The 144179-nt window shown below is 28.1% G+C and overlaps 5 protein-coding genes and 1 long non-coding RNA gene across 10 annotated transcripts; 4 read left to right on the plus strand and 2 right to left on the minus strand.

Moving 5' to 3' along the window:
- The first annotated feature begins 4810 nt into the window (after positions 1-4810).
- On the plus strand, positions 4811-9714 carry LOC122269627 (uncharacterized). The gene is made up of 3 exons (XR_006225292.3): positions 4811-5338; positions 8337-8390; positions 9569-9714. It is a non-coding gene; the product is annotated as an uncharacterized LOC122269627 (long non-coding RNA).
- A 1908-nt stretch (positions 9715-11622) lies between these two features.
- On the minus strand, positions 11623-48125 carry LOC107452505 (signal peptide peptidase-like 2A). Of its 2 annotated transcripts, none has more exons than XM_087166066.1 (15): positions 47907-48124; positions 47674-47796; positions 33244-33423; positions 31792-31878; positions 31545-31690; positions 29215-29393; positions 26666-26762; positions 25639-25749; positions 24365-24446; positions 23642-23713; positions 22622-22675; positions 22137-22236; positions 21806-21883; positions 21545-21699; positions 11623-15829 (listed from the first exon to the last, which is right to left on the minus strand). In XM_087166066.1, the coding sequence occupies exons 1-15, from the start codon at positions 47970-47972 to the stop codon at positions 15662-15664; spliced, it is 1698 nt and encodes a 565-aa protein (XP_087022192.1). In that variant the 5' UTR covers positions 47973-48124; the 3' UTR covers positions 11623-15661. The 2 variants fall into 2 exon arrangements, with proteins under 2 accessions (XP_087022192.1, XP_087022193.1); XM_087166067.1 differs by lacking the exon at positions 11623-15829 and adding an exon at positions 20181-20470 and having other exon boundaries at positions 47907-48125.
- Positions 48126-48550: 425 nt separating this feature from the next.
- Positions 48551-49313, plus strand: NHP2 (NHP2 ribonucleoprotein). Its single transcript, XM_087166069.1, has one exon. It carries the CDS (start codon positions 48683-48685, stop codon positions 49178-49180), a length of 498 nt encoding a protein of 165 aa, XP_087022195.1. The 5' UTR covers positions 48551-48682; the 3' UTR covers positions 49181-49313.
- Positions 49314-51154: 1841 nt separating this feature from the next.
- Positions 51155-83963, minus strand: mei-W68 (meiotic W68). Of its 4 annotated transcripts, XM_071178485.2 has the most exons (14): positions 69964-70413; positions 69785-69853; positions 64186-64299; positions 62655-62743; positions 62497-62563; positions 62288-62396; positions 60798-60884; positions 60084-60120; positions 57765-57874; positions 56480-56579; positions 56365-56402; positions 55477-55553; positions 52552-52663; positions 51155-51678 (listed from the first exon to the last, which is right to left on the minus strand). In XM_071178485.2, the coding sequence occupies exons 3-14, from the start codon at positions 64293-64295 to the stop codon at positions 51559-51561; spliced, it is 1056 nt and encodes a 351-aa protein (XP_071034586.1). In that variant the 5' UTR covers positions 64296-64299; positions 69785-69853; positions 69964-70413; the 3' UTR covers positions 51155-51558. The 4 variants fall into 4 exon arrangements, with proteins under 4 accessions (XP_071034586.1, XP_071034587.1, XP_087022194.1 ...); XM_071178486.2 differs by lacking the exons at positions 69785-69853; positions 69964-70413 and adding an exon at positions 83821-83963; XM_087166068.1 differs by having other exon boundaries at positions 69785-70413.
- Positions 70424-117077, plus strand: LOC107452526 (glucose-6-phosphate exchanger SLC37A4). Its single transcript, XM_043043577.3, has 9 exons — positions 70424-70763; positions 81777-82009; positions 93803-93938; positions 96231-96338; positions 105955-106116; positions 107255-107352; positions 107980-108090; positions 112647-112785; positions 116802-117077. Exons 1-9 carry the CDS (start codon positions 70622-70624, stop codon positions 116960-116962), a joined length of 1290 nt encoding a protein of 429 aa, XP_042899511.2. The 5' UTR covers positions 70424-70621; the 3' UTR covers positions 116963-117077.
- A 20151-nt stretch (positions 117078-137228) lies between these two features.
- Positions 137229-137570, plus strand: LOC147808154 (uncharacterized). Its single transcript, XM_087166900.1, has one exon. It carries the CDS (start codon positions 137229-137231, stop codon positions 137568-137570), a length of 342 nt encoding a protein of 113 aa, XP_087023026.1.
- The last annotated feature ends 6609 nt before the right edge of the window (positions 137571-144179 follow it).

Consider the following 144179-nt stretch of genomic DNA (forward strand, 5'->3'; position numbering starts at 1 on the left):
AAAAAAACGATGCTCTTAATATAATTAAGTTTTACAAACATTAGATAATAAGAGATAATATAAAAATATATACACATAATTATATACAAAACACTAAACTTAATATCGACAATAATACATTCTTTATTGAGAAATAAATTCGAGGAAGTTGACGTTTTAGTTTTAAGGATATCTAGAAATAATTCTTCTGCTATCAGTAAAAAAAAGTCAAAAAGTAAAGAAATAGACCAGAATACATTCTGGTATGTGCAATAAAAAAACAAAGCAAATTATGAAAAATTCTCTTCGCATCACAATGGAACAAATTAAAGATAAAGCAAAACATTAAACAGATTTGAATTATAAATTTTTAGACGCTCAATGCACACAAAAATAAATAAACGGACTACCCTGATAACTTTTGATCTAATGATCAGATAAACTTTTTTCTCGTCTCAATGGTTCAAGGGGTGAATTAAAATATGATAATTAATAGGTCAGGTATGATAATTTAAGTTACGAAATCAGATACCAAAACGTACTTTCTCTAAAGTTTCTGTCTATAGATGGCATTTCGCATTTTTACGACGAATTTGAATTTCTGAAACTCAAAATGTAGGGGGTAATCCCAATCTGAGAAGTACCTCGAGAGATTTTCAAGCAAAGTGAAAAAAAAAATTTGCACAATTATATAGGTCAATAACTTTTAGTAAATATTTATTATTTTATTTAATAATAGTCTTAAAAATTTGAATTGCAAGTAAGCATTATTTATATCGTTTTAAAAGAAGGTAATTTAACATGGGAAAATACAATAGTTCAGCAAAATTGGTCGAACAGTTAATGAGAAATCAAATTTTAAATATCCGACTTTTTTAAAATTCGATTTCTCAGGAATCCGAACTCCATATTCGAACTACATGAACTTTGACTTAACCTGCAGAACAGGTTTGAAAAAGAAAAAAAAATTTAAAACTAATAAAAATTAATTAGATGTAAAAGTTGTTTTTAAGGAAAAAGAAATATATAAATCATTGATATATTTGAGAAGATGACTTTTTGCATCTTTATGAAAATGCATTATAGGAATACACATGCTTCACAACTATACAAGCTCTAGTTTTTCAATGCATTGGATGCTTATTTTTTTAATTTTTTTATTCTTAAAATAAAGATAATTATTTAATGAAAAAATATTATTGTGATTATATCTTTATTGGTAACTTTTATTTTCAAGTTACTAAACTATTGTAATGATTTGGTTATAAACTACATATTATGACCTTAATATTATTTTGTTACTATTTTACTTTGATTATAAGAAATAAATATAATATATAAATGGAAGACACTTTAAAAACCCATTTTAAAACAGTATACCATTTTTTTTTCAAGCAATATGATATGGAGTGACATAAATTTAATGAAAGTGATATATATTGTAAAAGACTTAAAAATTAAAAAATTAGTATTTATATAAAATTGAAAAAGTAGTATTTATTTAATCTATTTTTTTTTAATGAAAGAAAATGGCAATTTGAAATAAAAGAAAAAATATAGGAGAAAGATTTGCAAAATTTTGTGCCCGAGAAGTAAGGAAGCGTGCTCCATAACTCGAAGACAGTTTGATAAAATTTAATAATTCAAAACAAACATGTCTTCAAAAATTGAGAAGTTCTTTTTTTTTTTAAATTTGAAAATAGAAGGATTACTGAAATTCACATTTAAAAGCATTAAAATATAATAAAAATTGTGAGTGAATAATACTTCTGTAACTTAGAGTACAAAAAAAAGAAAAAAAAATGCCAACAACTGACGATATGTTTCTTAATCTAACCATTCAAAGGAAAAAAGAAAAAATCGAAGTTTTACAAGTGGTAAAATTCAAAATTTATCCATTAATGAATAAAAATAAAAACATTTCTAGGTGGTTGGCAACTTGTGAACTTAATATACACAAAATTATTTACCTATCGCAATTAATTTTCCGGAAATTTTAAAAATTATGTACCCAATAACATTTGAAATATTAACATTTGTTGTTTTTTTTATTACATATTAATTTTAATAATAATGCATTAACGAGTATTTAATCATAGAATATATAATTATTAATACAAAACAATCAATGTGCATATTAAATGTTTTGTCATAAAACAACAATAATTAAAACTGAAAAATATTATAAATATATATTATAGCAGTTGGCATCCCTTCATATAAACATCATTTCTAGAAAATATAACGAACGTCTATAATACGAACTAATAATTTATGTATTTTAATTTAAATATTTAGGATTACATTTACAGGAGTACATTCATTTAAATATTTAGGAATTAATTACTTACAATCAAGGAAGAAAAATCCTACCCCTTAAATAATTGAATGAATTTTGAAAGATGTAACCTATCAAATTAGATTATAAAATTCCAAAATAGACTTTAAATATTTATTTTCTTGAATTAAATTTAGAAATAACAACTAGTAGGAGCAGAATTTTTTATATGAGAGTAAACACCAAGAACTTACAATTACGTATGTCTTTATTTTTCAAAATAGTGGGGTGCATTGTGTATTCATGGTTAAATCGCGTCATTGGTTCAAATTAGTTGATGAGCCAGCAGAGGCACAGGAACCTCCTATTTTTAGTATTTCACACTTCTGTGGAGGTGATTCTCACCATGGGTGGCAAATATTTCCTGTTTTGCAAGGATTTACACTAATTTACAGCTGGGGTTCTTTTTGAAATCTATTCATCAGATTCCGAAAACGTTTTTCAAAGAGATTTTAACCCCTGATTAAACTAAAGATTTACAAGCATGAGACACCCCATGGTTTTTACATTTCTCTGTCCTCTGGTCATCAGCTATCTCTGCCTGAAGGGGTTCCGGTTAATGCCTTTTTAGAAGGACTACAGTCTTGCAATGTGATACGAAGAGGAGGAACGAATTGTTTACTTTTTTCTCTTCGCTTGTGGTAGTGGAAAAATAAAGAAAATAAAAATTTATTGTGGATTCTCTGTATTCTGGTCTATCTTTTAAAATCTTTTCCAGTTTAAGAACGGGGCACTTCTACAAAAAAGAGAGTAAAGTTACAGTGGGATGCACAATGGGAGGTCTCACTTTCGTTTAGATAAGGGGAAAGAAAGTTTTTTTACATTTCTCACCTACTTTTAAACATCTTAAGTTTCGTTCGTTCGCCTTTCATTTTTTTAGTCTGTTATATTTTTGTACATGGATAAATATTTTAGATTTAAAAATTCAATTTCTTTACGATAGTTTAATTTTAAAGTACGGTATTTTCAAATATGCAAAAATAATATTAAATAATCTAAGTCGAAAAGCATTTTTTTAAGTAAATTATTTTAAATTGATTTGATTAAACTGATTGACAATTTAATTTTAAATATCAAAGTAAACTACTCTAAATAAAAATCAATAAATATTTTTAGGATTTGTTTTCTGTTCTTATTATTGAAAAGTACATGATTTAAATAAATGCGTTATGCATTGCCGAGGAAAAAGACATTGATTTATATCGATATATTTACTACTCAAGAGCTACAACATCATACATAGCACTGGCTATATAAACCTTTGAAATAATTTACATTAACACATAATAATAACATACATTCTTAATACTAGTACATATTCTATACTTTTGTAATTATTTTATTTAGTTAATTATTTTATTTTTATATATAACCATGATTTTTTGAGGCTATTTCAGTGTTTTTTTTCCTTATGCAATATTATAGTTTGACTATGAGTTAGTTTCAATAAAGTCTTATAAATAATGTCTTGTTTATTTAGAAGATTGTGAACTTTAAAACTCTTATGCGTGAATAACTCATTTGAATGAACATTATTAAATTGCTTATTTTATGATCGCTTATACCAGATTTTTTTTTTTGTTTCCTCAACTAATTTTTCGTTTAGTTTATGCTTTATTTCTCATTTTTAATTGAAAAAATGAAATGCATAATACATTGAAAAGAGGAAAAAAAAATTAAATTCTCTTAAATTTCCTATTATGAATAATGAGCTTATATTTTGTCTCTTCTTTTTTTTCGTATCGATAACTTAAATTCATTCTATTACAGCTTTGCCTTGTTGTGAAGCAATGATAAGCTGCATTTTCGAAAATTTTCAATTCATTTAAAATTATATATGTGGTCAAAAGCTCTTCGTAAAAGGATTTTGATGAAAATTAAATATGAATTATTTAGAAAATTTTCTAAAATCAAATTTTTTTTTATTGGAATGTATTAAAAAGTTAGCAAAGAGAGCAATAATTATAATTATTAAAAACTAAGCATTATTTTGGTTTTTGCTGAAATCGTCGTAAATATAGCAGCAGAAAAGTTTTTTTTTTTCATTTGTTTATTTTAGTATTTATCGTGAATATATTCATGAACATTAACAAATTATATTTAATCTGAATTGTTCGACGCTCGTCGCCTACTTTGGTTTTACGATTAGCTGTTCCCTTTCATACATCACTCCCCAGTGACAAAAAGAGTCCTTCAAAGGATGATGTCTTCTTTTCGACTCACATTATTTCAAAAAGGCGCATATATATATATATATATATATATATATATATATATATATATATATATATATATATATATATATATATATATATATATATATATATATATATATATATATATATATATATATATATATATATATATATTTTAAAAAACACCTAATGAAATTTTTAAGTAAAAAAAATCGTTCATGTTCATCGATTTTGCGCCTTTCTGAATTAATGCGCCCATGGCATTCGCCATACTTGCCATACCCTAGATACGCCACTGACGAGGACCAATACAAACTAAAGATTAAACCAGAGACCTATTTCTCTTTGGATTGGATTGCGTAGGACAAAAATTGCTCTTTGGATAAAAATTGCGATTGCGTATAAACATTTTCCTCCAATCAGCTGTTAAGTATTTTTCCACAGAAGTAGTCAACATTCGACGCACTAAGAAGGTGCAATCAGTTGTCGTTCGTAAATGAACATTTTAGTCGCAACGAGGTGTAACTTTCAACAGTAGTAACAGATGTGCACCGTTGAAAACATTGTTTTCGTTTACGAATTAGATCAAAATCAAAACAAAGTATATGTAAAAAAGATGAGATAGTGTCATACCTTGGTCTTTGTATGCCAAATGTCATACATATTTACTTCTATTTCTTAAATAAAAGCAGAATGTAAAATTTCAAACATTATTATTCATTTTTATTAAAATTTTCTGATTACGAATATATATGCCAATTAACTTCATTATCTCTAATATTGAATCTATCTCTTATTCAAATTAGAAATTATGTTGAGACTTTTGGTAAGTGTGGATAAGAAAATTTTTAATAATAAACTAAATTTTAAAATTGTTTAATTTGTATCGAACAGGAATAAAGCGATAAAAATTGATTCGTAGCTTAATACATGCACGTCCGTATTTTGTAAACTCGATTTGTATTTATAACCATGGATAATATTAGACTGGCATATTTTGCTGGTATCTTTACCTACTAGTATATTTATTACTAATATTGCTAATACAATTTTTATTTATTCAAGTATTTATGGTTATGTATATGTTCTTTATATTCTCAAAAATCAATGTAAAGTTATATCATATTTAGTAAGTAATTATTAAAATTTAGCAGCAAAGCTAATGTAGAAAAAAATTGTATCTGCTCCCATAATAAATTTGTAACATTCTCTGTAACAAATTTAAATTACTAAAGTATTAAGTGATAGTAGATTTAATATGTTATGTTCATTTCTGATAGCTACAGTTAGCTAGAGAAAAAGCAATCAGTGCCAAAAATATTTTATATGATAGTTGAATTTTCACATTATATTTATCTACATGGCATAATAAAAGTGCCCACTTAATATACACTTCAATTAGTGCTGATGATTTAACGAACGGATTTAATGGAGTGTTTCTGATAAGATGATTGTTTTTTATTGTCGCCTTTTCCCCTGTATGGTAAGACATATAACCGGCAATAAAGAAAACTGTGATTTTCACCATTAAAGTTATATTTTAAGAAATAAGAAAAAATTTTCCGGTTTCTCTTTTCTTTTTAATTCATTTTTCATTTATCAGCATTTTTATTATGATACCGCATTTTTTAAAATTACGTTTCTAATGAACGTTATTCTTTTATCAATTTTTTCTAGAAATAGGGCAATGTAAAAAAGCAAAATTAAGATTTCTAGGGTTAAACTTTTGGTTTTAAAATTAAGAAAGACTTATGCGAGAATATTTCCATATCATGATCTGTCACACCAACTACAATCGCCAAGGTACCAAATAGATTTTAAACTTTCAAATTATTGAGAAAAAAAACCTATAGATGTTTGCCTGGGGATGGCTAGGAGTTATACCTTTTGTGCTGATCCCATTCTGTGATGTTTTTTTCATTTTAGTTTCTCAAGGGCAGCTGCCTGGAAGTTGTCAAGACTTGGGGATTATTCTACCATAGATCATGATATGAAAATCTTCCTACTTTTGTTTCTGTTTCAATCTAGTAGCTTTTTTATTCTTTTTTTAAAAAGCTCTTGTTTTTTTATTGACATTTTTATTGAAATGCAGCAATCAAAAGGGTTTTTATTTCTTTTCCTTAAGCTGTTTTAGTATTTTTGCTATAGAGGGATTCTATTTCTCCCATTTTTTTTTCTTCACCTTTCTTTAAAAAGTAATTGGAAAACTGAGATGTTCATCTTGAAAATTTTCTTTCGAGGATTAATATTGATTTTTATTATTTTCTGTTTCGCTTCTGTATACTTTTGTTTTTATGGACATTTTCATGATTGTGAGGCATTTTTAAAAACCTTTCTGATAGATATTTCTTTTACCGTTTCATGGATATTTGTCTTACTTGGAAAATCTTATTCTTGGCATTAAAGTTTTATTTAAAGAATTAATAGTATTTTTTTTTCTATTTCTTTTTTTCAACTTTACAATTTAAGCTATTTTTGTTTTTAATAGCTGTTAGTCAATTTTTTTATTTATCTTAAATATTTTTAATGGATAACTATTATAGTTTTTTTCCTTCATTCCATATACCAATAATTAAACTATATGTCAGTTTTTAGATTTTTATAAATTTCACTTTATTACAGTTTAAACTGATTTGGATGATGCTAAAAAATTTTTATAATGTTAATTACACAAAAATTCTGATTTTGAACCCAATCTAAGGGACAAGAGAACTCCTGGATCAGTACCCCTAGAGGTATTGATTTACTATGGGTACTTGGAGGACTTCCTGACCCTGACAGATTTCACATGCACCAGTCATCATTTAATGTGCGGGGATTCTCTGCAAGTTTCAATTTGAACATGAGTCGAACACCCTACCACCTGGCTATACTGGCCCACCATTAGTTTATTTGTGAAAATTAAAAAGAATAAAAGCATCTTCAGATTTTTCCCTGTCTACCCCTTCAACAGTTAGATCCTAGAGGAGAGGCCTCTTAATCACTTAGAGGGGCGTAGCATTTTTAAAAAGTACAGTGCTTAGAGGTACTTATTTTTGATTTTTAAATGCCTTTAAAGGTGTTTTTTTTTTCGTTGGCTGTATTTAAAAAGTCCTTAATGTTCCCTTTTCCAAAATTAGATATTTTTTTATCATGTCGTTTTTTGTCATGAATTATGCCTAAAGCATTGTTTTCACACTATTCTATTCAATTCATTCAACCACAATAATAATATTATTCGGATATGCGCTCTAATAAAAAATTTTTCTTCCTTTTATTGAAAGTTCATATGTATGCATATATATATATATATATATGGGGAGATTTCCGTATCGTGATCTGTGGCAAAATAATCGGCAATTCTTGCCAATTTCCGCCTTTCTCCCCCCCCCCCTCCGAGAATTTAAAAAGGAAAAGAAAAGAAAAACATCACAGAAAAGGAACAACTCAAATCGTAGCCAGCCCCGGGCAAACATCTGCATGTTTTTTTAAAAAATTTGCAAGTTTAAAATCTATTCTTCACCTTGGCAATTGTAGTTGGCACGGCAGATCAGGATATGGAAATATTCTATTCTTTATTCCCTTATATTCTTTTAAAAAATAAAGAGTTTAAGAATATATTTTGTGTGCTTGAAAGGTGTTAAAGAGGTACTTATTTTTTACTTAAAAATTCGGCTCTGCCCTTTGACTTAACTTCTATCTGACAAACACAAAGTTTATTTTGTTTTGCTTTTTTTTTTAAAGAAAAAAGCCTTGTTTTAGAAAGTATTTTTTTATTTTGAAAATTATATTTTAAAATAATTTTTATAATTTCTTATTTTAATTGAAGACAAATTTAATTTCAGGTTACCTTTGGTGCCGGAATGTATGCAGGGGTTTATCTTTGTCAGAATTATAAGGTAAGATTATTAAATGTCCAACACGTTATAATCTTTCACTTTACAAAACAACGGTACCACAATAACAGCCTTTCTTTAGTATGCTATGCACTGTAAATAAAAATTAACTGAGTTTGTAGCTGGACATGGAATGCTGCTGACTTTCTTGGCAACTCTGCCTATTTATGAACTGTAATTAGATATTGAATAAAAAAGTAAAACGAATTGTTGTTTTTTTTTTTTTAATTTAGAGAGAATTCAAAAAATTTGTGTAAAATTTTACATTTGAATAAACAAAAAAGGGTTTTTTAAAAAAGGGTAAAAATATTTTTTTCAATACTTTCTGCAGTCAGTTTTGTTTGAGAGCTTGTGAAGTGAAATGTATTTAGAAAAAAAATTTCATTCAAATTTCTGATAGTTTTGAAATTTTTTTACAACATTCTCAGTAGCAGCATTAATGCGGCTCGGCAGTTTTTCTTTTCATATTTGTTTTTGCTTGCAGCCAAAAATTATTTAATACAAACATCTAATAACAGGCTCAGCAATAAACCTTAGAATTTTTTCATTGTGTTGCAGATCTATCCATGCAAGGATTTCTGCTATTGAGATTAAACGAATCTATTCAACCAAATTACTCCCTGAAGCTGATATATTTTGCTTAATTTTATTCCCCTTTTTATTCATCAGACATCAACTGATGAATAATACCTTTATGAGGATAGATGTTTAGAAAAGTGCAGGTTCATTTTTCACCAAATAGTAACCATTGTAAACCAAATATTGGTTATTTAATTCAAAAAATTTCCACAAATTTAGGTACCTTGTACTGTTTTACTGAGATATATTTCATTGGTTAATATTTAAAAAAAATGTTAGTTCATATATTATGTAATAACATAACTTGTTGAATCAGTTGCTCAGTGAAAAAAAAAATTAATATTTGGCTCTTTATATAAAAAATATTATATTTAGATTATATTTTATTATTATATATAGATTTATTTAGATGTAATTTGTATTTAAATTTTTCTCTAAAAATGCTCTAATTAATAATTTTCTCAAATTCAAATTTTCTAAGAATCATAAAGACTAATAACTAAGATTTTGTTATGAAAAATTAGATAGATTGACATTTTGTGAGTCTTAATGTCTTATCATTTGCGCAAATTTAGATTTTAGTCAGTAATAATTATTTTTAGATTCCTCGTGTTGATGAGCCTGCTGAGTTGTGGAGAAAAATAAAGGATATTGCTGACCAATATAGAAAGCCTCCTGACAGTTAGCTCCTTTATTAATGTTTAGTTTGTGTATTGTAATTTTGTCAATGAATTATTTTTTTTAAAAATTGTGTGTGTTAATTTTATTTTTGCTTCTGTAGTTTAATTTAATTTTTTTTTTTTTTTAAATAAACTCTTCAGTTTTGTAATAAGTTTAATTTTCAGCACTTTACTCCACTTAGATAAAATAAAAAACTTATTGCAAGTAATTTAATGACTCTTGACAAAATTTTTTCAAAAATTACTAATTTTTTAAAATTTTATATTGATTATAATACATACCAGCATTGATCTATTTTTAAAAAAAAATTTAGCAGTTTTTTGAGAATAAGTGAGTTTGAGAACTAGTAAGTGACTCACCTTGTTATACCTTATATTTGGCTTTCTTTGTATGTATATATAAATTCTAAGTAGCTCTGAAACATTTAAATGTTTTTTTTATATTTTTAATAACGGCAGCTCTTAGCTTTCGTTTTTTGCCTTGTGCAAGTTATCTGTAACCTTGTGCATCGCCCACATGCTATTGCAAATTATCACCATTAAATTTAATTTTCTTTAAGACTGTAAATGGTTTATTGGGAAGTATACATTTATAATTGCAACCATATATTTAATTGTAAAAATACATTTCCTTAAATGCTATTATTTCTTAAAAAACAAAAAAGGCTCTCATGTTAACCTTCACCTGTTAGACGACCTTGGATGGTACGAGGGGGGGGGTATAATAATAGTAGGCCATACTTTTTCTCCCCTGGTAATAAATTGAAAAGATTAATTATTAAAATTCTTTAACTTCCTGAGAGAAATGTTAAGAGTTATGGACATTTCAAGATTATATGCATAAGAAACATTTATTATATATAAACATTTATTTATTTAAAACATTATATAAGAAACATTTTAATATGCGCAGTTGTATCATTCAAACATGTTTTACTTTGTTGGTTTCTTTTCTGTTTTTATAGTTATTTGCTAGCCTTTTGATAGGAACCTCTTTGTAGAGATTTGATTTAGCATCACATAATTAATAACTTTTTTTAAAACAAAAAAGCTGACTAAAAGATATTGTTAAATATGGTATTCTCCCAAACATTCTTTGGCAATTTCAAAAGAAAAAAACAAGAATGATAACCATCAATGTTTTTTGCCCCCTGTTTTTGTGCCTTGTTTGATGTAACTTATTTAGTTTTTAAATATGATTTTTGATAACCTGAAGAAAAAAAAGTATCTGATAAAATATAATTCTGTGCAAATCTCAATTAATTGAAAAACATATCCTGCTCTTCTGTTGAAGTGATTAATAACTCTTTTCTAATCTGGATAATCTCAGGAAGTAGTTTTTTTCTATAACCATCTCTAAACAGCCAATCCAATTTTGAGTTTACGATGACCAATGTTCAACTTTGTAGCCCTGTAATTTTGAACCCAATCCAAAAGACAAGGGAACTCCTGGATCAAGTATTTTTTACTTTAATTTATAACCGTCGGTGAACAGCTGACCCAATTTTGGGTTTACGACTACTAATGTTCAACTCCGTAGCCTTGTATTTTGAACCCAATTCAGAAGACAAGGAAACTCCTGGATACCTCCAGAGGCATGATTTGTTAAGGGAACATGAACTTTGTGACTTGACCAGTCACCAGATACTACACGAGGAGTCTTTCGGCCGACGGGGATCGAACTCGTGACCCTGGATCAAGTATAGGGAGATATTTGCCTTTCCGGAAAATTTTTTGTTGGACCTAACCCACATTTTCATTACATGGAGAAAAAAAAAAGAACCTTCTACAGTTAGCATGACAGCAAGAAGACTGACCCATGATCCATCTACCGGTGCAAGCTGGATGCTTCAAAATTAAAAAAATTTTGTATTGACACATTAACTGAAGTGAGTATTGCCATGTCTCCTTGAAGATTCAGAAACTTTTTAAATTTTTAATGATGTGTACGATAATTATAATACAAAAAGAAAACATTTAAAATTTCATAACATTTAATCCACATACTTATCACAATACAACAGTTAAAATAGAACTACATATTCTGTTATTTACAAATAACAGTCCTTTACATTGCAGTGTTAAAAAGCATCACATGAAAATCTTTTTATATTACAGTATAAAATGCTTTTATATCAAGAATGTATATTCAGGAATGATTTAATGAAAACAAAATAATCTTTCTTCCTCTCCACTTCTTATGACTTTATTAATGGTATAAAACTTATTCAATTGTGAATACTTTAACTCCTTCAGGATCGACAGAATAAGAAAAAATAAAACTTCCATAAGCTTAGATACTTCGAGTTTATAGGTACTAATCTGAGAGTACCATATCAAGATTATGTCCCTGCGATTTTTGGTCACCAGATTAATAAAGCCTAATTTTTTATGCCGTGGACTGTGAAGTGACGAGAATCGCCCAATCATGCATGTGATCAAGATTCTAAAAGAGTTAATGTTTGTACTTAATAATTATCTTATTTTAAGGTTAACAAATATCATAATTTAACTTTAAATTTTTATATAAGGAGCACCATTTATTTCTCAAATGAATAAAATGATGAATGAATGAAAATAATCTGATGCGCCAGCATTTTATACGTAATTTTCAAAATTTTCTTTAAAAATACAGACAATGCAAGCTCACATATTTTTATAATTATATTTTTACAATAAATTCTTAAAAGGAAAAGACGGGCTTTTTAAAGTTGACAAGATGGTAAGCTTTACATCTCACAATTATTTTTTATCACAATTAACTCTTAGCACATTTTTAATTCTTGAAGTTTTACAATTCAAAACACATTGTATAACATTAGCATGCAACATTTTCTGAAATATAACAATAAAATTTTATATAATACAACAAAACAATGACTAACAGAGCTCTTGAATGGCTCTAAATTAATACATCTAGTTAATTTTTTTTTAAAATCACAGTTCAATCACAAGAATTCACAACATATATAATTACATAATAAAAATTACACGAGAGTTAAGTATTGACTCCCGTCCTGGAAACAAATGCAACTTTTTAACAGATCTTAAGTAAGCAGCTTTAATGTTGTCATTCTTACTTCAGCTTGATGGTGTAACATTTTATTTTATTATCCATAACCATTTTTTCCATGGAATTATCAATAAGATTTTAAGTTAATGAGTATCAAGATTTTTAATGAATTTTTTTATTATTATTGAACTTCTCATTTCATATTGTATTTTATTACACATGCATAGTTGCAGCTTGCCCAAATTCTTAATATATATATCAATAATGCCTCTATTATCAGAAGCTCGGTCATCAGATCCTTCGGTTATCTGACGCCCTTTAGACACAGGTTTCCTCATTGTTATCCAACCTTGTGACTTTAAACACAACATTTAATTCAACCTAATTACTGCTGTGACAACTATTCTGAAATTTAACTGCTAGAAAACGATTAACTCACAATAGCTTTATATTTATCAAAGTTAATATGCAATGCTGTTTTTATTTTTAAGACAGTCACAATTTTTTTTTGTGAGAAAAGAAAAACAAGGGTTAAAGTTTTATTTTTTCAATTTGGACTATACCATTAAAAAATCACCAGGAAATTTTAGATTTCTTAGAGATGTAGCCCTAATTGATCCTTATTATGCAACAAAATGTTTTTTAAAATCCTATTTAGAACTTAGGACAATTATGTAATAGGATATAGGTAAAAATTAAAAACTTTGTAAATTATGTAGAAATATAAAAGAATTCGGAAAGAAAAGAAAAATTGTGCAAAGATAATCAATTTGTGTATGTATCATAAATATTTTATTTGTCTTCTAATTATTGGAAGAAAAAATATATGTTCAATTTATTATTGAAACAGATTTTCTATCAAACATTTGTTAAGTGTTAAAAAATATAGAATAATAATATGTTTATCTGATTAACACTGCAGTTACATAACTAGGTTTAAAAAAAATTAAAACATATCAAAACAACACTAATATGTTTTAGAAATATATACAAATAACATTGGTCCCGATATAAAGTTTTTCAATTCTGTTGAAACAACATATGTTTTTCTTTTTTTTTTGTATACTGTAATTTAGAAAACTTAAAGAAAAGTTAAATTATAAATTTTTTTTTATTCGAAGTGTTCATAATGGAAAACAAAGGAGGTTACTTATAATATTTTAATGCATCTTCAATTATAATTCTTTTTAAATATTTTCATTTTGCAGACAGTATTTGAAAGTATAAAAATGTGTTGCAATGTATCTATTATTAACTCTTTTATAAAATTTTAAAGCAATTTATATATTTGTAATTTATTATTACTAAATATCTAAACAAATGAAAAGCCTAATTTCCAGTCTCATTCTTGAAGGTGGTCAATGGAAGCAAGCATTTGCAAGTAAAATTTAAGGGGTAAAGCCATTCTAGTGGTGAGATTAATAACTACATTTAAGGAAATTTTTTAGCAGTTCAATCAAGTATTTTTCATAAATTTGATTTATTTCTTTGTCTTATGGAAAAAAAATTCCAAGATAATATTTTTACCCACTGACATCTGGCATTTTTGTGTACTGTACCAGCAACATATGCAATTTTAAGCACATGTCATTTTTTAAAAATTCACAATTCCCCCAAAACTATGCAAAATAATGAAAAGATTCTACACATACTTCAGCAAAAATATTTATTTTACATTACATAATTTCACTTCTGCTAAAGCTTTGGATACATTAATTAATCCAAAAAAACAAATTTAAATATTTTAGATTGGCTAAACCCCTTGATGTTCAACATGGTGTCCAACTAGGCTGTTCAATGTTATGCTCAAAATATAATAATACAGATTTAAAATTGTTTGTCTGCTAAATGAATAAAAACTGTGTTGATTCAAGCAAAAATATCTCATTGAGATTCATTTTGTTAGGGTGTGTTTGATTTTATACCAAGTGTAAAAGTATACATTTCCCCTCCCTCTCACATAGAAAATTAGCTTTGAATAAATAGATTGACACTGGAAAAATAAGTTTTTTTCTTCATAAAAAAGAAAATCCTGAATTAAAGACTTTATAAATAATATCCATATAGTGTTGTAAAAATAAACTATTATAACTAAACCTGAAAATTTACTTTTCCAGTTAGTAGTCATTGGGCTGGTGAACTCAATAACTTAGTAGCCACTTTTTCCTCTAACTTAATGATCATGTGACCAATTTCAATTGATCCTTTTCTTTTAACCAATTTTTGTTGTTGTTTGGATTAAATTATACATCTTTTTGTTTTAAAAAAAAATTCATATTACAGATAATTTACAGCCAAGAAATGTAAATTCAGAAATAATAATATATATGCGTCAGAAATTTAGTTAAACATACTGACTTTAATGAAATTTACTTAAAAATATTTGAGGAAATAAAATATATATTTATTGAATATATTACATCTTTAAAACATGTTAATTGTTAAAGACTCTCATTCCATGTGAATCTTTCCATCAAAAACTGATGAATACTGAAGGATGAAAATTCTGTTTTCCGGAGTCTTTCTATCTTGATGTTCTCTTATTTTTTTTTTTTTTTTTTTTTTTTTTTAGTGGGAGTGCCTGTTTATTTAAATCATTACATTTTTGTTGACTAGACACTTGGCAAGAGGTTATTTTCAGGTCTAATTATAAATTTTTTACTTAATTAGAAAAATTAATAATTTGATATTTTAGATCATTATTTAAATTGGGAAAAAAAATTCTATGAACCACAAAATGTTTCAAGTACTTAAAAAAAAAGATATTTCCACACATCATGAAAAGGACACCAATGTTTTAATTATATGGTAATATAAGTATATGTCTCATTGATCATGAAACAATGTAAACAACATAATTATAAAATTTTAAAAAACATCATATATCACACATAAATAAGATAGATGTATAATTGGCTATAATTTTGAAACACTTTTTGTCATGCCATTTAAATTAAATTTGTAAACAAAAATTAAACAGCATTTACTATTGATACTTTCTGTTATCGCAATAAACATTTTTTCTCATTATTCCTTTCATTAGTGCCATCTGCTTGATTAACACTTTTACTGGTTGTGGGCAAGCTAGCAGGATTATTTGGTTCATCTGAAGGAACATCTTTTTCAGTCAGTACTTCGGGATCAGCTGAGACATTAGTTGGTTGAATATGCTATAAATATTTTAAATTAGTATTATGTAATAAAAGCGAGTAATTATAATTCTTAAGCAAAATACAGAAATATGAATCTTCCAAACTCAAATAAGTAACAAAAGACAAATGTAAAGTATAAGAAAATTTTTTCTTGTAGTTTCTATGACCTGTAAGTTAAGATTTTAAAAATACATTCTTAGATGAGAGGATTTTCAAAACTATTGTGCTTAATTACAATCATAATATGATCGGCTAGTTTCCAAAATTTTAACAAACTGCACAGTGTGCAAAATATATATATATATAAAAAAAAAAACACCTAAATAATTTTTGATACGGTGTTTGTATTATCGTCATATTTTCTATAAACTAAGCTGCTATCCTAATGATAAGAAGGTGTAACTTTAACACATTGATCGTCTTACGTGTTTTCTACAAAGTCTCTGTCAAACCAAGCAATAATGAAACACCCCAGCTCATATTAAATATAATAAGGGAAGTGTGGTTTCCTATGTCATAGCAAAAAGAATCAATATGGTGTGGAAAATTTGGTATTCAAATTCAGCTGTAAAAGCTTTGCTTTACCAAATTGTGTTAAAGTAGACTTAATATAACTATTTTCAAAACTAATAGGTTTACCTAAATATAACGAAGCTTTCTGTTTGACAAAGTCAGCATTAGACATTTATGTAAATGATGTTATTCAAATAAGAGATGTGGAAAGAAACAATCAAAGGTAAAAAAAAGCATGGAAAAAATTTTGCCCAAGATTTCCAAACCAACACTGCAAATGTTGTTTAATAAGATATTTCTATAGTTGTTCAATAGTTTTAATACATGCTATCTATGCAAATATTTTCGAAGAAACTTCGTAAATCAAATAAGTATCCTTTAAATACGAGTGATGCAACAGTCAACATATTAAATGAGGAAGATGACATTTTAAATTTACTATAGAATCAGATGAAAAAATTTATTTTTTCCCAACTATATATATTTTCTATGACTATTATTTTTTATTTTTTTGAATGACAGGCACTGAACTTTATTCGTTTTGCCTTAGAAGATGCCCGAGGTGTTACTCATTTCGCGTTACCCAGTGGGCACCTGTGAACCAAAGTCACGGAGGCGAGTAACGATTTCTCTGACTATAGTTCTCTGACAAAATAATAAGGTAGAGCAAATCTGAAAATTATGATCCCAATAGTTTGACAGGGAGAAAGTTTAGCCCCTTAATATTAATATCACTTTTTGATGTACCATATCTATTAAACTCTATAAGAAAACCACAAACTTTTTGCACAGAATTGTTAAACTTGTTTATCCTAAGATGATTCCAGCTAAAAAAAATTTCTTTTATAATTATTTAACAATGGTCTCAAAATATTTTAATTGCTAAGTATAAAATTTGTTACATAATTTTAATTGACGAAATCCAAAATTTTAATCAAATTGATTGAATAATTTCTGAGTAAGAAATTTTTAAGGAAGTTATATTTTTAACCTTTTTTTTTCTTCAAGAACTATTTGACAATTCTCATAAAATTTTGGTTTTAATGCAGCTTAAAATGGTGTTATACATTTGTATACTTAACAATTTGAAATTTTTTGGTAATGATAAACAATAAAATTATAAAAAAATATTTTTTCGCATGGAATTATTTTTAGATTTCAGACAAACAATTTCAACAATTATGTGGAAAAAAATAAAGAAATATGATCCAATATGCAAAAAGAAAATATGCATATTACCAAACAAGAAATCAAGTTTCAAAATATTGTGGTTATATCTTTCAGATTGATATAGAAATAATAGAAAGAGATGAGTATTTATAAATAATATTTATTTATTTTTTGATGTTAATAAATAAATAAAATTTAAAAAAAAACTGTGAAGAAAACCCAACCTATGTTTACTTATGAATTTAAATTAAAAAATTAGAATAAATTTAATAACAGATATAGTCAATAAGTTAATCATTAAGCAGTATACCACAGTTAGCTATTGTCAGGAAGTACTGCTCATTAGATAGGACCCCAATATTTTGGATTTGATCATACAAATATTTTAAACACAAGAAGCATTACTTTCAAACGCTAACTTATACCTAACATTAACTTCAAAATAAGAAAAAAAACGTAAGACAGTGAAAATTACATTAAAATATATTTAATAAACAAGAAAAGCTTTTAAAAACTAAAGCATAAATTTCATTATATTCTCTCCTAAAAAAAGTGGTAAACCTGTAATGAAATGAAACTAATATTTTAAAACTTTATGATACATATCACAAAACACATATTTACAATTTTAACACCACTGATGCAACAAAAGAAAAAAAAAGAATGAAACTATAACATAACTTTGCATATCCCATGCAAAAAAGGAAATTTTAAGAATTTCTGTAAATAATACAAATGTGTAATAGAACATCACTTGCATTGATTCACGCACAATACTTCCATTACAAGAAGAAAAAAAGTAGAAGGAAAAAAATCAAAACAGCCAAATTACACGTTCATGCAATTGGAAAACGTATTTAAAACAAAAAGGAAAGTAGATCTTTCTGCAGCATTTGAAGAACAAGTTGCAGTCATGAATATCAATTAAAATCTCATAATTTAATTAATAAACTTAGATAGTCCTTAAAACAGTTTTTAGGTAATGATAAAAACTGATGAAATAGTTTTAATGATTTAGTAACAATGGAGAAAAAAAAAAACCATAATGCAATTTTGACTTTATAATTACTTTCTATACAAAGTAAAAACATTTTAAGAATGAAAGCCTATATCTAATTTTGCAAATGTTTTGTTAAACTATTCTTAAGTACAAAAAATATTTATATCACCTAATGAACTTAAGCATAATTTAGGACATGTTACTTAAAGATATTCTTTTGTACTTATTAATATTTATTTTTCATTTTTTAAAAACACAGCAAATGCATATTTTTTCAGAATTATTATTTTTTACATTTTGACATTCTTTTTTATTTATTTATTACAAAAATAAGATAAAATTACAATAATAATTTTTTAAAATTATTTATACAAAAAAAGTTTCAGGTAAATAGCAGTAAAGAGATAAAAATGTTTGACTTTGATCCTGTAATATTTCTTAATAATTAAATCAATTTATTCCTAATTTTTTTTTAATGTAGTAATAAGAAAAAAAATAAAAACTTCAAGTAGATATCAATTTATTGATAAAAAAGAACTAAAATTCTGCATCAAAAAGTGTCTCACACAAAATTTGTGGAAAAATATATTTTTTTAGAAATTTTAAAAAAATTTATTTACTGAGATTTTTTTTTTTTTTTTTTTTTTTGGTATTTAAATTTCCAGACAATCCTCTATGAATTCCTTACATGAATTTTTCATGGCAAAAGGTGATTTCAAAATTCAAGTCCCTGGCAATTCAAGTTTTACGTGTTGTAATAATATTGCATGAAAAGACTGTGAGCGAACCAATAATGATATCAAACAATCGCAGCATCAAAAAATCAATGATTAACTGTGTTATTTAAGTTTTGAGTGCTGTAACAATATCAACTGATAAAATATCTAGATATATATAAATAAAAATGAACTTAACTCCGCATGGATTTATGATGGATTCAGAGCAAATTGAGTACCAAGACGTGATTACTCAAAGCAGGGCTAATTTCCATACCTTAATATTATGTTACAAATCTACAGATTTTTTCAACTTTTTAATTTTAATTCAATCATTTTTAATAAAGGAAAATTTTGTAAAGCACCACATTTTTTTAACCATAAAATTTTCTTTTTACTTACATTAATTATTTTTATAACTTAACTGAACCCTGAATTTCCCCAGGGCTAACTGAATTTCCTCCGAACTTCATTCGTGCGAACGAGCATATTCTGCATCCCTGGCAAACACAATTTATGGGGGGAAATGAGTTTTCGCTAAGGTGAAAAATTAAGCATGCAAATGATGAGACTATATATTTCGGTGAAAGTAAAAATGCAATAAATGTTTCTTTCAACTATTGACTGATGATTGACATTGCGAAGCCTAACCTTTATAAAGACTTTAATTGGGCAAAGTGTATAACAGATAGATACTACAAATGCTAAACTATTAAAAATTGAAAGTTTTTTTTTATCATACTTATTATTACATATAAAATTGTTAAATAATCTTGCTTAAAACTTTTACTTTAGAAAGATTACATTTGTTTGTTCAACTCAAAATATATTTAAAAATATAACAAATTACCTTAATCATTATTTTTAAACTTTAGTGATTAACACATTTTGAATGATTTGCACATTTCATTTGAATAATTGAGACACTCCTTTTTACGGTTTCCTATAATTTTTAAAATTTTTATTTTGAGAAAAAAAAATGTAAAATCAATATAGTGTCAACTAATGAATGATTCATATTTAATTTATTAATTAAATTATGAGTATTTCCATGATATTAATTTCACTGACAGTATTAAAAACAATAGCCATTCAAGCTCACACAGAAAATAGAAAACTGGCCATCACAAAAAGTGCCCTAAATACCTCACAACAACATCTCCTGGCAGGTTTCCATGTAAAAATATCCAAAAATTCCTTTAGGGCTTGTTGGGTGAAGCCTTGTGTCAAACTTGACCAAGTGACAATTTCATGTCTTTCCTAATTGCAAGAATTTTCAATTTCCAGTTTTTACAAATGTTCCACTTATACTTAAATTAAACCAAAAAATTTTAGATTTATATTTATAAAGGAGTACCCTCACTGATTTAGTAAATTTTTATGTAGCAGGTACATGGACAACATAAAATATTTAATCATTGAGAACAAAAGTATGTAAGATAGAAATAGTAATTTTATTTAACATTTAATGCTATTATCCTACATGATATAATCAGTTGAAGCGCTTTTATATTACACAGAAAATTAAAATTAACAAAAATAAACCATCAATGTCAAGTAGGAGAGAATTTTATAATATTTTAGAAGAAAGAATTAGAAGCATGTTAATTTTGTTATTCAGAAATATTAATTCAGAATATGTTAGAAGAGAGAGAAAATTTTCACAAATTTAATTGTTTTCATTCTATATTTTCAATTATTATAGTACCTGGAAATTTGCATTAAAAAGTATAGCCATTATAAATTTTATCAAAATTATATTGAAAAGTTAAAACTTTTGTTATCATATATGTTTTTTAAAGCCTGATTTTTGAGCTACACACTCAGCTGTTTAACATTGCTAACATAACTTGGAAAAAACATTTGTAAATTTTTGTGACATTAATTCTCACATGTCACTCTTTTTCAGAATCTAAGAAAATACTTAATTTCAGGTGTAAATAAAACTTTTTTTATTTACTTATTAACTACTTTCATTTTACAATTATTTAAATTTTGGAGGAAAAAAAACTATGTTGTAATAGCGTTGGTAAAGATATATGAGAATAAATTCGTTAAAAATTTATTTAAATAAAATAATAGCAAGTACACAGAAATTAACTGACAATAAATTAAAAGTACTCTAAGCCAAAATTTCTAATACTGTAACAATATGGTAAATTTTACATTTAAATTTTTAGATAAAATATATAAATATAACATTAGCAAAATAAAACCAAATATTTGTATGACAAAGATAAATGGCTAGACTAGAGAAAGAAAATTCTCCAATTTTAAATATAATTTTCAACAGCAAATTCTTCACAAAGTACTTTGTGGCATAACAAAACTTACCCTAAAACCATTCCACAGCAAAGAAAATTCTCCCCGACACCATCCAATAATTGCTGGAGGTATAAGAGTACAAGGAACTAAGTATAATAGAGCAGGTTGAGCAGTATTCATAAGAAATAGTCCAACAAAAGTTATCAGCAGACCAATGGCAAAGGCTAAAATTATAGACAAAAATATAGCATTGAGCAGAGCTGTTAAGAGTATAGGACAATCAAATATTTTAATAACGAGTATGCAATGTTTGTAGAAAATTGTACTTACAAATTACAGTTACAAGAAAATAGATCTTTTTCTTGTTGGTGACAAGATCAAATCCATGACAGTATGATACTAAAAGGCCTGTGAGGTGAACAAAATGTATTTATCATCACAATTTGATAATAATTAATAATAATATTTGATAATTTATCATCACAATTGATAATTACAAATGTTTTATTACTAAGGGATAAAAAACTAAATAAAAAAAACCAATATTGCAAATTCAAGTATTGAACTCAATTAATCCTTTATCTTTTTGATGAAAACTAAACAAACACATTCAAATGCATATAAATGCGTTAATATGTAAATAAATTAAAAATATACATACCAGGAACTAACAAGTCTCCAAATCCAAGAAGGGAAAACTGCTGATAGCAAATAGCCAATGGATCAATACCGAAGTGTGGAACTCTAAGCACCATTGGAACCTGCAAGCAATTGAAATTTTTTAATTTTATCTGTAATAAAGCACAAATATATTTCGTCCAAAATTATCATCTATAATTATTAACAGACATTTATAAACTAACAGAAAAGTGCCTTTCTTTTCTTTCACACACCTGAAAATCCTTCTGCCTTTTTAACATAAAATTTATTAGCCATTGCATCATAACAATAAAATTTAAATTAAATAAAATTATCCTTACAATGCAAGCAATTAATATTCACTATTTTCTATAACATAAAATAAAAATGATTTAAATTTTTTTCCAGTTTAGCTCTAACCACTACTATTTTTGACAGATATTTCAGATTATGCAGCAAAACATTTCAATTTAAACAGATAGTGAAAAATTTTTTTTAAATAATTACCATTTCTTTAGATTGGCCACCAGTTGCAACTTCTTCCATTACACTTTCACCTTTCTACAACAATAATAAAATAAATAAATACTATTCCAAGAACATTCTGAAGACTTAACTAAATGCAAAGAAATAGATAAAATTTAATTATTTATTGAAGAGTAAAAAAATCAAGAGAAGATGTATCTTCCTGAGTGTTTATAGAAATTACATTAAAAGCATGCAAACTCAAACTACAGCAACAATTTCAAAATGCAAAAGGTAATAAAACTTATTTACAAAGTAATAAGAATATTAAGTATTTCTATTACAACTCAAGACAACAACAAAATAAAATTGCTGCAAAATTTTATTTCAAATCATTTTATTCAATTCATTTGTCAAAAGGGGAAAAATAAATAAAAGCATATTTTAGACACATTAGAAAAATTATACATTTAATGATTTTAATAAAACTCATAATTAATCATTTTGCTTTGCATATGGAAACTAATATAATCAAATTTAAAACATTTGTAAATGAAAAAAAAAAAATAATAAATAAATCGCTTATTAAAAATGGTAAGACTTTTTTATTATAATTAAAATCTGAACTGTCTGAAAACAAATTTTTCTAATACAACTACAAAATCTTGATCTCAATTTGAATACATTTATATAGCAAACTAATGTCTCTCTAATGACACACTGGTTAGTTTTCCTGTTTAACTATTTTAATAGCCAAACCTGTAAATTTTGATGCTTAAATCCTGAAAAAATTTGCTCAGAAAGAAGAAAATCGTATACAATATATAAAATTTAAAACACAAAAACTCTCAAGGGAAATTAAAAATTTTTAGTTAAAGTTCAGGAGAGTTTGATTTTTTTTATTAAATGACTAAACAGATTTTTATTACACATATTGAAGTAGGTAAATAATATTTTAAAAGAACTTACCGCTGTAAAAAAATTCTTTAATCAAAAAATGTAGATAATTATTCAAATGAATTAGAAAATTCACACAAAAAAACAGTATTGAAAATTACTTACTGTTAAGTATGGTGTAACAAATACAAAAAATATATCATAAAAGAATAGCAGAACCAGAAGTACTGTGCAAATCTGAAAATAGCAAAATTTTAGCATAAAGAAAAAAAACAAATTTACATGTTTAAAGAATACAAAAATATATTTGTAATAGATTGAGTATAGTTTCTGTTGCATCAAAAGTGTGCTAAAAAAGTGCACTAAAGTGAGTAAATTAAACTGAAAAAAAAAAAACTAGTTTTTACATGATTAAGTGAGAAAGAAAGATTTGGTTTTGAAGTTTTAATGGGTAAATAGCCGCAAAAATACATAGTTGCATCCCTTTCCCAATTAAAAAAAAAATTTAAAAAAACTTTCTAATAATTAATAAGTAAAAAAATAAATTTATATTCCTTTTAATTAATAAATTTTGAGTAACAATAACAAAATGGCTAAGGCTGTCATAATGATAGACAGTCATTATAATGATGCAATGTTGCTCACATTGCCCCTAGAAAGTTCTTTTCAGATATAATAATTTTCATTTTATCTAATAAAAAAAAATGGTATGCGAACAATTAAATAGCATAAAAGAAGTAAATGTTCGAATTATGAAACTAAATATTCTCATATAACAAAAAAATTTTTATTTATTTTTTCAATTCCAAATAACACCAAATTTGTAAAATGGTTAATTTACAATCAAAGCAACAAAGTAAAATAAAACAAAGATAAAAATAATATTACCTTAAAGCTCGGCAATCTGATAGATTTTAACATATGAATACAGAATGCAACGCCAAGTGTGTCTTGTAATATCCAAGCATATCTAGATTAAGAATGATAATAATTAATGCAAATCACAAGTCAAAAAGAACAGTTCCAAATAACAAAACATAAAGCAATTCTTTAAAAATTAAACATTTTTCTGTACAAACTTCATAATTATTACCACCAATGCTTATTTTTATGAACTCGTCAAAATATCACCAATTTAAGAACTAGTTCATTTGCGAATAAATCAAACTATTAATTCACAAAAAGTTTACAAAAACTCAGGAAACTTTTTTTTTGTTACATATTTATTATATACAGCAGCAGAATTGCAGTGGAAGAAAAACAGGAATGAACACCTCTTTAATAGGTTCTAAAGTAAGAACAATTAGATAATTTTTTACATGAGGGATAACATTAAAAAAATTATAATAAGAATAACCACATAAAATTCACTTCGGAAATAGGTATTTCATTTGGTGAAAAATTAATTTAGATTTCCCACACTTGAATAAATGTTTGTAAAACAATTTCAAACTATTATTCAACGTTTTTTTTAAATTTTAAAATGCATTGTTTCATAACAGTTCTTTCATAATGTGACATAATTATTGCTATAATTTATTTATTTATTTTTTTAAATGAATATTTCCTCTTTTCTTTACTACTGCTTAAGAGAATTTTTACAGATCAATTTACCTTGATTACTTATCAATAGCATCCTAAACCCCTTGTTTGTCCGCTTAGTAAGATTATTCTGTGAGGCAATTGAAAAGTGTATCATAGTGAGGAGAGTAACAGTTTTTCCATCTTACACTTGTAAATTTTTTTTCTTTCTAGTTTCAGGATATGCTCGATTTTTAAAGAAGGAAATAATGGTCAATACATAAGAAATAATAATAACATAATTAGTTGCTAAATTTTGATATAAATCACTTGCAATTTTGCAACAGCAATATGGGGTGAACAATTATAAAAATAAAACATATTTTTCTTAGTACACATTAAAGTTCAACTTTTAAACAAAGTTTTAACAAAAATCTGAGATCTTTAGGTTTATACCTATTTTGCTTTGAATTACACTATTTAAAACGTTTATTTTTAAAATAACAAATTGTGCGAACCAATTTTTTCAATTTAAAATAGATATATTCATTGCAGTACATATAAAATTATTTTAGATATTTTAAAATCTTATTGAAATCAAACAACAATTTACCCTACATATAACATAAAAATAAGCTTACCTCTGATTACGAATGCAAACCCAATATATAGGAATTGCAATTGCAAAACAAGCAAGAAATACTTGGCGGAAATCTATGTTGCATGATCGAGCACCACAACGAAATACAGTTCTGAAAAACATATTACACGAATTAAAAAAATAAAAAGTTGCAAACTCCTTCAATTTTTAGGCAAATAATATAATTTCTGAATACGCCAAAAAAATTTATAAATAAATAAAAAATCCTACACTCAATTCCCACAGCTATAAAAAAATCCTAAAGCCATAAAAATTTCTTATTTTGGCTAGAAATTAAACTAGCAACAATGATTTGTTAACCAAGAGGACCATGGGGCAAAATAAAGGCATTAAGAGATTATTAAAATACTAAATCTCCAATATTATAAACATGAATTTTGAACAGTACAACTTATGATTAAAAGGCAGTAGCATATATAAAAGCAATAACTTAAAACAAGCACATGGCAAGAAGTTAAAAGTAAACTTGCAGCAGCCAGTTGTGAGCTAAGAGGATCGTAGAGGTTATAGTTCTACATTTTTGAAAACAACAGAATGATGGCGTGGGAAGGTGATTACACAAGGCGTACAAGTGGCCTTTACTTCCAAGATTTGCTCATTTACACAAATTAGAGCTAGATGTGTTTCAAATCACACCCAAAGTACTTCAACCAAAATGGCAGCTTAATGCATAAACTATTAGGTAATTGCAGCTCAGAGATTATAAGAGCATCACAGAGATCTACAAAAGACTATCAGTATAATTTGTGATAGCCAAAAAAACATATAACCTATAATTTCAGAATAAAAAAGCTTTGAGCAGCAGATAACCAAGGATATTTAATAAAACCTATTTTATCAAAATATTAATTTTAGTAGATTCATCTTACCTAATCAGGTATCAAACATAGTTAAAGATGAATAAAATCCAGAAAAAAAGTATTATTTTCAATTACTTAAGCATGTATTTATCGGAATAGATATATAAATTACTAAAAAGACTTAAACTGCAACTAAAAAATACTTACTTGCAGAAACCAAGTTTAATTTTTAAGACAAATGGCTCTAAACAACTATGTATAGCTAGGATGCTTGCTAACACAAACAAACCAATTATGAAGTAAACTGCAAAAAAAAAAGTTTAAGAAATAAGTGACGGAAAAAGAAATAAGTGAAGAGAAACTGTAAGAAGTGAAGTTAATTATTTGAATTATATCAAAAAAATAATATTTGAAATAGTAAAATGATATAAATTATGAGAACATGGTAAAAAAAAAAAGGTAAAATCTGTAATTTTTAAAATTTTTTACAATTATGATAGTTTTAATTTATACTATGTTATAAAAATATTTTAGTACTTTTATTAGAAAGCAATAAAAATATTCCTTAAAAATATTTTTCATTCGCAATTTAGAACATAAAACCAAAGCAAAAAAATCAATTTTGGAAAGCAATAATTACATCCTCCATGCAAGCATTCTCAGTTAGATATTTGGAAATCAATATTTTGTGTGAGTACAGAGTAAAGATGAGGTAAGCTCAGTTACTAAAAAAAAAAAGAAAAAAATTATGGCTTTGGGTAGGCTTGGATTTTTAAACACCATTTGGTGCAGTTATTAAGTATAAAAAAAGCAAAATTAATTCATTAATTGTGACAAAAAGGTTTTAATGACTAATTTCTTTGCTTCAGCATCAAAGGAAAAAATGACAAGGATGCAAAATTTTGCTTTTATTTGATGCATATCTCAAGCTTGGGCAAACTCTAAGCCAGTGATTCTCAAGCACTGTGTCGCGGCAAATATTAGAAATAGTACAATAAAAATTATAAAGCTTTTTTTTATTACGAGTAAAGTTTAAATTAAAGAAAAGTGTATATATATATATATATATATATATATATATATATATATATATATATATATATATATATATATATATATAAAAAATACATATATATATACTTTTTATAATTTCTCCACGCTTCAACCGCGTGAACATCTTTGTCAGTGATAGACTTGTCTTTGACACAAAATTTTAAAAAATGTTGAAATAAGTAGAAAATTTAATGTCTATTAAAGTTATAAATTAGCAAAGGAAAGCAAGCTAAATATTAACTTTCAAACGGAAATAAAAGCTAATCATTAAAGTAAGCTGAGCAATTAATAGTTATAAAAACAAATTAACAAAGGATAACTAACAAAAAAATAAGTTAGCAATTAATAATTAGCAAAAGAAATAGTTAATGAGAAGTCACAAAAAAATAAGAATGTAAAAAAACAACAGTTAATAACTATAGAAAACAAGCTAACAATTAATAACTAGTAAAACAAAATAAATAACTGTTACTAACTAATAAAAAATTAGTTGAAAGAAATAATCAATCCCTTAATAAACGTGCTTTTGTAGTACATATTATTTTATTTCACATTCAAAATTATTATTACAAACTATTTAACACAGTGTATTATAAGTAAGTAAACAACTTTTAAACCAATTTTTTTCATTATCTGCTGTCAAATTTCAAAATCGTTAAAAGTGTGCCGCCACAAAAAAAAGGTTGAGAATCACTGCTCTAAGCCGACAGTTCTCAAAAGGCGCTCTCCGGAGCCCGAAGGTCCCGTGGAAAAGGAAAATAAGTTCTGAAAGCCTTAGGATCTGAAACCTGTAATTAAATTTAGATCCAACCAATAATCTATTATTTACTTAATATATTGGTTGCTTTGACGATATTATTTAAAGTAAAATGCTAATAAAGAGAAAGAGCATTTTTTTTTAAAAATACATATTTAGTAAAACAATGTATTGATTTAACTATTAAAAGGACAAGAATTTATAAATATTAAATTAATGCTTTATAATAATCCCATCATGCTTTTCAAACAAAAAAAAAATAACTAGATTTTGTTTACAAAAAAAAAAAATTTTTTTTTCTACTAGCAATTTTCTATGTTTGTAGCAGTTTCTTTCAGTTTTCATTTAAATGAAAACCATAATTTGTCTTATTTCACTTATTTTCAGTATTTACATACCAATAACAAATTCCTGACAAAACTAGACTTAGCTCCAGAACTGTGAATTCAAATGTGAGATATAAAATCTAATTAAAGATTAATAATGACAATATGATAAAAAATTACAATCTTCTCATTAAACATTTTCACAATAAAGCAGTCTTTTATAGGTTAATATGTTCACATATGTTTTAATATACTTTAGTTATAACGAAGAGGGAAATAGTTTGAATAGTTTTTTTTTTTTTTGAACAAATAAATTCCAATAGATTCCCAATTTAATGAAAACACCGATTCTGTGCAAGGAAGAAAAAAAAAAATACCTAATACGAATTATTTTTGGCAAATATGCAATTTTTTAAAGATTCTGCATAGTGTAAAGCTTATTTTATTTTTAACTCCATTACAACTTATTTGTTGCTCCTTATCAATAATAAATACAATTATAACTAATTAGACAATATATAAACAAGTGTCACTTTTTTTAAAAAAATTCTCGAATTCCTTTTCCCTTGTTACCCTTTAAATATTAGTAAAGTGAAAAATAAAATGTAAAACATACTTACTGAGATATTTAAAGAAAAAGTATAAAAGCATTAGCATTACTCCCATGCAAGCAACAAAACCAGCAACAGCATATGGACTGATATTCATAGAGCTTTCTTCAGCTGTATTGACTGTGACTGATGGCTTGTTAGGAAGTTCTCTTTTAGCCCCAGGCAATGCGTTTATTTCTTTGCAATAGCTTGAAGAAAAAAAAAGTTCTGTTAAAAAAACTCAGAAACAGAGAAATCTGGATTCCATAAACAAAACAGACAAATTTAAACTTCAACAAATTTAATAACAGATTTAAAAATAGTAAATACTAAAAAATATAAAACATTTAATACAAAAACAAAGGGTAATTTTAATAGAAAGGTGGGCATCATAAACAAACAACCAGAATTTAATCACTCCAATTTCTTGTTGGTAAGTCATTATTAACTATAAAAGGAATTATTTATAAATAGCTGATTTTGTTATTCTCAAAACAAATAAAGTAAAAGCAAAGGAGTGGACTCACATTTGCAATGACGTAAAAGATGTTTATTCTTTAATTCAATTCTGATGAATTTCAAATCAATATTACTTTAAATAGCTAATATTATGTTTAAAAAAAGGGGGATAGAATAGCCTTATTTAGTAAGTAGATGCTGAGTTTTCTCCCTAGGAGTAAAAAAGAGCAGGGTGCTTCCTCACAGAAAAGGGTACTTTGAGTTTTGAAAAGGCACTCACCACTGTCAAAATTTATCAAATTATGTAATAACTGAATTTTATCCTCAATTTTTAAACTACTCCCTTATACTATTTTATGTGTATACTTCACAAAGTAATTTGCATTCAGTATCAAAATAACAGAAAAATTTGGAACTTCAGAAAAATAATTGAAATTTCAGAAAAATAATTTAAACTTCTGAAAAATAAATTTAAGCATTGTTTTGATGCTTTTTAATAATTTAACCATAGAGCTAGTATTAAATTCAGTATATATATTTAAAATTTTTCTTAAAACTCTTTCAATATGTGTTCGTTTACTAATTTGTTATGTAGTCAGTATTATTTTTAAACCAATAAATCTTAAGTAAATTTTATTTTCAAAAAAGAAAATAATAATAAATAAATAAAACAAGACTTACATTTATTATAAGTATAGAATTTGACCATTAGTCAAGACAACCTTATTATTTTAAATAAATATATAAAAGGTCAAACTATGTTTCAAAACTATGTTTTTTTCAACAAATAATTTAAAAAATGTTTTACTTTTAAGTGAACTTTTCCTTTATTTTTAAAACACATTAGTAAAATATTTTGTTGCAGTTTTATTATTATTTTTAAACTAATAAATCTTGAGTAGTTTTTAAATAAAGTTTGCGTTATATCTTTATTATTTTAATAGAAAAAACTAAGCAATGCTATTATGTTATAGAAGCATTATTTTCAGAATTAACCTTTCCTTTTGTTATAGATTTATTCCTTTTATTTATTTTTGATTAATTTAAAGATTATTGGTTGACAATTTTTGAATATATATATATTGTTTCATGATACAATGTATCAAGATAAAAAATTTCTTACTTGCCCAATCCTAGTCATGTTAAATACTCAGTTGTAAGTTAAGCATTTATAGAGATTAATTTTGTTAGGTAGTTTTTAAGTAATAGTTTAAGTAGTGTTAAATAGTTAGTTAAAAGTTAAGTATTTATTCAGATAAATTTTGTATTTTTATAGACATAAAATCAGAGTTAGGAAGTAATTATTTGATCCTTTCTAAAATAAACAGCATAAATTTTAAACATGACTGGTGCTGTAATGCCACATACTATCATACTAATTATTGGTGATGGAGCTTACCTTTTGAGCAAAAGCATATATTCTGTAAGTCACTCAAGTTATGCCTCGAGAGGTGCATGAGAAAGCAATACGGCACATAATGGAGCATTCAGATGAGTTTTCGACAGATCTCACGACAGAGATGGAAACAATTTCATAATTTCTGCTGTTTACTATGCTGACATTTACTGTATTTATATGCTGACATTACTTATTTTACATAATTACTAAAATTCAATATATAAAGAACTTTGATAATATTGCAGACATCTCTTAAAATAGTTAAGATTAAAACCAAAGTACTTCCACACAGATAAGAGTACCGCAATCTTGAAATTAAAATTAAATCTTAGATCTAGAAATCTTAAATAAAACTTTCATGTAAACATCTCACTGTTTTATATTTTCAAAATATAAACAAAAGCAAAACTCTAATAGTTTATAATTACATGAGAGCATAACCTTCAACTAGTTAAGTTTCAAAAACCTCAAAAATATAACCTAAACTTAGAACAACACTTACATTGCAAAGCGTATGAGTCCAGACCAATATGAGCCAACAGCAACAGTAAATATTCCAATTACCCAAATTACTAGTAAGCTGCAATCAAAATTCATATTATAAGGTGCAAAGAGACGGACACTAATACTACTATTGCCATACATATTCTGAAAATGGAATAAAAAATCGTTTTAGAATGAGAAAATAGGACATAAAGTATACATAACAAAGCAAATAAAAAATTTATAGATAATTTATATAAACATACTTTTAATCTTTCAACAGAGTTTTCAGAAATCAAGCCAACAGTCATATTGATATCTTTTGCTGCAGTTGAATTTATATGCACCTCTTTCTAAACCAAAACAATAAGAAACTAAAATATAACTTAAAGAAGAAAAAAGTCAGCTACAATATTTAATGAACAATTAAAATTACTTCATGAATAAAAATGATGTAATAAATTAAAGTAATCACATATGCTTTTTATTGATTGTTGGCCTCTCTAGCTCTTTAATAATGAAATTTTAATACAAATAGTAAATAGTTGTCTCGAATAATTCTTATTTTACAGCACATTATATTTGACTATCAGTGAGCATTTACTCTATTCTGTATATATAAGGATTATTATATTTGTAGTTTTAAATTTAAATGAAAAACTGGAATAAACCTTCAAAGAGAAAACAGCATTTTAGCTACAGGGATATGTTACCAAAACACTATTTCAAAGAAAAGAAAAGTTATGACAAAAAATCAAAATTATGTACTAACAGCAATAGTAATAGATAAATACAGAATGTGTATTCAAGGCTTTAGTAACAGAAAATTTAAAAAAGATATAAATAAAATCATGAACATTTTGCTATATTTTTGTTGAAATTTTTCAAATACACTGAATTGTTCCTTTAAAATTGTTATAAAAAAAATTGAATGACTTTAATATTATTATATAAAGGCAATAATGAGTTTATTTAAATTATGGGAACTTTAATTTTATATAATACTCATATTATAAATGAAAAATTATACAGAGAACTCTTTTTTAGATGATTTTAACTTTTTAATGCCTGCATTAATATACAACAAATAGATTTTCCATTCAATAAAATTTTATTTTAATTAAATTCTATTATAATTCAGCTTTAGGCATTGCTTGAGCTAAAAAAAAATTGTCCTTATAAGTGGGTAGTAAGTCAAAACATCATCGAATACACAACATGAACAGAAAGGAACCTCTCAACTGCTTACATTTGATTGTTAATGTTTCCTCACAAGTTAGGTAAGTAAGGAAAGAGGTAACAAGCTCTGCTTCATGTACGTTGGAGCAACGGAAAACCTCTTCACATTGCTTCAGAACCAGTTTCTGTTTATATTCAGAGGAAAAAGAGGATTTTATAAGAACATTTTACGTTTTGGCTTTAAGATCTGTTAACTTAGCAAAGTCACAAAATTTTTTTTGACTAGTTGTCCATTAAATTACCACACCTACACTAAAGAATAGCTTTGGCAATTTTCTTCCATTTGATAGTTGTATAAAAATGCTAGATTATATTATATGATAAAAAATAATCAGAATGTAGAAATCTAAATAAAATGAGTTTTATTTAATATTTCAAATATGTGTAAAAATTAATTACTTCATTAATAATTAAAAGAGAAACATAGAAAAGATTAATATCCAAAATTATTTTAACAGTATTTATGAACTATTTCTTACCACTCTACCACTTTCAGTAATAAAAAGAATTCCTTGTCCACCTCTGTCATGAACATTTTGGGCTTGGGTTACAACACTACAATTTCCTTTATTTAACAATAAAACTTTGCTTTTAACATCACTTTCTGGATGATCAGAACACCAATCTTCATAACTATCATTTTGCAAAATATGGAATTCCTAAGAATAAAATGAATTAAGCAATTATTAAAAGTGTATATACATATAAATTAAATTCAGAGATAGAAAAAATTTTAATAAATATCAATTAAGAATCACACATTGATTGTACACCTTGAAAAAATGTAACCCAATTTTCTTCAAAATTTTGACGTTTTACTGATAATTAAGAGATTTGTATACATGAGGGGAAGTAAAATTGAAGATTTTCAACTGTATATTTAAAAAAATATTCCTTATTATGCTCATAATATTGAGCAAATAAGATAAATTTCAAGCAAATCTTAGAAATCAATGAAGATATAATTTTTCGATATCTGCAGGAAAAATATATATATTTTGTGACAATTAACAAAATAATAGAACTAAAAAATAATTAAATAAAATAATTAGATAAAATACCAGATTAAAAAATAATAAATAAATAAGCAGAAATAATTATAAAATTAAAAAAAAAATCTGTTGATATGGATAAATGTAAAATATTTAAAAATATAACAAACATGTAATGAATACAAATGGATTTTTTATACTAGTATACCCCGTGGCAGAAACACGGCGACATTGTCGCAGAAAGCGACTGAGATCTTGCAGAAAGATTTTTTTTATTTGGAAAATAAAAATTTTTGGTTTGCCACAACCAAAAGTTCTCAAAAAAGATTCTGCAGAAACAGAAGCTGTTTTACCAACAAAAAAAAAAACATTTTCTACAGAAACAAAAAATTTCTGCAGAAGCAATAATGGTTCTGCAAAATTTTTTTCTTACAGAATTGTTTTAAATATTTTTTTTCTAGCGCACCGCGGAAGGAAAAAGCGCTCCTAATTCTCCGTTAATCTCCAACACAAACAGTTACTGGATAAATGGGGGAGAATTTTTTCCCCCTTTATTAAGCTATTTTTCGAAATTTGCCAACTTCGGCCTCAATCGCTGGCGCAGTAATTTGCTTTGTTTTCTTATGAGAACAGAGCATTTTATATTTTTTGCACTTATGTGGAAAATTTCATGCGTAAAAAGATTCTTTTTTTAAAAAAATCATGTCTTGCGAAAAGGTTATTTGTTGCAATTGTGAAGTCACAATAATCAAAACAAATTTGAAAACTGATTTTTCAAAGCGGCATACCGAAGAAGAAATAAGATGGAAGTCGACAACACCTAGCGATGTCAGAGATTTTTTTCTGGAAAGCGACAGGAAAAGAAGCTTCACACGCTACTAATATTGAAAAAAAAAAAAACGTTCTAGATTCGAATCAAATATTTTTACTAGTAGCAATATCGATAGTAAGGATGAGACAGCATTTCCAACAAATCAAGAAATTTTAGAAGCAGTAAAAAGTAAAAAATGACTATATATATTTTTTTGTAAAGATAAAATACCTATATCCTTTGAATTAAGTCGTCGATAAAAAAAAGAAAGAAAAATCGCAATCTAACGATAAATGAAATAAAGCCTGAAAGATATCTCACTATCTACGATTTTTTGGCATGCGAATTAAAACCAGATTGGTGGAAAATATTTACTGGTGAAACACTTTCAAACAGGTTTCTGTACGCATGCGAAAAAAAATTGCATCCAATGAGTATGGCTCTAATACCGATGTTTCAGTACTGATAAAGACTATTTCGTTTCGAGATGTTGAATAGACTTGAGAGCATATTGAGTCGGAAACCGCTTCTGCGTACTTCGTGTGGAATCAATGCTATATATTTACACAATACAGTGCGAAATCACAAGCGATGTGTATTTTTTTCGTTCTGAACTTAATCTGAGCACGAAAAAAGTTTTATTTACCTCCTTTTTTTAAAAAAAAAAAAAAATCTTTCAATAAGTCAGTACAATATTAATCGAATCTAATTAATCTATAATTAATTAGATAAAATTAATTAGATGTAGAAAAAATTGAAACAAACATTGCTTTAATTTTTTGCTTTTAGAATTCGGTTATAGTCAATTCTATTTTATTATTTTGATTACTCAACTTCAATATTAATTTTTTCATCTGATTTGTTTCTGTACCTGATATAACTACAATAATGAAACATTAAACCATACTGTTTTAAACTGCTTTAATAATTTAATTTTGATATTGTTTTAAACTGATACTTCAAATTCAGTTATCTTGTTTTATATAAATTTAATCTTTTTGTCTATTCTTAGCTATTTCTATAAGTTCTGTCTTATTACAGGTTCTGGGTAATCTTTACTAGTAGGCATTTTTGTCTGCAGATCTATACATTTATAACTTTTCGTTATTATCGAAGATTATGCAAATTTATACTTAAACAATTTAAACTTATTAAGAAATGTAAACTTATATTATGAAATTAAGAAAGAAAAATCTACACAGTTTTATTCTATGCATTTAGACTTATTTTATAAACACGAATTTCATCTATTATTATAAATTCATTACACATACATTTATAACGATAAAAATATCTTGCAGAAAGAGATTGGTTCTAGTTAGGTTTGTCGCAGAAAGTCAGAAAAAATTCTGCCACAGGGCTAGTATAATATTTATGCCAACTAAAATAGCTGAAGTACTAAATGAACAGTAAAGTTCTTATGTGTGAAATAATCTTAAAAATATACTATATGGGTCTCTCACAGGAAGCATTTTTTTTCTTCCCCGGATTAAAAAATCATTATGCACCATTTTTCTTTTTCAGCTAAGTTGAAAGTAGAGTTTAATGGCACGAGATATAAATAAGAATATGTTGCACCAACATTTTTCCTTTTGATATGTCAGTTCAATGTTTTTTTGCAAAGAAAAAAATTTATACAGCCCACGGCACCTAAACTAGCTATATATATTTCATTGGAGATATTTCCATATCGGTACCTGTGCACGACAACTGTCATTGCTAGAACACATTTCCATTTTCAGTATGATGTTTTTTAATCAATACTTTACAAGCTTTATTTTTCTTGGTGTTGGCTTCTAAGATTCAGCATTGAACCAATTCTTACGAGTGATTATTTTTTCTGGTGTGAGGGAGACCCTCTATTGTGGAAAAATAAAAGTGAGTTACTGTTTCAATGACTTTGTTGCCAAATGAAGAAAAGTTATTTAGATCAAATCAGGAAAAACCAAGAAAAAGATAAATTTTTCTAAATTTTTTTTCGATAAAACATGACTTTCTTCATTATATAAGAACAAACTACACAGTTAATGAGCTTAAATGAATTTGTATTAAAATGAGTACACAATTGAAAAATGTTTAGGTAGCAACAAATTATTTTACCTACAGAGAATGGAATTTTTTTTTTTTTTTTTAGTGGCAGGCACTAAACTTATCGCTCTCTGCCATGGAAGGTGCCAGAAGTATTACTCATTTTTCCTTGCTTGGTAAGCAACATTACCCACACAACAGAGAACAACACATAGAAAGAAACATCCATGCTCTGAGCGGACTCGAACCTGCAGCCATTGGCTTTGCAGTCAGGCATGCTAACCACTCAGCCACCTGGCTGGCAGAAAATGGAAAGTGATAATTTATAGGTTTCATATCACTTTTTTTAACTAGTAGTCTTTTTTTATTTTTTAAAAAAGTCCATTTTGACCATTGTAATGATGAAAAGCCTTGCTGCTTCCTTCATTAGGCGTGGTTAATGTATAGTGGAATTATGAATGTTCATTTTGGCCAATATTGAATGAATAAAAACAATAACGTTTCCAGGAAATGATGTACAAATCGTTGAATGTAAATTTAGATTTTATTAAGCATAATTTTGTAAATTATGAAATGGCCATTTCTTCAAAAAATAAGAAATCCCTTAAAGGGATGAAATAAGAATACTCTCTATTGAGAGATCATAAAGCCAGCACATTTCTGACCGTTAGAAAATTAAGACTGGGAGGCCCAAAGGGCTCCCAGCCTTCACCAATTTCGAAATTAAAAGTGAATATATTTATTCTCAACGGACAGAGAAAGAGTATGGGTAGGAGATCCAAAATTTGGCGATTTATCATAATATATCATAGCCAAAAACAAAGCCAACTAGCATGTCCACATGGGTTAAAAAGAACACCTTGGCGATCACGAGTCGCCAACAAATTTATGTGAATTAATATAACCATGCAACCGAAACATTTAGCCGTTGGAAAATTAGAATAAAAAGTTATAAATAGATTTTTGTTTTCGATTAGAGGCGACAGTGAATTTATATGTCTGCATAATAATGAAATAAAAAGAAAGTATCCGTTACATTGATCTGGAAGAGAAGAAATGAATATTTTATGTTCGCTTAAAAAGATTAAGTTTTTGATTTATTTTAAAAGTAATTCTTCCATTAATAAAAATAAGTTTAAGTAATTAAGGATATTTTAAAAGATAGAAAATAAATATGTGTATGCCAATTCTGGCATCACATATATCCCCGCTGGACACAGAAAAAATATATATACATATATTTTTTTTTTTTTAAATTGGATCTTCCCCCATGTTACAAAAATTTATGCATTGAAACATAATATATTCAAGGAACAAAATATGAAATATACACTTATGTATAATTAAATATCAAAGTAAAATTATTATTCAAAAAAATTTTTAGAACATACAGTTGTAGTTCTAAGATATACTTTTAACACTCAAGTTACTAAATATCATATGTAAATGTTCTGAGCTATACATGAAAAATTTGCTGAGTATTTAAAATGCTTCATTAGCTGAGCATTGTCATGACCTGGCCAGGATATTTTTAATTTCTCTCAACTTGGAGAGAAGAGCAAACTTACAATATTATTATTTCTTCCTTTTCGTACAAGTCCTTTTCTTGAGAAAAATAATTTACTTCAGTTTTGTTTGCCTCCATTATTTCAAACTTATATATTTCAGCATGAAAAAAATCTGAACATTTTATTATGTTCATCTAAATATTTATACTCAGCAGAAAGAATACTTATCTTTATTTTAAACAATTATTAAATAGCTCATTTAAAAACATTCACTAAAAGTTGCATTAGCTTTTCACAGTAAAAGTATTTAAATCAAAAAGTAGTATTTTGGTGTGTATTACTTGTATTAAATAACCCTTTTCTTATGCACAGGAAAGTATAAATAAATTATCTTATTTGAATTCACATTTAAAAAAATTTAGGACTGAGTAACATGTCCAATATTGTTAATAAAAATTATTGTTGTTACATTATTACAACTTAAAATCCATGTAATCTCTACAGTTGTTCTCAATTTGAAAAAAAATTTATTACCATTGAATTAATTATTCATGTTTATTTACATTGTAAGAAAAAAAAATTTATCTCTATGTCACTTAATGAATTTAATTACCTGGGCCCTAGTAAAGAAAATCACCATAAATCATTCCGCACAGATGCCTCCATGCAAAACAACAGTGACAATGAGTTAGTTTAATCAATATAGATATCAAAATTTATTTATACTGTACTATAGTACTTGTTAAATGTGAGCATGTGGTTGAAATTCAATTATATATAAATAAATACAAGTATTATTTATGAATTACAAATCTTATAAAATACTTCAAAAAAATATTCATTATTTACCAACTAATCCTAGAATGCTTTGTGTTAGCATCCATTGTGCATAAGGGTTAAAGAATGATATATAAAAATTTGATGAGTTCTTAGAGTAAACGATTTCTTTCATGTAAATATTTATATTGCTTGAACTTTTTAATCAATTATACAGTTCTTCATATTTTAACTGCACAAAATATCTTTACACCAAAATTTTTACTGTGATTGCAACTTGTTAAAGTCTGTTTTCATTATCACATACGAAAACTAAAAAAATATATATAACTTGAAATGCAAAAATAGTAAATATATAAATTGAAAATACACTTGAAATAAAAATATATTTATATGAATGGAAAAAAAAATGTTTTACTTTATATTTGTAAACAAAATGTTACTGCCTTTACAGCAGGAAAGACTCGAAAAATCAGATATCTCATTCACAAAACCAAAAATTATTTTTAAACGATTCTATTCCTTAAATTGTAATGATATTTATAATTATCATTATTCCTAGAGACATTATCGTTATCATTTAAATGTTCCTTTCTTTTATTCATTAATAATAATCTATCAATATGTATTTTAAAAATCCTACCATGATGATTATCTAACATTTGAATTGAATATGTTACATCAGTATGCTTTTTAATAACCTTGTAAGGACCAGAAAACTTTTTGTTATATTTATCCCTTGATTTAATATACACAATATCATTAGGTTTTAAGCATCTGAGTTTTGATTTTTCATTATTACTTTTGTTTTGTTTACATTGGGCGTCTGCAATATTTTCATAAGTTTTATCATACATTTTATTTAAATCCGAAAGAATTTTATCCAAATAATGGCCTTTATCTATTTGTTGTACTTGAATATCGGGATTATAAGTATCAAAAATTAATGACAAATTTCGACCGAAATGTATTACATTAGGTGAATATCCAGTTGTGCTATGCTTAGCACCATTATACAAGTTTTTATGAATTCTTGCTGCATTTTTAAAATTTATGCCATCTTTCATTAAAGAATTTATTGTTGATTTTATGCTGGTATTAATCCGTTCACTAACAGAATTAGCGACAGGATGTGCACAGGTAGTGTGATTCATTTTAATTCCTAATGATTTTGAAAAATATTCAAATATTTCTGATGTAAATTGAGTACCTAAATCTGTTAAGATCATATCAGGTCTGCCATAAGTGCAAATATATGCAAAAAGACAATCAGTGACAGCTTCGGTAGTAATTTTTGTTAATGTAAAAAGTTCTAAATGTTTGCTGAAATGATCAATAAGAGTTAAAATATATTGTTGATTAGAAAAAGGTCCTACTATGTCTAAAGAAACAAATTCAGATGGTCTTTTGGGAATAAAATTATTTTGTAAAGGAGCGTGAGGTATTCTATGATGTTTATTTTCCATACATTTGGGGCAAGATTTAACAAAATTTTCTGTATCTGAATACATACCATACCAAAAATATCTACATTTTAAAAATTGGTAAGTTTTCTTAATTCCAAAATGTGGAAGATGAATTATTGCAAGAACTTTTGATATTAAGGATTTAGGAACAACAATGACAGGAAATTCTCTATCATTTTCCATATGTACATACATTAATAATTTAGTGTCAGAATCAATAAAGTAATGTTGATTGGATTTAGTAAATTGTTTGTTTTCAATATTGTTATAAATTTTCTTGATATTTTTATCCAATTTTTGTTCAATTAAAAATGTATGATTAGAAATTTCCAAAAGGGGGTCTTTGTTTACATTGGTATTATTTATATAATTTTGTTCATCATCATTAGAGTTTTCAATAAAAGGAAATATTTCATCATTCACTTGAAGTAATTGAGGATTACTACATATGTCCTGTTGGGGAGGTTCTTGTTCTAATCTACTAAAATAATCTGCCAAAACATTTTTGACTCCAGAAATGTGCTTAAAAGTAAAAGAATATTCGCTTAACTGAATTAACCATCTAGTTGTTAAGTCCATGGGAGAAGAAGTTTTCTTATAATGTTTAAGGGGTTTACTATCAGATAAAATAATAAAATGTCTATTATACAGATAATGTTTAAAAGCCAAAACTGATTTTACTATAGCCATTAATTCGATTTTGATGGCAGGGTACTTTCTTTCTGCATTTTTAAGTGTTTTGGAAAAATATGACACAGGAGACAGTTTACCATCAAATTCCTGTAAAAGTACACCAGAAATAGCAAAATTTGAACCATCTGTATTTAAAATAAAATCTTTATCCCATTGTGGGAGTCTAATAAATGGTTTATTGAAAAATATCTCTTGCAGAGAATTAAAAACATTTTGATGTTCTTGAGTCCATTTAAATTTAACTTTAGGAGAGGTCAAATCAATTAGCGGTTGAATTTGCTTAGCATAACATGGTATTAAATTTCTATAATATCCACAAACACCAATGAATTTCTTAAGTTGTCGTTTAGTTTTTGGAATAGGAAAAGATGTAATTTTAATGATGTTTGATTCAATTGGTAAAACTTTTTGTTCTGATATTTTAAATCCTAAATAATCAATTTCTTGAAGGTGAAATTTACATTTACTTGGTGAAAGAGTTATATTATATTTAGTTAAAACAGAAATGAGAACCTTTAGTTTTTCTACAGTTTCCTCAAAAGAATTACTTGCAATGACTATATCGTCTTGATACGCGAAAATTCCCTCTAGTCGAGTTTCCTCAATTATTGAATCCATAAGGGCCTGAAAAGTTGCAGAAGCTGTTTTTAAGCCAAAAACTAATCTTTTATTTTTAAAAGTTCCCCAAGGGGTTGTAAATGCTAGTTTATCTTGGTATTCTTCAGGGAGGTTCAATTGCCAAAAAGCACTAGGAAGATCATATGATGAAAAGAATTTATAATTAGATAAATTTAGAATGATATTTTGAATCTTAGGAAGTGGGTAAGCCGAATGTTTAACAATGCTGTTAATTAATCGTAAGTCTAAAGCTAATCTAAATTTTTGTTTGGGGTCATTAGTATTCTTTTTCTTAACCAAAAGCATTGGGCAAGACCACTGTGTTGCACTTCTTTCGATCAATCCTGCTTCGACCATTTCATGCAATTGCTTAAGTGTCTCTTGTTGAAGAGCTTGAGGTACAGGAAATGGCAAAGTGCGAATAGGATAATCATGAATAAAAGAAATTTCAGGTATTACTTTATCTGTGTGCCCGAGTGTCTTTAAAGATTTTGAAAAGACTTGATAATTTTCTAACAATAAATGTTTTAATTGCTTTTGTTTTGCTTCATCAAGATGACCTAGCTGGAAATCATCTTCTTTCAATTCCCTTTTTCTTAAGTCCACAATATCTTTTGTTGGTACAATTAAATTTAAAAATTCCTGTCTTTTAGTTTGCTCTAGTTCTTGATTATTGGCAATAGAATCATTTAAATTTAATTTTGAATCTTGGATAGTATCTATAGGATACATTTGGCCGATAGCTTGTCCTTTATTTAAATGCAAAGTCTCTTCAGATTTATTTTTAAGAAAAATATTACAAGCATAGTACTTATTCTTTTTGTTATAGAATCCATGAAAATTTTTAACTTGTTCTAAATTATGTATTGAAGAATAAATTTCAATATTTTTATAGTCTATTCTTGGTTCAAAAATTACATTAGTATTCAAAGGATTCTTAACTATTACTTTAGCATAAATATATTCTTCAGGATTCAACAAAATTTTATGATTTAGTACAGCTTGACCATTTTGTTTAGTGTCCAAATTTTGTTTGTTTACATTTTGTTTATTTACATTATGAATCTCTCCACAAATATCCGACACAATATCTCCATCAAAATCAATGTCTACATTATCCGTAGTTTGTTTTTGTCCTATTAATGGTACTTTTTCGCCATTAATTGTTATAAAATTGCCCTTAGGTGACAATTGAATGTTATGCATTAGCATAAAATCATATCCCAATATCCCTTCAAAAACTGAATTATCTAAATGTGTAACAAAAAGTGTATGTTTGTATAGTTTGTTGTTAATTTTAAATGAGATTTGAATACAACCTAGAAATGAAACCTTAGAGTTTATAGTACTAATTGAAACTGAACGTGAAATATATTTATATTTAATGTTATGTTTAAGTTTATTAAATGTTTCATTAGAAATTATTGAAAGAGAAGAGCCTGAATCAATCAGAAATGGGACAGAATAATCTTTAAGTTGTACATTAATGAGGGGTAGTTTAGGTATTTCATTGTGTACATTTGCAATAATTTCATTAAGTTCATTAGTTTGAGTAAAACATTCATTTTGCATTTTTATTTTATTAACTGTTTGGGTAAAATTATCTTTCTTTTCATTAATGCTCGACTTATTATTAGCTGATGACACAATATTAGGTGATAGCTCAAATGCATCAGCCTTATTTGAGCTAAAATTTAGTTTAAATTGGGGTTAAAAGTGGTGGCATTAGGATTTGGATAAGTTTGTTGTCTATTATCATTATTATAATTAGGATTATTATACGAGTGATCTCGATTATTTTGGTAACTTCTATTGGGATAAAATCTATTGCTTCTAAAGTTCCTTTGAGTTTGAAAATTTCTATTATGTTGATTAATCTGCACATCCGATTGAGAAATATTCAAAAATTCTCTACAAAATTTCATAATGTGACCATGCTTGCCACAGAAAACACAAAAATTCTGCCGAAAGGTATGTTGGTTATTATGATAAGGGGCTTTACGATAATTACTAATATTCGAATAAGTTTTCGATTTAAAATTTCTATTTTTGTTTTGAAATTGTCTCTTATTTCCATCACATTTATTTTTATTATCATTATTATTTGAAACAATATTGTTTATCTGCTCTTTTAAATTTGAAATTTCCGAATTTAGATTTAAGATCTCATCATTACCTTTAAATTGATTGTTAATAGCTGAGTCTATATTCTGAAGTTGTTGTGCTCTTTCAACAGCATTCTCATAAGTTTTTATATTTTCTTTCAAAATTGTGACCTTAATATCATGAGGAAGAGCTCCCATTAGATGCGTGTACTTTAAAGTATCAATTGCATCTGAATCATTTAAGTTAGGATACACTTTATGGAAAGTTATGTTTATCCTATGAGCTAAGGATCTTATTGTTTCCTGAGGTTTCAACAAAATATTATTCAAAGCAAAAATAGATGAATTATCATCTTGTCTAAAAAAATCCAAAAATTTATGTTTTATTTCAGTCAGTGTTTTCATTTTAACCAATGAAGGTTCCTCAATATAAAATTTTAAAGCATTGCCTGAGATTAAAGATCTAAAAGTTGCAATAGCTTGTTCTTCATCTAAAGAATTAATCTTAACATAATCTTCTAATTGAAGAAAGAAAAACTTTGATGTGGTTGGATCACCAGCAAAGGGTTGAATATGAAAGTTTATATTGTTTTTACGTTTAGACATATTTAATAATCAGAAAACTTAAAATTATATATAGATATATAAAAATGAAAAATAGTTATACCAATTAAAATATCAAGTTAAGAAAAATAATAATCATTTTTAAAAATGAAAATATAACAGCAATAATAAATTGTAATCATTAAAATAAATAGAATATAAGATATTCATACAAAATGAAAATTAATTCCAAAAATTTTTAATGAGAATAAGAAATAATTGCTTTAAAAAATGTTATGCATTGAAAATATTAAGTACTGAATCTGTAAAATAGTCAGTTAGAAATTGAAAAGCACTAAATGCAATTATCTTATAATTGTGTAATTTTAAAAAAAAATTTTACTGCAAAAAAAAAAGGCACTGCAGTTAGTGTAAAAAAATTTTTTCTCTGATTTTGATGTGAAAGAGAGAAAAAAAATATTCACTGTTGAGAGTCACACACACAGTTGACTTTCATCTTTTCAAAGTGAGAAACACTTTCTTGAATAACATCCAAAGGAGAACTGATGAAACAGGAATTCACACTTTTGAAGAGGTAAAAAAAAAAACCCATAGAAATTGATTTCAATCTTTTGGAATAATATGAGAAGCACAGAAGACTCGTTTTTCTTCTAAAAACATCTACTGCTGGAAAACTCACTGGTAGGCTGCTCTGGACAGTAGTAGATATTCATCAGGATCTTGAAGATTAGAGAATACCGGCTGGAGTTGGCAATTTTCTTCAAAGATACGTTTCCCCGTCATTAGGCACCAGTTTTATAATGAAGAAAGCTTTGCTGCTTCCTTCATTAGGCGTGGTTAATGTATAGTGGAATTATGAATGTTCATTTTGGCCAATATTGAATGAATAAAAACAATAACGTTTCCAGGAAATGATGTACAAATCGTTGAATGTAAATTTAGATTTTATTAAGCATAATTTTGTAAATTATGAAATGGCCATTTCTTCAAAAAATAAGAAATCCCTTAAAGGGATGAAATAAGAATACTCTCTATTGAGAGATCATAAAGCCAGCACATTTCTGACCGTTAGAAAATTAAGACTGGGAGGCCCAAAGGGCTCCCAGCCTTCACCAATTTCGAAATTAAAAGTGAATATATTTATTCTCAACGGACAGAGAAAGAGTATGGGTAGGAGATCCAAAATTTGGCGATTTATCATAATATATCATAGCCAAAAACAAAGCCAACTAGCATGTCCACATGGGTTAAAAAGAACACCTTGGCGATCACGAGTCGCCAACAAATTTATGTGAATTAATATAACCATGCAACCGAAACATTTAGCCGTTGGAAAATTAGAATAAAAAGTTATAAATAGATTTTTGTTTTCGATTAGAGGCGACAGTGAATTTATATGTCTGCATAATAATGAAATAAAAAGAAAGTATCCGTTACATTGATCTGGAAGAGAAGAAATGAATATTTTATGTTCGCTTAAAAAGATTAAGTTTTTGATTTATTTTAAAAGTAATTCTTCCATTAATAAAAATAAGTTTAAGTAATTAAGGATATTTTAAAAGATAGAAAATAAATATGTGTATGCCAATTCTGGCATCACAACCATCTAATAATAATTCCTATATATTACCGCATCTCATTAATTCTCTGCAAAAAGCACTAAATATTAATGAAATCAGAATCACAACCTAAAGAATGTATTAATAAATTATAATAAATAAAAACTTTTCATTTAAATCAATGTTTTATTTTTTAAAAACTATCAGATGATTTAATTCAAGTAAATAAGATTCCTGTATAGATAAGTCAGTCTAAAGATTATTTCAATAAGAAAATCATCCCAAAGAACATATTAGACTTGTTATAACTTAATTGGCAATACCATAAGAGTCTTATACTTTTTAAATTTTCAAAGGGGTGCATATAAACCCACTCATAATCATAAAATAATGAAAAAATAAATCATAAAATAATGTTAAAATGATGATAAATTTAAACAGTTGAACTGCTCGCTTGTTTGAGATACAAGATGAAAACACTAAAGTTTATAACTTATGCAAACAACAAATTCTCCCTCTTTGTTTAACCATAAATTTTTAATGGTAAAGGTATAGAGGAACTAGAATCTATTTACAACAAATTCTCCCTCTTTGTTTAAACTTAAATTTTTAACGTAAGGATGTAGAGGAACTATAGTCCATTTATAAAAATTATTCTTAAATCTAGCAGTGCTATGTTTTTCATACTATGAACGATTATTTACTATTCAGTACTAGTTACTATCTCTTTCTCTCCTTTAATCAATAATTTTGTTTTATTACTAATTATATGCAAGGTAAAAATCTGTGAATGTAACTTAACAGGGATCAATCCAGGTTTTATTTTTTGGAGTCCACTTTTAAAATTTTTGAAAAAAAAAAAAAATAAAGAAATGTAGACTTTTCATAATTACTGAAAAAAAATTAGCTTTAGTAATCATAATTTTTTATTTATGAATTTTTTGCATGTTCACATGTTTTTTCTTAAAATTTTTTTATGTCTACTTCCTTATGGTTCTGCAAATTAATTCTGATACATTTAATATCATACATTATGACATGCAAATTTCGAATTTGAGTTATCATTTTCCAGCGTTTTCGATTAGTGACAATTCAATCGTAAGTTCACATTATTAGAAAATAGTTTTTTAGAAGTTATTTATCACTTTTTTTGGTCATTTTTAAAAGGTTTTTCGAATTCAGATATTTTTAATACAATGTTATTTTGATGTGCGAATTCCGATTTTGTGTTATCACTTTTAGTTGCATTCCATATTTTTATGGCTGTCATTCATCATTTTTCGGTCTTTCAAACTCTGATGTTTTAAATACTTTATCAGCACACATGAATTTTGAATATAAGTTAAGAAGAGTTAAATTTGCAACAATGCCTATACAAAACCACCTTTTCCAATAGTTTTTTTCTGCTCAGGAACAATTTTGTTCAATCATTTTAATAAAGTGAAACTTTGTGAAGCGTCAGGTTTTTACGAATTAGAATCTTGTGAAAGGGGACGTTTTTAAAATTTAGAATTTTATGAAAGGGTCAGTTTTATAGAATTTAAATTTTGTGAAGGGGCTGATTTTGCTAAGGAAAATGAAATTTGCTAAGGGACCGCAAAACAGTCCCTAAATCTATCTCTATTCAAATATTAGTAATGTAGGGCAAATTTTAATTAAGTACATCAAATCTAAATACAAAAAAAAAAATAGATAAATAAATAAAACAAATTTAATTTTTAATTTCGACACACATGCAACACTACTTCAGAAGAGAAGGGGGGGGCAGATAAATGGAGTCCAACTTACAGCTTCAGATTTTGTTTCAGGTAAAGAGGCAAAATCTTGAAAATAAATTATGCAAAAATTTTCCTTGTCTGTTGATGTTTCAGCAGCTAAAACCCCATATTCTATAGGCGATGACTCTTCACACTATAAATTTATAATTATCATAAATTATATTCAATAATTTTAAACGAAATGTCATTATATAATTCAAAAATCAATATTGTTTTGTTTACAAAACTGAGAACACAACTTACGCAAGAGAATTTAACAAGAAATGCATAAAAGATAGAGACAAGAAATAATTCTAAATGACTTTTCATGTTTAATGATTTTTCTTATGTGTGCTAGGCACTAACAATGACTGTGATTACGAAATTTAAATTATAAATAAAAACAATTTCAATCTAGTTTCATCATTTTCATCGCAAACATCGAACAAAAGAGAAACTCGTGTTTCATTGCCAGATATGAAAACCTAATCATTTTGTTGTTGTTGTTGTTGTTAATTTACGTCGCACTAGAGCTGCACAATGGGCTATTGGCGACGGTCTGGGAAACATCCCTGAGGATGATCCGAAGACATGCCATCACAATTTTGATCCTCTGCGGAGGGGATGGCACCCCCGCTTCGGTAGCCCGACGACCTGCGCGCGAAGTCGAGCACTTTACGGTAGCACAGTTTAACGAGGACCAATACCGCACACCCTCGGCCCCTACGCAGACTGATCCAAGTGGTCACCCACCCGCACACTGACCGTAGTCAGTGATGCTTGACTTCGGTGATCTGCTGGGAACCGTGTCTTAACGATCAGTCCACTGCGGGACTAATCATTTTGACAGTTTCGTCAAATTGATTACTGAAAGATTAGGAAAAAGCGTAAAACGAAAATTGCCGATTTGCATTTGGAGGAAAGTGAAGTGAAGAAAATTGTTTCTCGTTTTGTTTAGTACCTAATTTTTTCCCGGTGTTCTTAACAAAACACGTGTTCAGCTATAAACGTTAAATTTATAATTTTTTCTTTCTTTTACTATGGGAAAAAAGAAATCCGTGGGTGCTGATGAAAATGAAGGTGATGAAACCATGGAAACGTCCCAAATCGAGGATACTCCACGCCTGTCGTATGAAGAGCAAATGCAAAATGTTAGCATTATAGCATCACCATTAGCTCCTAAAAAATTAGCTAAACGTTTGTATAAATTGATTAAAAAAGCTGCTCCTTGCAAGGGTTATCTTCGTCACGGCTTAAAAGATGCTCAAGCAGCTATTCGTAAAGGTGAGACTGGTATAGTTGTTTTTGCTGGTGATGTAACACCTATTGAAGTTATGTGCCACATGCCAGCTGTGTGTGAAGAAAAAAATATTCCTTATATTTATACTCCTTCAAGAGATGATTTAGGTCTTGCCATGGGTGTAAAAAGAAGTGTGTTGATGTTGCTTATCAAAGAACATCCTGATTATAAAGATATGTATGATGACTGCAAAGCTAGAATGAAAAGTGTCACCATATCTGCTTTTACACAGCAGTAAGATCGACTGTTATTGTATCATATGTGAATAGTCATACATTAATGGGATTTTATTTTGTCCCTAAATATGAGCATTAAAAGAATGTAATTGTGCTTCAAGCTCATTACACATTTATTATTATTAAAATAATTTTTTTAAAGTTATATATTGTTTGTTTTTTTTTGCCATTAAGTTTCATAACATTTTCTTGACATTATATTTTTTAGTGACTGGAAGATTTGTGTATCTGTACTTGTGTAAAAATAATCAATTAATTATAGTTTTTCAGACAGTGGCCTTTGTTAAGCTAAAAGATATACTGGGGGACTAAATTAAAAAGTGTAATTATTAGCCACTCCTGGGTAAAGCTCTAATTCTTTTTTTGAAATTTTTGCAAGTTTGAAATCTCCAAGGGCATTTGTTGATCAGATACATGTGTGGATACATTTTTCCTTCCCATCTTAACTTAATATTTAATTTTGTATGCATTATTGGGGTTGCAGAATGACCCAACCTATCTATTAGTTTGTTCTAAATATCATTTTATTTCCTAATTAAATGATTTGTATTTGTTTATAATGTTCATGAATGTTTTGCTGCAACTATAAGAAGCATTTGCTAGTTATCTAACAAAAATCTACTAACTTGGGTGACACCCTCGGTTTTTATACTATTTGTATTTAAAAATCATACTTAATGTCGCTTATTAGTGATCAACGCCAATAAAAGTCCTTTAAATCCATGCTTAGTCATGAATTACAAGTTCAAATATTAAGTTTTTTTTTTACCTGGAATTGTCAAAATAAAAATTAAAAACTTCCTCTAACGGATGCTTCGCTCAAAAAATCTAGAACTGAGGATTTTTGGTTAATGATAAAATAAGTGATGATTCTTTATTAACGCAAATAATAAATTAGGTAATAAATTCGTGTATACAAGAAATACTACTCAAGAGAGTCTCAAAAGACCAATCATGACATTATGAGTAAAATTGTTTCAAAATACACCAGGACAGTAAAGAGTTTGCAGTGCAACTTACTGTAGAAAACATTATCCATTTTTAACTTGCCAGAATTACTATTTAATACTTGATTAAAGCTGTTTTAAAATTCTATTTTTTATTTAAACATATATTGAATATTTATAATATAGTCGAACTCGTTTATAACGAGCTCGGATTTAACGAGAACTCGGATTTACCAAGGGAAACGAGAATATTTGGTTGGATCAATGTTAAGTCTATGGAACAGAAATCACTTTTAACGAGCAAGACCCGGTTTTAGCGAGCAATATTTTTCTGTCTTGCAACCTTTTTTCTCATCTTTCTAGTCTTTCTGTCTTATCTTTTTTTCAAAATGATATGAAATGAGCGAGTTCAAAGTAAGCTGACAAACTATTTTAAATATCTGAATTAATGAAAAAAATAAATGTTTTGGTAAGAATCTTTTCTTTATTTTTCTTTCCGTTTATATTTTCTTTCTTTAAAGACTGTAGCGCAACTAGAAATTTTTTTGCTGGTTGGGGAGTTTGTTGTCATTAAATTAAGAAAAGTATTTAATTAAATTAATTAATGTAATTAAAGTAAGTAAGTATTAATTTATCTTAGTGTATAAGAATTATTTCGGACAGTTAAGTGTTAGGCACTTCTTTAGAAGAATAATTTTCTATTAGTTTATTTTCTAACATTGTTAGTTTAATCTAATGTTATTAGTTTATTTTCTAAAAGATGGCACATTGGTGAAATCGGTTTATTCATAATTTCCCTATTGATGCATTGCCCCTGCTCTTCCTTATACTTTTTTTTTTCTTTATTCACTAGCTATATCATTTTTCCTCTTTTATGTGAACCTATATTATTATTCTTTTAAAAGAATTAGTTTTAACAATACCTTAATACCCACTTGCAGAATAAACGGGAAATCTAAAAATCTCTTCTTTTTATTACTATGAAAGCTGTAACTGTTTCACAAAACTTTGTTTTATTCATGTAAAATTCAATATTCTCTCTCACAAGTTTAATCAGGGTTCATAAATCTTTATCATAGTAAATGGAGGCTGAGAAGCTGGGAGTTTTTAACTGTTTTGTTCTTTAATGTATGTAAAAAAAGTCTTGACTAAATTAAATTTATTATTTAATGAGAAAGTATTTTGAAATTTAATATTACACTTATGAATTTTATATTGTGTCTTATCTTTAAATCTTGTGAGTATAATTCAAAGAACTAGAAGTTGAATACAGTAATTTTATTTAATATCCCTACAAAGAAAACTGTATATAGATAACATAATATATTAATTTATTTAACATAAATATTTAAATTTCATTGAAGAGATATTTATTTTTATCATGAATTAAGTCCGTAGAGTTCAAAGTGAGTCCTTAGAATTTTTTCAGTTTGTCAAATCCATCCTCCATATTTGATTTTATTTGGTAAGTAAATTGAAGAGAGGAAAAGGGAATCAAGTTTACTAAGTCCTTCGATTTCTGCCTTTACTGATTGCTCCAACATCAACTGAATCTGAGAATAAATTGGGGAGAAAAAAAATTTCATTACTGTTCATTTACTATCCAAGTGGAACAAGAAGATAATAAATAATTGAAATTTATAAAAAATACCAATATTGCTTTTTCTAGCAATTTTTTGTGTGTGTTATTCCTATAACGTTAAAAACATTTTTTCTTGTCTTTTTTCATTGAAAATCTACTTCCGTAAGCAAATGAATTAAGAAATTAGGATACATGTTTATCATTAAATTATTCACAGAAGCAGATTTACGAGTCACATTTCTTATTTTTTAAAAATTTAATTTTATTTTTCTAAGAAATTTGACTCAAAATTTTCACTTGTCTTACTATTGATTTTTAAACGTTTCTTGTTTTCCGTTAATATTGTATTTTTGTTTGTCTGTTGCGGGTCTTGAAATTTGAACATAGGCTACAAGGAACAATTTTAGCCCCGATCTTCATGAGCGTTTAAAAATTTTAAATAGTTTGTTTGGAAGAGATGTAAAAAAAATTATTGCACTTTGGTGATATTAGGCAATTTTATAAGTAAAACAGTAGACTATTCAGTTTAAGAGTGTTGATTACGCATTCTTAAATGTTTTATTTACATTCAAGGAGAGAAAAGTCTGGACAATTTATTTCAAAATTTTATAAAATACAATATGCCCTGTTAGATCATTGAAATACTTGTTAAAAGCATGCAAATGAATAGTAATGGTTAAAGCACAATCGGGACTTAAATTCAAATTAGTTACTCTTTTGTTTGACTACAACAATTGATAAAACTAAATTTTCCAGATCCCACTTTTTAATTTATGCATATTAGTTGAAAATAGATTACTGTATTTTAGCAATTCTTTTGCAAAGAGCAAGAGAAAGTAATTACCTGTCTTTGCCATTGAATGTTGTTTTGTATATAGGGTCTTGACAGTAAGGCCATTGCTTTTTTCATATCATTTTCTGTCAGTGGTGTTACTGCTGCAGTTGGAAATTTTAACCTAAAATGAAATTTTTGAACTTAATCAGAATTCTCAGGGCTTTTTTTTAAGCTTTACTTCGACCATCTTGATAAGGCATTTGAAAAATATTAGTTTGGTTCTAAATAAGTCTTGATGCATGACTGAGTTGATGTTTTTGACTAAAATAATTCATGTAAAATTAGAACTGTGATGGTGTATTTTTATACATATTTTATCGGATTGTTCGAAAGTAATTTCGTTTTTCCGACAGAGGATTTAATTGTATTTTTTGAATCCAACTTCACACTTTAGTCACATTATCATTATATGTTTTGAGAGCTGATGTAGCAAGGCTTGTGTGTGGAAAAGTTCAATTCATTCTACACAGTAGTTCTTGGTTGGTGCCCTTTTAAATAAGGAGAGCAATGAGCAGCATTTTCGTCATATTTTAGGCAGTATTTCGTCATATTCAAGGCATTAGTTGATGCAAATCGGCGATTGACAACTTGTGAGATTGGTGAGAGGTTAAATTTATCAAATTCAACTGTTTATGACCACTTGGTTCTGGCTTGTCTTCACATTTCTAAGGAGACTTTTGAGACGGACCCTTTGATTGCCCTAGATTTCTTGAGAGAGTATGGACTCCACTCATTAATAATGTCTAGCTGCCGCTAGACAGTATGAGGATTGGTCACACGACCACTTGAAAGGCCTGGATTTAAGCTAGATATATGGGTGCCCCATGTTCTCATGGTGAGAAATTTGAGTCTCCACGTTGACGTCTGTGATTCGTTTTTCAAATGTCACGAAAATGATCAATTTTTGAAGCCCATCATTACTGGGGATGAAAAATGGGTTGTCTATAACAATGTCAAACGAAAGAGATCATGGAGCAAAAGAGATGAACCGGCTCAAAGCATTTTGAAGGCCAATATCCATCAAAAAAAGGTGATGCTGTCTGTTTGGTGGGATTTTATAGGAATAGTTTTTTTTTTTTTAGCTTTTACCGGATAACACAATGTGTATAAATTTGTAATAATATATTAATATCCATCAAAAAAAGGTGATGCTGTCTGTTTGGTGGGATTTTAAAGGAATAGTTTTTTTTTTTTTAGCTTTTACCGGATAACACAATGTGTATAAATTTGTAATAATATATTAAGTCCCATTTCTTCACATTGGTAATAAATCTATAAATAAATAAAATTCAACCTATCGTTGTAATAAGTTTCAAATTTCAGATTATCGTAAATTTACAAATAGTATCAATATGATGCTTTAAAACGAATCACTTTAAAGGTTCACTAACACTTTAAAGCATTGTATTTTTTTCCATTTATTGCTGGTAATTGTTTCCTGAAATTTACAATAGGTACTTAGTATGCATGTAGATATTATGGTACTAGTTTTTTTACATCCTACCAAAGCAGAATAGTACCAAAATGTATATGTAAATCTTGGGTGTTCACAGAGTGAATATGTTTTTAGATTTTTAATTTTATGATGGAATAACCATCGTATCGAAGACTACAGTGCTTCAGCATCCAATGAGCAAGTTAGGATTGCAGTATCAGTTCCATGAGGGTGGCGAACAGGAGATTGGTATTATATATAACTTCAATGTTTATGTATATTGATATCAGGTTTATAACCTTTTTATTTTCGTGTCTTTAACAAAACTGAAGCATCAAGCAAGTGAGCAGTCCAAACAAACCTGCTTAAACGTACATGTTTATATATTTCTCAATGACAATTTTTATCTTGGTTAGCAATGAAGAGCTGAAACAAATTGAGCCATAAGTTAGGCAGAAATTAAAGATTATAAGTGAACAATTTTTAAAACCATACTAAAGGTGGTATATTTTTGTTTTAATTCGGGAAAGTTTAATAACAATTTTGAGCTGCATTTTGCTTTAATATTGCTTCCTATGGCTTAACTAATTTGAGGCAAGCCCGAATTGCGAAGCAATCCGAAAGGAACTGTGAAAACAGTGTTTTAGAGAGCACAGCTTGCTAGTGGTGGAGCCTCAAAATATTTAAGTTATAAGTTATTTAATGTAAATACATTAAATTAAGTTATTTAATGTAAATTTTTTTACAAAAAGTTCTTAACATTGTTGTGGGATGTTTATCAATTAATAACTACAAGAAACTAATTCAATTGCCGTTGAATCGAAAGCAGCAAGAAGAGAATTAGTTTTGCAATTAAGTTTTCTTTTTAAATGTTGTATTTTGAAGAGAGAAAAAATAAAGGCATAATATACATCTGCAGATCATTATACTGTAGGTACGCATAAAATACAAGAGCAATAATAAAATAAAAATTTTAAAACCACCTTTATCAAGTTATTTTGGAAAACTAAGATCCTGCAGTAATTGAAGTTAATTAAGAAATAGTTATTTTATGTTATGATTTTTGGTTTACTTTTTATTTATGTTAAAAAGTGTTTGAAATTTCAAGTGGCTATAAATTTTGCCATTTGGAAAACAATTGTATCTTGTAGTAACATCAATCATAGGTTGAAATTTTAACATTCTAGCTAATTGGACAGATGTCAATTGACTATAAATTTTTGTTGGTAATAAAACTTTGACTTAAATTTTGACAACGACTGAAACTTGTATTTTCCTCTTGCTTTGAGCTCCAGTTCAGTTTTGAATAATTTATCATTAAGTTGGCAAAATTTTGATTAATGATTAATTCTTTTCTAAAAATTCTGTTTGTTGTAGTCAGAAAAGCTTTGAGTAATCTAGCTAGTCAGAGAGTGGTCAAAATTTTCTTTGCAATATTCTTAACTCATAAACACGAAAGCAAGTTAATAAAAACGTAATATATATGCATATTATGTCACCTTTGGATATCAGTCTGTAGTAGCCCTAACCATCGAATCTCCGGTACTGCTAACTTTTCTACATCAAATGACATTGCCTGTAAATTACAAGTTAAAACCAATTATTACAAACAATCATATCAAAAGTTAGGAATAATTTTAAAATGAAAATTCCTTTCGGCTTTTAAAATAAGTACCATTGAAAGCATTAATTATGATTTTAATCAAATAAAAAAAATTATATTGACCTTGTGTTCCAAAATATTTATTTTTCAATTTTATGTAAGTTATTTTTTCCGATTGAAAATGAAAATTTTTGAAGGTTTGTTGAGAGCAAGGAAATGTTGCCCCTCATATTTTGCGTATTTAAAAAAGAACACTATGAAATATATTTAAGCATTTGTTACGTCAAAATATTTTTTTAGTAATTTCTTTAATTTTTTATTACAATTTACGTATATTACATTACAATAGTATTTTCACTTGAATATCTATTTTTTAGTTGACGATTTTATTAATGATTGTTGTTGGTTCTTCCCCCTTTTTTTTACCCTTAAATATATGTATCTAAATATATTAGAGAAATTATGAAAACGAAGATTTGATAAAATCAATAAGGGAGATGACCAATTCGTGGAAGATGTTAAAATAACTCGGTGGGGTCATTTCCCGAAAGAAAGTAAGTGATTTGATCGAATCCCAACTGTATAATATCAGCATATTATAAATATTTGCTTACAGGTATTTAAAGTTTCGGAAAATTGTAATTAAATTAAAATTCTATTAAAAATAAACGGAATAAAATGTAAAAATAAGCTGCTCAATATTCTAAATATACACATCTAAACATATATGTATTTAAAGTGTTAAATCCTAATATGTCTATGAAATATTAAATTTTATTCTTACCATTGATCCAAATTTGTAAACACACAAAATTTCGATTCCTGAAAGTTATTCCCAATTTAGCTAATAATGATAACAACAATAACTATTGTTTTAAAAGTTTAAATACAAACTTTACCATAAGGGTCTGCATCTACTAAACCTAAAATAGGAATTTCTAATACATCCCACAGTTTGCGCAACATTTCTCTGGTATTCACATCAGGAAATCCCTTACCCTAAATTGAATGAAGAATTAAAATCAAGATAAAATCATAAACTTTTAAAATACTAATACAAAAATTTTTTCATTTTTAGAAATTTATAAATAATAGATTAGGAAAACTCGGTAGTTTAATTGGTTGTATTAATTAAAGTAATATTACAATACCAGTTGAAAATTATAAGTACGAATGCAATCAAGTAGTTTTATTTGACTTAAGTTTTATTATTAAACCTTACTTCTATCATTAAAATTTATATATATTTCATCGATGTTTTTTTTCTCTCTCTCATTTAATGTGAAAACGGTGTATAAATTCTCAATATGTCGATTCAACTATCATTTCTTTTTAAATCGTACAATGTGTTTTTTAAATACAGTTATAATTTTTTAACACTATTTGTTTATTTATAAAATTAGAAATTCATAAATTGTTAATGTAAGGTTTGTTTAATGCAAGCTATTTGTTTAAATGTCTGTATATTATCTGTATAATTTTCTATAAAATAACGAAATTAGCGTAAAGATTTTAAATTCGTTAGGATAAGCGGTTATTAATACCCCTTTTTAAATTTGTTTCTTTTTCGAAGCTGTAAATTTTATTTAATGGTAATTTTCTTCATTTAATTTATCCTTCGTAAATATAGACTTTTTTCATTTTAATTTATGATATCTGTAAAAATACATAAAATTTAAAGATCATACTTTTCAAATTAAAACTTCAATAATTTCATAAAAAAATCGAACGCAGACAATGTGTTTTGAGTATATGAAAGCATATTACGAAGTCTATTTTAAAACTTTATAATATGCAGTAAGTCGCTTTATACGAGTTGTGGTAATTCTCGTTTTCGCTTACTTTACACTAGGGTTTAGTATGCTAATATCGTACGCAATTTGAAGGCACTGTTACAGGTAAGGGATATTTATTTCTCTGGGTTTTGGTTTATGATTATCCAATTATCTATCTTTGGTTTACCAATTATCTTTCATTATTGTTGAGCATCCACAATAACAATTCTTACTTTTTAAGTCCCATTCTCCTCTTTAACACCATTTGCATTTCACCACTTAGCTGTACTTTGACCCCTTAAATGTTGAATGGTGGCAAGCGGCAAGGCGAGCTCAGTTATTTATCTCAGTTCAGGCATAACTACATTTATGCTTTAAATTTTTTAAAAATTTGATAAATTATGCTTACAGTTATTAAGATACAAGGTTGAAATTCTTCGATGAAATTCGAATCGAGTAACATCTGAAACACAGCGCTCTTTTCCACAAGTAATATAAAGCGAGCATCTGACTGGATATCTAATGATAATTTTGTTAAGTTTCCTGCTTAGTAATGATAATAAAGAATTAATTTTACATGGGTGCTTTTTTCTATGACTATTAGGATTTGGAAGGAGAAAAAAAAATAAAGATGGAATTACCGTACTGTATGTTAATTTCATTTCTGGTAAAAGAAAAAAAAATCTGGTTTATAAAATTAAAATATACGGTATTTAAACCATTCATTTGGTGATTTTTCCGTTCATATGGTAATGGTTTACCGGAAATTCTAGTTTTCAAAGTTATAGTTCTTTTTACCACACATTTAGTGAAAAGTACGAAACTGAAAAGTTAATTTAACCGAATAAATGGTTTTTACGCCGTGCTCTAAGGTATGATAAAAGACCAAGTATTTTCTCATTTACCAGACTTTATCACATTAACCAAATTTTATTACATATTATAAAGTCATATTTTATTGTTAATTTTACTGAAGACATAACCAAAGCACCTCAGTATAAATAACCAAACATTTTGGTGTTTATATAGCCAGAAACAAGGTGAATTTGACCATATTCTGGAACTTCTGATCATACTTTTTTTCTCGGTGTGGGGTTTGATACTCAAACAATTGTAATAGAAAAAATAAAAAAGAATATCCAATGGGAAAAAAATATCAGTGTAGTTTAATAATATGAGGCAGCTATTACTAGGATTTTATTACTAGGACATGAATATTTTTAAAGGAAAAAAAATAGAACAGAATGAAAAACAAAGAAGAAAAAAATGCGATGAAAATTACGCAAAGGTTTTGATAAATTTTAATTCTTGTTAAATATTTCTTAATTTAATGCTGCTTATTTTTGTGTTAGTTAATAATTCTTTAACAGAATATTTTTAATTTAAGCTTTGAATATTTTTTTTTTTTTTGTATTCTCCGTTTTTTTTCTAACTATGTAATACTCGGTTGCCTTTTCATGCGATTTGTCAGTTGATGGAAACCGATTGAATTTCGATATATGACTTGTTAATCGTATTATTTATGATTTTATCTTTGCATTTGGGTTATTTAAAAAATAGTAGTACCCTAGAAAAGGCAATTAAAAATGTCTCATAATCTAAGTAATAAATCATATTTATACATTTCAATGGTTTGTTTAAAAACTTTTGTTAAGTTTAAAAACCAAGTTTTTAAACTTAATGAAATCAATTAAAGTTCTATGCTAAATGTTTTATGTTCCATTTTTCTAAAAAAATGAATTTTTGTGTTTTTGTGAAAACATATTCTCAAACACGAAAATTTATTTTTTATGGATTTCATATTTTTTATAGATACATTTCAATTTTTTCAAAAAATTAGGAGAGGGGTGATTAATACTTTTTACTTCTAATTCCGAACGTTAAAATCTCTTTAAAATGTATTTTGAAATACATAAAATACCTCAATAGATAGGTAAGAGGAATAAATGTACAAAAAACTTGCGTGTGATTTTTTTTTTTTTTTAATTAAAAGAAGCGTTTTACGATTGTATGTTTTGTTTCTTTTACTATTTAATGATGAATAGCTTTGGCTCGAAGCTTTTCTTGATTGCAGGTTACAAGATGTTTTGTAATGTGCATTTTTATTTAATTAAAATTATTTTAGAATCACTGTCAAAATTCGAACAAAAACTTATTTACTTCAGGGATTTCAAATTAATGTTTGAGCGTTTAGAAAATTAAAAAAAAAAATTATTTAAATCTAACAATCACTACTGAGTAAGGTGGACTGGGGACATCAATGATTTAGATAACGTTTTAAACCAAAACGTTATTAATAAACCTGCTCGTTTGAATATTAATTTACGACACCTAATGTGAACACTCATTGTTCGTCGAGTTTTTAAAAAGTGCTTATAAGGTGTTTATTTTCGTTTTTTAAAAGCCCTTAAAGGTGCTTTTTTCATTAGGTGTTTTTAAAAAGTGTTTAATTTTCCCTTTTCGAAAATGAGGTTTTAATTCTTTACCATGCTCATTTTCGCCAAGTATTATGCAAAAGCGTGCTTTTCACATTGTTCTATTCAAAATTTTCACATTTCATTCAACTACAATCCATTTCGGCGTACCGTCGGTCGATAGCGTATGAAAGCGCAATTCTTTTATCGGAAAGGCGTTACTGAAAATTTACAAACGTGGCTTATCATTGGATTTCCGTAAGCTCTTTAATGTTAAAGTATTACTAAAAAGAATTTTTTTTAAAAAAGGATACACGTAATAGAACTAATGTCATTAGGCAGCAGAATCCCCTGAAAAGAGAGAATTATTCTATGTAAAAAGCAAAAATTGACACTTTTACTCAAGTTTTAAATTTGTTTGGGATTTTTTATTTAGAGATAAGAAACATTAACTTTAAAACAAGTAAACGAAGTTTCAATTAAAGTTTATGCAACTCTTTTTTACACTTATAGCAACAAATGCTTTCCTTTGCTTAGAGCAAATTTTTTTTGAAATTTTAATTTTCAAAAAATTTTAATTAAATAATTTGATAAATATAAACTTTTTTTAAATATTCAAAATGATTCTATTTTTCAGTTTGCCTCATGATGTAATCATGAATATAGCAAAATGTTAATTCAAACCAAATAGTAGTACTTTTTTTCTATGTAGTTATATATATCTAAAAATAGCAGTTTTATTTCTCTAAAATTTTACAATTTCTTGAACTGATTTTTTAAAAAGATTGATCTTGGAAAACCATATGAAAAGAGAAAAAAAAAAATGCTTACATAGCTCATACATTTCAACAGAAATTGCAAGCTCTTAAAATATAAAAATAAATGCCATGTAAAGTAATTCAGTAATGATTTGTTTTTCTTTTTTTACACAATATATATTTTAAAATATTATTAATTTTGAAAACTCTCAGTTTATCATTTTATTTCAAAAGTCTTGCTTTTATAATGAAATTTTAAATCTTACTTACCTGAGTAGTTTTACTGCAATCGATATAGTTTCCTTCAGCTTCTTTGAATTTTAAATGGCCGGCAATACATCCTTTTGAAGTTGTTAACTACAAAAAAAAAAAATAATAATTTGAATTTCATACTTCTTCGCTCGTACATTTGTGCCTTTGTGAAAATAATGTAGGGCTTATTTGGATATATATATATATATATATATATATATATATATATATATATATATAGTTATGTTCAATTATATGATGAATGACGTTGTGGATGGTGCCATACACGATCTTCTTCACAAAATGACAAACCATATCGAAAAGTAAGTTTAACAACTTGATTTTATGTTCAAATTATATTTATTCAAGTTCTAAAAGTAAAAATTTGATTTGATGATTCATACTATAAGCACAAAAATTATCTTATACATATAACGATTGAACAATTAGAAAAGAGAAAGAAAGAAGAAATTAGGTAAAGTTATTATTGCTTTATAAGCCTCCAGTGCATTATTAATTTCACACCAACTGAAACTAATTTTCTGCCATCAAACTTTTCCGAAAACAACAAAATGGAATCAGTTTTAAACTTCTATAAAAAAATGCTTTAGGTATTTATTTTGAAATAAACTTTATTAAAAAATAATGTAAAAACAAAAGGGCATTTTTGCATAAAATATTCTTTAATTCATTTTTTAGAGTTGCAAACAGGGTTCCCACTTAAGTCCGTAACCATTCTCGTAAATTTTGAACGAAACACTTATTAAAGTGGTGTCTACGTTCTGTGAAATGGCTATGCGTTATTAAATTAGGTAATTTACAACACCTAGTCCAAAACTACGTTTCTATTTCAAAAACGGTAGGAGAAATGGAGCGAAAAAACTACCAAGTTGCATAGTATTGTATAGATTTAGCACGAATCTAGACACCTGGACCTAAATGTTTAAAAAAATAATGTTAATGTGCATTTGTTTGCTTGAAGTTCCTAAAAATGTTAAGCGGCAAAACGATGACAGGATTTAGATATCTTTATTTAAGTTTGATAATCAAAAACAAAGGTATCTTGTGACGACAATATTTTTTACAAAAATCGTTTAACAACGTTATCGATACGATGTCTATTCGCACTAAATTGATAATGCTCTACAAATTTTCTTAATCTTACAGCGCATATAGTCACTTGACTACACCTAGACCTCAGTTTTATAAAAAGCTTCAGTCGTCCATAAGTTAAGAGGGTGGTTACTGATATAAGTGAACAACCTGCAAATTTCTGTTGGATACAATAAAAAATATCAAAAGAACATCAAACATCAATAAAAATAAATATCAGATTTTAAGAATTTTTCGAAACTTATAATTGCCCCTCAACAATATCTTCACATCTTATATATTATTATTTCACAAAATTGCTTTAATCAAATACCCTTTTGAACTATCTTAAACTAATTCATTTCATTTAAGAAAACCTTAATTTTATGGTAATATGAATGGGAAACTCAATTTACCACATGCAATTGAACTTTCGGCGTTTTCAAAAGGCAAGCAAGATCATCTAAGATATCATCCAGTTCCTTTTGACTTTTGAAGATCGTAACATCTTCATAATAAAGCTCTCTATGGATACAGAGTGTAATTATGAGAATTAATTAAAGAATCCTTAAGAATAGATACAAGTGTCTTATAGTGTTCCACTGTGAAAAGAGATCTTGAGTACCTTTTTGTTCTGTAAGTGTTTGACTTTATGAGCGAGTGAATTTTCGTCAGCACATGCATCACTTTGACTAAAGATTAAGAAAATTAATTATATTCATTAAAGTAATAAATGAATTTCTATATTTTTTTTAATGTAAGAAGAAATATTTTTTGTCATACTCAGTTTCTGCGAAGAAGGGCCACTTCGATTTCCAATCTTCTGTAATATCGGGTTCTCAATCAGTTTCAGTCCACGTTCTCTTGTGTAACTAAATCATGTTAAAATAAATGATACAAAGTAATGATAATAAATGATTTTTATCCAATCTAAGTGCGAAAGATAAACTTTAATGTAATAATTTTTTTTTGAAAAAATACGTAATCAATTTATAAAGACTTTTCTGGTTCTTTTGGTTTAAAATGTATCTTTTCGTTCTTTTGTATCCTTTAATCTTCCAGAATATTTTGTAATGAATAATTTTAAAAATTTTGAAAATTACTTAAATTTGAAAAAATATTTTTTGTAAAAAAAATCAAGTAAATAAAAATTAATGTGAATAAAAAATAAACAACTGAAAATTAAAAAAAAAAGTTAAAATAGGCACTATGACAAGAGGAACAAAACAAAAAAAAACTAAATGTTTTTTACTTGAAAAAGGAAATTTGACTCTTACCATTTTTTCTTCCGTATTCTCTTATCGCAATAAAAATAAATAAATAAATACAGAGAGTCACATGTTCCTATTCAAGCCATGTTAGAATGGCACACATGGATTTCTTTTTCTAAGAATAACTTTTCGTCTTTTCACAATCACTCTTTCAAGATATTTAGACTAGCTTGTTATTATTGGAAATTTGGAAAATTTGTCTTTAAAAATTTAATGTGAGAGTGTTTTTGATTGTCGAGCATCGAACGCAGCCCGAAATGGCGTTTTTAAAATGGACATTGCATTTGATTCCGTTTTTTAAAACTAGTATTGTTCTTCATTTAAAGAATAAACAAATGAATCCAATTAAATCCGTAATTTCATATAGTCCATTTGCATAAATCACTTGGTAGTCTTGGTACATCAGTTTATTAATTTAGTTTTTTTTAAAAAAAGACTTTAAAAGTCATGTGTTTTTACAAGGTTGCTACAGATCCTATAAATTTATGATAGTGGTAGTAAATCTGTGTTGTTGGAATTTTAAGTTTCAAAATTCACGTTATCGTTAAGATTCAATACGGAGACATCGCTTGAAAAGTTATAATTGTAATTATAACTAGCAACTGTAAAATACCTCTTTAAAATGTCTCTTTTATAGAGTTATTTTTTTATTTAATTTTATTTTTCTATTAACTTTAAAATTCATTTTTTATTTTTTCTGAAAAAATTTAAGAAATTGAAGACTAAAAGAAAAAGAAAAAAAAATCAGAACTAAGAATTCAGAAAAAAATTATTCTCTGTGCAATAAAAAAATTCGATTATCAGAACGATAAAAACCGAAATTGAATTAATGTTTTTGGCGATATGAAAGGAAGGTGGTTAAAAACTATGATTTCTTAGGAAACGTGATAGAAGTACGAGAATCTGTTCCGCTTCGATTTCAATTCTTATTTTCTAATTGTGTCTAAACATTCAAATTATGTTTCCTGAATTATATAATGGACGGTTTAAAATTTTTTAGAATTTTTTATATATACATATATAGATAAGAAAAAAACACTTGCCTGGTGTTTTTCCATATCTTTCGGTTAGGTAGTGCTAGTACAGATAAACTTTTGGTGCTATTTTTATGAACATAATCTTGAAATATATCTTCAATTTTCTTGAGCAACATGTTCCTGTCGTTGTGAAAATTGAAATACTTTAAGTTCATTGATGAATACGTTAACTACCATAGATATTTTGTTGCAGCAAAATTTTACAAAAATGCCAATACCGAACAATTAAAGAGGTTACATAAAATTTTTAATGCATATTTTCCCCTAAAAATTCACTATTTCTTTATTATAAGTCCGATAAAAAAAAGCTGCAAATCACTTAAAATTTATTTTTTGATCTAAAATAAAATTAAAAGGTGATGTAATATAAAACTTATAAAAGAAAAATCAGGGATATTTTTAAATGTATTGATACTTGGTAGTTTTTGTAAAGTTGTATCTTTAGATTTGAAAATTTCAGCGGTATATTGAGCACAATCAGTTGCAGAAGTCGATAAGCACCAGTATTGGCTTACGATTCTCTTCCCTACAGTTTCGCTGGAAAAATTAGTATCATTAAAAATTATTTTGATATTTAAAAAAATTGCAACCAAAGCTTTCAGAAATCACGTTATTCCTTACGATACAGCATCTAATACAAATTATCTAATTCAAAATAAGATAAAGACATATTACCATTTCGAATGAAAGAAGTTTTAAAAGTACCTACTGAACTTAATTGAGTAAACCACTAAATTCGTATTATATTTTACTTCAAATAGTAAAAAAAAAGAGGAAAAATTTTTTTCAATGCTTATAAAATGACTATTGAAAAATAAGATAATTTTAAAATTTCCTACAGTGCAAAAAGAACAATAATAACTAATAAAAAATCGCAGTTATTTTCCAATATAATAACAAAGATTAAAGCATCTCAAATAGCATAAACTTTTAAGGCTTTGTTACATTTTTAAAATAAGACAGATTCTTATAAAACTGTTAAATAAGTATTCTTTCCACAATACTTAATACAGTTCCATGATCCAAGCTTACTTTCGTTTTCTTGGTTATTTCTTATATACCTTTATAATATGAAACAAAAAAAGTTGAGACTTTCAAAAAACGTCTTATTTTAATCAAAAAATAAAATTCATTTTAAGATGTCTTATTTTTATTCCTTAAACAATTTTTTACAGATAAATCAGTAGTAAGTTCTTTCTCCTTTTGCTCCATTTGAATCTGAATTGGCGCTGATTCAACGAGGGACTTCAGAGTGTCGAAAGGTTTTTCGTCCCATATTTTCATCAAATCTTCCTTCCTTTGCTCTTTCTTAACTGTCTTTCCCGCTTTTTCAAGTTTATTTTTCTTTATTCCCCACAAACTCTCTATGGGACTGAGATCAGTGGAAGCAGGACATTTTAGAATATTAAACGCAGCCGTTTTGTGGTTTGTCATGAAGTGAAGGAACTAGCATTGTCTTGTAACAGAAAGCTATTAGAGTAAAGCGTTTTCATAGTGGGAAGGAATATGAGTAAATTTTTCCTAAAACCGTAGATAACTTTTTCGTTTTAAGCATGATATTCTACGTTTTTCATTTCCTAAGAAAATGAGAGGTCCTCCAGATCCTGGTCTTTTTTAAGCCCCTTCTTTATTTTTTAGACGATTTTTCAATACGAAAAATTGTAGGCCTGTTTTATAAAATCATTTCACAGCCTGACTTTTCCAGTTTTTGGATATCGTGATTACAAACTCTTATGAGAAATTCAAATCTTTCTTACCTGGACATAATTTTACTCGAGTCAAATTTTTAAAATTAAACATTTTTTGAGCAAACATTTTGATTTGTAATGGGTAATTATGTTTAGAAGTTTAGTTCCCTTATAACATTTCTTATATACAAAATAAAATGGTAAACTGGGAACGTAAAAGTTTTATGAGTCTCGATTTTTTTGCTCCGTACTGTATTCATCTAATAACCAGGAAAATAAATTCCACAAATCTGAGTTTAATATTTTACTAAAATGCATTATTTATGAACTTAATTACTAATTTTATGAAATTACCTTTTTTTTAATTTTTAATAAATACAATCACATCATAGATAGAGAAATTTAATAACTGTTTTTATTTCTTTAAATATTGTACTCAATGATATTCAGTGTATTATTTCAAATTTTCAAATTTATACTATAATGAAAAACTTATAAGTTTATTTTACTTGCTCGGTCCTCCATTGGGCTTGAATGTGGTTAAATCTTTTGGATAATTTTTGGTACATTCTTGTTTATTTATTACAGCTTCATTTAAAATTCCAAAATTCGATTCGATTTTGATAGGCTTTGAAAAAGACATTAGTAGTCTCTGTAAGTTCTCTAAATTTGTCCAGAAGTCTGTATCTTTCGTAATAATGGACAAGTATGATTGAGACATGATTAAATTAAACTGTATGGCATGAGTAATAAACCTCTTTTGGTTATAAAGCCATTTCTCTGCAAAGAGCTGTTTAAAAATTAGAGTTAAAACGATAAAAAATAGCAAACGATTTTACACTCAAAATTTCCGCATTTATTTATTTTCATATTAGTTATAGTTTTCTATAAAGAAGAAAACTGTTTTGTTTAAAAACTTTTTTTATTCAAAATCGTTTGCTCTTGAAAATGTGATGAATTTATTATTAAATGTGTAACTTATTTTATAATTGGGTATAATATAGCCTACGTCACAGGTTGTGTTGTTCCTACTAAATTTAACCCATGAACGGCATTTTCTGCGAGCCTATCTTCAAGCCACAAATAAACAAACGAAGTGTTCGATCGTTTAAATAGCTGCTCGCCAGATTTTATTGCATTATAAAGAAAAGTTATTGAAACTAAATACAACTAAATAAACAAAAACAACTAAAACAAATAACAACAACTACTAATAACAATAACTAAATAAACAACAACTAAATTCCATTCGTTTAGCATTGCGTCATATGTTGTTCCTACTAAATCGAAGTAGTTGTGTTTTTTTCATATTATACCCAATTGAAATTAAACAAGGATTTTAAAATTATTATTTTCGTAAGTATAAGTTATTATTTTTTTTTGTGTATCATTTTTTTTTTTATTTTTTTATTTTTATTTAAACGACTTAAAACTCCTCATGCACCACAAAGTATAGCATGAGGCTTACAGTTGTAAGTAAAAAAACAAAAGGAGAAAAATTTGTGTATCATTGTAGTAAATGTTTTTAAAGAATTATAAAATTATAAATATTGTTTTAAAATTACATAAATTGTTACATTAAAAATGATATGAATTGTTTTATTTATTTTTTAATATCATATTTTTTTTTAAAAGCATTTATTTTCAAGTGTTGCAGAATTTTTTCTCTTTTGTAAAATTTTGTAAATATATATATTAAAGAAATAGCATAAGTGGCATCTAAAATTGATTTTTCTTGTAAGTGTTGCAGATTGAATGAATTTAACTAAAATTAAACAAGAATGAAACTTTTTTATGTACCGGCTTTTCTTTAAATTGATACAATAAACCTGGAACATCTATTATGAATCTTAATACTTTATTTTTTAAGAGCATTGCTGTAGTTTTTATGTATATATGTTACGGTGAATGACCGAAATCTAGAGAATGTCGACTCTCACCGGTGAATGTCAACAATCACATAGTCGCTTTGGTGAATGTCCGAAAAATTTGTTATATCCAATTTTATATTAATTTATTCGTTGATATTATTATATTTATTTGATATATTTATATTTATTCTATATTTTAATACTTACTGATGATAGATTAGAAGAAACATCAGTGTTTGGAGTATCGGGCAAATGTATACCGGGCAGTGGCACTTAACCTTAAAAAACATCAGTGTAGGGTATACCGGGCAAATGTATACCGGGCAGTGGCACTTAACCTTAAAAAAACATCAGTGTAGGGCAGGGATGGCGAACCAGTGGCACGCGACACAATATTTTGGGCACTCCACCGATCACAATTGTTGTTACACTATGAATTGTTATTACACAAATGTTACTACACTGTGAAGCATATGTAACAATTAAATTAAAATTCACAAAAAACAAACAAAATATTAAACAATTATTAATAAAAAAATTAAAAATTAATACTAAAAAACAATTAATAACCGTAAAAAACAAGCTAACAATAAATAACTAGCAAAAAAAATCAACAGTCCTGCTTAAACTAACATCTTATAACCTAATATAAGTTATTGGTCATCTAATCTGCAACAACAAAAGTCACATTGATGTTACTTTAAGTTGAAATACTTGTATAACTGAGACATTGCAAAATGTATTTTTTTCAATGTAAATAAAGAGTTTTGAGTTGATAGTATTTAGTATTATTATTTTCCCAATAATCACGAAGTCAAAATTATTTGACGGCACGTCTATGACCTCATTAAGCAATTTTTTAGAGGAAATGGCACGTTGGTGTATAAAGGTTCGCCACCCCTGGTGTAGGGTATACCGAGCAAATGTATACCGGTCAAATGTAAATGTATGGCCCGATACTTCAAACACTGATGTTTCTTCTGATCTATCGTCAGTAAGTATTAAAATATCGAATAAATGTAATTATATCCACGAATAAATTTATATCAAATCGAATGTAATAAATATTTCGGACTTTCACCAAAGCGACTATATGATTGTCAACATTCACCGGTGAAAGTCAACAACCACTGATTTCGATCATTCACCGTAACATATATATAAATACAATTGAAAAATATTATTGAGTTTAGAGAGTTTTCAAATTCGTAAATTTAATGTTTATTTGCATTTAAAAATTTTTTCTGTAAGGCGAGGAAAATATTGCTATTAAATCCGCCACGTCTAGTTAAAAATGGAACTATTAAATAAAAAAAAATTTCGAATATATATTTATATTTATTTGCAAGGAAATACACAACCTGCAGAAACACATGCAGATATCATAAAATACTAATTTTTTCTCCTTTTGTAGAAGTATCTTGAATGCTATAAGTGTAGAGTTGAGATAAAGTTTTTGAAATTGCATTGTGATATTCTAAAACATGATTCGATTAAAATGTTGCCGGCTTGCCTTCATATATTACCTAACATTATTGTAATGATTTCTCTTCTGTAAATAACAAATTATTTGCAGAGGAGAAATAAAAACAGATACAAGACTCCAAATTTCTCACTTTTGTATCAAGATTTTTAAAACCCTTCAAGAGTTTTAAGAAAGGAGACTAGATTTTGGGAAATATTCTGAAACGAATTCGAAATAAAACGGTTTCAATTTGCCTTCATGGACTAACTAACATGTAATAAATCTGCAAATAACATATTTACAGAGAATAAATTCACATCGTTCACAAATGTATATGGGTATTGTAAGAAGAACATTTCCCCTCTTTAAAAAGGAGTCTTTAAGGACGCTTCAAGTGTAGAATTAAGACTAGATTTTAGGAAATACTATGATATTCAGAAATATAATTCGATATAAAATGGTGTCAATTTGCAATTACAAACCAAGTAATATTTCTGTAATTAATCTGCAAATAACATATTTGCCGAGAATATAATCACAACCATCACAAATGTATAGAGATATTATAAGATCAACAATACCCCTCTATGTTAAGAAGACCTTAAGACGTTTCTGCAGAATTGAGACTTGATTTTAGGAAATACTATATTCTGAAACACAATTCGAAATAAAACTTTAGTGATTTGAGTTCACATATAAAGTAGTATTATTATAATAAATCTGGGAATAACATATTATTAACAGAGGAGAATCATGCAACCTTTTCACTAATAAACACAGATATAATACTACATCGTTTCCTTCCTTTTTTGCATAATAGAACCCTACAACACAAGGACTATTTGAACTCTACAAGTGTGGAAAGGAGACCAGATTGTAGGAAATACGAAATTCTGAAACATAATTTGAATTGAAATAGTAGCGATTTGCGTTCCCAGACCAAACAACAGTACTGATCTGCTGCGAATAACATATTATATGCAGAGAAGAAATTTACAACCCATTCCAAATAAATATTATTATTGGAAGGTCTGCATTCCCTCTTTGTCTCTGGGACGTTACACGTGTAACTAAAGTTTAGGAAATACTCTAAAAATATATATTTTGAAGCATAATTCTCCAGTTAAAATAGTGGTTTGCCTTCATATATCAAATAACATCATCGGATCAAAAATAAAAACAGCACTACAGATGACACAACTGTTTACGAACGACCTTCTAACTGATAAAAGGCCGATGAAAGAGAGGATGGGTAGGAGAAGGGAAGAGACCTCGGAGAAAGTCGAACGTTATTCAAAGCGTGTTTATGAGAACAGCATGTTATGATGTAATACAGTTTTCGATAATTTATATTCTATTTTCTTATGTTCGATTGACAATCTCGTAAACGCAGTGTTTTCAGAAATAATATAGCTATTATGGCGGGGCGTTTAAGGACGTATCAAGTGAGCATATTTGCTACCCTTTTTATAGGGTATGCTTGTTATGCATACAATAGGAAAAGTGTTTCTTTGGCTTTGCCAAAATTAATGGAAGAAGGTTTGGATAAGAATCAGGCAGGTAAGCTGTTATTTTACTTTTAAGACATTTCTTAGTTTTGAATGGTTGAAGTTAAGCGGTGGTTGAGAAATCTCAAGGTCATTGTTTTAGTTCCAGACGTCAGCAAAAGATAAAATGGGCAGAAAGAGGATTAACTAGAGTCTAATGCTTAGAAGTATTAAAGAAATGACGTAAAAGTATTTCATGTCGTATTAAAGGTCATCGTCTGAATTTTTTTCTTCCGGCCAACAGCTGTTATAATGTTATAAACAAGAAAATAATGCGCATTAAATTTACTAACTGGTGTTTGAAGGTTATCGGGATAAATGCTTAGCAAATCGACGAACATAAATAGTTTTAAAATTCAGTGGGATTTAATGACAAATTTATTCTTCCTGTGCAATTTTGTAAGAAATTAAAGTTTTCGTTTGCTAATTAGAATTAAATATATTTTATGGTAGTACATTAATTAAAAATTAGCCCAACTCATAATAATATTTTTGGCCCTTCAAATTAAATTATATGAATTTTTTTTAAATAAGAAATCAATATTATTATTATTTTAAAAATAATGATACGCCACTGTAAATGTTGTTAGTGCTAATATCCAAGCTGATTGCAAAGATCTACTTAAAATGGGTAAATTAAATTGCAGACGCAAGTTGGATTCGTAAAGCTATTTTAAACGGTGAGCTTGGTATCAAAGAATAAATCAGGGCTATTATGACTTTAACGTCAACCTAATTATGCTAATCATGTATTAGGCAAGGCTATTATTACTTATAAGGCTAGTAAAATTCTAAATAGGCTTGCAAAAATAGTTATATTCAACTTTCTGATTAGCTACGAAAGTTTACTGATTCATTTTTAATCTATTCAAAATATAAGATTAGAGTCACTAAATATTCAAAATTGAAGTAATTTTTTATATTTGAGTTCCAAAGTACTAAAGTAAATTTTTAAATCTTAACTGTTATCGTAAACTATTATAATTGCGTGTCTTTTTCTGCGTTAAAGGTAAAATATTCCAAACACGACTCACTTTCAAACAATAACTTTTCAAATTTGCAGTTATTTAGATCTAAGAGAAACAATTATTCATCATTGAACTTTTTTTCTTATAAAATCAAGTATCGATAATTCTTTGAATATGAATGAAAAAAAAAAAAAGCTATTTTTTATATTTTATAGTTTAGTACAAATAGGTAAAGATACCCGGGGACCAATTCCTCGATTAGATGCAAAAAGAAACGAAAGAGTGTAATCAAGGGGGGGGGGGCAGACCTAATTTATGTTAAAAGAAACATCAATGGACTGATATTCTTAAAAATCTAAATCCCTTTTTCACATTATTATTATTTTGCGTAAATGTATAAGCAAATAATTCAATGGTAAAAATTTTTTTATTTCCAACCAAATATTTTATTTTTTTCTAAATGGAAACTACTTATTTTATAATGTTAAAAAAATGTTTGTTTAAATTTTAATGTCCTTAAATCTCTTTGTTAAATCCGTTTGAAAAATAAATATTTTACTTTTCATGAAATATTTTGCTTTAGCCAAATATTTACCTTTTAAAAATTTGAAATTCATGATCAAAATAATATTAGTATATATATAAAGTTAATAATATTGTCATTAGTTATTGATTAGATCACCTCCTCCCTTTTTTTGTCGTTGAATTTCTTGCATCGATGTCTGCTTAATCCTCCTGCTTGTTACTAGTTTTTAAATATTAACTATTTTTAAAACATTAAAAAAGTGGTTTCCTAAGGGTGATTTAAACAATGCAACAGCAGTGAAAAACATAAATAATTATAAATTCTTTAAACCTAACATAGATCTTAAGCGTGCATGCATTTTCATAAAATGTAGAACAAATAAGTAATATACAATGCATATATTTTATTTATCGAGTTCATTTCTATTAAAAAAACTGTAGGTGAGAACACAAGAACTAATCTTAGAAATACAAAGAATCATCCAAATTAGTTGTTATTTTGTTTATTTTATGAGAGATGATGTTTACTTAAATTAATGAACAATACTATTGATGTTTACATAATAACGATCTATGTTCGAATGATTTGTACTAGTTTCTGAAAGCTGGTAAATAAGATATTTGGATACATTCGCGAGAACTTGATATCAATACAGTACAAAGATGACACGGAGAGTGAAGAATGTTTTATTAGGATAACGGGACCGATCTCGGATATCCGCAGGATATTATTAAGGTGGATATTTATTCTTCCCAGAAGCTCAGGATGACAAGTGGGCCATTTCCGAGAAGATAATGGAAGCCATACATTTAGTGTGTTTTTGATATTCCTTTGGAGGATGTGTGTTGCAAATAAATATGTGATATGTACTTTTCTGGACTACAGAAATGTTTTCATAGAATATTTCAGCAGTATTAGAAAGTTGATAGACTTAAAATATTTGATGCTAAAATCTTTTTATCTATTTGATTTAATCTCTTTTGTTTTACTGTTTATAAAATTAGGCTTAGAATATCATTCTCTTTCCTTTTTTCCTTTTAATATTTTGATTAAGACATATTTTTAAGCACACTTACGTCCTACTCTTTATATTGTGGTAAATTGAAATGAATATTTATATTAAATTTAATTATATTTATATTGCATTTAATTATGGATAAATATTATTACAAATAAATTTCTCTTAAAAATATTTTTACTTTTTTAAAATATAATATTTATTTTTAAAAAACTACGTTTTTCAAGTAGATTAAAAAGAAGAAAATGATTTTTTTTTTTGTCAGTCTGAAAATGAAAAATATCGAAAGCATCACTTTTGTACTAAAACTACCCCCTTACGCCTTTTAAAAGAGATACGGTCTACGTTTTAGGTCTTTGCCTTAGTCGAAAAGAAAACATGATTATTGTAATATTTATTTTACATATTTTTAATTTTATTCATTTTTGTTTTCTGTGTATTATTTTGTGCTTGATAGTGTTAGAGCGAGTTTACCCAACACTTTAAAGAAAATACGCTCAAACCCATTAAAATAATGCAGACAACGACAGGGTTTCACCTTGGAATTTGTTATAGGGAAGAACGATTAATTTGGGTGAGAGAATGCAGTTAATGCTCATTTGGAGGTTAAATTCGGTGCAATCTATCTATCTCTTACAAAAAAGGCCGAAATTGTGATTGGTGGTAAGGAATTAACTTTGATTTTATTGCTTTATGGACGAAAAACTTTTTACCAGACACATTGAAGCAGTTGAAATTTAGTTCTCTATCTTTCGAAGATGAATTCTATTTGGCGAGTGAAACTTGTATTGTCTTGTGGCACAGAGCTGTAGGTTAAAATTTGAACATTCTTGCTTTCTTGTCGAAATTTTTATAACAAGATTCTATCTTTGAGCAAAAGAGAACTCATTAAAACATAGTAAAAAGTCGAATCGAAAATTTCAGAAAATGTAAGAGAAATGATTGTTGGAAAAAAAAGGATTTGCTACTACGACGCAAATAAAGAAGTTCGAAATTGAACATCAAGCTTGCGTTATTATTTTTTTAAATAAGAAAATGGAAATCATCGCATATATAAAATACCATGCTTTTTAGAATACTTTCTATTGGTGCTAGTGCTTATTTCTAAATCAATTTTAATTTAATTTATTACCAGTTTGGAGCAGTTGATACCACTGTTCTGATTCGTAATTTTCAAACTTTATAATTTTAAAATTTAATATCTAACCCAACAGTGAAGCAAGCCTAAAACTAAAGAATTATAACTATCCTTGTCGAATTTACGAGCCGAACTAAAATGCGTTAAAATAAAAATCCCTCTTTTTTTTAAAGCTTTTTTTATAATAATCTAAAGAAGATCTTTTCTATAGAAATTTTAAATGAAGTCAAAATTGTTTGTTTAATCCCACAACGCCTAGTACTGTAAATTTACAAACGCTTCCTCGGTACCAACAAATCTTTTTCTTCTTTCTTTTCTGAACGGCGAATTTCTGATTATCGGCTTTGCTGCTTTTTCCTGAAAATGTACATTGATTAATTATAAATACATTTTTAGGATTTATTAATACATTATGGAGAGAAACTCAAATTTTTTTTTAAAAAATAAAATCCATACGATTGTTCTAAATAGTCATGCTAAAAATAATCATCAATTAACCCTATAATGCATGCATTATAGAATTAATCTTAGACCCTAAAATTCCTAATTGTATAACCCTGCATTGACCTATATAGTTGACATTTAAGAGAAAAACGCATCCATTGTAGGATTAATCAAATCATTTCAAAAAGAGTAACTTAAAAATATCTCAGAAAGCGAAGAATCAAAGCAATGAATTATAGTTCTTTTTCTTCCTTTCCCTTTTGTTTGTGATTTGTAGTTTGAGTAGTGCACAAATTTGTTCACCTGTCTCAGTGATAATATCCAAGTGTTTTCAGATATCGCTGATAAACGATAGACTCTTGAAAGCGATAAGCTAAAGTAGGTTCATATCTTTATTTCCAACTTCACCATGAGCGATGACAAATGATCGTTAACCCATCCACTCAGTCATGTTGTTTGTATATTCTCTATCTTACTACAATTATTCTCCAAAAGTTAAAGTCGGGGGAAATTCAGCATAAGAAAATACACACGTGTAAGAATGAACACGTGTAAGTATACTGCTAATACAGTAAACTATGACCGTCATTGTGTAAAGTGGAACTCTGTCTCAAACGGAAAATTGTGAAAAAACCCGGAAACTATTTTGTAAATAACATTAATTTAATGTGAAAATAGGAATTTATTTGTTTAACGTGGAAACACGGAAAGTTAAAGGACACAGTAAAATATATCAATATTTGTCTGAGATGGAAATATTAAATTGATTTGTGCATTGATCTTTTATTATTATTTTTTTTCACGAGAGTTTATGTATTTATTTTGAACACTGATGCATGGCGAAAATAATTATCTTTAAAATTTTGAAGAAGATGGAGATACTGCCACATAAAAGGATACAATAACTTTTTCGAAGATATCAGTTGGTTTGAATTTTTTTTTTTTAAAATTCAAAAGTAATAGAAGTACTCATTGCCATTATAGTGGGCCAGCAATATGTAACATGTTGCAAATAGAAATAGAAGCTAACACCAAATAGCGTTTTCTTTTTCAAAATTAAAATATTATTCATTACAAATCAAAGAAAAGCACAAAAAAACTGAATTCACGTTGTATAAATTGAGTACTAATGAATTTTTACAAAAAGAAAAGTTATAACTGTGCTTTCCTCGAAATTTTATTTTTAAGTTTTATGAGATTATTTAACTGTTTCAATGTGATGTGAATCTTAATATTCTTATTTTATAAAAATGCTTTTGTGAAAGGCAGAAAACTGTATCAAACGAAACTTGGTTAGAACCGCCATCGATTCCTTGTTAAAGAAAGTTTGCTGTATATGTCGTCGTAGGCTTTTTGAAACATCTGGCTCTTTGCAAACCTCCGATGTAACTTTGTAATGTACAGGCTAATTGGTAGAGTCTCTAATATTTCCTCCGCAATCTGAGAAATATGGTTCCCATATTTTGGTCAGAAGTGCGATCTTATGTTTGGGACCCCTTAATGCTGATTTTACTTTTTGCGTATTTCGCCATATTTTGAGAAATTCTCAAGCGAATTAAAAATATTGCAGACAATTATAAAATACGTTTATACGAAGTTAATTCTGTACAAAAAATTACTTAAAGTAAATATTTATGATTTTAAATTATTTTATTTAATAATATTCAAAAAAAGTTTGAATCGTTAGGTGTACAAATTTTGATATTATTTTAAAGAAAGTAAATTTAAATGCCAAAATGCAAGATTTGAGCGAAATTGGCCAAATAGATTATGAGAAATCGAAAATTAACATTAAGAGGTCCAAAGTTTGGACCGCTCTCTTGACCTAACTATTGGGACCATATTTCCCAAATTACGAATTCTCTTTACGCTTAGAGGGTCAGAAATCATAATCCGTCGAAAAAGAGGCATATTTATTCAAAGGAAGTACGTTTTTGTGTCTGATTTCGTTACTTAAAATATCGTCTGCGCACATTAATTAGCATATTTAAGGTCTTCCCATTAGATTACCATTAAGATTGAGTCTTAGAGCGTGAAGATCCGATCATTATATCAAAAGTTATTCAAGGTGGTCCGTTATTTTTTACCACTGTGCATGGTAAACAGACTAAACCTATACACATTCTAAATGTATTCGTTGTTATTCTAATGTTGTAATGTAATTCGAATGTTATAATGATGTTATTTGAATGCAACAATTACACCAGAGAGAAGACGTCGAACTAATTTGTACTAGACACGAGGATTTACTGCCGGATTTAGCCATAGAAATAGCTTTGAGTTTAAAAATTAGTAAGCCATAGAAATGTAGCAGTTTTTTTTTTCACAATAAAATTAGTACTTCAAAGTGTTTCATTTCTGAGTTTATCGGAAAACTTCTCTCATTAATTAAAAATTTTACTTCACGGAATATATTTTTATTTCATTCATCCATTATTAGAAAAGAAGATTATATTCATCATTCAGTCTTGCGCGTGAAGTACTATAAGTTTCAGCTAAAAATAGAATTGGAAAGATTATTCCTTCCAATTATTGTTCGAAGACTTAAAAGCGACTACTTTTTCTTTCTCAGTGATAAAGTACCGCGATGATTTTGATCGATCTATTGTTCAAAACAGTCTTACAGCGAGCAATTTATTTGATATACTTTTCTTCTTTCTCTTGTTCCTTTATTGAACCATGCTTTATTTTTAGTAGCGTTATTGGATGAAGTTTCAATATGCTTTAAAAAGAAAAGTAACTCAAAAGTGTGGTTCATATTAACTGCGTAGGCTAGAATTTATTGATTAATTTATCAAAAAAAAAGTAAAAAAAGAAGAAGAAAAAAAGGAATGAAAAGTGTTACTTTGTTGCAGCTGGAAACAAAATTAAGATAAAAAATTGAGAAAAATAGTAGTTCGATTTCTGCTGTCATATTGCTTATTGCTGGAATTTGAATGAATTTTTAAGCTTAATATTTTTGTGTACTATTTAATGAAGAAATATTAATAAAAAGTTTGTTTTTATTAAAAGATTCTTCTGTAAGATACTCAACAAATAACAGTGAAAAAACATTTTTAAGGGTCATTTTGGGGAAATTTATTTCCGTTAACGGACTCTTCACAAAACGGACTCTTTATAATATAAAATTTAGCTCATAAACTGACCCTTCACTATGTTTTTTATTATTAAAATGGACTTTTCACAAAAATCTTCTTTAATGCATATTTTAAAAACATCAACTCTTTGAAAGACATGGTGTTTCAGTCCCCCCCCCCCCACAAAAACTGGAGCCTTACTTCCTGTTTTTCAATTTAATTCGAAAGAACCTAACTAGACAGTAATAATTTAAGAATTCGAAAAATTTTGAGTAAATTTTTCACATATTCACAAAAACAGGATCTTAATTTTGCGTAAAGTCTGAATTGATTTTTCACAAAAACGGGATTTAATATTCACAAATTTGCTAAATTAGGAGTAATTAAGCTAACAATTTAAAAAAAAAATTTTTTTTTCAATTTAAATTACAAAATTTTTTTTCAATTTAAAAAAAAAAAAAAAGAAAAAAAAAAAAAAAAAAAAAACAGATCTTCCACAAAAGGTTATGTATATTTGAAATCAAGTTGAAGTGATTTTTTTAAAATCAATTGAAATGATTTATTTGTTGTTCATTATTATTAATCAAATGTTTATTATTATTAAAACATTAATATGTTGAAAATTAAATTTGAAATTGAGATATATCATTCGAATTTTCTTTTTTATTTATGCAGATTTAAGTTTTAAACTCATGAAAATTACTATTTAAACGATGACTTACTTCAATTAAAATTTTATTGCATTGGAACACTTACTCGATAACTCTTAATTTGGAGTTATAGAAAATTTTTAAAAGTATGCCTGAATTAAATTTCATTAGAGATGACGAATTATACCAACAGTTGCGATACCAATATTTCTAACACTTAATACTTTACTTTATTTTTACCAATAATTTCCAATATTATTACCAATAATTAATTCTTATATTGCTGATCATTACGATATTCATTAAAAAATAATTAATATATACAGCGTATAAAATATAACATTTGTTCTGTTATTATTAATTAATGATGCATCATTGAATTAATGTTAGGTGTACTTTTTCAATTTACTTCTTAAAATTTAAGGGTTCACGAAATTTAAATTTTGACCAAACAAAATTTTCCAAAATGAAGAGTTCTAAAAAGAAAAGTGACTGATAAATAGCTGAATTATTCCAGTTGTCTCCATTAGCACTCCTCTTACTTGATTACGTCAGACAATAAATTTCTGGAATTTAAAATGGGAATCAAAAATCTTTTTTTATACTGTGACAAAAACTATTGCTAACAAAGATAATTTTATGCAAAAATATGTTTAGTATAAATTTAAAATTATGATTTATATATAATTTAGTTTAAATAACTGCTGAAATTTTTGAAAGTTGAAAGATTTAAACATTTTATATCACACTAAATTGCATGAGAATCCAAAATTTCCAGTACACTGGTAGAAAATATAAAAAAATACAGTACCTAGAAAGGATAATTTAAAAATTTTTAAAATTTAAATTATTTATTCCTTTTAATAAAAATATTATTTTTTTTTTACTTTTTACTTTTTGAGACTTTAATTGTGATTCTAAGAATAATGAATAAAGACCAATGACTAATTTGCAAAAATAGTCCCGAATAATGACTAAAAATTTAGACATTACTCTGAAATATTTTAACCAAAAACTAAATTATTCATTATTTTTAATCTTTATTTCTTATTAATTAGCTAGATTAAAATCATGACTAATTTCTCGAAATGTTGCCCGACAGTAATCGCTTGCAATTGTAACTAATAACATATAATAAATGCATCTTAATCGATTATTTGTATGATTACAAAAAAAACGCGATTACAACTGATTGTAATTACCAGTTATTATAATCCAAGAATTAAAGGCAATTATATTATTCAAATACAGCCCGAGTAAATGTATTCATAGTTTAAAATGATGTTAATTACTAATCGTGATTGTAAAGTACATAATTGATTATTCTTATTATGCAGAAAGTGTATATCTTAGTGAATACTGTTGTTTGGTTTTCGAAATGAAAATTTTTAAACATTATATGTGCATGGCACAGAATAAAAATAATGAACACCTCAATAACTTTTGATCTAATGGTAGGATTTTCGGTTCTAGAATTCAAATTTTGTGGTTCGAGGACTAAACCTAAAATGTGCTAATTATTTAGCTCAGACGATATTTAAAGCTACAAAATCATACACAAAACGTACTTTCTTTGAATAACTGAATTAATAATTAAACACATTTTTTCAATGAATTTGGATTAGTCAATCTTACAATCTGAGGGGTAGCCGCAATGTGGAAAATATGGTCACAATAGTTAGTCAGAAGAGCTTTAGACAATTTTAACCCCTTAATGTTCATTCCATCGTCAATTATTAACAATGACTAATTAATAAATATATCTTATAAGATTCTCCTAAGTATCGAAAATTGCATTGTATTACAAATCGATTCGATACCTCAAGTCCGATTATTAAATAGAAAATTGGAAAGAATATTCGAATTTTTTTGCCCATGTACAATATAAATTAGAAATTAAGTATAAGTTGTCTCTATCATTCTTAAATGACATAAGTTATTTAAATTCAACGAAAATATCATTCAATTTAATATCACATACTTGTATTAGTTGAAAACTTTTAATCTTGTTTAGAAATTTTAGACTAAATTGTAGACAACATTTGTTTGTTTGATGTAATGAAATGCCAATACATGGCTTCCTATGTCAATGTAAGTTTCAACTGCATCATTTATATGCAAAGCAATGCGAGATATGAAATGATACAATTAGCATATGTTTACAATAGCTTTCCAAATATTTAAGCTTGCTTTCATTCTGACTGTATGAAATTCAATACGCGTGTTTAGACAAAGCGATATGGTAAGTTACATTACCAGTTTATCTCACGCATACTTAATATTTGTAAATAAAATATCCACCGCTGTAAAGTTAGGTTATTGCAGTTTTGACAATAAGTGTTGGTAGCTTAGCACAAAATATAAGTATATAAAGCAGTTTATTTGTTTCCATGAAGTTTATAAATTTACAATAAAATTATTTTAATTAAAGATCGAAAAACAGCCTTTAAGCAAGTGGAGAAAATTTTTGCAAATTCAATGTCAAACGTATTCGCTAAAACTGCACCACGCATATCTTGTTCTGTTATAGGTATTTTTCATTATGTGTTATTATTCACTATGTATGCATTTAAGTACAAGATTTTTGAGATTCACTGTTGGTAAATTTTAACAAAGTGGTAACTGTTGGTAAATTTTAACAAAGTAATAACTGTTGGTAAATTTTAACAAAGTAATAACTGTTGGTAAATTGTAACAAAGTATTAACTGTTGGTAAATTGTAACAAAGTAATAACTGTTGGTAAATTTTAACAAAGTAGTAGTAACTGTTGGTAAATTTTAACAAAGTAATAACTGTTGGCAAATTTTAACAAAGTAGTAACTGTTGGTAAATTTTAACATTTTAGTAAATTTTAACAAAGCAAATCCTTAAACAAGAAGCAAAAACCTTAGTTCGTGTAATATTTTTCGTGTGATTATGTAACAGCTTGTGAGCTGTAGAATATAAAATAATTGTGAAAAAATTGTGGTTTACTCTAAGGAGAAAAAATATTGCTTGATGTGTGTTTTTCTTAAAATTCCACATGACCTTCCGTTTTTCAACCATAAATTGTAAGGATGTTTTTTTTTTACAAAATAAAAAGAAAAAAAAAAAGAACACGAGTGCAATATTTTTATGTAATAGGTTCCCAAAAATATCTACAAAATCAAAAGTATCAATTTACCAAGACTGCCTATTAAGTTGTAATTAATTCTCTTATTCCAGGTCTCATTATCAGTTGCCAAAACGTAGCATATGCTATTAGCAAATTTCTGGGTGGTATTTTGTCTGATAGAATTAGTGCCAGAGTATTGTTTTCTATTGGTCTCACATTTTGCGGCATTGTCACACTTACTTTTGCATCATCATCATCAGTCGCCGTCTTCTCATTGTTGTGGTTTTTAAACGGATTTGGGCAAGGATGTGGATGGCCTGCATGCTCAAAAATATTACGACAGGTAAGTTTCATAATATTTATTAATTAATTTTTTTTGACTGAAACAGAAAAGGAGATAAACTATTTAAGATTTATACAAAATTACCTTTTAAAATTGATAAATTTAAGTATTCAGATGTTTAGATCTGTCAAATTATCTTTTGCTAAATTTCAGAAAAATCGATTTTCTTTTGTATAACTTTATAAACCCGTGTTAATCTGAGGATATGACTTAAGTTATATTATTTTAGTTTAATATAGTATTTTTTGTATTGAATAGCGTGTCTGTATGGCAACCGTTGCTTTGAACTATACATGACACAGCGAGTAAATGAAGGAATGAAGAGAAGAACAAGAAAAATAAGTTATTCGGCTAATTAGAAAGAGAAAAACAGTGAATAAGCCAATTAAAGAACCCTCGTAACATGGATTCAACAAATCAATGAATTTGCTAAATAGTGACTACATGAATCTATGAAGCTGCGAAATAATGAATAAACGAATCAGCAAATCAATGAATTTGCTAAATAGTGACTACCTTATGAATTTGTGAAGCGTTGAAATTATGAATGAGCGAATCCTTTAATCAATGAATCGTCGTAACATTGGAATGGAATCGCCGAATAGAATTGTCGTAATATTGAATCAGCAAATCAATGAATTTGCTAAATAGTGACTTAATGAATCTGTAAAGCTGCGAAATAGTGAATGAATGAATCAGCAAATCAATGAATTAGCGAAATAGTGACCACATGACTCTGTGAAATAATAAATGAAAGAACCATTCAATCTATGAACTAGTCAAATACGAGTGTATCAGTGAAATAAAAAATAAGTGAACTGGTTAATCGTATTTTAAGTTTATAAAAATGAAGCCTATAATTAGTGCGAATAAATAAATAACTGTCAAAAGGACTTTTTGTTTTTATACTGACAGCTAGCCATAATATGTTTTTACTTAATATGTTTTTTAATGAGTTTTTATTTTTTTATTTTTATAAAAATTTTAATATTTTAAATTTAGAGCAGTGGTGGCTCAGAGAATAGAGTGCTTGCCTCCCAGTGAGGCGACATAGGTTCGAATCCCGGAAATGTCTGGTAGATACGAATATAGAACCCGGCTTGCACCGACTGCAATTTTGACGCAAAATATCCTCAGTGGTGGACACATCATGGATTAAAGTCCCCTTGCCGTTAGTTAAACAGTTGAAGTCTTTCGTAGTTTTTCTCTTCATGTAATGCAAATGCGGGGTAGTTCCATCTCAAAGTCTTTCACGAAAGATAATTTCGTCCAATACCTGATCCAAGAGTTCCCTTGTCTTCTGTATTTTGTTCAAAATAACAAGGTACGAAGTTGAACATTGGTAATATTAAACTCAAAATGAGTCGACTGCTCAACGACGGTTATAAAATAAAATAAAATGTCTTCAATTTCAAAATAGGAATGAATAAAAATCAAACTTTCAATTTAACCCTTTGCTGGTGTACTAGTTGTACACATAACTTTCTCACTGTTCGGATTTATTTTGTGGGTTTAGAATAGATCTCAACTCGACATTAAAGGTTTAATAAATAGCGTAAAAAAATGCATGGCCTTGATAAATAAAAAAGTAAAACTAGTTTTGTAGCATCGATATCAAACAAAATCCTTGGTTTTAGAAAAGTGCAACGTTTGACTGACTGATGGCGTAAGGGATTTTTGTAAAAGATTTTCTTTATTCCAATAAAATTTAAGTATTTAATTTTACAGTAGGATAAATCGGTTCTCTTGACGGAATTTCACAAAATAATCACAAAGCTATTTATTGAAAGAAACATTCGAACAGAACGTACAATTTCGTAATGTAAACTTCATTCTCGTTGGTTCAATTTTGTATGCATTATTCAGTAAAACCAACGTGCTTTGTGTTTCGCTGCATCTGAAAGGAGAAGAAAAAAAATCTGTTTTATACGACCTAGATTGAAAAATTTTCTTATTTAAGAACTCGATTCTTGTTATCCGTATTTTCGTATATGTAACGTTCGTCTGGATGAGAATGCCATGCAGGATTTATATTAAATCTTTCAAGGGAATCGTATTCTGCATCGTATTTATTTTGTTGGGGAAGATAAAAATACGTTTAGATTAGTCTGTTCTTTTTTTTTTTTTACAAATTCTATGATTTTTTTTAATCCATTTCAAAATTTAAATTGCAAGGAAACGATTATTTCACACCAATTATTAGGGTATTATAATTATTATTATCATTGTTGTTTTAGTATTATAAGGCCTTTAAGTTGTATTATGTGTGTGGTTTTTATTTTAATTATGTCACAGGCAAAATTTACGTCTATAATCATACACCAAATTGGCAAAAATGTTGTCTCACATATTTATAAGTTGGTATCAGACCTAGATCTGTTGGTATAAGATCTATATGGAATCAATTTTCTTATTTAAGAACTCGATTTTTGTTCTGCGTATTTTGGAATATGTAACGAATGAGAATGTTATGCAGGATTTATAATAAATCTTTCAAGAGGATATTCTTGCATCGTTTGTTGGAGAAAATAAAAATTGCGAGTAAGCAATTATTCAACACTAATTATTATAATAATTTTAATATTATGAAGCTTTAAGTTGTATTTTAAGTATAGTTTTTAGTTTAATAATGTTACAGGCTAAGATGACTTCTAAGATGTCTCACATATTTATAAGTTGGTATAAGACCTAGATATGTTGGTATAAGATCTATATTGAATCAATTTTCTTATTTAAGAACTCAATTTCTGTTCTGCGTATTTTCGAATATATAACGAATGAGAATGCTAAGCAGGATTTATACCAAATCTTTCAAGAGGATATTCTTGCATCGTTTGTTGAAGAAAATAAAAATTATGAGTCAACAATTATTCAACACTAATTATTATTATAATTTTAATATTATGAAGCTTTAAGTTGTATTTTAAGTATAGTTTTTAGTTTAATAATGTTACAGGCTAAGATGACTTCTAAGATGTCTCACATATTTATAAGTTGGTATAAGACCTACAAATGTTGGTATAAGATCTTTATTGAATCAATTTTCTTATTTAAGAACTCAATTTCTGTTCTGCGTATTTTCGAATATATAACGAATGAGAATGCTATGCAGGATTTATATCAAATCTTTCAAGAGGATATTCTTGCATCGTTTGTTGAAGAAAATAAAAATTATGAGTCAACAATTATTCAACACTAATTATTATTATAATTTTAATATTATAATTTTAATATTATAAAGCTTTAAGTTGTATTTTAAGTATAGTTTTTAGTTTAATTATGTTACAGGCTAAGATGACTTCTGTAATCATGCATCATATTGGCAAAATTAGTTGTTTGTATGGAGGTGGTCCTTACAAATTGACTATTTTTCATACTGGACCATCAAATGTGTTTGTTGGTCCAGTAAGAACAATTGTTGTCTAGAAGTTTGTTGCTCAATGTAGATTTCTCTGTATTAATTTTAATTTAGTTCATCTGATACATTGCATCTGATACATTGCATTTAGACTTTAAATAAAATAAATTATGCTCTTTGTCAAATATTCATTAATAACTCCTTTTCCTGCCTATATTTTCGAAAAATGTGTTCAGCTAGGTATTTTTAGGTAACTTAAGGTATTTTTAGGTTACTTAAAGTATTTTTAGGTAACTTAAGGTATTTTTAGGTAACTTAAGGTATTTTTTAGGTAACTTAAGGAATTGTTAACTAGGTATTTTTAGTAACTTTACTTACTAAGTGCATTTACTTTTGGCCGATATTTCATTTTTTCACACAAGTAAAAAAAAAACAAAAGTATTCACAAAATTTCACTATTAAATTGAATTCTTGGGTAGAAATTCTAATTGTGTTAAAAACTTTTCTTTTACTTCTAGTTTTGAAAAATAAACATTACAGAAGGTAATAATCACATAGAGTTGAAAACTTCTAGTTTTTTCCAAGCAGCGAGGAAAAATTTTTGTGATGAAACTTTCGCTTTTGCGAATTCAAATTCGCATGCATTCTTGCAATAATGTTTTTGCAGCCATTGTTGCTGGCCATTCTAAATCTTCTAGTAGCATTATAGATAAATATTTTTACTTTAATTATGTTAATGCTTTTAATTTTGATAAATAGATACGTTTTATTGATTTTTGATGCAGCATGAAAATTTCTGTAGTATTTTTCCAATTTCCTCGATGCGTTATTTTTGTTAAGTACAATTTCAAAAAATATTTTCAGTTAGGCAACTTTAAGAAACTTTTTTTTGCTCGATAATTCATTTTTAACAAGATTTAAAATAACATGCACTTTCACAAAAATATAAGAAATAAATTCAATAGGTACATTTCTTTTCGATTTTTGCAGCAGTTTCTCCTCTTCAGTTTTGAGAAACTATCAGTAATACATATTTTTATAGACGAAACAATACGCCGATAGTTCTGTAGAAACAAAAACACAAAGTTGTAATTATTTATTGAAGAAGCTTTCGAATAAAACTTTTAGTTTTGTGTTATAAGCTTCGTTTTTGCGAATTCAATTCTAGGTGCATTATTGTAAAACCAATGCGTTGCTTGTTTCTAAAGAAACTGTTTTAGGTGGCTGAGATAAAAATTTTTTTCTTCTTATTTCAGAAGTTTAATCTTTGTTTCACGTATTTCCGTATCATGTTTTTCGTTTGAATGGAAATACTGAGCTTATATTAAATCTTTCAAGGACATATCTTCCATAGTATTTGTTTTCATTGGATAAAATAAGAAGAAACAGGAATGTATTTTCTGATGGTGATTTGATTTCAGGAGTTTTCTAGCATTTTATACATTAAAATTGTTTTTATCATTAAAAGTGGATGTTTTTCACAAAATTTTTAAAATTTTTTAAACATAATTACATAGCTAATAGATTAAGGGCAATATTAGCAAGGTTATAGCACGATCATATTAATTACTTAATTTATTAATTTTTTTTTCATTTTAGAACTTCAATACGAGTTATAAGTCCTAATATAGATTTATTATATCATAAATAAGGATTTTATGCTTATGGACAGTACTAGTATAGTTTTTAGAAAAATCAAATAAATTATTTAATTTACTCATTTTTTATTTTAGAACTTCAATAGATTAATGTGTATATTACTTTTAATACAAATTTATCATATAATTAATTTGGATTTTAAAACGTTTAATTATTTTCAGTAAAGTTCTTTTAGCATAATGGATTAACCTCTTACATTAATTTTTGTTATTTATTAATTTTACAAAGTTTGTAAAATTAATATATTTGTAAGTTTATGATACTGCAAGTAGCAGCATGAATAGAATTTTAAAGAAGCTATATTAATTTTTAAAATTTTATAATTTCTATATTGTGAAGCATCAGGTAGTATGAAAATTTTGAATTTGACAATGATTGAATCAATAATTTTAATTTTATTAGAGGAATAATTATTTTTATTTAATTTTATAGTTTTATTAAGTACTGTTGCAAAAACAAATTTCTGTCTGATTGTACAGTTATTTTAATTTTTTTAATTTAAACTTTTTAACGTTATTCTGGATATATTCAAAGCCCTTTAAAGAATAAATTTTTGTTTTATTAATTTTAAATACCAGAACCTTTGATTTAAAAATGCGATTGTTCATTTAATTTTATCAAATCACACATTTTTCAAGGAATATAAGTATTTGTTTAAGAAACAAGTTCCTTAAAGTAAATTTTTATTTTTAAATTATTTTTTCTTGGTTCACAAACTCATAAAATCTGTAATGTAGAGTTGGAGGGTGTTTTATTTGTTTCAGATGAAAAATTTGCATTTAGAATGCCTTATCATTGAAAGGAGAGAAAAAAAAATTGTTTCATTTTCTTTTATTACTTTTTTATTGATTATTTCATTTATTATAAATTTTTAATTTGATTATTTTCATGGTAGTCACAAGAGACCAATTTTTGAGGAGGACGAAATAAAATTACACAGTCTCAACAGTTTCTAAATTTCTCACGTATAAAAAAAAAAAAAATCTTTAATGTACCAAAGACCAGCAAAAAGATGAATTATTTTTTCATCCCTTTCTTTTTTTTAACTTTAAATAATTTAAAGTAACGTTAAATCGCGAAAATTTCCTTTTATTAAAGGGAACACCGTTGTCCCCTCTAACGTTATCAGTGATTATTTTACACTTAATAAAAGTTAGCTTAATTAACGATTTCAACTATTGGTTTTATTAAAGAAATTTTCGAATAAACAGTGAAAGGATAAAGAAACAACAATTCATTTTTAACTATAAAAACATTTTTAACTGAAGAACTTTATGTGGGAAACTTATAATTTTATTATAGTTTAAGTATTTTTAATATGCTTTGAGTTTTTGATTGTAGAGGGCAGCACCACACTTTTGAAGAACTTGAAATTTTTCTGGTTTGTTTGCTCCAGATTTAGAAAATGACCATGTAAAAAAAAAAAAAAAACTTCAAGTCAAAACATGCAAGCAAAGTTCTAACTTTTTCACTCACGAAATAGAAAAGCATGAGTCAAAATACGTTGCATGAATTAAAACATATTAGTTAAACATATATATTTGCAGAAAATAATAATACAAATTTTTTTGTTGATTATAAACAGGCCTGCAAACTTTCTACGCTTTTTTGAAAAATTTCTACCAGTGGTTACTACGTTTATGCATTAATATATTGTTCTTTCTTCTAAAAATTTGATTTAAAGTTTTTTTTCACACTACTACGTATAAATGATTCGAAAGCTTATATAAAAAACAACTTAAATATCAAATCTCACTCGTAGTAAAGCTTTAAAAATATTGGCAAAACTACCAAAAATTCTGTAAGCTTTAGTTTTTATATGTCTACCACTCAATAATATATTTTGCTAAGCGCGTAGTAGTTGGCAACCTTGATTATAAGCGTAGTACGATCTACGAAAAAGGTTTGAAATAAAGCGCCATCTTTATTTGAATAATGAAAAAGTTAAAAAAATTGTCCCTGATTTCTGATTTAAAATGTCAATAATGTATTGCTGTAATTACTATTGTTATCTGTTATATTACATGAATGAAAACTTCGAGAATTCAATTATAATTCTGATTCCATTTTAGTTATATTAAGAGAGGAAATTCAAAAGTAAAACTAATCTAGTTTTCTCTAGAAATTCTTTTGATTTCCTTAGCTTTAGCGAACACCTCGTACGGCACATTTCGTTTGCATGTGTAACAAAATTTTCTTGAATTTTAAATGACGTTTTTTCAAAGCAGTTATACTTTTTCATACTCCTCACCAGCACGATAACGTCTCTAATTTTAAGCAGGTGTGATATGTATTTTACTAAGGTTTGTATCTTTTGTTAGTTTTTTAGTAGATTTATCTTACTCAGGTTTGTATCTTTAAGAGTATGTATTTTACTAATGCAACCTTATTATGACCATTGCCTTTAAGATTTTCATTAGTGCGCTTTTAATTTCAGTTTGAGAAACTCAGACTTTAAACTCATTTGTGCTTAGCGTCCGTTAAAGACGACGTTTCTTTTCTTCTTTTCTTTTCTTTTTGGAAGTGAAAGTGGAAGCATCAGTGTTTCATTATGAGCATTTCTTTTCAAAAAACAAAATGGTTTCCTCTACCATGACGTATATAAATTTTTAGTAATAGCAAAACCAAAGTGGTAGCACCAATGTTTCATTATTAGTAGTATTTCTTTTCAAAAAAACAAGCTGGTTTTTTTTTACCATGGGGTATATAAAATTTTCGTTATAGCTAAGCAAACAAGAAATACAAGTGTTTCTTTATTAGTATTTGATTTCCAGAAACAAGAGGGTTTTATCTACCATAACGTATATAAATTTTTAGTCATAGCAAAGCGAAGCGTTTCATTATTATTATTTTTTTTCTTCAAGAAATTAGATGGTTTTCTCTACCATGACATATATAAAAAATAATATTAAATTTTTTAGTCACATAACAAAGAAAAGCCAAAGCGTCTGAAGTCATATTTAAGTCAAAGCATCTGAAGTAATATTTTAGTTAAAGAATCTAAAGTTAAAAAAAAAGTGAGTTTTTAAAGCTAATGACATTGGTAGGAGAAATTTTTTCCCCAAATGTTTATATTATCGTGTAATTGAAAAAAAGGAAGAAATGTTAAGAGATGTTTAAGACTCATTCTGTTTTTCTATAGTTGAAATTTTAAATCGTTTTTAGGACACTATAAATAGGAAACAAATCATTAAAAAACTAAAAAAACAAAAACAATCATATGAATACTGGTTAGTGACGTCATTGGAGGTAAATCCTGACATTTGACGATTCAGAAGCCGATCCGGGTGTGACACAAACGCGTGAAGTCGGTTACAGGTATTCAATTAAATCTGATTCAAATCACATGGTTAGGCATAATCACTTTACTTCTTCTCAGGTAGCAGGTATCCATTTATACTATGTACGTTAAATATATTAATAATTCAAAAACAAAGCTTTGAATTTTGATGCATAACCCCAATAATATTTATTATTTAAAGTTTTTATGTGTATTTTTGTGTGTACGATGTTTTAAACAATACTCTAATGCTTGATTTTTAGAAAAAAATATTAACAACTACTTTGGTTTGATTTCACCCAGTATCGAAAGTAATTGATTTATGATTTCGCTTGTAAAGAGGTTTATAATAAATTTTCGTTAGCAATTTTTCATCTTATTGATTAATGTTGTATCAGTAGTGTATGGTTTTCTTCAAAAGAAGGATATTTTTTTAAAAAATATATAGTTTCATAAGTTGATAAAAGAAACCCTTCGGGGCCCAGTAAAAAAAAAAGCCAAAGAAAGAAAGCAAGTCTCTGACTTTGAGCCAATTGATTTCAGAGAATGGAAAACCTTTTTAATGATTGCCTTAGGTGCGGTAAGTACCTTAAAAAAATAAAAGTAGTGCAAGTCTCAATATTGTAAACAAGAATTGAGAGAAAAAAAGTACATTTTCAGGCAGAGAAATTTATAAACTTCGAAACATTTAATCTGAGCTGCGCAGAAAGAAAAATGGGTTATGTATTCAATTTTCCAGATGGACGGTGTTTCTTATCTTGTCAAATTAAATTGAGCTGAAAGAAGATATGTGCTTCTATACATATGGAAAATTCCATTTTCATAAAAAAAATAAAATAGGAGGCTTTTATAAACACTCTAATACAAAGCAAGCTTGATACACTATCATTTAAGATATTTCTTTTAAGTACGCTTTTCCCTTCTAAATTTTTATCATAAAGATATGATAAAAAAGGGTTCTTTGTTAAAAGCTAAAATATCAGATCTAAAACACATTTTTAGAAAGCTGCGTTCAGCTTTTAAAGTTTGCTAAAGGAATATCTATACTTATGAGGCATTAGATTTCAAGACTAGTTAGCTCATTTTTAGAATAATTTTAAAAAGGCTTACAATTTTTAGATAAATGTTTTTCGTATTTTTGGAAAAATCTGAATTATTTGCGATAAAATGCATGTGTGAAAAAAAAGTATTTTAGATTATTGTCTTTTTAAGTTTTTTTTTCTTTGTAAATTTAGTAAGTTGTATTAACTTCTCTTGTCTTATGCTGTAATTTAGATATTTTTCTTCAAAATGAATTCATAAATTAACAAATTTTAAAAGTTAAGAGATCGAGTAACAATATTATTAGAAAGTATAAAAAAAATACAGCTGAAATAAAATAATTTATACATTTTGATGCATTTACTCTGAGTTTAGGAAGTTGTATCAATTTCTCTTGTTATATGCTGTAATTTAGATATTTTTCTTCAAAATGAATTAATAAATTAACAAATTTTAAAAGTTAAGAGATCGAGTAACAATGTTATTAGAAAGGATAAAAAAAATACAGCTGTAAGTAAAATAATTTATACATTTTGATGCATTTACTCTGAGTTTAGGAAGTTGTATCAATTTCTCTTGTCATATGCTGTAATTTAGATATTTTTCTTCAAAATGAATTCATAAATTAACAAATTTTAAAAGTTAAGAGATCGAGTAACAATATTATTAGAAAGTATAAAAAAAATACAGCTGAAATAAAATAATTTATACATTTTGATGCATTTACTCTGAGTTTAGGAAGTTGTATCAATAATAAAATACGAAAGTATAAAAAAATACATCTGAAATAAAATAATTTGTACATTTTGATGCATTTACTCTGAGTTTAGGAAGTTGTATCAATTTACTCTGAGTTTAGGAAGTTGTATCAATAATAAAATACGAAAGTATAAAAAAATACAGCTGAAATAAAATAATTTATACATTTTGATGCATTTACTCTGAGTTTAGGAAGTTGTATCAATTTCTCTTGTCATATGCTGTAATTTAGATATTTTTCTTCAAAATGAATTAATAAATTAACAAATTTTAAAAGTTAAGAGATCGAGTAACAATGTTATTAGAAAGGATAAAAAAAATACAGCTGTAAGTAAAATAATTTATACATTTTGATGCATTTACTTTGAGTTGCGCAGAAAGAAAAATGGGTTATGCATATTTTTTTTCTTTGAAATTTAGTAAGTTATATCAGTTTCTCTTGTCATATGCTGTAATTTAGGTATTTTTCTTCAAAATGAATAAATAAATTAACAAATTTTAAAGTTAAGAGAACGAGTAACACTATTATTAGAAAGTATAAAAGAATGCCGCTGTAAGTAAAATAACTTTGATGCATTTACTGTGAGTTGCGCAGAAAGAAAAATGGATTATGCATTCAATTTTCCAGATGGACGGAGTTTCTTATCTTGTCGAATTAAATTGCGCGGAAAGAAGATATGCGCTCCTACAGATATTGAAAACTCAATTTTCAAGAAGTATAGAAGGCCTTTATAAATACTTTGATATAAAGCAAGCGTAATACTTTATCATTTATGATAATTTTTTAAGTATGCTTTTCTTTCTTTTAATTTTCATCATGTACATATGGTCGAAATTGGTTACTAATAGGTATAGATTAAAAATCAAACATGCTCTTTGAAAATCGTATCCAATTTTTTTTTTTCAAATAATAAATTAGTTTATTTTAAATCTATGTATGTTAATACAGAATGATCCATAATAACTTCCCTAAATATGTATTTTGTGAATCCTTGTTCTTATATGAAATATCTTGGAACAAACGAAAATTTCAAATTTTTTTATTTAAGCACAATGCTATCCATGAAAATTTAAGATTACTTATTTTTCTATCGGCTATTTTTTGCAGAGTTATCTGTTGATAATTAATGGTGTCAACAACCAGTTGTGATTTTTAACTGTTGTGCAATTTTTCAACAGTAAAAATACATTAATTTTTTTATTAGTGGTACTCAGCGTTTCGAAAAATTTAGAAAGGGTACACAAAAGTCATAAGTTTGGGAAACACTGTATTAGACAATCAAACTGGTTTCAGTGTTTTTACACCCTCAGACGTGGTTCGAAAAATTTTGATATCGTTTTTGTATTTTTTCGTAACTTAAATATAAATTTACAACCCTTGATGTATAAACTTGTTTGGGTAATAACGCTAAAGAATAAATTCGAGTTTTTGGAGGTTTAATCGAAATATCGACGTTCATAAACGACTATATGTAAGATTTACTTACTTTTAACGCAGATTACCGCCTGAATGAATAATTGACCCTATTACTTATTGGTTGAATTTAGTCTTTGACGTTAATAATGATATTACATCGGAGCTATAGATAATTGTGCTAGAAAAAGCTCTGCTTGAGCTACAAAACGTGCTATTTAAAAATCATCCTTTGCCTATCCATTTTAAATTATTAAAAAGTTTCGGTTTGTTGATTTTCAGTGGTTTTCACCGACAGAATTCGGAACATGGTGGAGCGTGCTGTCTGCCAGCGCTAACATTTCTGGTGGTCTTTCGCCTTTTTTTACCGCATTTCTTATCCTGAATTATGGATGGAGATTCAGTCTGTTTCTGGCAGGTAATTTCTCTTTACACATGTACCAAAAATAATCACTTTGATTTTTCTTTTCACTGACTTCATAAGCAAGTTGTAATCAATCTCTAAAAAAAAAAAGAAAAAAAGAAAAAAGAACGTGTACAATCGTATTCACTTATGTTAGGAACTCATTTTTAAGAGAATGTATTTTTTTTTGTTTGTCCTTATGTTATGTTTAGTAAGTCTTAATAATTCTGTCGCAAATTAGTTTTAAAAGGAAAGATGAAATTCAATGTTTTATATGAATGGAAATTTAATTTATAATGATATTTTTTTAATTATTGTCAATTAAATATCCATAGTTTTGTTTCTTTTAATCTATATTTTCGGTGATTTCACGGTTTTCTCTCGCACGATACGTGCGAAATACATTAATGCTAAACTGAACTCAGTGGCTTGACAGCCCATGGAGGGCCCGGGCCTACTGCATCCATCCTAATTTCTTGACTTTTGATTCTCGGGAGCAAGAGCAGATGTTCTAATTGGGTGGTGCCGAACTCGGACCCCCAGTATTTAGCCTCCGAGCATATTTTATGGACCCACTGAAGGGATGAAAGGATGAGTCAATCTAGCCTGGTCCGAGGATAGAATCCTGGATCTGTGGTATAGGAGGCGAAGCCGTCGTTCGTTAGTATGCTATTAAGAAAAATAACTATGCTATTAAGAAAAATATAACTATAATTTCTAACTGTACCTCTGCCACAGAAGCAATCCTATCTGTTATAAGCATTTAAAAATACATAAAAGTGTAAAATATTTGAATAAATTAAAAAACTAATAAAATATGCCTAGTCAAAACTCTATCGAGTTTTTATCTTTTATTTTTTGAGATATTTAGAGCCAAAAAAATGATAATGTAGCTAAAAGAAAATTAAGCTTGTTATGTTATTCAATAACTATGGAGGAAGAAACAGAAAGTGAGAAGAAAGTTTTATCTCATTTTCTAATAATAATAAACCCATATATTTTTCTTATCTTCGTTTAATATCGTTAATTTTTAATCAATAAAACAAATCTTACAATTTTCAAGATTTTCAGTCCTGGACATCGTTAAAGATAATTTCAGAAATATGAAACACGAAAATAGATACAATCTTTAAATTCTCCTTTCCATAAGTTAATTATTAAATAATAAAAGAGACTTAAAAGTTTTTATGATGTATTTTATATAATATGTAATAAAATAAAGTATAGGAAATATCTTTATTTGAAAAAAATTTTAGAAAAACTTCAATTCTTTTTTTTTTTTAGTTTTTGAAAATGAGCAAATGATAAATCAGTTCGTGCAAATATCAGACAAAAACTAAATATCACTTTTATTATCCACTTTTATCCGATTATTGAATTTAGGTGTCAATAAAAATCTTGATATGTATGCACAAAATGTTTAATGCCGTGAAAAAATAAGTTATAAAATACTATAATTAAAATTGCAATTGGCACTAATGAGAAAGGCAATATTAACTAAAATGCTTAATACCGTAAAAAAATAAGTTATGAAAAAAAACTATAATTAAAATTACAATTAGCACTAATGAGAAAGGCAATATTAACTAAAATGTTTAATACCGTAAGAAAATGAGTCATAAAAAAACTATAATTAAAATTACAATTAGCGCTAATGAGAAAGGCAATATTAACTGAAATGTTTAATACCGTAAAAAAATAAGTTATAAAGAACTATAATTAAAATTTCAATTAGCACTAATGAGAAGGGCAATATTAACTAAAATGTTTAATACCGTAAGAAAATAAGTTATAAAAAAACCATAATTAAAATTACAATTAGCACTAACGAGAAAGGCAATATTAACTAAAATGTTTAATACCGTAAAAAAAAAATGAGTTATAAAAAACTATAATTAAAATTAAAATTAGCACTAATGAGAAAGACAGTATTAACTAAAATGCTTAATACCGTAAAAAAATAAGTTACAAAAAACTATAAATAAAATAACAATTAGCACTAATGAGAAAGGCAATATTTAACTCTGTTTTATAGAATTTTATTTAATGATTAAAAGTCGATTCTATAACAAGCAAGTTTATAGTTTTTAAGCGCGTTTTACATTAGCCCAAAATTATTTTGTGATTCTTTTATTTGTCCTAACTAAACTTTTTGTTTGGATTGAACCATGCCAAATTTGATTGACTCGCGTGATCAGTCGCTTTTGGACCTACATTACTTAGATTTTTATGTGAATATATTTCCCTTATAAAAATAAAATGGAATCTTTAGAAAGCATTTAATGATGGCACCGTTTTATTTTTCAGGATGTGTTTCAATCTGTTTGGGAATCGTGGCCATTTTCACTCTAGTCAATTCTCCAGTGGATGTAGGACTCCCTTCATTTTCTGCCGATAGTGTAAAGAAAGATAAAGGTATGTATTTATATTTCACTTCTGTTTCTAAATAAATGTTTACATGCTCAGTGTTCTGATAAAATTTTTGTCACATTGTAGCATTGAATATTAAGGAATCATTTCCCCTTAAAACATGTCTTTGGTCTATAATTCCATATATTATTTTAACTACAGTTAAAAATTTAATATCCTATTTTTTTCATTTAGCATCTAAATATTTATGCTAACGAAATTATGTTGAAATTAAGTATAAAAAATTTTTTTTACTTTATATTTTATAACCATGGTTGAACAGCCGACTCAATTTTGAGTTTACGACTACCAATGTTCAACTGCATAGCCTTGTAATTTTGAACCCAATCCAGAAGGGGAACTCCTGGATCAAGTATAGGGACAAATTTGCCTTCTTGGAAGACTTTTTGATGGTGCAAAACCACATTCTCGTTACATGAAGAGGAAAACAACGAAAACCTACTGTGGTTAGTCTGGCAGCAAGAGCACTCTAATCCATGATCCGTGAGGATATTTTACCACAGAGGATATTTTATGTGCTGAGGATACTTTACTGTTGTCTGCGAGCACTGTGGTCGGTGCGAGTAGAGTGAGGAATTCGCATCGACCGATCGCTTGGATTCGAACTGGGGTCACCTCGTTGGAAGGCGAGGGCTCTATCCCCTGAGCCACCATGCCTTAGACAGGATTCCCGTGGGGCTTGCATTTTTTAAAACAAATGACGATATTTTAATATCGGTGTAACCACCACTAAAAATTGTCTATGGTTTAGTGGTTCAGAGAAAGCATGTATGCATGAAAATTCCAGTTTATAAATCACTTAACGATAAAGTGGTGTATTAAAATAAGAAATATCTTCTAGCATCAACCTAAATTTGCTACCACTACTAAAACTTTCAAAGGACCGAGGGGACCTTGCTTAGAGAACAACACATTTGTTAATTATGTCCCTGTTTGGTACAGATATTATATTCCATGCCATTTCGACCACTTTTTGCGTTTAAGGATCAAGTATTCGCCGTCAATTGCGCAATTTTAAACCATGTTGAGTGATTTTTTTAAGAGTTTTTTTAGACGAAAGTATATTAATAAGCTGTTGAACTCGAAGCCTTGAAGAAGAATACTATTGTATGTATTAAGGCATATCTACAATTATGGTAAACTGCGATTCTAAATATCACCAGAAGACCCATAAATTCAAAATAAATCTCTACAATAAACACTGAAGATCGCATTTTGCTATAGGTATGCATATTGGTATGTCTTAGATATAATGATGAAGATTGCTAAATATGCCAGTTAGTATTTGAATTTCGGTAGGAAAAAGTGTAATCGCGTTCATTGATATTAAAATGTGCGTTTATTAAACAACTATAAAGTAACAAATGCAATGTAAATACAATGTAATAAAAACATTGTAAAAAATACAATGTAATTTCATATTTTGGTAAGCGAAACAGAATGAAATCATTATTTTTCTACTTTAATTTTCTTAAGAATTGGCTCTCAAACAGTTAGTAATCTTTCAATTACAACGAAGCAGCTCTATAGTTTTACGTCATAACTATTTTGAGCATTTTTGTTATGTTTTATCAATGTTTAAAAACTTTTCATAAATGTAAATAGAAAGATTTGAAAATGAATTCGTAAGATGTGGGCATTTTGCCGCTTTACACCGAGAAAAAAAAAGTTTTTTCAAAACTGCCAGAATATGGTAAGATTTTACAGTATTTAGGGTTTTATTGGAACACCAAAATGATCCGTTATTTTTCCCAAAGCACTTCTTAAAGAATTTGGTAAAATGAACAAAAAAGTGGGGTTTTATAGTATGTGATAAAATGTGATAAATATAATAGAAATTGGTAATTCTATAACTATACCTTAGATCATTGCATAAAAATCTTTTATTTTATTAATTAAATTTTTAAGTTAGTATTTTTTTCTAAATGTGGGGTAATAAGAACTATAATTTTGAAAACCGAAATTTCTGGTAACCCATTCCCATATGAACGGGAAAATTACTATAGAAATGGCTTGAATACCTCATATTTTGGTTTTAATTACCAAAGTTAAGTTTTTTTTTTCTTTTTAGACAAAATGGCTTTTAAAATACCTTGCAGTCATTTTACCAAATTTTTTTTCTCCGTGTAGGTAGTTCATAAAATTGTTTTCGTAAAGTAAAATTTTGAAAAGTAAGAAGTAAATTCTGTACGTAAGGAGCGTAAGAAATATATTTGAAACGGAAAGGTTTGAAACGTAAGAAATATGTTTTTTTTTTGGGGGGGGGGGAGGCACAGGGGATGAATTACACTCTTCTAGCTCACTAAAAAATTTCTTAAATTTTTTTTAAGTACTCTATTTGTCGTGTGCATTGTAAAATTTTTTCCAACAACTATCTATTAAAATTTTTACCTAGATTTAAAGGAAACATTATAATTTTAACAATGTTTATAAAAAAGTAAGCATTGTTATTTAGTTATGGATTATATAATTAGCGTTCTATTTTCGTTAAAATAGCAGTTAAGAAAAATTGCTTATAAACAGTTACTTCTTAAAAAAAAATATAACTTAATTTAAAATATTTTTATGAGCAGAACGTGAAGCGTTAATTACTTTTCGTAACGAAGTAAAATAAACTGCATTACTAAAATTTCTGAAAGACAGCAGCCAAATATTTGTAAAAGTATGTTTTAAAGTAATTAAATTTTTAAAAAAAAACCATTGAGCTGTAGAGAATTAAAAAGCTCCTCTTTTAACACCCATGTAAACAAGAAAACCTTCTCAATTAATTTTAATAGTTAAGTACTTGTTTCCTTCAACACGTGACGACGTACCTGTTATTTATTTATTTTTATTTTATCATTTGATTGTAAATTTTTTGAGCAGTGAATGTGAAATCAAATTAGGTTTAATTTTTGCGGATTTTTTTTCAAATAGTAATATTCTTTCAAAGTATTTCTTATAGCGTATAATTAGTTTTCGCAAAAATAAACTATTTAAAATAATTCGATAATAAGTTTTTTTACAAAAAAAAGTCAGCAAATAAGATTATTTTGAGATTAAATTCTTTATAATTTTTGTTCATTTCGAGAAATAGAGTTTAACGGCGAAAAATTACTACGTTTTTTTTAATTCACTATTAAAAAAGTAATACTTTTCCGAAAATGTTGCGTATATATTATTTATCTCGCTAATTATTGCTTATTTCTATTGATTAGTCAAATAAAGATTCGGTGTGACAGACATTTCCACTAGAAAAACACCAAGTTATGAATGAATATAATTTATTTACTTGAATCTGGCATTTTGGAGCTTTAAACTTAGTAAAATGGATGGTTAAAACAAACGGAATATGGTTAAATTTAAGGTTTTTCTGGCTTAATGGAAACTCAAAAAATCTCGATAATTTCCGTCGAATCGCTTTGGAAAATTAACAGTAAAATATGGTTTTATACTACATAATAAAATGTGGTAAATGTAGTAAAATATATTAATTTTATCACGATACCTTTGAGCATGGAATAAAACCATTTATTACGTAAACTTTATTTATCTATTATAAAAAGGTATTTGAATGTTTGTTATATGTTGGGTAATAAGAATGTGGCGTAAGTACGACTACGATTATTAAACATCAATTCACAGGTATATAAGACATGCTAACTTGATTCAGTCAAGAGGTACCTTTTGGTAGATGAAGGTTGGCATTGTCGATAACTCCGCCCCCCACATTGGTGACTTACGGACGTGATATGATCACGCAAATCTTGATAGTAACGCCCACTTCGATCTGGTAACGCCTACTTCGTTGGATGATCCACATTGAATAGTTGACTTGCTACTTGTGACTGCAGCAATATCCACCTCCTCACGCTGTTTCTGCTCAGTCTCGTCTCGATCATACACAACGTCAGCCTGTATACAGGCAACCCATGAGCGACCGTGAAGTTAATACACCTCTCACATTCAGCACTCAAAAACCCGGTGACCTTAAATCCAGCTCTCCCGGTCTTTCACAAGTGCAGCAACTAGTGGTATCCGTTCATCGTATTCTGTACCCGATAAAATTCTGGTGGGGGATTATTAAAAATCAATTCACTGGTATATAAGACATGCTAACTTGATTCAGTCAAGAGGTACCTTTTGGTAGATGAAGGTTGGCATTGTCGATAACTCCGCCCCCCACATTGGTGACTTACGGACGTGATATGATCACGCAAATCTTGATAGTAACGCCCACTTCGATCTGGTAACGCCTACTTCGTTGGATGATCCACATTGAATAGTTGACTTGCTACTTGTGACTGCAGCAATATCCACCTCCTCACGCTGTTTCTGCTCAGTCTCGTCTCGATCATACACAACGTCAGCCTGTATACAGGCAACCCATGAGCGACCGTGAAGTTAATACACCTCTCACATTCAGCACTCAAAAACCCGGTGACCTTAAATCCAGCTCTCCCGGTCTTTCACAAGTGCAGCAACTAGTGGTATCCGTTCATCGTATTCTGTACCCGATAAAATTCTGGTGGGGGATTATTAAAAATCAATTCACTGGTATATAAGACATGCTAACTTGATTCAGTCAAGAGGTACCTTTTGGTAGATGAAGGTTGGCATTGTCGATAACTCCGCCCCCCACATTGGTGACTTACGGACGTGATATGATCACGCAAATCTTGATAGTAACGCCCACTTCGATCTGGTAACGCCTACTTCGTTGGATGATCCACATTGAATAGTTGACTTGCTACTTGTGACTGCAGCATTATCCACCTCCTCACGCTGTTTCTGCTCAGTCTCGTCTCGATCATACACAACGTCAGCCTGTATACAGGCAACCCATGAGCGACCGTGAAGTTAATACACCTCTCACATTCAGCACTCAAAAACCCGGTGACCTTAAATCCAGCTCTCCCGGTCTTTCACAAGTGCATCAACTAGTGGTATCCGTTCATCGTATTCTGTACCCGATAAAATTCTGGTGGGGGATTATTAAAAATCAATTCACTGGTATATAAGACATGCTAACTTGATTCAGTCAAGAGGTACCTTTTGGTAGATGAAGGTTGGCATTGTCGATAACTCCGCCCCCCACATTGGTGACTTACGGACGTGATATGATCACGCAAATCTTGATAGTAACGCCCACTTCGATCTGGTAACGCCTACTTCGTTGGATGATCCACATTGAATAGTTGACTTGCTACTTGTGACTGCAGCATTATCCACCTCCTCACGCTGTTTCTGCTCAGTCTCGTCTCGATCATACACAACGTCAGCCTGTATACAGGCAACCCATGAGCGACCGTGAAGTTAATACACCTCTCACATTCAGCACTCAAAAACCCGGTGACCTTAAATCCAGCTCTCCCGGTCTTTCACAAGTGCATCAACTAGTGGTATCCGTTCATCGTATTCTGTACCCGATAAAATTCTGGTGGGGGATTATTAAAAATCAATTCACTGGTATATAAGACATGCTAACTTGATTCAGTCAAGAGGTACCTTTTGGTAGATGAAGGTTGGCATTGTCGATAACTCCGCCCCCCACATTGGTGACTTACGGACGTGATATGATCACGCAAATCTTGATAGTAACGCCCACTTCGATCTGGTAACGCCTACTTCGTTGGATGATCGACATTGAATAGTTGACTTGCTACTTGTGACTGCAGCAATATCCACCTCCTCACGCTGTTTCTGCTCAGTCTCGTCTGGGTCATACACAACGTCAGCCTGTATACAGGCAACCCATGAGCGACCGTGAAGTTAATACACCTCTCACATTCAGCACTCAAAAACCCGGTGACCTTAAATCCAGCTCTCCCGGTCTTTCACAAGTGCAGCAACTAGTGGTATCCGTTCATCGTATTCTGTGCCCGATAAAATTCTGGTGGGGCATTATTAAAAATCAATTCACTGGTATATAAGACATGCTAACTTGATTCAGTCAAGAGGTACCTTTTGGTAGATGAAGGTTGGCATTGTCGATAACTCCGCCCCCCACATTGGTGACTTACGGACGTGATATGATCACGCAAATCTTGATAGTAACGCCCACTTCGATCTGGTAACGCCTACTTCGTTGGATGATCCACATTGAATAGTTGACTTGCTACTTGTGACTGCAGCAATATCCACCTCCTCACGCTGTTTCTGCTCAGTCTCGTCTGGATCATACACAACGTCAGCCTGTATACAGGCAACCCATGAGCGACCGTGAAGTTAATACACCTCTCACATTCAGCACTCAAAAACCCGGTGACCTTAAATCCAGCTCTCCCGGTCTTTCACAAGTGCAGCAACTAGTGGTATCCGTTCATCGTATTCTGTACCCGATAAAATTCTGGTGGGGGATTATTAAAAATCAATTCACTGGTATATAAGACATGCTAACTTGATTCAGTCAAGAGGTACCTTTTGGTAGATGAAGGTTGGCATTGTCGATAACTCCGCCCCCCACATTGGTGACTTACGGACGTGATATGATCACGCAAATCTTGATAGTAACGCCCACTTCGATCTGGTAACGCCTACTTCGTTGGATGATCCACATTGAATAGTTGACTTGCTACTTGTGACTGCAGCATTATCCACCTCCTCACGCTGTTTCTGCTCAGTCTCGTCTGGATCATACACAACGTCAACCTGTATACAGGCAACCCATGAGCGACTGCGACCGTGAAGTTAATACACCTCTCACATTCAGCACTCAAAAACCCGGTGACCTTAAATCCAGCTCTCCCGGTCTTTCACAAGTGCAGCAACTAGTGGTATCCGTTCATCGTATTCTATCCCCGATAAAATTCTGGTGGGGGATTATTGTGCTTTAAGTGCCATTACGATTATTAAACATCAATTCACTGGTAAATAAGACATGGTAACGTGATTCAATCACGAGGTACCTTTTGATAGACGAAGGTTGGCATGGTCGTTGAATCCGCCCCCCACAAGAACTATAATTTTGAAAATCAGAAGTTCCGTTAAGCCGTTACTATATAAACCGGAAAATTACCAAAAGAATGGCTTAAATTCTGTATATTTTGGTTTTAATAACCAAAATTATGTTTTTTTTTTTTTTTTTTTTTTTTTTTTTTAACCAGCGGTGTCTTTACCATAAATTTAAATTGTGATCATTTTACCAGACATTTTTTTCTCCATGTAGGCAGTTTATAAAATTGTTTTTGCAAAGTATAGAAAGATATAATTTTGAAATGTAAGAAATACATTTTGTGCTAGGAGAGCACAGATAATAAATAAAACTCTTAAAGCTTACTAACTTTTCTAAACGAAAAATGTTTTCGTTCCTCCTATTGATGTATATTTGTTGTGTGCATTTTAAAAGCATTTTCCATCAACTATATCCATTAAAAGTCTTTTAACTGGAATTATAGGAAACATTATTATTTTAACAATGCCAATAAAAAATATACATTGTTATTTAGTTATGGGTTGAATAATTAACATTCTATTTTCGTTAAGATAACAGCTTAGAAAAATTGCTTATAAACAGTTACTTCTAAAAAAATATAACTCTATTTAAAGCAATTTTAAGTGCTGAACGTGAAACGTTAATTACTTTTCGTAACGAAGTAAAATAAACTGCGTCATTGAAATTTCTGAACGACAGCATCTAAACATTTAAAAGCGTAAGTTTTAAACTAATTAAATTTTTTAAAAAAATCATTGAGTTACATAGAATTAAAAAGCTCTCTTTAACACACACGTAAACAAGAAAACCTTCTCAATTAATTTTAATAGTTAAGTTCTTTTTTTCTTTTAACACGTGATGATGTACTTGTTATTTATTTATTCATCTTATTATTTAACTGTAAATTTTTAAGAGTAAATGCGAAATCAAATTAGGTTTAATTTTCACAGAAATAGTTTTTTTTTCTAATCCCCTAATATTGTTTCAAAAGGAATTTTAATAGGTGTTATTGATTTTCTCTAAAATAAACTATTTATTATAATCTAATAATAAGTCTTTTTAGAAAAAAAAAAAATCAGCAAATGAGATTATTTTGCTGACCGGCTGTATAATGTACAAGCAGTTGATCTCGTGGGTGGATGATTCATGGTTCGAATCCCGCTTCGGACATGGGCGTAATTTATCTTTCTCATCTGTTTAATATTGTTATGTTGTTACATTGTGCCCACGATAAAGTGATAGTTAGATATTTTAGGCTCTTAAAGTTTTTTTTTTATTTCATTTTTGGGAAAAATAGAATGACGAAATATTTCTTAGATTTTGACGAAATTCGTGTTCTCGAGGGAGTGACAATAGTTATTTCTCCATTTTGAAGAAATTTTTTCTCGGAGCAGAGACCAGAAAATGGTTTCGTCAAAAAATGAAAAAGGTTTCATGATATTTGAGTATACATATTTTACAGTGATTAAGTGATTAATATTTTAGAGAAAATGTTGCAAATAAATAATTTATTTGCAACATTATTAACCAAAACTATTAATTATTTTCACAGATTAGTCTAATAGAGTTTGTACAATCTTAAACGATGTGTGAAGGAGCATTTTTTCTCAAGTTAACACAAAATCGATCTTTCATGTACAATTTAACGGGTGCATGAAAGAACACCAAAAGTGCATAAAGTTTACAAAAGTATCTCTCGCCCTTACACCATACGTAAAATATTTCGTTTCCGAGAATACCAATGTTGGCGTGTTATGATTTCGTCTGTAATTGTTTACGATTGATAAAGAATCGGCGAAAATTTGCGGCTGTCTTCATCGTTTCTTTTCATCTGCAGAAGCTGAAGTTTGCCATTACAAAATTTATATGCATATTTTTAGATGTCTAATAAGGATATTTATATTTAAATTTTTAAGTCTCTGTAAAAAGTATTAAATAATTTTGAGTTGTATAATTTTTTCCGTTCCTACTCTGTTAGGCCCAGTTCGAATTCGTCTTAATGTTCTCTTTGTTACGCGTATCTTTGATTTACAAACTCACTTTATTTTAAAAACTGTTGCATGTATGCAACCTAAGCTTCTGATTCTTACTTGTATTGTCGGGTAAAAGTAACTTTACTGATTCTTATGTGTATCATTACTTACACAATTTTAAATTTTAGTGTTACAAAATAATAAACATGGAGGCACGGGGAAGGCCACTTTACACAAAATAGTGTAAAAGAACATTCTAGGTATTTCAAAGCACTAGGAATCACATTGGGTTGTGTTGTAGTGGAAGACCACTTTAGTGTAAAGTACACAGTAAAAATTTTCTGATCAAATTACGGTAAAAAATACCGGCATTTAGGGTGCTGGTACTTTTTATTGTAAAATCCATTTTCAACGGAATAGCTATACGGAACAAAAGATCGGATACCTCGTACTTTTATTATAATATTTACCGTAAAACCACTGAGTGATTCTAATAAAATCAATTATACTGTAAAAATTACGCTTTTACGGTAAGATACTTATGATAAAATGAATTTTACGGATGATACTTACAGTACTTAAAACTGTAATTTGATCCGGAATTTTTTAAAGTGTAATTGCAATGACAATTAGTTTTCGACGATTTTATGTTTATGTTATATCGATATAAAATCTTTCTATTTTTTTTATCCAAATAATTTTTAAATAATTTTAGACAAGGGGTCATCCAGTGATGCGAAGGTAGCGGATTTGCTAAGTTCTCCTGCATTGTGGTTCGTCTCCTTCTGTTACATGATTGTGTTTTGTGCCAAAACAGGAACCGTAGACTGGGGTCAATTATATCTTATTGAAGATAGGAAGCATACACAGTATGTTGGTAAGAGTTTTTCAGTTAATTTGTGTTCATCGTTACATTTAATAAAACTCGAAGTGTAGAAAATGAAAATAGATTGTTGCTGCGGTGTCCATGGATGTTGTGGACAGTAAGAGACTAAAAGTAGAAATAATTTAAATTTTTTCTAAAAAATAATCATTAAAGAATACAGGCAACAAGAACAAGTCTCAAATATTATCTTTAAAAAATTGTCCATAGTGGATCAAGAAGTGAAAAAACAGTAAGTTTTAAAATATTTTTTTTTGTGCTAGGAAAATATACACATTTAGGACCACAAACTAATAATTACGTGAAGAAAAGGCTGAGACACTATCATAGTCTGACACAATACTATTTTATTTTATTTTATAACAGTCGTTGAACAGCCGACCCAATTTTTGGGTTCACTATTACTAATGTCCAGCTCCGTAGCCTTGTAATTTTGAACCCAATCCAGAAAACAAGGGAACTCCTGGATATAGGAAGAAATTTTGCTTTCGTGGAAGACTTTTTGATGGAACTACGTGGAGAGGAAGACCACGAGAACCTCTCACTCTTAGCTTGACAGAGAAAGAACTCTAACCCATGATCCGTCTACCACTGAGGATATTTCACGTCAGCACTGTGGTCGGTGCAAGCCGCATACAGATTCGTATCGATCAGCCATCGTTAGGTTCGAACCCGGTTCACCTCAATGTAAGGGGAACGCTCTATCCCCTGAGCCATCGCGGCTCTGACACAATACTTTTAAAAAAGCGGTAGAACAAAATATCAAAAATTGCCGATTTAAATTTTACATTTTAAGAGTCTTTCAAGTTCTCTCTATTTCACAGGCAATGAAACAAATTTTGTTGTTTTGAATACCCGCTTAATTGAATAGAGATAAGTCAGTTTTCGATAGTTGCTTAGTTTTTTTTCGCTTAAGTACAAATTTCTGGTCCCCATTATGCAAGGAATTTTTTTTTTTTACAAGATTATAAAAATAAATTTTAAGGGTGATCATTGTGGAGTGCCCTAGAAATACGTAGATGCGAGTTGTGTATTTTTAACTCAGGCTTACAATCACAAAGTACAAAATGCACAACAACAATGCATAACAACGTATAAAATGTATATTCTTACTTATTTTTATATATTTCAGCAAGTGCATTTACGAGTAGTGTGGAGAGTGGTGGATTTATTGGTGGAATACTGGCTGGCTATCTGACTGATCTAATGTTGAAAAGTCGTTCACCAAAAGTGAGCTTTTGTTCTTTATTATTTCGAAGTAACACATTTTAAATAACACATTTTAAATAATTCCACCAGACTTTTGATGCTACGGGACCTTAGGATCCCGGGCATTCATATATATGGCTCCTTTTTTATTAAAAGCAATTACCTACTTAAAATATGAATTCTCCATTTCTTCTAAGTTAAAAATATTGTGAAAACAGGAAAAGATATAAAGATTTCATAAAGGAGACGAAAATAATTTGAAAAATGTTTTTCTAAAAATATTCGCAAATTTAAAAAAAAATTTAAAATTAAAAAAAAAGATGGAAAATTAAATTTGGAAAAGATATAAATCTACTCATCAGCTCACACTATCATATCCGATAAAATAGTGCTTTCTAATATTGTATTAATATAACCAAGGCAAAACATATTTAAAAAACTTTAAATGAAAATAGAATCCATTAAGCAAAAATTCAAAATTAGTGAATTCGAATGTACTTACACTTATAGAAATTTTTCAAAACTGATTTAAATTGTTTTCGTACCAAATTTGAAAGATTATCCTTTTTATCTTTATTATGTTCACTAAGTAAATTTTTTTGCTGTTGCTCTTTGAAATTATCTTTAATAACTGTTGTGTAATTTTAGGTGGATAAAAGTCGAGGAAATGCTCGGATGCCTTTAGCTGCCCTATTTATGGTGTGTGTATTGGGGTGTTTGCATTTATTGCAGTTTTCTATAACTGAATCTACATCTAAAGTAAGTTTATAATTGAAGGGTAAGGCAATACAATGATAAACTACATTTTCGGATCCTTTTTTAGGAGTTTATTTTTGAATTTTTTTTCCATGTAAACACTACAACTTCCCTATTGGTAAGAAGGTATATTCGTGTAATATGCCGCCATCTGGTAGAAATTCCTAAAACTCGTAAAATACCTGTCTGGAGCCATAGTGAGGAACAGTTTGATGTGAAAAATGTCACATTTGAAAAATAAGTGTTGTCTTATCAATATATGGCCCCAATAACTTCAATTGTCTGTGAAAAACGTAAAAAAATACTGCTTTAAAATATTTTGTTACCCTTAAAATGTCATTAATTTGTACTATTTTAATAAAAAATATTTGAAAAATAAAATTTTAAAGGTGAAAGAGGCTAGTGTGGACCTAGGATCAAAGTAGATAACTGGAATAATTCTAATGATTTTTAGTCGAAATTTCTCTGTAAATTATGGTAGTGCATAAGTAATACCGTTATGCAGGCATACTTTCTTACGCACTGTAAAAAAATCTGAATCAAATTACGGTATTAAGTTCCGGCATTTTGGAAGCCTTATCTGCAAATGTTATTTTTACCGTAAAGTATTACACCGTAATTTTTACAGTAATATTTATTTAAATAGAGTGGTTCAGTGATTTTAAGGTAATTATTACTATGAAAATTGCAGTGAATTACATTTTATGGGCCGTAACATGTTTTGATAAAAATAAATTTTACTGTAAAAAGTTCCGGCACCCTGAGTGCCTGTACTTTTTGCTGTAATTCTTTACAGAGAAGTATGTTACTTTTTAAGAGATGTAGTGTTGTCAGTATTGCGATACTAAGAAACAGTAGTTTGTAGTGCTTTCTGACAACTGTTTTAACGTTTGTTCAGTTTAAAAACAGGGTTCAAATGCTGCTATTTTTTCGAATCGAATTGGTACAAATCTTCACTGGTCCGTCAAAGAACGTAATGAGAATGTCTCTGTGGCTGAGCGTTAATAGGAATTATGAATTGGAATTACGCACTAATACTATTTGCACTAGTCATTATGTATAATATAGTTAATTTATCACTTTGGCCATACTTTAAATGCCAAAGTACTCATAGAACACACATATCGAAGAGAACATCTTTTTTTTTGTACTTTATTTCTTAGAGGTAATAAAAGAGCACTAAACTCTTAACAAAATTTAAAATATTTTGATATTTTTCTAGCATTTCTTAAATTAAATATTCGCTGTAGAGAAAAGCGTGAAAAGTTTTATGGCTTGAAAACAAACTAAAGCTATTTTGAGTTAAGAAAAATTAAGCTCAAAACAGTTTTTGCCAAAATCAGCCTCGAATAATCATCTAGCTGAAGTAGTACATGCTATCTCGTTGGCCTAAGACACCCCGAATGGTAGTCGGAATTTGTGACAAATGTCTACAGAGGAAGGTGAGAGGAAGAACGTCAAGACTAGTTTGATTGTTTGATAAAAGCGGTAGTTTTTTTTAAATTAATCACCATTATTCTCTGTTTGAGCTGGTAATCAAACAGGTTTTAATGCTTTTCGCTTAGCTTTCCTCATTTTAGATTCACTTAATTTCGATAGCCATTTTCTTTCTTTCCTCGCTTTTAATATGCTATCCCTAACATCTATGCTTTTTAATCTTCATTTTTGACAAGAAATTTAATAATCCTAAATATTTTTCAGTAAAACGTTTAATTATTGATGTATTTTCTAAACGCGTGTTTCTAACTTCAAATTTTTAAAGCTTACTGTATCAAAATGTAGATAAAAAAAAACTATTTGCAGACACTTTTATTACTTGAACATTTTCTCCTTAATAATAATTTCTTATAAAGAAATACGGCTAATTAGTCATACTTCATTAATTAAGCATATTGTTCTTTTGAATATAATTAGCAGAAAATTAATTGCTCAAATAACAATGTTATTGATTAGAAAAAGTAATTATTTGAAATATCCAGGCAAGAATAAGAACCATGAAATTGGGTGAATAAAGGCTGATCAGTATTTTTTTTCTTCTTTATTCTCGTGAATTAACATTTTTGTTGAACAAAGAAAGCTATAAATTAGTTAGGATTAATATTTTTTTTTGTCCTTTCACCTTTTTATTTACTTTTATGAGGTAATGATGTATTGATTGAACGTCACATTAATTAATTTTTTTGTGGATTAAAATAAGTTAAAATCACGTAATATCAGGTAGGTGATTTTTCTCTTGAATATAATGAAGAATGGAAGTTAAGTAGTTCAATGAGAATATCTAACTTACCACTTAAATTGAGACGGTAACTTTTTACTCCGATATAATTTATGTGATCAAATGAAATTTTTTCTGATTAGAAACTACATAAAAAAAGTTAGCATAAACCAGAGGATTAACCAGGATTCCTGGTTTCAAGGTTAACATAAACCAGGAAACTAGAACCATATTTTCCAGATGACCGAAGACTTTAAGAGTAAATTAAATAAAGGCGGAGTAAAAGGAAAATGTAAGGTTGGCTGCGTTCTGCTTAGGAATCTATATATTTATTTTTACTTAGTTTCATTTTTAGTTAAAAGGTCTGTGAACATATAGCACTGGTAGCGTATGTAAATATGTATAAAACAATGTCTTTAAAATGTTTACGACAACAATTTGGCATAGTTTATGTGATAGAACTACAAAACTTACTTTTCTCAATCATTCGATAATAATAGCTAAGCGGATTTGATAACAGAGCTAACGGAGGTAAATATGAAGCGATATTTTTAAAATGACTATTGTTTGCTGCAAAAATTTGGCGGATTTTATGTGATAGGACTACAAGACTTGCTTTTCCCTATTACTCTATGACAATAACATAACGGAGCTAACGGAGGTAAATATAAAACAATATTTAAAAATAACTACTGTTTGCAGCAACAATTTGGCGTAGTTTATATGATAAGAGTATAAAACTTACTTTTTACAATCATTCTATCACAATAACAACGTGGATTTGATAATGAAGCTAACAGAGGTAAATATAAAATTAAGGTAAATATTTTTCAAATGACTACTGTTAGCGGAAACAATTATGCGTATTTTTTGAGGTAGAAATACGCGACTTACTTTTCTCTATTATTTGGTAAAAATAACGAAGCAGATTTGATTTAGATTATTCTTATAAAAGAAATGGATAAATATATTTATTACTACTCTGCAGTAGATGTGTTTATCAATTATGTTTTGATAGCAAGTTTTACTTTAAACAATTATTCGAATATAATAACAAACTGGATATCTGGCATAGTTGATTCTTATTTTGATTTACCTTTTCGACTTTCTTTGTTTTCTAAAGTAAAATTAATTATTTATAAACGGAAAAACAGGCAAAAACCTAAGCATTAAATATTGTATGAATTAAAATACTAATAATTAATATAAATGTATAAATTAAATGGATAAATATACTTATTAATACTTTGCAGTCGACGTGTTTATCAATAATATTTTTATAGCAATTTTTATTTTATACAATTATTAGATTATAATAACAAAGTGGATATCTGGCATAGTTGATTCTTATTTTGATTTACCTTTTCGACTTTCTTTATTTTCTAAAGTAAAATTAATTATTTATAAACGGAAAAATAGGCAAAAACCTAAGCATTAAATATTGTATGAATTAAAATAATAATTAATATAAATGCATAAATTAAACAGATAAATATACTTATTAATACTCTGCAGTCGATGTGTTTATCAATTATGTTTTCATAGCAATTTTTACTTTATACAATTATTCGATTATAATAACAAAGTGGATATCTGATATAGTTGATTCTTATTTTTATTTACCTTTTCAATTTTCTTTATTTTCTAAAGTAAAATTAATTATTTATAAACGGAAAAATAGGCAAAAACCTAAGCATTAAATATTGTATGAATTAAAATAATAATTAATATAAATGTATAAATTAAGTTGATAAATATACTTATTAATACTTTGCAGTCGACGTGTTTGTCAATAATATTTTTATAGCAATTTTTACTTTATACAATTATTCGATTATAATAACAAAGTGGATATCTGGTATAGTTGACTCTTATTTTGATTTACCTATTCGACTTTCTTTATTTTCTAAAGTAAAATTAATTATTTATAAACGGAAAAATAGGCAAAAACCTAAGCATTAAATATTGCATGATTCAAAATAATAATTAATATAAATGTATAAATTAAATAGATAAATATACTTATTAATATTATCAATAATGTTTATATAGCAATTTTTACTTTATACAATTATTCGATAACAAAACGCGTTGGGTATAGTTTATTCTGTTTTTGATTTATCTCTTTCCTTCTTCTTTTAGTTTTTAAAAATAAAATAAATGATTTATAAACTGAAAAATAGTCACAAATCTGTGCATTCAGCGTTGGAGTTTGACTATAAAAACTTTTCTGTTTTATTGGAAACAATGTTTTATATCTATATAAAAACATTCATGTTGGAACTGTCAGAATTTATTTTTTGGAATTTATTATACTTATATACTATTCTTATTCCTTTTGCAGCTGTGGATTTCAACAATCGGATTTTTATTGGGAGCAGGTTTTTATGGTCCTATTGCAATTTATGGTGTAGTTGCTTCTGAGAGTGCCCCAGACAATCTCAGTGGCACATCCCATGCAGTTGTTGCTTTAGCTGCAAATGGTGAGCCCAATTCAATAAATCGTTTTATTTCCAGCAGACAGTATAATTTTTATTCGCTCTTCACGTAAATAAAGTTTTTCCGATATTATTATATTGCTTTATAATAAAGAATTTGTTTAAGTGTAAACGTAAAAGAATTTTTTAATTTATTTCAGAAAGAAAATTTCAGTAGTTCAATTTTTAAAAATTGAATAGTCGTAAATATTGCAGAAATATTGCAGTATATCTTAATTAAAAACAGATGTCTTGTTTTTAATAAGCAAATAGCATGCAAAGTCAAATGCCACTTGCCAATCCAGCAAGCCTGTTTGATGAAACGAAACGTATTTAAGGCAGAGGATGTGTTTCGTGTTTTTTAGTGGGACTATCTATGGCTAAGAATACGACTTCAGCCACACACACGTCACAGCCCGTTTATAGGGCGAACCTATTCATTTATCCACAGATTGTAATTTTGACCTGAACCAGGGAACGACCAATTTCCAATTCAGTACAGATTTAACGTGCGCCAGTCACTATTTACTACGATTTACTACGCTGGAAGTCTTCGGTGGGGATCAAACTCACGACCTCTTTGACATGGGCCCAACGCCCTACCATCCAGGCTATCTAGTCCTACGGTATGCAAAGTAAAAAAACCGAACACGATACTAATTTTTTATTCAAATGTATGTTTTTAAAACATGACATTTAAAAAAAGCAGGTTTTTTTTTTTAAATATTTGCGTTTCTTTAGAAGTATTCCTCCGATATTGTTAAATATTTTATGTTTTAATGTTTAAAATTTTAAAGTTTAAAACAATGCAAAAATTAGTACTGCCTTGAATGCGTGGAGGAGCTCATTATGTAATTTTTCTAAGTCTATTTACACAGTTTTCTTTTTATTTTATGCGTCAAGTCTAATGCTGAATACATTGAAGATACCTTTCAGCGTTTTTATCTCTAAACTAGACAGGTTAAAAGCACTACCAATAAAGTTTTACTTTGTAAATATTACTCGGAATTTTAATTCTAAAGAATCTTTTTTTAATATGCACAGTATTCTGAAAGGTGTAATTTAAGATTTTTGGTACGCTATTTTTTAGAGTTATAAATGAAGATTTTGTTTAGTTGTAAACGTAAAAGAATTTTAAATTAATTCTACAAAGATGGAATTTGAAATTTTAATAGTTGCAATTATTGTAGAAGTAGTGTATATTAATTAAAAACACGTGTACTATTTACAATAAACAGATCATACGCAAAGCAAGAAACGGAACACGATAATAACTATTGATCTAAAGTTTAGTTTTTCACGAAATAAAATTTCAAAATAGCCGATTTTTTAAAAATTTTTTTACAGTCCTCAATAACTAGTCAACCGATATTGTTCAAATTTTGTGTTTTTTTTGTTTAAGTTTCAAAGTTTAAAATAATATAAAAATTAGTACTTCATACCAACTATTTATTTTATTGGAATTGTAGTAGAGTGACTCATTAAATCAGTGTTTTGATTTTCTAAGTCCATTTACAAAGTTTTCTTTTTATTAACTAAGTCTATACATTGTAGATCCCCTTAAGCTTCCTAATCTAAAAACTAGGGAGGTTTAATGTACTGCTAATAAAGTTTTACCACATTGAGAAAAAATATGGTCAAAAGTTCCAGAATATGGTAAAATTTAAAACTTTTCTGGCTACTCAGCTATTTCTATAAAAATTACTGAGCTTTTTGGTGCTACCATAAGTAGCGACAAAAAGCTCGGTAATTTTTATCGAGGCGCTTTGGTAATGATTTTGGTGAAATTTAACAATGTGGTTTTGTGATTTCTTCCTGATACCATAGAGTGTTGCATAAAAACCATTTATTCTATTAAATTTACCGTTAAATTTTGTATTCTTTTACTAATATGTGGTTATAATATGTGGTGTGATATAACTTTGAAAACCAAAGTTTCCGGTAAAGTGTTACCTTATGAACGAAAAGGGATGATTTAAATACCAAATGAATGGTTTAAATACCATATCGCTTTGTTTCACTTCCAGAGTTCTGATTTTTTTTTTGCCAGAAATGACAATAACATGCGCTACGTTACTTTTCCCAGAATTATTTTCTCCTTGCACTGTGCTTATTTTCTTTTTATTTTATTTACGTTTTAATCATAATCTTGCTTAGTAATACTCCGAAAAATAAATTAAAAGTTTTTAAAAGTAAACTTAAAGCATATTAAGAACTTTAATTAGGAATAAATTTTTTTTCTACCTTGCCTATAAATATTACTCGGAATTCTTATTATAAAGAATCTTACATAATATGTTCAGTAATCTGTAAGGTGTATTTTAAGATTTTCGGCTATGCTATTTCTTAGAATTTTAAGGAAATATTTAATATTTTCGATACAAAATAGAAAGTTTTATCAGTGTTTATAACTTACATGCTTTTAATTTGTAAAAATATGCCACCGGAGGTGATCTAAACAATTATTTCAAACATCGTATAAAAATAAATTGCACAACGAGGCGGGTAATTCAGGCAGAAAATTTGCGTCTAACAAGTAAAATTTTTTTGTTTTAATATAAAGGGATTTAATGGCTTCTGTAATCTTTTTGGCTGTAGTTTCGAGTGTTATCTTGAGTTTATGCTATTATTTCGGATGAAAAAATTTGTGAGACATTTTTAAACGTTTTTAAAGATACCTTGTGCATAAAAAATCATAATTGATTTCTTTTTAAAATATTAAAGTTTACGTATCTTCAAACGGGAAACTGCATATCACTCATCTTGAAATTTGCCGTTAATCTTAAGTTGAGGAGAAAAATGCCTAATTCTGGCACAATTACCTCGGAAAAACGTTAGATGAAAGAAAGAAAAATTATTGAAGTCGATAAATTTTTTCTAAACATGTTTTTCAGCATTTTTTTTTGATATGTTAATGATATAAGTACAACAATAACTAACTTTGTAAAAATTTTTTTTCAAGTCTGCACTAAATCTAGATTTAATTTTTCATAATGGTTACCAATTGGTTTAAAAGAGATTCTCAACAATGGATATAACTGAGCTTTAATATTGCGTTTTCACTCTAGCAAACTGTTAAAAATTTCTCGGTTAAATAACAATTTACTTAATAGGTATTTTAACATATTAAAATAAAATAGTCAGATAACCGTAAATAAGATGGTATTAACAATGAGAAAAACCATTTGTAAACTGCTTTCACCTAATACTGTTAAATAACCAGAATTTTATTACCAACTTGGCCCATATAATAAAGCCACTTAGTTCATTGCAATTGGGTACATAAATTCGCGAAAGGGCTATTCTGTCAATCTCATGACCGACAAAACGGGAGTTCAAATGCCAGGATTGAACCAAAATATTTTCTCCATTCCCTTCAACACATGATGAGTTTCCAGTGCCCTGCACACTCAAATTTATGACCGTGGACTATTAGAAAACGGAATAAAAAGAACTAAGAACTGGAAAGCGCTTGGAGGAAAGTGGTTAGCTTGGAAAAAACTTCTTAAGAAGGCCAAGGCCCACCCTGGGCTGTGGAGCCATTCATGATGATGATAAATTAAATTAAATTATTAAATATTAGTTAAATTATTAAGTAATTAGTTGTTATTTTTGAATATTTTTTTCCTTTTCTTGACTGGAATATGCTCTATCGAACTTAGTTATAAAATTTTAAATATTAATTCATTAAATTTTACGCACATTTTAATTCTTTACTAATCTAAATAATTAATTTAAACACTTTTTTTTAAATAATGAAAAACTTAATTTTTTTTTAATTAGCTTGCTTAATAGATATATGTACATATGTAACAAGCAACAAGCTTAGACAAAATTTTTAGTGTTCATTTAGTCATTCTTAATTTATTATTCAAAACTCACATTTATTATTCCCATCCGTTATTTTAGAATTTACTGCTTTGCTTTTATGGATTTTAAATAAAATATATTTTTTTGTTACATTTTATCTTTATTTCGAAGTGTATGTATATTATTTTTACTATGTTATTATTTTTTTTCAGTGGGTGCTATTGTTTCTGGCCTACCATTTAGTTACATAGCAAAGTACTATAACTGGTCTACAATATTTCTTTTGTTGGAAATAATGGCTGCAGTAAATCTCGTCATAATGTTCCTGTGTAGGAATTTGAATTATAATATGGGAAAGAAGAAAAAAGACTAAAAAAACGCCATATTTTTTTTTCAAAAACAAATTATTTCATCTTTACTCAGAGATATCGTCATATTTGTTACTCTAGTTGTTGATAAATTGTAAATAAATTTTATTTTGTGTCTTATTTATTTACTTGGATAACTACATTTTATAAACAACTCCGTAAAATTATACTATAAGCTCTGCTTCTACTTGTTTATGCTCGTCAACCTTGCTTGCTTATGCACTCTTATAGTCTCTTCTGATCAAGTTCGACCCATTTGAAATGTACCCTTGCATTTTATAGCATAAATATTCATTGAAACTACATTATGTCTGAGATAATATCAAAATTATGAATGTCTTTTAAGAAAATTACTACTTAGCATTCTGGATTTCTTTGAAGACGTATTTATATATTTTGGACTTGAAGCTATCATTTGAAGGCTATCAAATGACTTGATTTGGGAGAGGCTAACACAGAGTTGTCTACATATTTGCCGCAGTACTGTTTCTCATCTCAAAGTGTACAATAGTCTATTGAAAGTAAAAGTTGATAAAAACTTTTCTGAGTTTTTATTTCATAATTACTTTCAATTCTAATTAATTAATATTATAATTATTGAAAGAAAAAGTTAAAAAGGTTTTAAAAAACGGAAAGTGTCAGCATGATGGTAGTAACATTTCATGATCTAGTGACATTTGAGCTCTTTGCTTTAAAGTGTCAGTATGATATTAATTGACTTAAAATATTTTGATTTCTTCATTAGAAGAACTTTTAAACGGAGTTTAGAACATAGATCTTGTATATTTTTGCATTGGCATTACTCAGAACTTAAATAATTGAAATATTTAACGACCTTGTAATAAAATAAGAAAATTTAAAGCCGGGAACCTGAAATATTATAAAATTGTTAGAATATTTTTTTAGTGTCCCATTTACTTTAAGATCTTAAAAGTTTTGGAAATTTTGTATTGTGATAAAAATTTATTTCAATTTTTTTCTATTTTTCAAATAAATTGATTGAAATCCACCAAACAATTGTGGAAAAATGTATTGCTTGTAAAGATTCTTCAAGAATAGAGAACGAAAACCATTAAAAACAAAGTAGGTTTATTCATGATTGTTTACAAAACAACTATTGCCGATTTTTCGGAAGAACTAATGTTTTTCGGTCATTACCTAGCAATATAAAATGTGGAGCAAAGAAAAAATGTATGGATTAGTAGGTACAATTGATGTGAAATTACTTATGTAACCATGTACACAATCGTACAATACATAATTGTAATCAGTTCCGATTTTCGTACGGGCTGTATCAGTGTGAGTTAATCAGTGCACAGGTGAAGATGATACTCACAATGCAGCAGAGAGTGCCATACAGTCCACTGAACCATGGATCCCATTTACACAATCTTCATCCTTAAACAGAGTTGTTAGCTGAAGCCAATTTGGTGTCTGACCTAGCTGGCCACCCAGGCCATCTGATCTGTCAGTGCCTGATTACTTTCTGTTGGGAATCCTAGAATCAAAGGTGTTTTGAAACAACCCTCTTAATCTTAGAATACTGCAGCAGAACATTTATAATAAGATTGTAGCAATTCCAGAAACTTAGCTTTGATCTGCCTTCCGCAACTTGCTGACCATTGTTTAAAAGTGTCAGGAGTTGATTGGTGGTTACTTTCAACATATAAGAATTTACCGATATATTTCCTTTTCTTTGCTGAGTTACCTTGCACCAGGCACTTTGTTCGCCGGGCAACTTTTATTTGAGCCACCCATACATAATAAGCTATGCACAAAATTATATATGCATATATATAAGGGACATTTTCCGAAGAAAGCAGAAATTTGTGTTATACGACAGTTTAAATGAAAATTAAAGTTTTTAATCTTATCAAAGATGATCTATAAATCAGAATAAAATTTATAATTACATTAAAATTGCAAATTTAGTAAAAAATATAAAATTTATTATTAAAAGCTTGTCAGTCACATCTGTGAATGGTTTATTTTTACTATTTTTTAGTTTTTAGTTTCATAATCAAGAAATTAATTTTTAAATATTCTCAATAAATAGTGGTTTTGATTGAAAATGTTTTGAAAATACCGGACTTATTATTTATTATGTGTTGAAAATACCGGACTAGCAAAAAGGTTTATTACAATTTATATCTTATATACACTTATTTCAAATTAAATGCCTGTACCCAAAGTAATATGTCACGCCTTTATAGAGAAAAGAACAGACAAAATTCTTCCGAATGGCAGCACACATTTTTACAGTTCATTAATCTCTTCTAAAGGAGCCATTTTGTTAAAAGCAACAAAGAAAAACGTTACTTTGTATTTCACTGTATTTTATTTCAAAGTTATTCTAAATTTTCGTTATGAATTAGAATTTATTATGACACTATGTGCTTTAATTATGCAAGGGTGAGCGAGCAGTTTTTCGTCACATTTGTTGAGGCAATTTATATATTTGACATTGTGTCCAATTTCTGCTTAGAAGGGGAGAGTGGGGTCAATTGTAACATTTTTTACTTAACTATTCTTAACTAACAAAAAATCCAATATATTATTAGTATTAATTGACAGACGAGTAAAGTAGACTCTTCTCTAGTAGAAAAAAAAATAAATACCTTATTTTAAATGTTGTTATATTAGTTAGTAACAATTTTTGACAATCGTGCACTTGTTACAATTGTCCCCACTTACGGAGTCAATTGTAACAGTTCATAAATTCAACTAAAACATAGTTAATCATACAGATTATCATAGTTGTGATATATTTTTTTATTGATTAAAATAGTAGTGATATTTTAGGAGTAAAAATAATAATGAGCAGAGACCTAAGGGGTTAAAAGTTTTAATTTGTGCTGTGAAAGGTGACAAATAAAATAATGCACATGCAACATAATATAAATGATATATGAAACTATTTGTGGTTCTTAAAGAGTTAAGTAATGGTTTGTAAACATAAGAAATGGGACCTAAAGGGTTAAACAATTGCAATTGAAATTGTGAATTTATTTTCAGCTGTTACAATCGCCCCTTTACTTATTGTTACAATTGTCCCTAAGACGCCATTTCAGTTTCATTTGTTAAAAACAATGCTAGTTAATTGACATAACTAATCTTGTTTTTTTGAAATGTTAATTAAGGTCTCCACTTACATATTCTGTTAATAATTTTTATTTGTTTAAACAAAATTACTTTGTTACAATATAATATTCTAATACCAAAAAAAGTACTTACGCAGCGTCAAAATATCTTTTGTGATGTAACTCTTTCAAAAGTACATAAAAATGGCTGACAGCAGGGGTGTACATGTAGATTTATTAAATACACCTTGTGCGCCACCTAGGAACCAAATCTAGAACCCGACGCCCGAAATTTTTGCTCTGTTACAATCGTACCCTGTTACAATTGACCCCACTCTCCCCTATTATCAACAGTAGTGTCACCTAAAACAGTATACAGATCATTAATAAACGCAAGAGAATTGGGAAAAAGAATCAACCAAGCTACTCATAGCAATAGTATTATCAACTTTAGCATCACCTAACTCAATATACAAATTATCAACAGACAAATGAGAATTGGAAAAATAATGAATTAATCAAGCAACACAACTCAACAGTAAAATCGAATTTATTCATTAAATATTAGAAAAAAAAACGGAAGTTAAAAATAGTAGATCATTTAAATTATTTCAAACACATCCCTTTTAATGCATGAGACCTTACATTTTTGAAATACTTCTTCAACTAGCTATGGCAAAATCCTCTACAAACACAATTTCATGTTCAAAGATTGAACAAAGAACTCATTCACAGAACAGAGATCAAAACATTTAAAGAACAGAGATTATTAATTCTTTTGATACTATCCTTTGAGAGACGTTGAGAATTACTCATACGTCATGATGAAGTGGAACTCAATAATTCTTCTTAAGATGCATTAAGAAACTTATTGCTAAGTTTGAAACGTAGAATTGTTTGAAAGTCGTGAACCGAAATTACTTCAGATTGATCGTTGAAGATATTTAAAATACGACAGGGTTGATAGTTCTTTCTTTGCATTTGGTAAAAGAGTTAGGAATAAATCTGGCTTACGGATTTATGATGTTTCAAGTAAAAATATTTGAAGACCTCGATAGTCTGAGGTTTGTTCCTTTACGTCAAATTATGAACTGTTTGCGAAAAGGGGAAATGCAGATCATACAAAGATTGAAAATAAACAGACATTTTTGAACAGATTTTATCTATATATATTTGACATAAAAAGTTTTAACAAATATATTTATGTCATTTCGTTGTCTAAACTCTCTTTTTTTAATTCTTTATTCAAAACAAAACGCATTCTCATAATTAGTGATTCGTAATTTAGTTCTTATTTTAGATTGAAGTAAGTAAATTATCTTTTGTTAGACACGTGGACATGTTTACTAGTCATTTTTCCCTTTTAAATTCCCTAATGTAAAAACGATCGTCGGTTTCAGTGTGATTTTATGTTCGTTCCCTGCACTGTAATGTCTAAATAAAGAGTGATGTGCAAATCAACGACCTAGCCTGATTCCTTGCGTGCCAGAACACTCGCCCAAAACTCTATCACATATGTATTAAATAATTATTTCTCTTTGAAAAGTACATTGTAGAAACGTGTTTCTAATTTTTGAACAAATTTGTGTCAAAATAGCTCCGAAACAAATATAATCGAATTGGAAATCAATGTATATTCAAAATTGAAACAAAATTCGTTTTAATAAATGATGATCAGAAACTAAAAAGCACTTAATGAAGCACATTTTTTTTCTTCTAAAATCAACAATCAGTAATAAGTTTACCCAAACTATGTATGATATAATTTATTTGTAGTTTAAGTTATTGCAAATAGTTGAATTCAAAAATAGAATTTTAAAAGATATGCCACTTAAACAAATCTTGAAAGTTTTTTTTATTAACATTTCCTCTCTTGGAAATAAATTTTTATCTGCAAAACCAAAATACAACCTTAATAATTTTAAACAATGTAGCAAAATATTTTTGTAGCATGCAACGAAGCAACATATTACGAATAACAAATTAAATTTATGAAAAAAGTTTTTGCAGCAAATGTTATTTTTCTCAACCACAAACATTTGTGTCATTTGTTTAAACTTATTAAAACGATGTTAATTTCCATGCTTGTATTTTAATATTTTTGTCTACTCCTACAATATGAATTAAGAAAATAAGTTTTGAATTTAAGAATGTCTTAAATCTTTTAATATATATTCCCTCATTGCCGAAAATTTTAAATTATTCAATAAAAAATATACAAAAGCACTTCATTTTATTTCAATATGGAAATATATTCCTTAGTGATTTCATTGATATGACACCAAAAAGAAATTACTGAAAAGTATAGTGAGAAAAAAGTTAGGCCCAAACTATCAGAATATGGCAACATTCACCGTGCTTCTTCCTCTATGGGAACACCAAAAAGCACGGTAATTTTTACCGAAGTGCTTTGGTTAAAAATTTTCGCTAAAATTAACAATAAAATATGGTTTTGATTACCATGCTGTTTGGTAGTAAAAGTGTAAAATTTGATAATTTTAACCAAAAGTCGGTAATTTTAACTGTACTAGTATAGTTTGAGTTGACGCAACAATACTCAGTTTTGTCATCTCTATTTTATTTAGTAAACACTTGCTTACTTTATTTCTGGTCGGTTAATTGTTTTAGATTTGTAGGGTGCGGTTTAATTGTTTTTTCCCCAAGTAAACTATAAGTTGAAATCAACCTACTTTTAAACTATAAAATATCTGTATTTGTAAATGCACAAATGCCAGGACAAGGCTGAACTAAATCAATGGCTTAACTGTTGCTGGTGCTCAAGGCTGCCTCAACATCCTAAAGTGGATGCTTAGAGATAGCGAGTTGGAATTCCACCACAACCCTGGATGCATCTAATTATTTATATTTACTTATTTATTACTACGCATATATACGTAGACTAGTGTGCGTATGCTTATTACATAGTTGGGCTTAGATACCTTTGTCAAATCAAAATACAGATAGAAAAAGAAAGAGAAAGACATCACAAATATATTTCCTGGAACACGGTGGGGTTCAAACCCGCTACCTCCACATTACTCCACATTGAGATACAAATCCGCTACATCCTTCAACTTTACAAGGACTTATAATGAATCGTAGTTTGTAACGAATATACAAGCTTTCATATCGACGTGTTACAATAAATAAACGAATAAATACTTGGAACAGTAAAGTTTTTTTTAAATTATTTTTTTTGCAGTGGTTTTGTATTTCCGCCAAACGCTATTTAAAATGGAGGCAACAATGGAAGTGCAAAAATAAATAAATAAATCTTGTTAAGATACATAGACAGGGTCTTGTGCTTATCGCAAAGAATGATTTGTCTCTTTCCAATTTGCTGAACAGAGAGCATAAAAGTAAGAAAAATGGCACAAATATATTGAATCCACTACCGCCATGCTTCAGATCGTTTGGAGGAAGGACAATATCCAGCAGTATTGGAGGTCCTAATAATATTTGGTTGTTTTACATGCACCTGGCCATGTAGGATTATGTCCTGCGACATTTTAGTGCTAAAGATACGTCTGAAATATTTTTTCACACTAAAAAGCCCGCAATTATTAACTTGTCAACAAAATTTGCTATTTTCTTTTCATAGTCAATAAGAGAATGAACTAAAATCGGTGGAATTGAAATTTTTTATTGTGTTATAAACGGTATTTGGCAGGTTCTTTTACTAAATTATTCAATAATTATAAGTAGGTGGTCTGTAAATCACCTTAATTAATGTATAGTTTAAGGAGCCTTGTCGAAAACGAATTGAACAAATGTACTAATTTTGGAGTTTCAAATTAGGGTGCAAGCTAGGAAGGAAAACGTTATCGAAAATTGATAAATTACCATTAGATGTTTCTAACATTTAGTTTCAATTTTTTTCCAATTTTCTCTGTTAATCAAACAAGTTTCTAATCTCTTTGTTAATCAGATGAGTTTTTTCCTTCTGTGTTAATCAAGCAAGTCTTCTATTTCTTTGTTAATCAAACAAGATTTTAATTTCATTGTTAATCAAACATGTTCTCTATTTCTTTGCTTTAACAAAAGTTTATCTCGCCCTCCTCATTGATGATGCGATAGGTTTCAATAACATTTATATTTTTTATTCATCAACTATTTTAATCACTTGACCATTTGTGTAAATTTTTTTGAATTTTTTTTTTGACAACATTTTTTACTATATAGTCTCCTGTGAGTATAACTTTTTTCTATTCTTTTTTACATTTTATAGCTATTGACTGCCTAAATGAGTGAAAAACAAATATTTATTTATTATTATAACCAAATTGAAATAATATAACAATATTACTGTTTTATTATTGTGCGTATAAAAATTTGTTTACTTAAAAACTTAAATAATTTAAAATATTTTCGTGTTTAAAAGTCTCCGGCCAGATTATAATTTTAATTTAATTAAAATTATTTTTAATAAATATAAGTTGAAAAATTATCATAACTGAAGAAGAATATAATACTGTTAATACTTTGAAACTATGCCTTTTGCAGCAATTAAATCACGGAGAAAAAATTATGGTAAAATTACTGTTCTGTATGGTAATGAATTATTTGGGCGAAAATGGTAATGGTATTATTTGGTTAAAAAGCCCCTTGATTCTGGCGAATGATACCAAGAACTTAAATATTCATTTGATAATTTTTCTTATCATACAGTAAGGGTTTACTGAAAATTCTTATTTTCAAATTTATAGTTTTTATTACCACACATTCAGTAAAAAAAGAAATACAAAACTGAAAAGTAAATTTTTATCGAATAAATGGTTTTTATGCCTTGCTCAAAGGTATCATGATAAAATTACCAACTTTTATCACATTTCATAAAACCATATTTAATTGTTTTATTATAAAAGTATATTTAATTATTTTACCAAAATGATTACGAAAGAGTTTCGGTAAAAATTGCCGTGCTTTTTGGTGTTCTTATAAAGTCAGAAACGTAGCAAATGTTACCATATTCTAGTAGTTTCGACCATACTTCTTTTGTAGTGATTGACGCAAAGTCACGGCATAGACATAATAAGGTTATCAATAAACGTATTAGAAATATTCTGCATGGTATTACGTTATCTTTCATTTCTAAATAAAAGCATTAATTGCAAAATCTTATACTCCAAATGCTTAAAAGTGTTATAATGGTATTATTTTTCACTTCTCAACTAATCAATAATAAAATATGTATTTTCAAACATTATTTAATCGACCTGATTTCATAAATTTCTTTCTAACCATTCTTAAGAGGAGAAAAAGGTAAATACATATCGACGACAGCTGCAAGAACTGTAAACTTTTCCAAGTGTAACATTTCCAGCTCGTCTACGAAGCAGAAATATCGAGTGAATTCATAACTTGTTAGTTTCACAAACAATTTAACTCAGCTGTAACGCTGGCGTGGTAGAATGGTTTGGCTTCGAATACATATGACCTAATAAACCTGTCATATCAGATCTTTGATACTATGAGAAAGTGATTCAACTTCTTATTTGCCAAAACTATTTTCTGTTGGTTCAAATAAACAAATCATTTTTTATATAGTTTAGATAATGACTATTGTGTGTTTTAATAGTTTAAACGAAACATATAATATTATTTAGTCCAACAGTGCTTGAATACCCTAAGTAATCAAGTAGTTATAGTATAGTAGTTATAGTTTGGATAGTAAATGAGTGAGTATTTAAGGAAGAGCATTGATCACATTATTTTGAAATCGAACGAATTTTAAATTTGCTATATTTTTAGTGAGCGAAAATGATTCCAATTTTAACCAAGCACATTATTTAGAAATCCCCATTTTTATTTGGTGCAGAAGTGCATGAGGCTAATTTTAATTTTGTCTGCTATTTTCTAATTGATTCATTGATATTAATTTTTATTATATTAACTCAATTGCTAAAATTAATATATTAATATCAACATTTTACTTGTACTTTTATGACATCGTTTTATATCTTTAGGTAATTGATTACATAAATTGTATGGAACAAAAAAAATGTAAATAACTTGAAGTAATGAATAAAGCATGACTCATTGCAAAATTTGGTTCTTATTTACAGCTACAGTATAGCAAATTACTTGCTATATTTACTTTATCTATAACATAACACTTAGTGAATTATAAAAATTTTTAAAAGTCAATCTTTTTTAAATAATCGATTCGAGTATTGTAATGCAGCTCAAGAAAATGAGTTAGTTTATTTATTAGTTTGAATAATACGCTTTGCGATGCATGAACATTGGACACGAAATTGATATCAGTTTATATTGTTTACTGCACATTTCTACTTTTTCTCAGCGATTTTTGTTATTTCAGAAATGTTTAGACAAATAAATATAGCGGAATACTTACTAAATTAATTTCGTAAACTGTTTAAATAGCAACAGGTTTTGAAAAATTGACTACTCAATAACGGAATTCTAAAAAAACATAGTGAAGATGATATCCTAAAATGCATTCGATGTTAACTCTGCCAAAACCTTAAATTGTTAAAAGAAAACATAACATTTGTTTCACTTGCCCGAGCTAGATTTATTTTACAAAAGCCACTTACTACAAGAAATAGCATCTGTGCCATTAGTGCACGTGCTCCCCAATACTTTTCGATAATACAACTAAATCCACTAAGTGTAGGACATACGCTCAAATGTTCGGCTATCGTAGGCTGACCAGAGTCACTGAGTCAGCGACATCAATTCGATAGAGATGGAACATTAGAGAGAAATGACCTTTCAGCATTCTAAAACAAGCTGCAGTATCTTTCTTGGGGCCTTAGAAATACACCATTAGGGATTGTCCAGCTCTTGGTCTTTTATGCCTTAGCAACTTATATTTAAAAATCTTATATTTAAAAGTCATATTAGTAAAAAGTTTCAAAGAATTATAGGTATGTATTAATTTTTCTTAGTTTTACTAATCAATACATAATGAACTGTATCAGCTAATAAATAAATTGAGGATTATTTGAGTAATTGAGAGTCTCTTGGCAGAGGGGGAAAATATACAAAATCAATCGTGGTTAAATACAGAATTCATAGAAAAAAAACTTCTTTGTCGAATATTGTTTAGTCAATTTCTTATTAATTGCAGAGAGGCAAACAGCGTCATCTTGAAAAATCGAGGAATTAATTTATGCCATGATTTAGAAACAAATCAGGTTCAACACATACGCGTGTCACCGTTTACCGGTATCCAATTAAATCTGATTCGAAAATTGATTCAGCGTGACAGTAAACCAAGTATAATCGCTGTGACTTTTTCCAGCCATACACAACCATATGATCAGGCCCAACTATTGTGTTTAAATCACGTGGATGGGCCTAATCAAGCATTCTTAATTTGCTGTTGTTGTTGTTGTTGTTGTTAATTTACGTCACACTAGAGCTGCACAATGGGCTATTGGCGACGGTCTGGGAAACATCCCGGAGGATGATCCGAAGACATGCCATCACAATTTTGATCCTCTGCGGAGGGGATGGCACCCCCGCTTCGGTAGCCCGACGATCTGCGCGCGAAGTCGAGCACTTTACGGTAGCACAGTTTAACGAGGACCAATACCGCACACCCTCGGTCCCTACGCAGACTGATCCAAGTGGTCACCCACCCGCACACTGACCGTAGCCAGTGATGCTTGACTTCGGTGATCTGCTGGGAACCGTGTCTTAACGATCAGTCCACTGCGGGACTCTTAATTTGCAAGTAACCAATTACATCAATTGTTTATCATTTAAATAACACTGAAATTAAAGACATAATATTTACAACCGAATAAAAAAAAACGAACTGCAAGCAAAAAACTAACTACACAAAGAAAAGAAATAGAGTAGGAGAGAAAATTCGCCAAGTGTGGTAGCAAATTAAGCTGGTTTTCTCATTTGCAATCTTTACTTCAGACAATTTTGAAATTCTTGTCTCTCTTATCTCCAATTTATAAGAAGTACAGGGATTTAAACTTTAGTGTTGTTGTTGTTTCCATTGCTCACTTGCCATGCCAGCAGGCCTGCTTAGGAAACCAAGAAATTTAAGCTGCAGACGGGATTCGAACTCCCGTTTTTACTTAACGAATCCAACATCCTACCAACCAGACTATCCCGAGCTGACCTTTAGTTCATGATCATGAACTAAAATACGTAAGGAAATCCACTTTAACGTCATCACATTGCTTTTCTAAAAGTTTCTCTTTGACTAAAGGAGCCGTGTATCCTCTAGCAACACTCAAAGGAAACAATTAATTCATATGGTAGATTTGAATAGTTGACACTCAATGGTTTATAAGTGTCTACGTCATATTTCTTTTAATTTTTGCACGATTACAATTGGATACCAGCCAGTGACGTCATCGTATGTATATCGTGACATTTGCTTATTCATAAGCATTTCTGGGACGAGACACGCGCGTAACATCGCTTACAAGTATCCTATTAAATCTTATTTAAATCACATGATTAGGCATTATAAGTGAAGCGATTATGCTTAACCGTGCGATTTGAATCAGATTTAATTACACATCTGAACGCGACGTCATGCGTGTGCGTCGAACCTGATTGGCATCTGAATCGATAAATGTCAGGATTTACCTACGATGACGTCACTAGCAGGTATCTAATTGAGTACGAATTACTAATTGCTATTTATGATATATAGTTTTAAAGTTGCGTTTTTATACTTCAATTCAATAAAAAGTATTGAATTTAGATTGGATTGGGTGGATTTATGTCAGTATTTCGAATTTTTTTCGCATTGCGATTATTTGTAGAAGCATAATATTTTCTAAACAAGTCCATGCATTTTATCTTAGATTTAAGTTTCTAAAAAGTCCTTAACGAAAGAAGCTGAATTAAAAAATTAAAACTTGTTTGAGTTCCCGATTAAATTAATTGGAGGTAAAAAGAGATTATTATAAATAATTTCAAATTTTTCCGGGAATAAGATTGGTTTAATATCTGTAATCAGACATTCGTAACAAGTATTTCGTCATATTTCGATATTTTTTTCTTCTTTTCTTGCATAAATATTATCTTTTGATCCCTAATATGCAATTGTGAAGATCTTTCATATATATATATATATATATATATATATATATATATATATATATATATATATATATATATATATATATATATATATATATATATATATATATATATATACGTTTTAATGCTATTTAATATTGTCACTCATTAAAATATAATTTTTGAAATTATTTTTTAACAAAAGTAAAAAAAAATTGTGTTTGTTCATTATTGCGCTATAAATTCTACTATGATTTAATGCAAATGGAGATTAAACTCTATCATGAAAAGAAATTCAACGTATGTGTTTGAAAATAAGATGTTATCAATGTTTATTTTTATTCCTTCTAAAAATACAATCATTATATTTTCGTTAAGATGAAAAAGAGATACAATTTGCACGTGGAGAAAAAAATCTAGTAAAATAGCCTTAATGTTTGGTTTTGATATTTCCAGTAAAAAAACTGTAATTCTGGTTAATAAAATCTAAATTTACGGAATATAAACAATTTATTTGGTAATTTTTCCGATAATATGTTAACGGCTTATCGGAAATTCTGGTTTTCAAAATTGTAGCTCTGATTACCACACATTTAGTACAAAACTGAAAAGTAAATTTTGCCGAATAAACGACTAAATGTTGTGCTCTCAGGATAAATGATATCAGGATAAAATTAAAAAATTTTACCACATTTACCAAATTTTATGTCATATTATAGAATCATGTGTTAGTGTTAACTTTGCCAAAATCATTACCAAAGAACTGTAGTAAAAATTACTGAATTTTTTGCTATTCCCACCGACACAGTAAATTTTACCATAACCTGTTAATTTTGACCATACTTTTTTTTCTCAGTGCTATCTGATTATTTTTTTATTAATCCCTATGTAAAGTTTTACATTTTCTAAAATAAAAATTAACGCTAAGATGTTTTAAATCTAGTCACATTTTTTTATCGACTTAGTTTAGAAATAAATCAAGTTAGGAATGTATATTTTTAAAACAGATGCGTTAAGTAGATGCCAGTGGTTCGCATAAAAGACCATCTCAGAAAAATTCTATTAAACAGGGTGTTTTAATCTACTTGTTTATCTCCATGAAGTGTTTTAATCATTAAAAAAGGAAAAGAAAAAGCGTTCTTCAAAAAAAGTGTTTTTTTTCTTCAAGATTTAGTAGCGTAAAACCCATTATAATTTCTTTTTTATCGCTTTTTATTATTTTTTGTGTCTTTTAATTAGCGATTTCCAGTAGCTTCGTTTATAAATCTTCAACATTAATGATAATAAATTAGCTTCATACTTTTGTCGTTTTTACAAAGCTATTATATTTTTACTCTATTAAGTTTTAAGCATATTGAGGAATCTAAAAACATCAATTTCTTTGATTTATATAAGATAAATAATATAAAATAAAGAAAAAAATTGGTGTTCTTGATTTTTGTGAAATAACATTTATTTTTTGTGAAAACTAATCTCAAATTTAATCATTTGTTTTAGACGATGATTATGAATGAAATGCAAATGGAATAAAAACTGATTACTGTTTGAATAATTAAATACATACAATTGAAAGAACATTATTTTCATTGACATAGATTTTTACTAGCGACATACAAAGTATAGTTAGCAAGTCGATTACTTTGAAGATAGGTTTTTATGCATTATTTCAAACACAACGTTAGAAAAATCATAGAAGAATCAAACAAATAAACCAAATATTACTACAACATTTTCTCGCACGCTATTAATAGATGTTTTATAATAATAAACAAAATCAAACCTTTATTTTTTAAAAATATATCGAGTTTAGTTTATTGCATTATTTTAGTTTTTTTGTTGAGAAATTGCATCATTTTAACAAAATATACAAGATACACAAATTTACTTTTGTACTACATTAAATTACATTTTTTCCTTCGCCTTCTTAATGTATTCATTTGTGTATATCTCATACAATAAATGTGCAATATTTTAAATCTCTTATTTCATTATTAGTTGCTCAAAATTCTCAGAAATACGTTTTAAGATTTTAAACAGTATTCGAGATATCTTAAAATTCAATTTATATTAAACAAAAATATCGTCCAAAAAAAGCTCTTTTTAGTTTTAAGGTCTTTAATTTTAAGAACGATTTTAAATTTCTGCCTGAAAAATATTTAGTATCATTTTTTTAGGTAAAAAATTACTTTAATGTCTATGTTAAATATTAATTAAAAAAATTTTTTCGATTAAGAGATTAAAGAGAATAAATTTTTGTTAAATTTAACTTTGATATTTTTTTGTGTGAAGAGATTTAGAGGTTTTTAATTGTTAAAGAATCCTTTTAATGTAGGGTGTTCTGTAAAGACTACCTTTCGTATATATGTTTAATCCTTGTCGAAAATGAAGATAAAAAAAGAAAAATAATGAGGTCTGCAAATAACCATTCAAGTAAGGAAAAAACAAAAGGCTTTTGAAATCTGATAAATCACTATTAAGAAGAGTGAAGTAAAAAACGTTAAAACTCATTTGATTGTCGGTTGAAGCTTGAGATGTTTCGTGGTTTCACCGGCAATTAAACAGATTTCGAAATTTTCTACTCCTGCTTTCCTCAATAGTTAGATTTCGGGAATATTGTTTTTTTTGCTTAGACATCAATTTATGATTCTTAATTAAGATACCCGTTGTTCGTCTTTTTCGTTTTAAAATGTGAAGTAAAAGTATTTAACCAATTAAGGTTAACTGACATGTCATGTATAATTCTTCTTATTATATTATGTCAAATAAAATACTCTTAACCATAGTTTTACTGATTGGGATTTAGTATAGCATTAATATTTATTTTAAAATAATCGTAATAAAGTCTTAGATAAGGAAGACATACATTATCCCATAATAAAGCATTAAAGAATTTATTTAGTAGTCTAAAAGAGTCTTCGATACTGTTTTTTTCTCTTTTACATTTATCTCTATCTCTTATATTTACTCTAGCAATATTTACTTAAATCGAAGAGTGGTCCATTGCTTCTCAATAAGAGAAATAGAGGAACTGAGAAAGGGTTTTTGTAAGAAAAAGGTAAATGATCTTCGAGAAAGTTTTCTTGAAATTGCTAAAAAGGAAAAAAAAACCCTCTCTAAGCAATTTCAACTTGGTTTCTTGTTAGAAATCCGATCCGATAACAGCTATAAGGTCGCTACTAACCGCAAAGACCAAATGCTTTAAATAAAAGTACAAAGATTTCTAAAAACTAAAAATCGATGTAACCTTTCACTTAAGCTTCAAAGGATTTTTTATTTGCTTAAAGTTTCAAAAATTTGAAACAAATGGTCTCTTTTTAATGTAGATACTTTCAGTTTAAATCCATTATGTTTTTAAAAATGCATGCTTGTTTAATTTGGGCATTAAGAGTTTTTATTTTTAGCTATAAATCAAAAAACTAAAGTTTCTCTGCAAACTTTAAAAAAATTAAAGTAACGTTACTTTTGAAGCGGAAAATATTTACGCTTCGTTTCATGTTTATATTAAAATTTTAAGGAAGTATTTACATTTATAAACCTGAAAAATGTATTGAACTGATGTATTTATGATAGAAAAATATTTTGAATTAATTTATTTCTTAAGAAAGGTTTGTTTCTTAAAGAAGGATAAATTTATTTGCAAATTAATTTTTATTTTAAACTAAAATAACCATAATAAAATAATGTTTCAGAAAATTACATTTGACATAAAAGGAACTTGGTAAGGTACTGCTTTAAAAATATTTTAAACTGATATTTTTATATTGATATTTTAATAAACATGTAGGTGGTATAGGAATAATGTTTTGGATTAATAGGTTAGGAAAAAAAATTAGTAAATTGATGTTTTAAAAATTATGTAGACCAGATGTATTTAAATTGAAGCAATATTTTAAATCTACACACTTATGATGAAGAATAATGCTTTGAACAACAGTTTGCATATTAAAATGGTTTGAAACTAGAATGACGAATAGGACCAATATGACTCTTTGGTTTTCCGTTTCTCTGTAATTCAAAAAATAACTTACTGAAACTATTGAATATTTTTGACTGCTCATATTTTTATCCTATCCAGTTGAAGTGCTTATTTAATTATTCATGAGTTTGCTTACAGAAATATATATATATATATATATCTTTATATATATATTTCGTCTGTGCGTGTGTTTGTCACTGAACTCCTCCTAAACGGCTGGACCGATTTAAATGAAATTTTCTGTGTACCTTCAGAAGGATTCGAGAATGGTTTAGATTCACAATTAGATTCACAATGTTTTTTTAATTAATTTTTTATTGAGTGGGAAAAATTCTACTTCTTAAAAGTTATACTTCTTATGCGACTTCCAACAAGAAAGCGTTAAACGTTTAACGCTACATTTTTATTGGCCGGGAAATCACGTGGTAGGATCCAGTTTTCCCTCATTCATTTCCATATTGTTTTGGTTCTCACTAGCATAAAAATAATAAAAGTCATAAAACTTTTGTTTTTCTATAAATATTTTTTTAGTTTGTTTTGATAGACATATAATTTAATAGGGAGCAGGAAAAAGAGTCGTTGAATAGAATTTGTAATTTCGTGTTATTATTGTGTTTGTAGAATTTTGAAGTGTGCATTTTAAAAATGTAAAAAACTACACATTTTGTAGATTCAGTGTCGAATTGAAGTGAGTATTGTTTATAATTTTAGATCGAATTTATACGTGCGTTGGTTAACAACCACTGTGACCTCTAAATTTATTTGTGAAGCTAATTGATTTCATATAAAACTTTTTCAATTGCTTTTATTTAAAATTTCTTATTTAAAATATTAAATGAAAAAAAGCAAAAAAATAAAATTAAAAATTTTTTATCTAAAATTTGGTACAATAAATCTTTTCAGTCCTGTTGCTTAATTAAAATATCATTTTCAATAAATCACTCATATTTTTTATGTACTATTTTACAGTAATTTGTTTTACAAAGAAATGCCACGTTTTCGTGGAAGAGCAAGAAATAATGGTCGACGTACTCGAAACGCACAATTGGTCCATGATCATCAATTGAATAGAACAGTTGAAGAACACTTGACGGATAATGTGAATTCAAGAAATCAAGTTGCATCTTCACGTGAAAATGAAAATTCAGAGCAACGCAATCAACGTCTTCGTGCAAATGCATTAAGACAACGAGAGACACGCCAACGAGCGACCAACGAAAACAGAGAACGTGACCAACGGCGAAATTCAATTCTTGCTTTCAAATGACATCATTTGGAGCAACAAAAATTGTTCATAATGAGGATGGTCGTAATTTTGAATCTACATTTAAGATTCAAGGTCAAGTGTACCACCAAATTGGTTCATTGCTTCCAATGCCTAATGTCGATCCAAAATTCTTACAAATTTACTTTATGGGCGATGAGGAGCAACAAACTCATACACGATGCGTATACAACCATATAGAGCAGATGGAGGAACGAGAAATTGTCGACATTTTGGAAACGTTCTTGCAAACCCATAACCAATTGATACGATTGTTCAAGACTCTTTCCAACAGACTGCAAAACGACAACTACGCCATTGTTATTAAAGCAGACAAAGTGCCCTATGGAGAGCACGCAGGCACATATAATGTTCCAACTGTTAATGAAGTTGCAGTTGTTATGGCTGGTAACCCATGTGAACGTCGAGATATTCGCATACAACGCAGAGATAATACAATACAAACAATTCAAGACAATCATCGTTCTTACGACGCACTGCAATATCCGTTGATATTTTGGGAAGGAGAAGATGGATATCATTTAAATATTAAACAAAGGAATCCAACAACAGGCACAACTTATAGATTATTTTATAATTTTTTTAACCAATTATTTCTGTTTATCTTATAAATAGTTTTATTTACAGGTGAAGAACTAATCAAGAAAGTTAGTGCAATGAACTTCTACGCATACCGGTTGATGATTCGTGAAAATGAAGATAATAACATTCTCCGATGCAGACAGCTATTTCATCAGTACATTGTTGATATGTATGTAAAAATCGAAAGTGAGAGATTGCGTTATATAAAATTTAATCAAGCGAAACTTCGTTCTGAAGAGTACATTCATTTGCGTGACGCCATAATCGGTAACGTAGATGCAACGAATGATATCAACAACATCGGTACCGCATTTATTCTTCCATCATTATACATTGGTAGTCCGCGTCATATGCAAGAATATATTCAAGACACCATGACTTACGTACGCGCATACGACCGACCAGATCTTTTTATCACATTTACGTGTAATCCAAACTGGGATGAAATTAAAAATTTGCTGTTATCAGGTCAGACATCGATGCATCGCCATGATATCATTGCACGTGTGTTCAAACAAAAATTGAAATCCCTGATGAAATTGATTACACATCACTCGGTTTGTTGGCTTTATTCTCATGTTGGCTTTATTCTGTTGAATGGCAAAACGAGGTTTACCTCATGCGCATATTTTGATTTGGTTGGTGGACAAAGTACGCCCAGAAGAAATTGACAAAATTATTTCAGCGGAAATTCCAAATCCGAATGTTGATCAAGAATTGTTTGACATTGTGATTACTAATATGATCCATGGTCCATGTGGTTCTCTCAACATGATGTCACCATGTATGGATAATGGAAAATGTACGAAACGTTTTCCTAAACCATGTCAAACTGACACTATCACCAATATCGATGGTTATCCATCTTACCGTCGTAGAGATGTAGACAATGGCGGTCAATCATATGAATTGCGTCTATCAAACAGTGTAAGAGTTGACATCGATAATCGCTGGGTGGTTCCATACTCACCATTGCTGTGCAAAACCTATAAAGTACACATTAACGTTGAGTTATGCAGTGCGGAGAGGTCTATCAAGTACATTTGTAAGTACATTCATAAGGGCAGTGATAAAGCTATATTTGCTGTTCAAAATGTAAATAAGAATGACGAAATAACACATTATCAAATGGGACGATACATAAGTAGTAATGAAGCTATTTGGCGAATTTCTACATTTCCTATACATGAAAGGGATCCTGCTGTTGCACATTTGGCTGTGCATCTTGAAAATAGACAGCGTGTTTATTTCACAGAACAGAATGCACTACAACAAGCTTTAACAGCTCCAAAAACAACTCTTATTGAATTTTTCAACCTTTGTAATCGACAAGATATTGTTGGTGAATTTGAGAAGACATTAATGTATACTGATGTTCCTAAATTTTTTACATGGAATAAACAATCAAAAAGTTGGGAACCACGGAAACGAGGCACTCGAGTCCCAGGATTTGCCGACATAGTTATGACAAATACTTTAGGACGATTATATACAGTTCATCCTAAGCAACGCGAATGCTTTTTTCTGCGCTTGTTATTGGTTAACGCTCCTGGACCGACATGCTTCCAATACTTGCAAAAAGTCAACGGTACTTTATACGGCACTTTCTTTGATGCGTGTCGTGAGTTACATTTATTGGAGGATGATAACCATTGGGATCTCACACTTGCAGATGCAGCACTGAGTTCATCTCCACAGCAAATTCGTCAATTATTTTCAATAATATTGACAACGTGTTTTCCGTCTGAAGCATCTGCTCTGTGGAATAAATATAAAGACTCAATGAGTGAGGATATTTTGCATCGGATTAGAATTACTAATCAAAATCTCAGTATGGAATTCTCCGCAGAAATATATAACGAGGCATTAATAATGATTGAGGATATTTGTATTCTTATTTCGAACATGCCGCTCATAAATTTTGGCATGCCAGCGCCAATCCGCCAAGCAGCAGATATCATCAACAGCGACGTTCAACGTGAACACCAGTTCGATATGACTTCTCTAGCTACTTTTGTTGCTAACAATCAACGATTGCTTACTGCTGATTTTCACCAAATTTATGCTGAAGCATATATTTGGTAAAACATTCCTCATCTCACTAATACTTGCGCGCATTCGATCTCAAAATCATATTGCATTGGCAATTGCTTCATCAGGCATTGCAGCAACCTTACTTGACGGTGGACGGACAGCGCATTCAGCACTTAGATTACCTTTGAATATTCATACCAATCCCGAAGCAATGTGTAACATAAAGAAGCATTCAAGCAAGCATGGCTGAAGTTTTGAGAAAATGTTAAATTACTATCTGGGATGAATGTACAATGGCCCACAAGCATTCGCTTGAAGCACTCGACAGGTCCCTAAAGGATATCAAAGATAATACTCGGCTTTTCGGTGGTGCTCTACTGCTGCTGTCATTTGATTTCAGACAAATATTACCCGTCATTCCACGTGCGACATATGGTGACGAAATAAACGCATGTTTGAAAGAATCTTATCTGTGGCGAAGTGTCAGTAAATTATGCCTTACTCTTAATATGCGTGTTCAACTTCAAAATGATTCATTAGCGTCAAGATTCTCCGAACAACTGTTAGACATTGGCAATGATAAAATTCAATTGTATGAAGATACACAATATATTCGACTCCCACAGAATTTTTGAAACATTGGGCCTACCAAAGATGAGTTAATAAAAAGTATCTTTCCAGATTTGCCACATAATTATACTAATCATGCATGGCTACGTGAGCGAGCTATTTTAGCCGCAAAAAAATTTAGATGTTGACGCAATCAATTTTAAAGTACAACAATCATTGCTTGGTAGTGAAATTACATTCAAATCGATTGACACTGTTGTTGATCCTGATGAAGTTGTCAACTATCCTGCCGAGTTTTTAAATTCATTGGATTTACCTGGAATGCCACCCCATAATTTGCGATTGAAGATTGGTTCACCTATAATTTTGCTTAGAAATTTGAATGCTCCGAAATTGTGTAATGGCACGCGACTGGTCATAAAAAAAATCATGGGTAACATTTTGGAAGCTGCTATTTTAAGTGGAAAATTTCAAGGTGAAGTTGTACTTCTACCGCATATCCCAATGATTCCTTCAGATTCGATTCAAACGTTTGCAATTTCCAATCCGCTTAGCATTTGCTATGACTATTAATAAGTCACAAGGTCAAACAATGACAATTTGTGGCTTAGATTTAGAAAACCCGTGCTTTTCTCACAGTCAATTATATGTTGCGTGTTCCAGAGTTGGAAAACCCTCGAATTTGTTTGTGTATACTCCTGAAGGATTAACCAAAAATATTGTACATCTAATGGCATTACGATAACTTAAGTTTTTTTTAATTGAAAAAATATATCTGTTATAAAATAGTTTAAGTTTTCACTTTTTTACCTTTAATTAAAATAAGTTTAAGTTTTGATTTAAAACAACCTCTACATTTAACTTCACTGATAGTATACACATACTCACACGCTATCGATTGGTCGAATTGTGATAAGATATATGTAATGACGTTAATATGATAACTTTTTAATAAAAATTTACATCAAAACGATCCAGATTGTTACAGCTTATTCAAAAAAATTTGAAATTTTCCAATTAATGACGTGTGTACAGGACATCGTCTGTCGGGTCCGCTAGTATATATATATATATATATATATATATATATATATATATATATATATATATATATATATATATATATATATAGCCTTTTACCTATCCCTAGAATGACGGGAGGGGCCTTTTGGACCCTCCTGGCCCCTTTTGGTATTTTGAAAGGTATCCCATAACCCCAGGTAGGTTCGGGTATAAGGTACCCGCTGGTAAATATGAGGTACCCAAACAAAAGTATTTCAACAATAGTATAACTTATAGAGTAAGGGAAACTCAAGTATCTAAGAAACGATAATATTGAAAAGTCAGTGGTCCGTTTAATTAAATATTTTCCTTAATCAAACTTAATAAACTACAATGCAATTTTAATGACCAAGTGTCTAATGCACTTCTTTTTAAAATAATTATGGTTATATTTTAAGATTTTGCATGCTTAGCTGACCGACACACAAACAATCTGAAAAGGGCCGCACTGGCCCCTTCAGTCTTTCTAGGTATGCAGCAATGTTCAGTTTTTCCAGTGTCAAGTTTAGATATTCATAAGGGATTTTCGTTAAAAAAAATATGCGTTTTGTATTAAAATCAATTTTTATTTAGGTAAAACAATATTGAAATTTATATGATGATGTTTTTAAAAAGACAATTTATGTATTAAACGTGTTTTCACGATGTTTATTAAAAATGTAAAAATTTTGTGGTTTTGAAATATTTGACAGTTTGTTTTTTTATGTTTTAGAAATGTAAATGAAAGTTATTAAGGGATAGTAAAAATGAAATAAATATTCTACACAGAGAAAAAAGTATGATCAAATCTACCAGATTATGGTAAAGATTAGTGTGTTTCTGGATCTATGGGAGTAATAAAAAGCTCGGTAGTTTTTAACGAAACACTTTGGGTATGATTTCGGTAAAATTTGCATGAAAATATGGTTTTATAATAAGCGATAAAATTCGGTAACTGCAGTAAAATTTGGTAATTTTCTCATGATACATTAGAGTATGGTATTCGTTTCATTTATTCGTTTAAATATAATTTTCAGTTTTGAATTTTCCAAACATTGCGTTTTGATAAAAACTATAAATTTGAAAACCGGAATTTTCTCGTAAACCATTTCAATATGAGCGGGAGAATTACCAAATTAATGGTTTAAATGCAGAAAACTTTTGTTTCATTATCCAGAAACATGTTTTTGCCGTGATAAATGACATTACATACAGTATGGAAATTTTATTGGAATATTTTGCTACAAGTACAACTTAGAAACTAAACGTTAGAATTCCTAAGTAATTGTGAAACATTTTAATATTGATAAAGGGATATATATCTATTAATTAAGAAAAATGCTCTTGAGCTATATTGTTAAAAGATTCAAATAACAAAAAAATCATATAAAAGTTCTGGATCCATCAATTTCACCACTCTTTACATAATTAATGGAAAGAACTAATAAAACAAATCCGTAAGTTACAAGCTTTTAATGTACACAAATTGATTTACATCTTACATTCGAGAAATCCATTAAATGTTTACATTGGGGAATTGTCTAGTAATTAAATTATTCTAACTTCAGTTTGCTGGACAAACTATGAAAGTCAAAGAGCAGGATACATTAATTTTGTCGTTAATCTTATTATGTTACGAAACAAATTTTCTGATGGATATTAATTAGAATTTCTATCCTAAAAAAAGCCATTTTTGTGAATTTTATTCGTTATAGCTTTGTTGATGGAAAACAAAAAACGATCAATATTCGTCGAAGGGGACCAGTTTTCAAAACAAAACTCAGTGAATGATTTTGTCATAATTTTTATACACCTTGATGTTATAAATTTATTAAGCTTAAAATAGTTTATTGTCTTGAAAAATGAAATAAGAACTCTAAATGTGAAATAGAATGATGATTGATTTAACATGATTGTTTTTTTTTTAAATAAATCTTACATTCAAACCTTTTTATTCTAAAATTTTAAGAAATATGTTATTATTCATTCATTTGAATTTTTAGATCTGAGTGATTAATGCCATTAATTGATGCCTGATTGATTGCCAAAAACAAAAAATGGAGATATAGAAAGAGAGAGTTGAAAGACTATTTTTAGCAACATTATCAAGTTTAATCTGTTAATAAAACTGGTCCTGCTGATTTTAATACAATTTTCATAATATGTGATTGGTCAAATTTCGATGTTTTCTTTTTTCCTTATTTTTTATACTATTTTCGGCCATAATTTGTTTATTATGAAATTCAATCATTGCCTGTTTTTTTAATTGGGGCTATATCCAAATCCAAATATATGTACACATACAATATTTCAACCTATTATCTATCTAATTTATATATAAATAAATTTACATTAATTCTCACCATAAAATATTTTAATTTAAATGCAACAGGAGTCTGGGGTGATCATATCCTCTACTGGAGTTTTCTTGCCTTTCACGTGTCACACGGACGTTTAGATATTTTGTTCGATTGTGCTTCAAGTTAAGATTTCAAAAAGCCTCCATTTCACCTATCTATATTATATAAAACGCTAATACGTACGTATGTATGTATGTATCAATAAAACCGATGATATTTCTTTTCTCGCGCTGGCAACAGTTTTCATTTTTAATTGATTGGATTCGGCGCTCAAGAGCACGTAGTGAGCAACCAGATAACAATAACCAGAGTGAGCATTATCAGGTTGTTCAATTCAGATTCATGCACTAAAAACATGACAATATTTAATTTAAACTCAATTAGGAATTAATTAATTAATTGAAGTGAGAATGCTTTAAAAGGCCGCTGTTGAATTAATATTTTTCTACTGGGAGCTACCATGACGTCTAAAAAACGTTTAAGTGTTTGTATTGAATGCATTGAATTTTTTTATATTTCGCGTTTATTTATGCATTGAATTTTCACGCTTTAAAATGCAGAATATTAGTGAAGCAATATTTGATAATTTATTTTGCTAATATGTTTCTTATTTAACTAATGTTTTGATTTTTTCACCATGTACAATCTAAATAGCTAATATACTTTTTTAAAAGCCAATAAGAACATTGGTAGAATTCTTCTACATAAGTACAATCCTATGTCTTTGATAAAATACTATGTCTTTGATGATAATATATTATGTCTTTGTGCTAGAACATTGTGTTCATTGGCGAGCGAGCGCAGCAAGCCATGGTTCACGGCGTGAACCACATGGGATTGCGTAGCAATTCTCGGGGGTTGGTGAGCGTTGGCGAGCAGGGGGCGGAGCCTCCTATTATTTCTGTTAAGTTTCGTTCACTTGCTCACGCTTCAAATGTTTTCATGTTTAGAAATGTCGTTGAATTATTTTTTTAAATTTAAAAACACTTTTGAGTGATATTACTTTTACAAGACCGACGCTTCCATAATTTTTGCTCACCAGATTAATCATAAACAAATCCTGAACCTAAATTGTTGCAATTGGTTCACTGTCTATTACAATAATTCCAAAACTCATGTGTTTTAATCCCTAACACTCTGCAGTAATTCAGATTATCAGTTGCAGTTGTGCATGATATGAATTGCATAAAAAATAATATTGCTATTTATCTAATGAGACAACAGAGCATAGAACTGCTTTTAACAAATGTTAGTGGGGAAAATTTCAAGCAACTGATCTAACTTAATGTCATCTTACCTTTTCGATATAGACGATTATATGAGAAGTTCAATAATCATTGCCTTTAATGGATATTTTTAGTCTGTCAAAAATAAAGTAAGAAACATATGCATACATCACATTACATAATTGACACATAAAGATTGCAATTCAATATTTAAGCAGAAAAAAAAATCAAATTCTATTGAATCAGAGCTGAGAAAATCGAATTATATCGAATCAGCGTTGAGAAAGTTGAATTCTAACGAATCACCACTGAGAAAATCAAACTCTACCAAATACTACCATTAGAAAGGTAAATTAGTTTGTTTAGTCTAATTGCCTGAACAAATTTGGTGTTGTTGTTAATATTTACTTTTTAACTCCACTCTGAGTCCAATGGTGATAAAATAGTTTTTAATTTTCCCAACTCCACCTATTTTATTATTATTACCACGTTTATATAAACTTGCCTTCGTGTATGTCTGTCCGGGTGGAATTTTGTAATCGATTTTAAACTAACTTCCCGACTAGCTACAAACTTCAAATTTGACACATAGTTCAGAATTGGATGACAATGCATGAAAATGAAGAGAAAAAAGACATACAAAGTAAAATAAAATTAAAATTTAAAAAAAAAATTACTTTCGAGATTGTCTTTTGTTGTCGATTCCATTATTTCAAATTAGTATTACATGTCAGGTGAAAAGATTTTTATTGTCGGAGTATTTTTATTGGCTGAAAAATCACGTGGTAGGATCCAGTTTTTCCTCATTCATTTCCAGATCGTTTTGGTTGTCATCAGCATAAAACTAATGAAAGTCATAAAGGTATTGTTTTTCTATAAAGATTTTTGTATCCCTAATTTAAAATGAATGTTCTAATATTTTAGTAGTGGTCTTGTAGTAGTCTTGACTACTCTTGACTAAGAAAAATAATCTAAGTAAAAATATATATTTTTTAAAAATCACGTTTTTTGTAGTGAAGAATAATAATTCAAAAATAATAATTTAAAAAAAAAAAAATAAAAGTTAAGAATTAAAAAAATTATAATTTAAAATAAAAAATTCGAAATAAAAAATAATATTTTTAAAAACCACGTTTTTGTAGTGGAGAATAATAATTAAAAAAAAAACGTGAAAAACGAAAAACGTGGGGCGAATGAAATACATAACAGTTCATATACGCATACATATACACATTTTCTTACTCATGCACATGGACAGCCACATATACATCCACATACATACGCATATACACAAACATATTCCACATCCACATTCATATGCAATTACAATTACAGATAGACGTACACATATTCTCATGAGCACACATGCACACACTAATATAACATTACTGTTATGTATTTCATGCGCCCCACGTTTTTCACTTTTCAAATTTTTTTTTAATTATTATTCTCCACTACAAAAACGTGGTTTTTAAAAATATTATTTTTTATTTTGAATTTTTTTTAACTTTTAATTTGTTAGATTTCGATAGCATTTATCGTTTTTTTTGCACGATTAAATATACATTTGTGGCAGTTAGGGAGTTTATTTTTTCCACTCTATTTTTGAAATGGTCATCATATTAAGGGTAGTAAATGAGGAGTTAAGTTTTCAAATCGATTACCTTTGACATTTTAGCTATAATTGTGTTGCAATATATTCTGCTATGGAACCCAATACACTTCATCACATTTTGCCCCATTCTTTGCACTGACATTTATATAGGCATACCGGGCGAGTGATCCGAATTCTTATGAACTGTAGCTCAAATCCTTGTATTCAAGATCAACCAAACAGAAAAAATTAATTGGATTCAAGTCTGGAGAATAAGATAGCCATTCATTTCTGGTAAAAAAAAAACAGGAAAATCTGTTTCCTTTTTTCTTTATGTTCTGCCCCTTACTGGAATTTAATTTCATTTATTTATTTGGTTTCTAAGGAACTTTTATGATCCATCAAGCAAAACATCTCCAAAATGAGTTTCAGATATGTTTGGTTTTATAATTT

Source organism: Parasteatoda tepidariorum, chromosome 6, assembly GCF_982258835.1.
Source record: "Parasteatoda tepidariorum strain Cologne lab strain chromosome 6, Ptep-v5.0, whole genome shotgun sequence".
Taxonomy (NCBI): domain Eukaryota; kingdom Metazoa; phylum Arthropoda; class Arachnida; order Araneae; family Theridiidae; genus Parasteatoda; species Parasteatoda tepidariorum.

Coding starts and splice junctions, on each gene's coding strand:
- NHP2 (XM_087166069.1), top strand. CDS start 48,683: ATGGGAAAAAAGAAATCCGTGGGTGCTGATGAAAATGAAGGTGATGAA.
- mei-W68 (XM_043043579.3), bottom strand. CDS start 66,588: ATGTCTCAATCATACTTGTCCATTATTACGAAAGATACAGACTTCTGG. Junction 56,580..57,764: donor AACCTTGTATCTTAATAACT/GTAAGCATAATT, acceptor CATTCAATTTAG/GGTAAGGGATTTCCTGATGT. Junction 52,664..55,476: donor CTACAGACTGATATCCAAAG/GTGACATAATAT, acceptor ATTTCATTTTAG/GTTAAAATTTCCAACTGCAG.
- LOC107452526 (XM_043043577.3), top strand. CDS start 70,622: ATGGCGGGGCGTTTAAGGACGTATCAAGTGAGCATATTTGCTACCCTT. Junction 82,010..93,802: donor GCTCAAAAATATTACGACAG/GTAAGTTTCATA, acceptor GTTGATTTTCAG/TGGTTTTCACCGACAGAATT. Junction 108,091..112,646: donor TAACTGAATCTACATCTAAA/GTAAGTTTATAA, acceptor TTCCTTTTGCAG/CTGTGGATTTCAACAATCGG.
- LOC107452505 (XM_087166066.1), bottom strand. CDS start 47,972: ATGAAAAGTCATTTAGAATTATTTCTTGTCTCTATCTTTTATGCATTT. Junction 31,691..31,791: donor ACTCTGTTGAAAGATTAAAA/GTATGTTTATAT, acceptor TTCCATTTTCAG/AATATGTATGGCAATAGTAG. Junction 21,700..21,805: donor TTTTCTTGTAACTGTAATTT/GTAAGTACAATT, acceptor CTATAATTTTAG/CCTTTGCCATTGGTCTGCTG.
- LOC147808154 (XM_087166900.1), top strand. CDS start 137,229: ATGGCCCACAAGCATTCGCTTGAAGCACTCGACAGGTCCCTAAAGGAT.